Source organism: Equus caballus, chromosome 16 (assembly GCF_041296265.1).
Source record: "Equus caballus isolate H_3958 breed thoroughbred chromosome 16, TB-T2T, whole genome shotgun sequence".
Lineage (NCBI taxonomy): Eukaryota > Metazoa > Chordata > Mammalia > Perissodactyla > Equidae > Equus > Equus caballus.
In genome coordinates, this window is record NC_091699.1 from 76,375,951 (window position 1) to 76,500,828 (window position 124,878).

The 124,878-nt window shown below is 40.4% G+C and overlaps 1 protein-coding gene and 1 long non-coding RNA gene across 5 annotated transcripts; both read left to right on the forward strand.

Annotated features, from left to right (window-relative positions):
- Window positions 1-14,309: 14,309 nt before the first annotated feature.
- On the forward strand, window positions 14,310-61,384 carry LOC138918255 (uncharacterized). 4 transcript variants are annotated; one of them, XR_011427358.1, is made up of 8 exons: window positions 14,310-14,495; window positions 21,229-21,333; window positions 36,463-36,854; window positions 38,842-38,921; window positions 45,179-45,344; window positions 47,503-47,576; window positions 57,082-57,156; window positions 59,958-61,384. It is a non-coding gene; the product is annotated as an uncharacterized lncRNA (long non-coding RNA). The 4 variants fall into 4 exon arrangements; XR_011427359.1 differs by lacking the exon at window positions 59,958-61,384 and adding an exon at window positions 49,596-49,778; XR_011427356.1 differs by lacking the exons at window positions 36,463-36,854; window positions 57,082-57,156; window positions 59,958-61,384 and having other exon boundaries at window positions 47,503-48,140.
- A 2,291-nt stretch (window positions 61,385-63,675) lies between these two features.
- Window positions 63,676-83,151, forward strand: DAZL (deleted in azoospermia like). The gene is made up of 11 exons (XM_005600911.4): window positions 63,676-64,596; window positions 72,207-72,353; window positions 72,627-72,718; window positions 73,303-73,354; window positions 73,798-73,861; window positions 73,947-74,086; window positions 75,513-75,584; window positions 76,319-76,369; window positions 77,183-77,296; window positions 78,396-78,494; window positions 81,194-83,151. The coding sequence occupies exons 1-11, from the start codon at window positions 64,594-64,596 to the stop codon at window positions 81,245-81,247; spliced, it is 888 nt and encodes a 295-aa protein (XP_005600968.1). The 5' UTR covers window positions 63,676-64,593; the 3' UTR covers window positions 81,248-83,151.
- Window positions 83,152-124,878: the final 41,727 nt, after the last annotated feature.

Consider the following 124,878-nt stretch of genomic DNA (forward strand, 5'->3'; position numbering starts at 1 on the left):
TGCTTATCTTTTCTTTTGTTTCCCTTGCCTGAGTAGACATGGTATTCAAAAAGAGGTTTCTAAGGCTGATGTCAAAGAGTGTACTGTCTAGATTTTCTTCCATGAGTTTTATGGTTTCACTTCTTACCTTCCAGTCTTTAATCCATTTTGAGTTAATTTTTGTGTATGGCGAAAGATAATGGTCTACTTTCATTCTTTTGCATGTGGCTCTCCAGTTTTCCCAACACCATTTATGGAAAATACTTTCCTTTCTCCACTGTATGTTCTTGGCTCCTTTGTCAAAGATTAGCTGTCTGTAGATGTGTGGCTTTATTTCTGGGCTTTCAATTCTGTTCCATTGATCTGTGTGTGTTTTCGTACCAGTACCATGCTGTTTTGATTACTATAGCTTTATAGTATATTTTTAAGTCAGGGATTGTGATGCCTCCAGCTTTGTTCTTTTTTCTCAAGATTGCTTTAGCTATTCAGCATCTTTTGTTGCCCCATATGAATTTTAGGATTCTTGGTTCTATTTCTGTGAAGAATGTCACTGGGATTCTGATAGGGACTGTATTGAATCTGTAGATTGCTTTAGGTAGTATGGACATTTTAAGTATGTTTATTCTTCCAATCTGAATGCATGGAATATCATTCCATTTCTTTACGTCATCATTGATTTCATTCAATGATATCTTACAGTTTTCATTGTATATGTCTTTCACCTCCTTAGTTAAATTTACTCCTAGATATTTTATTCTTTTTGTTTCGATTGTAAATGGGATTCTTGAGTTCTCCCTCTGTTCGTTCGTTACTAGAGTATAGAAATGCAACTAAATTTTATAAGTTGATTTTGTACCCTGCAATTTTGCTGCAGTTGATTATTTCTAATAGTTTTCTGATAGATTCTTTGGAGTTTTCTATATATAGAATCATGTCATTTGCAAAAAGTGAGAGTTTCACTTCTTCCTTGCCAATCTGGATACCTTTTATTTCTTTTTCTTGCCTAATTTCTCTGGCCCAAACCTCTAGTACTATGTTGAATAAGAGTGGCAAGAGTGGGCACCTTTGTCTTGTTCCTGTTCTCAGAGGGATGGCTTTCAGTTTTTCCCCAGTGAGTATGACGTTGGCTGTGGGTTTGTCACAGATGGCCTTTATTATGTTGAGGTACTCTCCTTCTATACCCATTTTATTGAGAGTTTTTATCATAAATGGATGTTGGATTTTGTCAAATGCTTTCTCTGCATCTATTGAGATGATCTTGTGGTTTTTATTCCTCCTTTTGTTAATGTGATTGATTGATTTCTGAATGTCAAACCATCCCTGTGTCCCTGGTATAAATCCCACTTGATCATGATGTATGATCCTTTTAATGTCTTGTATTCAGTTTGCCAAAATTTTGTTGAGGATTTTTGCATCTATGTTCATCAGCGATATTGGCCTGTAATTTCCCTTCTTTGTGTTGTCCTTCTCCGGTTTTGGGATCAGGGTGATGTTGGCCTCATAGAATGAGTCAGGAAGTGTTCCATCTTGTTCAATGTTTTGGAATAGTTTGAAAAGGATAGGTATTAAATCTTCTTTGAATGTTGGGTAGAATTCTCCTGAGAAGCCATCTGCTCCTGGACTTTTATTTTTTGGAGGTTTTTGATTACTGTTTCAATCTCTTTACTTGTGATTGGTCTATTCATATTCTCTATTTCTTCTTGATACAGTTTTGGGAGGTTGTATGAGTCTAGGAATTTATCCATTTCTTCTAGATTGTCCAATTTGTAGGCAAATAGTTTTTCATAGTATTCTCTTATAATCCTTTGTGTGGTATCAGTTTTATTTCTGTGGTATCCATTGCAATTTCTTCTCTTTCATTTCTAATTTTACTTATTTGAGCCTTCTCTTTTTTTTGCCTAGTGAGTCTGGCTAGGGTTTTGTCAATTTTGTTTATCTTCTCAAAGAAACAGCTCTTAGTTTCATTGATCCTTTCTACTGTTTTTTCGTTGTTGTTTCTACTTCATTTATTTCTGCTTTAATTTTTATTATTTCTCTCCTTCTGCTGACTCTGGGTTTGTTTGTTCTTTTTCTATGTCTGTTAGGTGTAGTTTAAGATAGTTTATTTGATATTTTTCTTGTTTTTAAGGTGGGCCCGTTTTGTTACCAATTTCCCTCTTAGGACTGCTTTTGCTGCATCCCGTATGAGTGGGTATTTTCATTTTCATTGTCTCCAGATATTTTTGATTTTTTCTTTAATTTTTTCATTGACCCCTTGGTTTTACAGTAGCATGCTATTTAGTCTCCACATAGTCACAGTTTCTCATTTTCCAAGTTTTTTTTCCTGTGATTGATTTCTAGTTTCATAGCTTTATGGTTGGAAAAGATGCTTGATATGATTTCAATCTTCTTAAATTTATTGAGGCTTGCCTTGTTTCCCAACATATGGTCTGTCTTTGAGTGTTCCACATGCACTTGAGAGGAATGTGTATTCTGCTGATTTGGGATGGAGTACTCTCTCTATCTATTAAGTCCATCTGGTCTAGATTTTCATTTAATTCTGCTATTTCCTTGTTGACTTTCTGTCTGGATAATCTATCCATTGATGTAAGTGGGATGTTGAGGTCCCTTACTATTATTGTGTTGCTGTTAATTTCTCCTTTTAGGTCTATTAATACTTGCTTTATGTACTTTGGTACTCCTGTGTTAGGTGCATATATCAGTGTTATGTCCTCTTGGTAGAGTGTCCCTTTTAACATTATATACTTCCCGTTATATACTATATTTATCAATATGTACTTACGTATTTTTTTTTTTAAAGATTTTATTTTTTCCTTTTTCTTCCCAAAGCCCCCCGGTACATAGTTGTATATTCTTTGTTGTGGGTCCTGCTAGTTGTGGCATGTGGGACGCTGCCTCAGCGTGGTTTGATGAGCAGTGTCATGTCCGCGCCCAGGATTCGAACCAACGAAACACTGGGCCACCTGCAGCGGAGCTCGCGAACTTAACCACTCGGCCACGGGGCCAGCCCTTGTACTTATGTATTTTTGTCTCCCATTGCTTTTTTATCTTGAGGTCTACTTTGTCTGATTTGTCTGATGTAAGTATGGTAACATCTGCTTTTTTTTGTTTGCCATTAACTTGGCGTATCAGCTTCTGTCCCTTCACTCTGAGCCTGTTTGTCTTTAGAGCTGAGATGTGTTTCCTGGAGGCAGCATATTGTTGGGTCTTCTTTTTTCATCCATACAACTGCTCTGTGTCTTTTCATTAGAGAATTCAATCCATTTACACAGAGTGATTGTTGATATATGAGGGCTTAATACTGCCATTTTATCACTTGTTTTCTGGTTTTTCTGTATTTCCCTTGTTTCTCGGTCTGTGTATTACTGACAGCCAGTGTTGGGGTTTATGATGGTTTTCTCAGTTTTCTCTTTATCATTTGTGTCTCTGTTCTGAATTTTTGTTTAGTGGTTACCATGAGGTTTGTATAAACGATCTTGCAAATGACATAGTCTATTTTTTGATAGTCTCTTGTTTCCTTAGTCTAAGCAACTTGCATCCCTTTCCTCTTCCCCAAGTTATCATTTTCACAACTTATTCCATTTTGTGTTGTGAGTTTGTGATTAAAATGGATTATAGTTATTTTTGATGCTTTCTTTCCCTTTGTCTTTAATGTTATAATTGTTTGCTAACCTGTTCTGATAGAGAGTTCCAATTTTCTGATTTTGTCTATTTATTTCCTTGCTCAAGCCTTTGTAAACCCCCCTGTTTTCTTCAGGTATGAGGGCCTTCTTAATCAAATCTTGTTGGGGGGTGGGGTCTTGTGGCAATGAAATCCCTTAGCTTTTATTTATCTTGGAAAGTTCTTATTTCTCCATCATATCTGAAGGATATTTTCACTGGATAGAGTATTCTTGGCTGAAAGATTTTGTCTTTCAGAATTTTGAATATATCATTCCACTCTCTCCTAGCCTGTAAGGTTTCTGCTGAGAAATCCACTGAAAGCCTGATAGTGGTTCCTTTGTAGGTTATTTTCTTCTGCCTTGCCTGTCCTTAATATTTTTTCTTTGTCATTGACTTTTGCCAGTTTTACTAACATATGCCTTGGAGAAGGTCTTTTTACACTGATGTAATTAGTTCTATTGGCTTTGTTAGCATGTAATTCCAGCTCCTTCTCCAGGTTTGGGAAGTTCTCAGCTATTATTTCTTTGAACAAGCTCTCTGCTCCTTTCTCCCTCCCTTCTCCCTCTGGAATACCTATAATCCTTATGCTTCATTTCCTAATTAAGCCAGATATTTCTTGGAGAATTTCTTCATTTCTTTTTCATCTTACCTCTCTCTCCTCCTCCAACTGCAGTGTTTCTATATTTTTATCCTCTAAATTAGTGATTCTGTCCTCCATAAATCAGCTCTATTTTTTAAGGACTCTAGATTTTCCTTTATCTCATCCGTTGTGTTTTTCATCTCCAACATTCCTGATTTACTTTTTATAGTTTCAATCTCTTTTGTGAAGAATTTCCTCTGTTCATTCATTTTATTCCTGAGATCATTAAACCATCTTTCTGAGTTTTCTTGTAACTCATTGAGTTTCTTTATGATAGCTATTTTGAATTCTCTGTCATGTAGATTGTAAATTTCTGTGACTTCAGGATTGATTTGTGGGTACTTGTCATTTTCCTTCAGGTCTGGAGTGTTAACATACGTTTTCATGCTATTTGATGGAGTAGATTTGTGCCATTGCATAGTGTTAGTATCTGGTTGCAAATTCCACCTGCCACCACTGAGGGGGGGCAGGACCTCTGTATTCTGAGCTCTATGCAACCCCTGGAACACGTGCCCATGTGTTGGAAGCTGTGCCTACTGGGCCCACCTGCATTTGCCCACTGGCCACTGCTGCTTTACACACGTATTTGCAGGCGCTCTGGCAGGGATCCCCTGTTCTGGCCAACTGGCTGAGCTGGTGCAGCAGGTGAGGGGAGGAGGGCACTTTCTTTCACATGCATCATCCAATGCACCCCTACTCTTCACTCACTGTCTGGCGGCTTGGGCTGCATGGCTTGTTGTGGATGCCCCTGCCGTTGCTTAGCTGCCTCAGTGTGATGTTTTCCCACAGTCTTTGAGGCAATTCTGAGAGTGCAAGGGTTCCTGCAGGGGCTGCCTTTTTCCCCTTCTCCTTTCAGTGTCTCATGCAGGCCACTGCAAGGTCCCACACACTAGATCGCTGCCACTCAGTATGGGAGAGGAGATCTCCTTACTTCCTTCCAACTCCTCCCAGGCAGGTCCAGTGTTTTTTTTTTGGGGGGGGGGGGGGGAAGATTAGCTCTGAGCTAACTACTGCCAGTCCTCCTCTTTTTGCTGAGGAAGACTGGCCCTGAGCTAACATCCGTGCCCATCTTCCTCTACTTTGTATGTGGGACACCTATCACAGCATGGCTTGCCGAGCAGTGCCACATCCGCACCAAGGATCTGAACCAGCGAACCCTGGGCCGCCGAGAAGCAGAACATGTAAACTTAACTACTACGCCACCGGGCCGGCCCCACAGGTCCAGTCTCATGGACCCACCTTCAGACTTACGGTTGTGTAGATCTCTCAGACACCTATTGTGTTGAGTGAATGGCCTCTGTTTGTTTATGAACGTCCTTTTTGTTGTATCTTAGCAAGGAGAGACTAAGAAGGAGCTCACTCTGCCGCAATTCTGTCATCACTCGTGAGTCCTCTCCTATGTGACTTTTGAGGATAGATCATAAAAAGCATACATCTTCTGCCTGGCTCTCTCTCTGTTGGTACTATTGTCCTTAGAACTCAGGCACCACGTGCTGAGGAAGCCAAGCAGCCACATAGAAAGGCCACATGTAGATATTTTAGCAACTGTTAAACTCTTCCTGGCTATTTAATTCTTCCCAGCCAACAGCCAGTATCAACCACTAAACATGTGAATGAGTGAAACTTGAGCTGATTCCATCTCCCATCCTTTGAGGCTTTTCAGCTGAGGCCCCAGACATTATGGAGCACAGGCCAGCCAGTTCTGCTATGCCCTGTCTAAATTCCTGACACAGAGAATCTGTGAGTATATAATGGTGCTTTTATGCTACTATATTTTGGGATAATTTGTTATAGCAACCAAAGTAACTGTAACAGAGGGGTCCTACCACTATTGTAGTCTCCCTATCCAGGAAGAAAGCAGAGGGAGTCTGGATGATGGGTTGGGCTGGAAGTATAGGGCTAATGGTATCAAGAGATAAGCAAAGTGTTGGGAGAGTAAAGAGTAAGGTATGGAACAGATGTGATCAGAGACTCAGGAACTAAATCTGAGAACCAGGGGACTATATGCATGCTGTACGTAGGCATTTACTTTACAAAGAGCCTGGTTTGCCTTGTAGCAAATTGTTGCTCCAGATCAGGGAAGTAGAGAAGGCTATCTTAGAAGGCAGTGGGTTGGCCTCAGCATATGCTGTCAGAAGGATTTGGACATCAGATGGGTGGCTAGACTAGATAATGACCTTTAATGTTCCTTTCAATCCTGAAATTCTATGAAGTTCTTAGAAAAGTGTAAAATACTATGCAGATGTATGTATTATTAATAATGCATACTCTATGGGCCCAGTAAGAAGAGGCTTAATAAAAATTGGTGGGTAGCTGAAAATCAAGACAAGAAGCTGGATTATTCTAATAGGGTTAATGGAGGCACTCACTGGATTCCCCTCATGTTGGTGGCAAGGGAAATTTCCAATACTCCATCCACCCTGCTCTAACCTTCAGTCACACAATAGATTCCAAGTCTCAAGGGATAAGCTCCTAACAAAAATGAGGAAGAAGAAATAAATCCATGTGGGAAGCAGGTGACATCACAGCCAAGCATTTAGCCATGGAAATTTAACCCTGACTCCTAGAGCCACATTTGTGAACAAATTATATATTGTTGGAGAATGGGGTAAAGGCAACCAGCATAAAGTAGCTGTTCCTGCCCTATGTTCTCCAAATAGTTCATAATATCTCTATTGACCCATTTATTATAATAGCTTTCAATTATTTGTTCAATTGAACTGACTTTTAACTTCTAAAGGGTAGGGATCAGATATCTTCATGTCCCCAGTGATTAACATAATACCTGAAAGAGAACAGGAACTCAATAATTTTTTGATGAATGAGTAGACAGAGGGAATGGCTGGCTGGCTGGCAGCCTGGCTGGCTGATTGGCTGGCTGGCTGGCTGGCTGGCTGGCTGGCTGGCTGGATAGATGGATGGATGGATGGATAATTCCTCTTAGATATGTGAAGGCTGGCAAGCCCACCACCCAAGTGTGGGCTTGCCATTCTGGTGCTTAGAAACTTTGGCCCAGAGCCTTTGAAGATGGTTAGGTGAAGGGTACAAAGAAATCTGGACCTTTATCAGTGGTCACCTCTATACCTAACTATCCCCTCTCAAATTGCTCTATAAACTACTTTGAAGCCGTAGGATGGGTCCTCCACTTATTAAGCATATTGTTCATTTATTCAACAAATATTTATTGAGCTCCCCAGCCCCTGTGCTAGGCATAGGAGATAAAGATATAAATAAGTTGTGACCCTGACCTCTCATAATCAAATAATCAATAGCAGACGATTAATACATGCAGTGATGGTGGTGGAACAGGGCACTGCAGGAACACGATGAGAGCAGATACTTACCTTGATCTAAGGAAGATTTCCGATTAGAAATGACACAGAGTGGTGAATGGCAGCCAAAAATGAATGGGGATGAGTGTTCCAGGCAGAAAGAGGAGCAGATGAAAAGTCCAGAAACAAGCTAAAGCTAGAAGAGTTTCAGAAACTGAAAGACATTCTACGGGGCCGTAGCTTGAGCCATAAACAAGCGTGAAGACTCCATGAAGATCCCTTTCTATTAGAACTGAAAAAGAGGTCTGTTAGCTGAAAAGCCTTTTTGCTGTCCTGAAAGAACAAAATTGTAAGCCCCTGGCCAGGTAGGACTGTTTTTCTCATCTTGGGGGCCACGGAGGGCTAGCTTTCTTGTACAGAGAAGGAGCTCAGCACCTACTGTATACCTAAAACTTTCCTTGACACGTGAGCAAGTTCCCACTTTCTTGTAGAAGACCCTGTGCTCCAAGGTGGTCAGACTGAAGAGAAGTTTCTTGTGGTCCTGAGCACTAAAGTAACTCTGTGTAAGCCTTTAGCTTCTCCTAATGATTGTATATCTAGGTGGCTTTGTCTTCTTTTGAGTTTCTTGAGAAGGAGACCCTAAGACAAAGAACTGGATACTAGTAGCTTATTAGAGAGGTGATCCCAGGAAGCACTGGTAAGGGAGATGGGAAGTAAGACAGGCAAGGGAAGGAAGCCAATACAGCGTGTGTTAATGAGTTTACTGTGTGGGACACTGGGGGTCAGTCCTGTGTGAATCTCTGGGAAATAGTGTAGAAGACATCTCAGAGTTGGCTCACCCAAGAAGAGAGGGAGCAGGGATATTTATCCACCAACTCCCATCTCTCATTGGTTGAGGGCGGCTCCTGAAGAAGTTAACTCCCAGCATTTCTGGCCTGCCCCATACGTGGAGGCAAAGGAAGTGACGAGTTACTGGAGGAGCACTAACTACATCTGCTACTGGTTCCTTCCCACTTAGGCCCTAATCCCTGCTCATGTGGCTTGGGGACAGAGGAGATCGGGCCCCTGAGTTCCAGACTACCATCTGGTCTTGGGCTGAGGGGCATTTGCTGATGGCAGGCAAGTTGTCAATCCTGTGTCAGCTTCACTGTTTGGTCTACTGGGGTCCTAAAAAGCTGCACAATTTTTCATTGTTTATTAAGCTTCTTCCTAGCCATACTCTTACTGTACTTACATTTTAGTTAATTTTTCATCTTATATATTGCTATAACTTTTGTTTCAAATCAAAATATTGTACATTAAAATCCTTTCACTCTCGCAAGGTTCCTTGTCTTCTGCCTCATTCTTCCACCTGTCAGTCAGAGAGTTGAAGAGACCTAGGAGAGTCAAATGGTGATAGAGAAACTGAGGCTCAGGAACTGGAAATAACTTACGCAAGGTTACCTGGTTAGATAAAAACAGAGCTAGGACTAGAATTCGAGTCTCTAGGCTTCTTGTTCAGAGGTTGACAAACTTTGACCCTTGGGCCAAATCCAGCCCACTGCCTAATTTTATACATAAACTTTCATTAGGACTTTATTTACATATTTATCTATGGCTTCTTTCATGGTACAATAGGAGAGTCGAGTAGTTGCAACAGAGATGGTATGTGCTCCACAAAGCCAAAATGTTTACCATCTGGCCCTTTACAGAAAATGTTGGTCTTGTTCTAGGCCATCATTTATTCCATTATCTCCTAATTCCATGGTCCCCTAACTCCTAATTCCTGCATTATCTACAGTCACAGTGTCATCTCACCTACATTCTCTCATTTAGACTGCACAAGAACCCAGAAAATGATGTCGTTTTTCCCACTTTATAGATGAGAAAGTTACAGCACAGAGAAGTTAAGTGACTTGCCCAAGATTATGCAGCTGGTTGAGAAGTAAGGCAAGACTCAAATCCACAGCTTCTGACTTTGTCTCTGTGTTTTTTCCACCTACCCTCTGCTCCCTTAGTCTCCGTCATGCCCGTCCCTAGTTTAGCTCCTAAATAAAGAGCCATTCAGGTAAGAGCCAGCCTTGACAGATGTATAATTTTCTGTATGGCATGAGTAATCTAGGTGTATATCTTCATGTTTTTCTTGTCGCCTTCAACCCAAACAAACATGGCTCTAGCACAAGATAAGTTATAAGAATCCAGGAACAAAGCCATAAATTTTGATAATGTAAGTGGTTGTTTCTTATAAACTATAATTTAGTGAGGTAGAAATGCAAGCCTGTCAAGTGCAGAGGACCGGGAAGATTTATTGTAGCCTACCCCACTAGAACCGGGTCTCAATGGCTAAAGAAATATTCCAAAAGGGTTTAGCACACCCAGTTGTGGCCATTCCAAGCAACAGCACTTTGTCTGAAATATTCCAGTGGGGCCACATGGTTCAGATAGCTGTCTGACAAATATATCAACGGGTAAAAGAAAAGAATTATAGAAATTGTACACATGCTTCATTGGAAGTATGTAAGTAGATGATTAACGTTGAGAATCACTATTATACTCAAAAAGTACTGTTGACCCATCATAGTTCATCTGCAGCCAGTTGTAACCATTTAACTATTTAAAATAAATTTAAATTATCTTATGATGAACAATGGGATTCTAGATTTTTTACACTTTGGGGTTAAAACTGACAAACTAACTCTAAACTATTACACTGCACAAAATTTACCTCATGAATTTGCCAACACTCAAACTGGTCTATACCCTGTTCAATGAGACAAGTCTACTGTTTCTTCCACTCTGCCTCTGCTCCCTCAGGCTCATGCCTGTCCTTAGTTTCACTCCTAAATACCCACCCATTCAGCCAAGAGCTTTCTACATGGCTTGAGTAATCTTGGGCGGAAATCTCTCCTGTTTTTTTGTTGCTTCCAACCCATTGTTTGTTCCCAAACAAAAAGATAGTGCTGGTACAAGATAAGGTATAAGAATCCAGGACAACACTTAAATGTTGCAGCAATTTCAAATTCCTGTAATCTTTTCTAAATGCTTTCTCTAAATTTCCACATTTCTCGCATTGCAGACGGGTAACCAACAGTCCGCAGACCAGCACCAAGCCGCACTTTGAGTGGCACTCATAGATCCTCCTTCCTTATTTTCCAAGGTGTGCTGGCTTTCTTTTGTGTGCTCCAAGCTATGTTCTTCTCCCATCCTCTCAGTATTGGCCCTCATTGCATCCTTATTTCCATGTGTGAAGCAGAAGTGAGTTTCATCACAGTATTGTTAGGAGGTTTTAATTCTCTTGATACTTTTGATATCAATTTTTGATATCTACCTACCAAAAATACTAGCTCCTTACTTTACCTACTCTCCCAGGAATGGCAGCACCCACCGTGCAAGACTCTCTCTCTTCTATTCTGAGCACTCCGCCTACACTTGGGTGGTATCTGCCACTTAGCTAGGGCAAAGGGAGGGACTGTTTAACATCTATGTGACAGAAAGCATCACTTCCTCATTGGCATCCAAGCTGAAAATAGATTTCCCCACTGGGTAGAAGCACTGTAGCCATGACACTACCTGTATCCTGTCATTGCCCTGGACTTACTTCTCCCTGCCCCTCCCCTTTGCCCCCAGCTGAAGCCCCATTTGATTGACTGCATTCCTCCTTGATCGTATCATACTGAATATTGAGTAGCCAGAACATCCATTGACTGACAGTTACCTTGCCTGAAAGCCTAGTTGTCCCCATCAATTCAAACCTCCCTTAAAGCTACTAATTAGGTCCACAGGCATTTTCTTAACTAGAAGAGATGGGTGTATATTTTAAACTACACCAACCCCACTGGAAGTGTTAATTGCTGAGATACACTGTGAGGTAGCATTTTTAAATGGGTGAAATTTTAGCCTTTACTCCTGGTTAGCGTTTAGACTTTGATGACTAAATTTCTCTAGAAGATAAATTATTTGGGGAACAGTTTGGGAATAGAACTGGTTTCTGTTCAAATTAAAGTTTGTCACCATCATACGTTTTGCTTCCACACCCTTTCATCTCCTACTTCTAGCTCCGCAATTTGTTAATTCTCCTATACTTCAAAGGCGAGAGGTGCCAACATCGAGGCAGGCTGTGACGCGCTGGAGGGGTGGGGAGGAGCTCTGACCTTGGGGAAGTACATAACAGGTAAATGTTATTTTAAATGTGTGGAAAGAAAACGTCCATTTTCAGTTACAGGAAATTAAAGAAAAGATTTAAAATACTAACTTTTTTTAAGATGCAAGACATGTCTTATTAAATTCTTGGACAAATGCCAAAAAAATACTGTCGTTTGAAGAACCTGTGACAAATGTTTCCTCAATCCATTGAAGTCCCATATCCCAGGAAAACTGAGACTCACAGCTTTCAAAACAACTTAAATTCCTAAACCACGACATTCTGTAAGTTTCTGAGTTATCATCGGAATTCAGGATATTCCAAACATGGTCTTCCTCCTTCCCGGCCTCCCTCCTTCATGTTGGTTCTAGCTGCTGATATTTAAAGATCAGGACAAGAAATGCCATTTTCCTCCTCTGTTTCAAAAAAAGAATTGTTAAACTCAGACGTGACTGTCACTCACAGCGCTGACGTGTGACTGACACTTTTTAAAAAGTTATTTTTTCTTTCAGAACAAGGGTGACAATTCCTGCATAAAATAAGTTCTCTATCAACTGGGAAACACAATCACTAGAATTTTTTGGCACACTACTTTTGGGAGAAAAAGGCGATTAAGAAGAAAACAAGCTGATGTTGAGCACATTTGTTTAAAACAACTTGCCAAGCCTTATCCCAGAGTCAAACAGATTCCACACAATTTCTCTCTCATTCCGCATCTATGGTTTGGTCAGTGCTGACCCGTGGTCATAGTTTTGACCCTCAAGCATGTTAAGACTCTGACTGTCAAAGGAAGAATAAATTTTGTTTGAGGCACTGTCCTTACCAAGGCAAGAAATTAGACCAGAACATTTCGGAAAGACTTTCAACATTAGTTGAAACCTTTATTTTAACCAACCGATTAAAGAAACTAGAATCCAGATTCCTTGAGTACTCCAGGTAAACTATTACCTCATTTGTAAAATGAGACAGTTCCATTCGGAAGTTCATTCATTTACCTAGCAAAGATGTACTAAGTGCCTGATTTGTGCCAGTGCTGTGTTAGGCCCTGGAACTATAGACACGAACAAAACAAAGTCCCTGCACTCATATGACTTACAGGCAAGTGGGAGAGATATTACATAAATAATTTATAATTATAATTGTGGTTGGTGCTACAAAGAGGAAGTACAAGATGTTATGAGAAAGCATCACGGGGACAGAGAAACCTAGTCTAGGATTCCTAAATCCCAGCAATAAGAACATGTGCAAAGGTACTGAGGTGGGGTGGAGCCTGGTCCTTTAGAAAAAATGAAAGTAGGAAAATGGAACTAAAACAGTTTAACTAAGTAACCAGGAATGAAGCCAGACACCAAGCAGTGACTAGATCAGTTAGACCCCTGTTGGTCATAAAGACGAGTTCATACTTTACCCAAAAAGCTTTTGGAACTGTGAGTAAGACAGCCATTGGTCCCCCAATATCTGTTCAAGCCTTCTTTCTTTAGCAATACAACCCCAGAATCTAACCAGGCACACAGCTGCCCAAAATAAGTACTACATTCCCCAGAATCCCACGTGACTGAGGTCTAGCCAATGAGGTGTAAGCAGAAGAGGTAGAAGCAACTTCCAGGAAGTATTTTTAAAGAAGAGGATGTATGCTTCCTTCTTCTCCCAGGTGGGAATGCTGATATAATGGCAGGAGCTTGAGTAGCCACCTTGGACTGTGAAGGTGGAAGGCATATACTGAGGACAGCAATGCTACAAGGTGAAAGAAGCCTGGGTGCCTGTCATCTTGAGGGTCCGTACTAGTCCTGGATGATACCTCTGGGCTTCTACAGTGTGAGGGCAAATTATACTAAATTACGCATTTATTCAGGCCACTCTTATTTGAGATGTCCTTTCAGTCTCTGCTGAGCCTATTCTTAGTTGATGCTGAACTAATTTCTTAAAAATAGAGTTTAAAGAATGATCTTTCATTATGGGATTATGATCTCTTAAGCCCATAAATTTCCATGATTTTTATGACATACCTGAATATTTACCATAAGAAACAAAACTGAAGCAAAATTTTGTTTGCTTCTTCATTCATTTTTTTATTCATTCACTTAATCATTTGGCACCTGCTATATGCAAAGTTCTTGTCTTACGTGTTGTAGAGGAAAAAAACCCACAAATAATTTGATGCCTACCTGAAAAGGACTTATAATTCAGAAATATAGGAAGTGATCACTAGTAAGATGTAGATGACCAAAGACAACAGTTAAGGAAAAGCTGATGTTAAGGACATGGACAATTCATAGGGGTAATGAAACTATCAAACATGGAGTCTAAGTGCACTTAGAAGGCGACCACAGAGCCTCACCTCCTGAAATGTCTCCATTCCAACTCAGAAGCTATCTAAACTAATACATACTCCAAGACAAAGTTTCAGGACAGCAGGAAGCTTTAGAGAAAGCCACTGTTTGTCCAATTCAATAATTAATAGGATTTTGCTGACCTCAGCAGACTACTCAGGCAAAGTAAATAGGCAAAAATCGTTTCTTCCTTTGAAACCAGGGATTAACAAAGAAAACTCAGCCAAATACTGGGCTTCAAACACCTGCTGATGAAATCTGTTTTATCATTGTCATTGCCAAAGCTAGTCCCCAATCACGGGTTTATCATAGTTGCTGAGATCCTACTTAAGAATTAATACTGCAGATTTACGGAAGAGAAACTTGATCTCATGTTTAGAAGTAGAGTTGAGGAGCCAAATGCCTCAGTGATCCATCCTCTAAGACTATTTACGAGCCCACACCAGCCGAAGGAGGAAGCCTATGGAAGACAGTGTGCTACAGAATCTCGGGTGAGCAGGCAGTAAGGGGAGGGAAAGTCTTTTTGAGGACCTCTGTGCCAGGGATTGTGTGAGGCACACTATCTAGGACAGCTTGCTTCATACTTATAACATTTCTCTGCGATTTAAACGTTAGCTCCTTTTACTGATAAGGAAATGGAAGCTGACAAGGATATGATTTATCCAGGTCACGCAACCAGGGCACAGCTAGACTGCAATCCAGATGTGTTCTGTCTATCAAGTCAGGCTACATGAAGCTATGTGGGAGACAGTGTCTTCAACTGCAATTTGGAAGTGAGGGGTGTTAACAGATGGTCTCCAGAGGCATTTTCCTTGTAAAAGCTGAGATATACCGTAGTCACCCTTTATCCACAGTTTCACTTTCTATAGTTTCAGTCACCTGTGGTCAGCCGCAGTCCAAAAATAACACTACATCACAAAGCCTATGTCATTCACCTCACTTCATCTCATCACATAAGCACTGTATCATTTCACATCATCACAAGATGAAGAAGTGTGAGTACAGTATAATAAGATATTTTGAGAGAGAGAAAGACCATACTCACATAACTTTTATTACAGTACATTATCATAATGTTCTGTTTTACAATTAGTTATTGCTGTTAATCCCATACTGTCCCTAATATATAAATTAAGCTTTACCATAGGTATGTCTGTATAGGAAGAAAACACAGTATATATAGAGATCAGTACTATCCATGGTTTCAGGCATCCACTGGAGGTCTTGGAACATATCCCCCATGGATAAGGGGAGACTACTGTAGTTTTCCACCTAACAGGCAACAAGCCCGTTTCTGAGTCTTGAGAGTGTCTTCCAGTCCCAGTAATGGTAAAGTCTTCCCTTTGTACTAAAGTGATAAATTTCGCACAATAGACCAACTGTCTCTATAGCTATTCTTCATCTTAAGATGAAAATTTTCATCTTAAAATTTGAAAACATTTTAAGATATGTGGAAACTGGCACTTTCAAACACTTTGGTGCAAACTTTTCTGAGAAAAAACAAAATGAGAAAAATTTGACAATATCAACATTTAAAAAATTGGGTTCCATAATTCTATCTGATGATGAGTTATTTCTCTCTTGTGTCAAAGTCTGGAGGTAAGCATTTAAGCTAGTGTTGCAGCTCTGCTCCATGAAGTCCTCAGGGACATAGGATTCTCCCAGGTCAGTGCTCTAGCATCCCTATCATGTGGCCCTGGTCTTCATGGTCCAAGATAGGGGCTAGAGCTCCAGACAAAACATCTGCATAGTAGACATTAGGACAAAAGAAAGAGAAAGGGAAAAGAGTACTTACTAGCTATCTTTTAAGGGACAATATCAGAAATGCCACATAGTACTTGTGCTTACATCTCATTGGCTAGAATTTATACATAGGGCCAAGTGTTCTTGCAATGGAGATAAGAGATATAGTCTTTATTCTGGGTAGCCAAATACTCAGCTAAAAGTATGAGGCTTTATTATGAAGGAAGAAGTAGAGAACAGATATTGATAATAGCCAGCAATCTCTCCTAGTAAATACATAAGGAACAGAGGAGTCCACATACTGTGATACTACGTGTGAAGAAAAGAATATATGCAGATTGGCCCCATGCTGAGTGCTTAAGTTCATGTACTCTGCTTCAGCAGCCCAGGGTTTCACCGGTTCAGATCCTGGGCACAAACCTAGCATTGCTCCTCAAGCCATGCTGAGGTGGCATCCCACACAGCAGAGCCAGAATATACAACTAGAATATACAACTATGTACTAGGGGACTTTGGGGAGAAGAAGAAAAAAAAAGAAGTTTGGCAACAGATGTTAGCTCAGGTGCCAATCTTAAAAAAAATAAAAAGAATATATGCATACACATATAAAACATCCTCAGAAACACTCAAGAAACTGACAGTTTCTTATAACCCTTCAACACTGTTTAAATTGTCATCGTGTGTACACATTGCTTTTATGATCTGGAAATTGATAAAAAAAGTGGATCAGGAAATTAGATAGAAATATAGGCAATATTAAGGAAATTGCCCTTGGGAGACTAGAGCAGCAAGTTACTAATTGTTCTTTTATTTCTTCTGCAATAATTTCTGCTTCTAAACCCAGGTACCGTTTCAGAAGTCAAGAAAAATTAAGATGGAGTAAAATATGTTAAGTGAAAGAAGCCAAATTTAAAAGGCTATCCACTGTATGGTTGAGACTAAATGACATTCTGGAACAGGTAAAACTATAGGGGAGGAGAACAGATCAGTAGTAAAGCCAGGGGTTAGAGGCGGGTGAGGGTTTCACTAGAACTCTCAGCAGGAAGAAGCCACAGCAGGAAGAAATTTTTTACAGTGATAAAAATATTCCATATCTTGATTGTGGTAGTAGTTATGTAATTCTACTCATTGTGAAGATATAATCAAAAACATAATCAAAAGAATCAAGATCAAATTTGGCTAGATTGATCAAGGAAGGAAAAAGAGAAGATAAATCTAAGGGATGAAAATGAAGATAAAATACTTCTGATATTGAAATAAAATACAGGATATTAGTAAAAAAAAGTGCCAACACATTAGAAAACTTAAATGAAATGTACAAATTCATAGAAAAATAGAAATCGACAAAATTGACTAAAGAAAAAATAGAGAAGTTGAACAACTGTAAAAATATGAAATAAACTGAATCAAAGTTTAAAATGCCACAAAATACACAGCCTATGTGGTTTTATCAGTGATTTCTAGCAAACATTCAGGAACAAAAATTTTAATCCTATGCAAAATATCCCAGAGTATAGAAAAAGAGAGAACATTCCTCAACTAATTTGACGAGGCTAGCATAACCTTCAGAGTGAAAACTGACAAAGATAATACCAGAAACAAAAACTGAAAGTCGATTTCAGTCATAAATACAAAAATCTTAAAAATATATTGGCAAGGCCGGCCCTGTGGCCAAGTGGTTAAGTTCACGCACTCCTCCGCTTTGGCGGCCCAGGGTTTCGCCAGTTCTGATCCTAGGCACAGACATGGAACCGCTCATCAGGCCATGTTGAGGCGGCATTCCACATGCCACAACTAGAAGGACCCACAACTAAAAAAAGCCTCAAAAATATATACACAACTATATATTGGGGGGATTTGGGAAGAAAAAGCAGAAACAAAAAAAGATTGGCAACAGTTGTTAGCTCAGGTGCCAGTCTTTAGAAAAAAAATATATATATATATTAGCAAACTAAATCCAGAAATAGATAAAAAAGGTAACAACATATGACCACATTAGATTTATCATAGGAATGAGAGGTTGGTTTAACATTAGAAAATTAATTAATACAATTAACCACAATCTTAGTTTAAAGGAGAAATATCAGACAATCATCTTAATAAATACACAAAAAATATTTTCTAGAATTCAGCATACATTTCTGATAAACATTCTTAACGAACTAGTAATTCAAAGGAACTTCCTTAACCAGTAAGTGGTATCTACCAAAAACTTACAGCAAACATTATACTTAACAGTGAAATGCTGAAAGCATTCTTTTTAAGTTCAGAAGGAAAAAAACCAGAGTATCTGCCATCAACGCTTGTATTCAACCTTGTACTGAAGGTCATAGCTAACACAAAAATAAAGAAATAAAAATAAAGAATAAAAGCAAGATGTAATTTAAAATAAAGCAGTTATTACTCATAGTTGATATGATATCTATATGTCAACACCAGAGGAGCTACACAAAAATATTAGAGTTAAAGATCTGAGCAAGCTCTCTGGATATATAGAAAAGTCAAGTGCATTTCTACATATAATCAACAACTAGAAAGAATAGTTTTGAAGGGACATCATTTATACTAGCATTAAAAATCATGACGTACCTAGAGATAAATCTACTAGATATATGCAAGGTCTAATGGAGAAAATTATACAACTTCTGTGAAATGTATTTAAGAAGACAAAAGTAAGAGAGGACCTATCCTACATTGATGCATCGAAAAACTCGATGTTATAAATTCTCCCCTAATTAGTCTACGATGTCAATGTAATTTTAACAAAACTGCAACAGGCTTTTATTTTTAATTCAACAACCTGGATTCAAAAACTTATATGGAGAAGCAAAGGATCAAGAATAGCCAAGACATCCCGGCGAAAGGAGAATAAGATGGGGGCTTGCCTTACCAGATATCATTACATATTACAAAGATATAGCTGTTAAAACATTATAGTATTAACACAAGAATAGGCAAATAGTCCACAGGAACAGAATAGAGAGCCTATAGACAGATATACACATATACAGAAACTAGATACATGGCAGAATTGGCAAAAACAGACCAGTGGGGAAAGGATGGGCTTTTCGAACAAGTTCCCAGGTGATGCTGATGCTGCTGGTCCAGGACCGTACCCTAATGACTGCGTTAGGGAAGCGAGGCTGGGAAAGCTCACATTCACCCCAACACCCACTTCTTCCTGCCCTTTCAGTTCTCTTGAGAGCCTGAGGCAGGGCACAAGCTGCTCTCCTATGGCTCCTGCTGTGTTCTCCTGTTCCTAAGGGCCTGCCTCGAGCCTCACATCGACTGGGTCCTCTTCTGATTCCCTAATGGTAGCTCCTCTCACCCCCAATGCCGGTTCTCTTTTCTCTTCTCTTACCCTCCACACTGTCTCCCTTGGAACCATGTCTGCCTTGCTCACCATGGTATCCTAGCACCTAACACTTTCACATTCCTGGCAGAGCAAGCACGCATAAATAAGTACTGAACTGACCAACTTCTTTATGTACATGGCTCTTGTATCACTTGGGATAGACCAGGTTATGCTGCTCTAACAAATAACTTGCAAATCTCAGCGGCTTCAAACATCAAAGATTTACATCATTTATGCTATGTGCCCATTGCATGATGGCAGGGTGCTCTCCTCCCCATCTTCCCTTCAGGACCCTGAGAAGCTGCACCATTTAAAATGCTGCTGGTGTGACAGCAGAAGTAAGAGAGCATATGGAGAAGCTCACGCTAGCTCTTTAATGCTGCCACCTAGAAATGACATACCTATTTGGCTCATATTTCAATGGCCATGCACAGCCAGTCAGTTGCCATACCCAACCAATTACACACCTCTTATACCTCAGTACAATCCTCCCTTGGTATGCGCAGGGGATTGGTTCCAGGACCCCTGTGGACATCAAAATTCCCAGATACTCAAGTCCCTTATATAAAATGGTGTAGTATTTGCATTTAATCTATGCAGATCCTCTCATACACTTTAAATCATCTCTAGATTACTTATAATACCTAGTACGATGTAAACGTAGTGCTATGTAAATAGTTGTTACACTGTATTGTTTAGGGAATAATGACAAGAAAAAAAGTCCGTACATGTTCAGTACAGACGTGACTGTCACAGGCCTTTCCATCCACGCTTGGTTGAACCCACAGATACCAACGGGCTGACTGTACTTGAATTCTATCCTTACTCTACCCTACACTACCACACTCCTACTCATTCACTCCACAAAGAGGGAAGAGCAGCCACCATGTGCCAGGAACTTCACCAGGCTCTGGAGGTACAGCAGTTAGGGAGCAGGCCCAGCTCTGGCCTTATGGAGCTTACAGTCTTACAAAAGAATGTTGACAAATGACTTTACATAGAATCATTTAATTATGGTTGTAATACGTGCTATAATGGGGAGGAAGGGAGGGCATGGAGGCCTTTACAGGAGGACCTGATCTAGTCTGGGGCAACTGAGGAAGACTTCCCTGAGAGAGAGACATTTAAGCGGAGACCTGAGGGATGAGCGGTAGAAAGCAAGCGAAGAAGGGGAGCATGTTCCAGGCAAAGGAAACCCCACGTGCTGCAACCCTAGTCCAGAACCTTATTGCCTCTTCTCCAAAACTGTCCCAGGAGCCTCCTCCACGGGCTCCCTGCCTTCACCCTCTGCCTGTCCCGTGCTGCAAAAGACTGGGATGAGAAGGAATAATCTCTTAGCATGGACTGACCAGGACTTGCCACGGCATCCCCTTGCTCAAACACGTTCCGTGAGTCTCTGCTGCCTCAAAATAAAGTGACTTTCAGCGTCCTCCAGTTTTACCCTAATCTGTCTTTCTGCCATTGTCTCCCACTCATCCCCCCTCACTGATGATCAAGCCAAACCACTTGCTCACAGTTCTCCTTACACACCCTCCATACTTTCTAGCTTCTAGCCCTTTCCTCTACCTGGAATGCCTCCTAATTCCTTGGGTCGAGGTCTCACCCCTTCTTCAGATACCTCTTCATCCACGAAGTTTTTCCTTGTAGACCCACCACAAATAATGTCTCTGTCCGTTTAACGCCGATGACACTTGATCTGATTTTTCCTAAGGTATTTTATGTGCATACCTTATCCCTCCAGGAGACTGCAACTTCCCGGAGATCTGGCTGTGACGGGCTTCTGCTCCTCACAGGCTCACACAGGGTTTTGCACAGAGCGAGCTGCAGCTGCATGACTGGAGAGGCCAACACTACCCCAGTGTCTGGACCCAGGAGGCTAAGCAGTTTGCTGACTTCTGCGCCCATTTCTCCTTTTCTCATAGTAGGTGTCCCTCAGGATGATTTGAAGGATCCCCTCATTTCTTAGAGGGAGATCCTTGAGCTACATTCTACCACGTCTACTCTCTGGCACTTTCTTCATCCTCTCAGTAAACTTTTCGTGTCAAACAAGATACATGGTCCTCTCTCCCTAGCCTGGTCCACCCCCTGATTACAGATTGAATAGACATATTTCTAATTCTCTACAGGGCTTGGGGACCGAGGACCAGTGGGCGGGAGCTCATGATGGCGTTGGAGATTACCTGGCTTTGGTTTGAATCCTAGCTCTCTAACTGGTGAATCTGCGACTCGAGGTGAGTGCCTTAAGCTTGCTGAGTCTTTTCATTCATCTGCATAATGGAGATAATTGTGCACCTGTCCCCAGATAGAATGAAAAAGTACATAGGAAGTACTCTGTTTATTGATTCCTCCAACAAACATATCAATAAACGGTTGTGACTCCAATCTGTTTCCCCCCCCTTACTTTGTTCTACTTCCACCTGTCCTTAACCTCTCTATCCCCATCCAACTGCCAGCAAGCGCCCGTTACTGCCAGCCCTCTATCTTGACTCTCCTGTCCACACCCTCCCTCTTCTCTTGGCTCCCACTGTGCCCTCCTGAGGAGGGGAGGGAGCAGGTGCTAGAGCTGGAGTGAGATGGACAAGCCCTAGGGCAGGCTGAGTTCAAACTCAACCAGTTCAACGTGCAGCTTCTCTTGTCTGGAAGCGGAGGGCTCTCCCTTTGCAGCCCACGTAGCATGCTCCTCAGCTCCCCTGGGCCACACCTGATCCAGTCATCACTCTTGTCCTGATGCCAGCTGCCGCTGAGCAGCCCAAGGACCTCTCAGCCCCTCGCTTTACTCCTACTCCTGGCCTGCTCATTGTCTACAGGTGCCGACAGGAATGAAGAGTTCCTCTCTCCCTTGTCCATAGTGGTCCAGCCAAAGCCTGAAGATTTTGGCCTGGCTTTGTTCCAATGTACCATATTGCAGTCTTTCTGCTAAAATATTGTATAGCAACAAGAAAGATCCCTGGAAAGTCAGAGCAAAGATTTTTAAAGGGCAAATTGTAACTGACTTCACTGTGTTGTAGGCCTGAGTTTGGCAGGCATAGGCTGTGGACCTCAAACAGATTTACCTCTGGGGCCTGGGTTTGACCAGCAGGAAATGTTCTCGGGTTTCCCCAGCACAAATATTCTGGGAGTCTAGAGGTAGTCACAGATTTCATGAAATCTTCAGACCCAAGGTCCCATGGGTGATTTGGGGCCAAGTCAGGATTATGACCCAACACCAAAGATGCTCATTCCAGAGTCTCTTGAGTCTATGCAGCCTGTGGCTCTGGAAAGCACCAGTTATAATCAGCCCAGGGTTTCCAACAGCAAGGATATTAAGAATAATGGGTAACATATGCCAGCCGCTGAGCTCAGGTTTATATGCACTGACACTATAATCCCTAGAACAATCCTAGAAAGTACTTCCACAGAGGAGGAAACAGAGAGGTCCTTATTCCACATGGATGCATGTACGACTCTCTCTCACCCCTCAGCTCTCTGGGGAGCTTGCTTTTTAAATCCAGCTGGCAGCATCCAGCTGCATTTTATACGATATACAAGTGTTGGGATTTACTGATTTATTATATTAACACAGCAATTTTAATAGAGGAAGGGATTGTGTGTGTGTGTCTACTAAGAAGCATATTATCCCTGTTCGTAGTTATCCACACCTAAGAAATGCCCAATTGGTTGGTCCCCATGCCTATGAGCCAATTACCTGATATAAACTATTTAATGCCTTATGCCCAAATAAGACAAATTGAGTAATGTGAAATTCTAATATCTGTGAACTACAGACATGCTTATTTTACAGTTTGTTCCCTAAAATTGTACCTAATTTATTATTACAATAATTATAATAATAGCTAACATTTCTGAGCACTTCTAATGTGCCAGACCATTAGCCCAACACATCTATGCTACCTCATTCACTACCATAGCCACCCCACAGGCAGAGACTATCAGTGCTCAGGTATAGAGGAGGAAGAGAGGCTCAGAGAGATGAGGCAGCTCGCTGAGGTCACACAGCTAGAAGTGACAGACCTGGGTTAGTCCTCAGGCTGTGTCTGCCTCTAGAATCCATATGCTTAACCACAGCATGCTGGGGTAAAAGTAGCTGACATACGTAAAAAATTTGATTTAAAAATAAAGAGCATTAGGGGTAGAGAGAGCAAAAAGGAGAAATCCATGAACTAACAGGATCTGGTCTTTCCAGCAGAAATCTCTCCTTGACTCCTCCAGAGGACGAAAGCCTCAGGCCAGAGGGAAACAAAAGCAGAAAGAGCCAGGAAGCTTTACTCAGAAGCTGCATGGGGTGGGGTGTGGAGCTTCATGTCACCTCAACGCTTTTCCTTTCTTCAAATTCACTCCTTCCTTCCTGAACGCATATCATTCTGTTCCAACAATGCCCTTTCTCCCTGCTTCAAAAACTGTCATCTGTCCTAGTGGATGATTTTTATTGACACCCTCTGCTCTCTGAGACTCCTGACTAATAGGAATGCATATTAGGAATTTATAAACTTGCTCTCAAAGACGCCACAGGAAGAGTATACAATTTTTCACACATTGCTTTGTCCCCTTCTAAGAGCACAATGAGCCTACAATGGAATATTGTGAATTAAAGGAAAGGTCTTAAGTGATAGCAATTGATTTTCTGTGAAGTCTTTGCTTGGAATGCCTTTTAGAGAACAGCAGGGGCGCCCCTCACACTTCCCAGGGGTTCTCAGAACCATTCTTCCCTCTTGTCTTGCAAGTCTGAGCTGGCATGGAGGTGTCGAGCCACACCGGGAGAGCTGTGGGGGCGCAGCCCCAACCTTCATTATCTGTTCAGAGAGGATAGCATGCTGCTGTCCAAGAGTTGCCTGAAACCAGCTCTTATGTCACACATCAGCAATGTTCAGTCAGACAATGTGGACATAATTACCACTTTTAATCTGGCAGTGGGGGGGGGGGGGGGGGTTGGGGGGGAGAACTACTAATCTAAAGCCTTGTAATATGGCTTCTGTATTAGGACAGTGCCTCCTGCCACAACGGCCGGAGCCTCATGGAGGATGCAGCCCACGTCATTAAGGATTTCGGATCCTATTCTTCACAGTAGAGAAAACAATGGGAAGAAACATTACAGACTACTTTCTTCCTAAGAAAAGCCATTTTTTTTCAAAAATGTAAGCCTAAGAAACATACTTTAGGCCAGTGTTGTCCAATAGAAATATAATGCAGATACATCTGTAATTTTAAATTTTCTAGTAGTCACTATAAAAAGGTAAAAAGAAATAGGTGAATAGTAGGTGTATAATTTTAATAGTGCATTTTATTTAACCCAATATAGCCAAACACCATCTCAACGTGTAATCAATATTTATAAATTGACTGACGAGCTATTCTGCATTCTTTTTTTCGTATTAAATCTCTGAACTCAGATGTGTGGTTTACAAGTACGTCACATCTCAATTTGAACCAGTCACATTTCAAGTGCTCTATTGAGGAGCATGTGGCTCACGGCTATTGTATTGAATAAGGCAGACAGAGCGGTTGCTTAATGTCAGTACATGTATACATTGCTTTAAGCGGATCTTAATAAAATTCGGGATTCACATAGAAACAGAGCAGGTAACTCTAGATTATGATTTCCACTTGCTCTCAAGCAAATTACGAACACCTTGGAGGAAAGGACCCAAGTCATAGCCAGACATGCAGTAGTTCCATGTTTATGAATGATGTCGATAATCTAGTGGATGATTAGATTTATCTGTTTGTATGGTTTCTTTAAATACCACTTACTAGTCTGTTCGTCACATTTTATATTATTCTATTTCCAAATATTTGATTTTTGGAGGGATCTCTACCATCTTATATCCAATCATTTAGCCAACCTCTCCACGTAAAGACGTCTCAAACTCAGCACGTCCAAGTCTGAATTTTGATCCATCCTTCCCTCCCCTACCAAAAAAGAAAAACCTTGCTCCGCCTAAGGTCTTCTCCATCTCAGCTGATGGCAACTCCATCTTGGAAGTTCCTCAGGCCAAAAATTTCAGAGTCGTCTTGATTCCTGTATTTCTTTCACATCACACATCCAAACTGTCAACACATCATACTGGCTCTCCCTTAAAATTTATCCAGAATCCACCACTTCTCACCAACTTTCCTGTTACCACCCTAGACTAAGCCATCACCTTCTCAACTCAGGATCCAGAAGCCTCTTTTCAAAACCTAAGTCAGATCAATCTGTCTTGCTTAAAAAACCATCTGATGACTCCCTATTTCACACCGAGTAAAAACCAAAATACAAACACCCTATAAAACTAAATGTGATCTGCCCCTCCTGCCCCATTACCTCTCATATCGCATCTCCCTCACTCTCCCCTTCCCTCTCTGCTCCAGCCACATTGGCTTCCTTGCTGTCCCTTGAACTTGCAAAGAATGCCCTTGCCTAAGGACCCATGTCCTTGCAGGCACTCTTCCTCTAGGTAGCCACCTGGCTCACTCCTTCTCCTCACTCAAGTCTTGCTTACATCTCCCTAACTAAGAGGTGCCTTCTCTGATCCATCTATTTAATCCTACCCTCTCTCTCCAGTCTATTTTCCACCTCCACATTCCTGAGCCTCCTCATTCTGATCTGCTTTTTTTCCCATAGCCCTGGACCACTCTTCCCCCAGATACCCAAGTGGCTTGTTCACCCCCTCACAAGGCACATGGGAGGCACTCAACAAATATTTGATGAATGAGTGAATTTCTGTTATGCAAAATGAAGTACACCAGTAAAATTTCAATAGCTTAAAAATATTTATTAAGCTTTCCTCCTCATACCCTCCACAGACAATATACAGGCAACTTTGTTCAGTGTTTAGTGGTCTTATTACAGCAAAATACAGGACCAGTTCTTCATAAGTTTATGAAATTGATAAAATTTCTCTTCATTACCTTCCCAGCCTGCTTTCAACACTCTGCCCCCATCTCTTTTACTTTCTATCCTGTGTTTATTGAACACCAGTTTAAGCTAGTTAGCATGAAGACCACAGAAGTCATGGAAGTGTTCTATATCTTCAACTGTCCAGTGTGGTAGCCAGTCGCCACATGTGGTTATTGAGCACTCGAAATGTGGCTAGCACAATTGAGGAACTGACTTTTCCTTTGTTTCATTTTAATTGATTTTAAATAGCCATGTGTGGCTAGTGGCTGCCATGTTTGAAAGTGCAGCTCCACCCTTAAAGAATATTCATAAGCTCTTTGAGGAAAAATATATCTTCTCATTAGAGTGCACTTACAAATATCTCATTTATCATTATACTAACTAACAAGAAAACCAGTTAGTATTTCCTCCTTATTTAGAATTTGGGAAACTATTGTAGAAAGAAGTGAATGAATGAGAGTCAAATTTAGGTCAAAGTTTTAAATTAAACCCAAGATGGCCAGTGTTGGGGGAAAGGGAGACTGGAATGAGGGACACAGTTTCCTCCCATCTCTTTTCCATATTTCCCTGAAAGGAAGAGAGATGATAATAATAATAACCTCCCTTCCTTAAGCACTGTGCCAGGCACTGTGCAAGCTCTTTCTTTAAATAAATAACCTCATCAAGTTCTCACAATCACCCTGTGAGGCTGGTTAAACTCTTACTGTCTCCATTACACAGATAGAGAAATGGAGCCTCTGAGAGCGCACCTTCTCCTCACAGCTGGCCTGAGAGGCTAGGTCTGTCTGATCCCGGAGCCTAGACAGTACCCTGGGTGGCCTCTCTCTCTCCTCTCCCAACGCTGAGACTCCAAATATCTTTAAAATAAATTGAAGTAAATAAAGAGCATCTCTACCATCTTTGTCACTTTTATACGAAAGACTAAGTGGTTTAAGATCCGGAATAAAGCTGAGTTAGAAGTCACTTACTAAATTCCTTACCTTATTAAGGGGGTTGGTCCTGTGACTGAGTGGTTAGGTTCATACACTCCGCTTTGGCGGCCCAGAGTTCGCTGGGTCGGATCCTGGGCCTGGACCTACACACTGCTTATCTAGCCATGTTGTGGCAGCATCCCACATAGAAGAACTAGAATGACCTACAACTAGGATGTACAGCTAGGTACTGGAGTTTGGGGGAGAAAAAAAAAAGAGGAAGATTGGCAACAGATGTTAGTTCAGGGCCAATCTTCCTCAACAAAATAAAATAAAACAAAAGAAATTCCTTAGCTTATCAAAAAAACCCAAAAACAAAAACAGTGAGAGCAGAGGAATCCAATGAGAGTAGACAATTGGGTTATGGTCTTGCAGTATGAACAGTTCTGCCCACTGGCTTTTCTTGCCTCATTATGGTTCTATGAGGAGGTACAGTTCTAAGTCCTCATTTTCATTCATCGCTTCATTAAGATGTGAAAATAATTCACCCAAAGTTAATAGCAACAAAGAATGTCCCACCCTCAAGCATTCCCACCCCTGCTATGGGCTTTACTTCTCCACCCAGCAGGGGAGCGCCAGCATTTTATAATTACACGTTAATGAAGAACAGAATCCTTCCTTGTTTTATTTTGCATTTCATTTCCAGAATAATTTGATGTGTGTGTGGAGAAGGGCGGGTGTGAGGAAATGTAAACAGTGCTCATTTATTACAGCTTTAATTTAGACCAGATCTCTCCCTAATCCAATTCTGAGTAGCACAGTTTATACCAGTGAGCAGTAAACACTAATAAAGATCAGCTGCAGGAGGGGGCGGGACAGCAGTTCTGCTGGGTATGCTGGCTAGTGAAAAAAACAAACAAAACACTCTAATACCTTCACAATTTGCTATATGATTTTGACCTATATATAGAAACAAAGACAAAATTTTGGTTTTAAACTGTATGGTTCTATGAGGTGTGTTCTTCCAACAATCTGGTTGACTACCTTGCCTTAGACTCCCACCCATGGCCACATCCTTGAACTTGTCGCCACCAAAACTTATATAAACCCTCTAAAATCTCAAGTTCACTATCTGACTTTCTAGCTCCTTCTCTCTAGTATCTTGTATTATTGTTATATTACTGCTATAGCAAATTACTACAAATTTAGTGACTTAAACAACACAAATTTACGATCTTACAGGTCTGTGGGTCAGAATCTGACTTGGGTCTAACCCAGCTAAAATCAAGACACTGGGCAGCACCATGTTCCTTTCTGTGGGCTCTGGGTAGGATCCATTTCCTTGCTTTTTCCAACTTCTAGAGGCCACCTGCATTCCTTGGCTCATATTCCCCTTCTGCCACCTTCAATGCCATCAAAAGCAAGTCAGGTCCTTCTTAAATCATGTCACCCTGACCTTCTGCTATAGTCAGATCACCCTGGACTTTCTTCTACCACCCTCTTCCATTTTTAAGGACCCTGTGATTACATTGGGCCCACCCAGATAATTTTCCTATTTTAAGCTCATCTAATTAGCAACCTTAATCCCACCTGCAACCTTGATTCCCCTTGACCATGTAACCTAACATATTCACAGGTTCCAGGGGTGAGGATGTGGACATCTTGGGGTGGGAGGAGTAGGGGGGCATTATTCTTCTGACCACATATCCCAAATCCAGTAATCCTTCTACCCTCGGCACCTAAAATCCACGTTCCTACAACTTACAACTTTCTGTCACCTTTCTTCACTTCTTCACTTCCCTTCTTACCCAGCCGGAATTCCATGGTCAATTATTATAACCATGTGTCTCACACACCTTCAGCTCCCTGTCCCTGTCTCTTGCTTCATTGTTCTCACTTGGGCAAATCCCAAAGAGTTGGGTTTAATTCAACTCTCTGCCTGCTCTGCATCTGCATCCATGCAGCTAAAAAAATGGCCAGAGCAAACACACTGCCAAGTAGGACTATAATGATGCCCTCCAATTGTACATTTCCCTGATCTGTTCACTCTCCTACTCTCCTATGTGACAATTTCAAACCTTTCTGTCATTCAACTTCTGGCGTCTCCAACATCCCCATTCATACTTTCAGCCAACGACCTTTTTCACTGAGAAAATAAAAGCAACCAGAAGAGACCTTCTGCAAACTCCCTCCATCACATCTACCAACCCACAAGCATGCATTCCAGGCACTCTGCCTCCCCTCCTGATACTCCGTGAACTCTATCCCAAGCCACTACCTCCTCTTGAGTCTAAATTCCAGCCCCTTTAATGGATTATTTCCATTAGCATGAAAGCATGCATTATTTCTCTTATCCTAAAAACAAACAACAAACCAACCCTCTCTTGACCCCCACTGACCCTTCCAGCTCTCATCCCATTTCTCTGCTACTCTTTAGAGCAAAACTCCTCAGAATAGTTACCTGTATTTGCTGTCTCCTAGTCCTCTCTTTCAATTCTCTCTTGCCGTTTACAGTCAGGCTTTGACCCCATGCTCCAAACTGTGCTTGTGGAGGACACCAAATGACTGCCATGCTGGTAAATCCAATTTGAAAAACTTCCCCACTTGAGCTTCAGGATTCTCCTGGTTTTCCTCCTACTTCACTGGCCACTTTTCAGTCTCCTTTGCTAGTTCCTGCTGGACTGAAGTACCAGATCAGTCCTCAGTCCTCATGTCTTCTCTATCTACACTCTCTTCTTAGTGAGCTCATCCATTTTCATGGCTTTAGATACATCTATATAGTGGTGATGCTCAAATGTATGCATCCAAACCCAACACCTCTCCTGATCGCAGACTTGTATCCAGTCATTCACTTGACACTGGCACTTAAATGTCCCATAGACATCTCAAAACTCAGCATGTTCAAAACTGGCTAATGATCTTCCCCTCAAAACTGGATCTACTCACAGTCTTCCACATTTCATTTTACAGCAAGTTCACATTCTTATTGCTTAGGCTAAAAGCCTTGCAGTCATTCCTGACTCCCCTCTTTTTCTGATAACCATATACAAGCCACCTCAAATCCTCAACTTTACTTTCAAACTATATCCAGACTCTGTCCTCTTCTCACCAGCTCCACCGCTAGCATTCTGGCCCAAGCCACTATCATCTGGCCTCAATTACTGTAATAATCTCCTGACTGTTCCTCCTGCTTCCACCCTCGCCCCACCCCTGCAGCCTATTACAACACAGCAGTCAGAGTAATCCTTGTAAAACATAAATCAAATCACATCCCTCAGCGGTTCTCCATTTTACTCAGAATAAAATCCCCAGTCTTTAAAGGGCATACATGGTCCTGGGAGTTCTGGCCCCCACTTATCTCGCACTGTCCTCACCTTGCTCTTGCCACTCCAACCACACTGGCCTTGGAGTGTTTTTAACCCACCTGGCATGCCACCACCTCAAAGCTTCAGATTTGCCTTCCCTCTGCGTGAACTACTCCTTGTCCCTCTCCCTCTGCCTCATGTAACCATGTCATTCACTTCCTCATTAAAGTTTCCCCAAAGAGACCTTGCTTGCCCCTCAATTCAAAATCACGTGCCTCACCACTTCCTATCCTACTTGCCTGCCTGATTTTTCTTGCAGGACTTACAGATTTTGAAGACTATACAACATACTTATTTTGTATATTGTCTGTCTTCATTTGCTGGCATGGAAGCACCATGAGGGCAGGGATTTTTGTCTGTTTCATTCACTGCTGTATACCCAGTGCCTGGTACATAATACGTCCTCAGAAAATATTAGTTGGATATGAATGAAAGTGTGGTTCCTTTTAAAAAGATCATTCTCTGTCAGAAGCTAGACTGTTAAAAAAATATTCAGGGACCTTTAACCTATTATGCACCTACACACATTACTCTCTTTAAAAAAAATTTTTTTTTATGAACTGTAGTAAATATTATTCACTGCTACAAAGGTCGTTCTTCTCTCTCCCCTCCCCATCTGTTTCTTGCTAATACAACTCTGGTTCTGTTTGTGAGGACAGTGTCCCTAGCTCCAGAAGTTGAATTATGATGAGTCTAAGCCAGTTATGGCGATTCTAGAAACTCAGTTCTTCACTTTGCACCCACAGGTGGCCATGTGCTCCTACTAAACATGAGGAAGTCAGTTGGGGCACACCTGGGAAAGATTCTCCTCTCTGATCAAATGAGAGCTCTTTTCATCCTCTTCTTTCCTGCTTTGAATCTCCAGATGTTTGGGAATATAATGTTTGGAGCTGCCGCAGAATTTGAGACCATGAGTTGACAAACTTAAGAAAGCAAGCCTTCACCTTGAGGATGGTAGAACAGAAAGATACAAAGAGCCTGAGTCTTTGATGATACTATTGAGCCTTTGGACCAAATCCTGGAAATATCTACTTTCAGACTTCCTGTTTTGTGAAAACACTTAAATATCTTTTTAGCTTAAGACTGTGCTTGTCAGGTGCTCTGTTCTTTTCAGCCAAAAGCATCCCTAATGGATATAGACCTAGGCGAATCTTTGGGTGAACTTTGACACCAAGGGACACCACACCTGAGTGAATTTATGTAGATTCACAGAGGTTCTCAAACCTCAGGGTGCATCAGAATCACCTGGCAAACTTGTTAAAGGGCAGGTTCCAGGGCTCCACGTTCAGAGATTCTGACGCAGGAAGTCTGGGTTGGGCAGAGGAAACTGGCTATGGCAGTCGTAGAGGAGAGTCACTCAACCTCCCTCCGAGAAAGAACTTGCTTTTCAGCTGTGAGGAGCACAATCAGCTGACAATCTCCAGTGGTTAACACCTGTAGGATCCACCCTAGTTTTTGAGCCAGAGTCACACTCTTCCCCACCAACCAGTGATGAAGTATGGTGGGGGCACAAGGGCGTGGGTATTCGGCCCAATGTGGGGCTCTACTGGGCAATCCTTGCTCTGCAACTCCACATTAGGTTGGCTGAGACTCTGTCAGATCTGTGTAATGCTCTGGGTGCTCCCTACCCAATCCTGCTTCCTGCCCGCTTTCCTTTCTTTCACGGGTGTCAAATGAGCATTGGGGTGAGAAGCCTTTCCATGCCCAGTGCTGCTTCCTCGGCTTTCTGTCTTTCACAAGCATTGCTACCCAATAAACCCCTTGGATTCCTAATTCTATCTTAGGGTCTGATTCCCAGAGGACCCGACTAACACAATGACATTTTTAAAAAGCACCTAGGGATGATTGCGATGCAGGTGATTTGTGGTTAAACTTTGGGAAACGCTAGTGTAGAATTTGGGTTCTTTGTTCCTTACCCCAACTCAAGGGATGAAGAGAGATGTTGCCTATCAGACTCTGCTGCTGTGTCCCAGCCTGTGCCCTCCTTTTTATTCTTCTCTGGCCATACTTCATCTTTTTCCCACCAGTACATCTAGTATAAATATTTGGCAAACGAATCCAACTATAGTACTTGTGAGGAAACTTTGTGGTACAAACTATTTGCTATTGAATCATTTTACAAATTTGTACAAAATGGTACAAAATGATTATGTGCATGAGATCACCTTGTTCAGGTGTTGCAGTACCTGCGTGGAGCACTTGACAATGTCTTTGCTTGTCACTTCTGCACCTGGAAGTCCCATCAGGGCTCTGATCTTTTCAGTTGCAGTTTTCTTCTGGACAGTCTTCTTTCAATCTTTAGGATAACAGGGGCTGGATGAGGGAAGTAGACACCCAGTGGGAGCAAACATGTGGCAGAGGCCTACCACAAAGAGAAGTCCCAACTATGGCAAGTGCTACTTCACCATATTGCCTGGAACCAGCCTTACTTGCAGCTTACATTTCAGTGTCCAACTTTCAAAACTGAGTTTTACTAAAGTCAAATTTAGTTTTACTGAAAAAAAATTGTTTTACTAAAATCTTTGGATTAGTGCTGAAAAATTGCAACTGACGATATAGCCTAAACTAGATTTTTTAAATGCTCATTTGAATAGAACCAAAAGAACAAATGGCCCCACTGCTATTCTTGATATGATTTCCATATTGTAAAGTGCCATTTTGTATAGTGATTCAACATTGAGTTTAGATGAATGAGTGCTAATTTTTCCAATTCTCATGGTGTAGACATCATGTGAAGGCAGCAATGACATGAATAGCACACATTCCTGTCTGTCATCACCACCCATTGGGTTGCCAAAGTCAGGAGTCCTTAACAGCTCCTTCTCATACATCTCTCACCTTGAAGTCCATGCTATGTTGTATCCAACCCACTTCCTAATGATGTCTCTAACCCATTCACTTTGTTCCACCTCCGCTGCTGCAATTCTTGTGGAAGATTGTCATCTCTCTTCTAGACTCCCTGGGGTTGTCACAACAGCCCCCTCCCACACTTGCTTCTTTCTAATCCATTCTCCACATGGCTGCCAGAGAGATCTTTTAAAATTACAAATCAGATCATGCCATTTCTTAACTTCAAGCCTTTCAATGACTCTGCCCTCAGAGTAAAAGCCAGGCTCCTTACTCAGCCTACAAGCCCTGGAGCAATCTGGTCCCTTCCCTCTGCAGCCTCATCTCCCTCCTCTTCCCCCTTGTTCACCACACTCCAGTCACTCTGGCATTCTTGCAGCTTTTTGAATGTCCCAAGTTTTTTCCTATCCCTGCTTGCAACTCTCTTCCATCTACTTCTCACCAGAGCTGTCACTCCCTCAGGAAAGCCATCCCTCACCGCCCCTGCCATCTATATTTGGCCTTTCCTAGGACCCTATACTGTTCCTTTGTAGAACTTGACCATGTGATTATTTGTGCAATGTGTGTTTCTCCTCCACTGTTAGCTCCATGAGGACAGAGATCTCACCTGTCTGACTGACCACAGATACTCAACACCAGACACAGTGCCAGGCTCATAACACTTATTTAAAAATGAATAGACTCGATGTTATCATAGCTCAATCTTACTGTCACCAATTTTTCAATGGGAATTTCTCACCACTCTACCAGAAAATAAAAGCTTTGACCCTAGCTGTTAATTATTTCTATTTGACTAAATAAAACATTAGATTCCTCTAGATTTTCTGGAACTAGAGATTAGGTAAACAAGAAGTTATCTTTATTGGTTCAAATATACAATATACTTTTATACAAATAATTTTGAAAAAATGTATAATCAGAATATGTTGGAAGGCTTTACAAACATAGCCTGTAACTATGCCCTCTAGGCTTAGATTCCCAACAAAGCAATAAAATCCCCAGTGGTTCTGATCCCCACTGAGACTTGTCACAGTTCTGCCGCAGCTCAGCCAGCTCTTTGTGAGCCCCGGCAGTGCGAAGGTCAGAGTCTACATTTCCACACGGCAGGGTTACGTCTAGATTCTGCACCAAGCACACTTGTTACCGATCTGATTGTCCCTCTTCCAAGGCAGTGTTATCTCACCAGGGGGATAGGGGTGGGGACGGGGTTAGTGTGGGAGGTTGTTGGTATAAAGGGATGAGGAAAAGGAGTGAAGTGGTCCAAGACATTCAGGAAGATTGAACCAACTCTAATGGGGATCTCAGTTAGGATTTGGTCACAGACGCAGAACCACTAGGAGAGAGATATACAATAAGGGATTTATTTAGGGATATGAACTTTGCAGTTTGGGGATTTGGTTATACCGTCTCTAAGGCTCTGTGTCTGGTTTAGAACCTGAAGTCTTCAGCAGGTAGTTGGGAAGGGAAGATGGACGGAAAGCAGCAGTTCTCAATCTGGGCCTATTTTGCCCCTCCCCCCACATATTTGGCAACGTCTGAAGACATTTTGAGTTGTCACAGCTGGAGTGGCATCCAGTGGGTAGAGGCCAGGGATGCCGCTAAACATCCTAGAATGTACAGGACAATTCCCCACAACAAAGAATTGTCTGACCCAAATGTCAATAGTACTAAGGTCCGGAAAGTCTGATGTAAAGTAAGGACTAAACTGGAACCCACAATTGTAACCCAGAGCCTATGAAGATGGATTAGAACCAACATCTCTTATCTCTTCCAACTTCACTAATGCAGGTGTCCTACAGCAGTAGCTGGTGCCTTTGTCACAGAGCTAACCATGCACTTGGTTCATGAGTCAGGGAAGCAGAAGAAGGATCCACAGGCAGGTGGAAAAGCTGCAGGCCCAGATGCTGCTCTGTACCAACAAAGTGGGCAAGTGGAAAGCAACAACGTATGTGAGCTGCAGCAGTACCCGGTGCCCCTCCACCGACCACCCCTGCAACCCTCCAACTCTGCCCCCTGCACATAAAAGCAACATGGCCACTGCTTCCAAATCTTAGGCAAAATGCATCTTGTGGCCCATCTTAAACATATGGGGAAGAAAATTCTGGAAAAGATAGTTCAATATTGTCAAGTTGACACATTATATAGCCACCACAGGATATACATGGAAGAGTTATATATTTGTCAGGGTTCTCCAGAGAACTAGAACCAGTAGGATGTGTGGATAGATAGATAGATAGATAGATAGGTAGATTTACTTATTTATTTATTATAAGGAATTGGCTTATGAGATTATGGAGGCTGACAAATCTCAGGAATTGCAGTCAGCAAGCTGGAGACCCAGGAGACCCAATGGTCTAGTTCCAGTCTGAGAGCCAGCAGGATGGAGACCTAAGAAAAGCTGATGTTTCAGTCTGAGTCTGAAAACAGGAAGAGAGCAATGTCCCAGCTCAAAGGCAGTCAGGCAGAAGAAATTTTCTCTTACTCAGTGTTTTTATTTTATTCAGGCCTTCAACTTATTGGACAAAGCCCACCCACATGAGGGAGGGCAATCCGCTATACTCAGTCTACCAACCAAATGTTCATCTCATCCAGAAACACACCAGCAGACATACCCACAATAAAGTTTGACCAATATCTGGGTATCCCATGGCCCAGTCAAGCTGAAATATAAAACTAACCATCTCAAATTGCTTAAAGCATGTCCTAGCTGTGCATCAGTAATCACAAGAAGCTGGAATAAGGGGTCCCTCTCTTCAGACCTTCCGGAGAACATGGAGTTTGCTCTGTACCATGTATTGATTTTTTTTCATTGCGTTTCCCTGCCGTCCAACTATTATCACATCTGTTCTTATTCATTTTTGTATCCTCAGCTCCTAGCAAAGGGCTTGGCACCCCGTAGGTGCTCAGTTGATCCTGGTTAAAGGAATGCATGCTTCTAATGTGGAAAAATGCAAAGCAAAATGTAAATAATAATTTACTTCAGATAGATTTGGCCCACACAAAGAATTTTTGTTTTAGGAGTTGTTGTTCACCAGACTTTTAAAAAAGATTCTAGTTCTCCTATATTAATATCTTCTTAAACCTTCCCTGGGATACTCCTGAAATGACCTGCTAGGATGTTGTATTAAACTGAAAAACAAATTGGTCTTTTCTCTCTTTAGGAATAAAGTAAGATAGAAATAAAAGTTTCAAGAGCTAATACAGTAAGTGTATGCCAACTCTTCAAGATAATTTTTTTTACCTTCAAAGTATAACAATTAAGCCGAAAAATAATAAACCCTAAAGTCTGAAGCAGCACGAATCTATAAGAGGAAAAAGAGGCGCAAAGAATAACCTCTATTTTCACTCTGACCATCACAGATATCACTACATCCAATTGAAGGCAGAAAGCTTACGGGTGTGAGCATGCCGAGACAAACAAAATCATCCCTCCCTGCTTCTTCTGAAGGAGAAAAATGAAACTCTTCTGAACTTCGCTGGTCACCAAGAAGAATCACTTTATCTCAAAGAGATTTTTAAAAATCATTATGTTAAATAGGTTAAGTAAAGGACCAAAACTTCAATTTCTGTAAACTTCATTTTTCCATGTTATTAATAATTTCTGAAGTTATTGTGAGCCTTAAAACCAGAAGGTCCTTTAGCAACTCTTGTTTCTGATTAGGCTCAGCCCAGGATTTGCTAGCTAGCACTTTTTACAAAGAAATTGCTACCAGAGAAGAAATGTTCTCAAATCCAATTTCCACAAGAGCCAGGTAAGTGAACAGGAAGACACTATAATCTCCATTTAAAGGGTGTCTGTCATCAGAAGTACCCACTGTAACAGATGGAAGCCCTGACTGAATTGGCTTCAGAATCATGTGAGATGCCGCTGGTCTTAGGGAAAGAGTTCAAGATTTGGAGTCTGGAAATTTGGATTTAATTTCCGGCTTTGCCACTTACCAGTGACATGACCTTGAAAGGGGGAAGCAGGAGCGCTGTGGACAGAATTGTATCCCCACCCCCACCCCAAATTCATATATTGAAGCCCTAACCCCAATGTGATGATATTTGGAGATGGGACCTTTGGGAGATAATTAGATTTAGATAAATTGCAGGACATTTGGTCTTGTCCAAAATGTCCATAATATGTTTGGTCCAGGCTGAAAGGTCCTTGACATTTGGTCTTGTCCAAAACATCCATCACACATTTGGTCCATACCAAAATGTCCTTGATATCTGCTCATATTTGGTCCTGTCCAAAATGTCCATGGAGACATTGAGTCGAGGCCAAAAGGTCCTTGATATTTGGTCCTATCCAAAGCCATTTGGCATGGACCAAATATGCTCATAGACATTTTAGACAGGACCAAGTGTCAAGGACCTTTTGGAGTGGACCAAATGTCTTACGGCCCAAATGTCTTATGGACGTTTCAGATAGGACCAAATCATTTAGATGAGGTCATGAAGGTGGGGCACTCATGATGGGGTTGTTGCCCTTATAAGAGATGCCAGAGAGCTTGCTCTAGCTCGCTTGTTCTAGCTTGCTTCCTCCCTTTTTCCCTGCTGCCCTTTCTCTCCCCTCCCCTCCTTCTTTCTCCCTGCCACATGAGGACACAGCAAGAAGATGGCTATCTGCACGCCAGGAAGAGAGCCCCACCAGAAACCAACCATGCTTGCACTCTTATCTCAAACTTACAGCCTGCAGAACTGTGAGAAAATAAATTTCTGTTATTTAAGCCACCCAGCCCATGGTATTTTGTTATGATAGCCTGAGCTGACTAATACAGAGAGGCATTAAACTTCTCTGAGCTTCAGTTCCTATTTTGTAAAATGGAGATAATTATACCTAAGCCATAGGGTTATTGAGAGATTCAATGAAATAATATATGGTGATAGCTTTTAATAAGCTGCAAAGAATAGTACAAACGCGTGGTCTGGTTCCATGATTACTTATATAATAGTAATTAACTTCTGTAGAGAACTTCACAGTTTATAATACTTTTAAACACTTTTGTGTGATGGTTAAAACAACAGTATTAGCTATACAAGAGATAATATGCTCTTCTTGTTGATGAGGAGTTGGAAGCCACAACTAGAAAACTAGGTCTTCTGACACCAAATCCAGCAGTAGTCCCACTCTGCTCATAAAAGGAGCTCTGTTCAACTTTAACAAGACACCAGAAAGGTGTGATGAAGGTTCAGTCTGCAATACAGCCCCACACAAACATAAGAACTTTTCTCCCTAGCTATCGCCCACAGGTCTAAGGACTGCACCATCTCCTTGCATTCAGTGTTCACGTGGTCAGGTGGTATTGAGTTGTTTCTGGCACAAGTAAGAAGTGTGGGTACTCAGAATAAAAAAGAGGTGAGAGAAGATCCTTGAATGAGTATAACAGTTACAAGAAATCTGGAAATTTGGCAAGCAGAGCAGAATGAGAAGAGAGAAATGTAGAGGGTGGTTAATGATACAGGTTCTTGATTCTAATCTCAAGTTTGCCGTTTATGAACTATGTGCCATTGGGCAATTTAACTTAAACTGAACCTCGATTTCTTCATCTGAAAAACTGGGATAATAACAATACCTACATTATAGGGCTACTGTAAGAATTAGACGAGTTGATCCATGTAAAATGCTTAGGACAGCTTCTGGCTCATAAGAAGTGCTCAATTTGTGTGGCCTCATGAAGAAGTTGACAGTGGTAAGAAAAAGATGATGGCAAGGACAGAAATGACGATTCTTAGCCTTTTCCTGCCTTCTAGGGAGGGAGAAGCCTGTGGACACCTGAAGCCTGAGTATACTATCGGTGTTGGGGCCCTGGATTTGCTGGTTGGGGACACAGGTAAAGGGATCACATAATTTATGGCTTTTGAGTGCAAAAGGAGATGCAAAAAAAGAATTCATATTAGGTAATTTTGTAAAATATTTTTAACTGACAATTAGATTTTATTATATTAATGGACCTACAAGACAGTTCTGTTCAAAAATAAAATAATTTCCAAAAAATAAATATACCATATAATGTGTACATTAAAGTGAAATTTATAACTTCTTTATGTTGATTATCTGAGTTTTAAAATATAACCCAAATAGAACAATTATTCTTGATACATATTCATATACTTTAATCAGCTTCTTAGCTGTCTATCTTTAATAACATCATTGGTATTTTTCAAGGTAGTCTTACTGTATCGTAAAATAACCTTCAATCTTCTTTAAAGGTGCATGTTATGATTAATAATTTTGAAACTGTTGATGCCTTCAATGACTATTTTCTGTAGATCGTACTATTTTCAATTGAGAAAATATTCTTTCCATAGATGCTGAGGTACCTGGTAAACTCACAGTAAATTCTGCTGTATAGAAGATAGTCTCAAATCCAATTTTTAAATTTAAATATTTACATATTTCAGCTCAACTATTTTTACATATATTGTGTCTTTGTCTAATTTTTACATATATTGTCTTTCTGTCATTCATAATACCTTTCCTTCAACAAATAGTGTAAGATAAAACTCATGAAATAAATTATCTCTGTTATTGGTCACCATAAATACTACAAAATACTGCCTTCTCAATTTCATTGTCTTCTAATAATGAATAAAAATTTATCTAATTAAAAAATGAGAGCTCAAAAGAAATGAGGAGAAGCTCCATCCAAAAAGACATCCCACTTTTTGGGAAAATTCTTACTGCCCCTCAGGTCTGAGCTTAACCCTCTTCCTCTGACCAGGCCACCACACTTTTCCTTCCTCCCAGACTGCTTACAGCCCCTTGTTATGTGCTTCCATTCCACCCTGGTAATAGTTTGTTTAATGTTTTCTCCCCTAAAATTCCACAAGGTCAGGGACTATGTCTGTCTTGTTCACGGAAGTATCCAGCACAGGGCCCAACACATGGTAAGTCCTCAATAAATAATAATTGAATGAATGAAGGAACAACTCATTCTAAAAAGGAATACAAAATCAGATTCAATCTGTAAGAACCCAATAAGATCCCATGAGATTTGATTTAAACAATTTTTTTTTCCTAATAGTAACTTTACAGTAGAGAAGCATGGTAAACCTTCCTTGGCCATGTGATCAAAATTAACACCACAGTAATAAGACAGATTGACATCATGTGCCCGCTGATAGGATGCATTGAGAAGAGCACTCATCACTTCAGTGGTATTCTTCCCAAAAAGCCATAACCTCAGTCTAATCATGAGAACACATCAGACAAGCCAAACCGAGGGCCATTCCACCAAATAACTGATGACTGGCCTGGGCTGTTCAAAAGTGTCAAGGTTATGAAAGACAAAGACTGAGCAACTGTCACAGATTGGAGAAGACCTCAGAGACGTAACCACTACATGCAGTCTGGGATCTGGGATTGGCTTCTGGAACTGTGAAAAGGACACTGGTGGGAAAACTGGAAAAATGTGAATAATATCTGTAGATTATTTAACAATATTTACCAATGCTAATCTAGTTTCGATAACAGTACTGTGACTACGTAACCTGTTAACATTAGGGGAAGCTGGGTGAAGGGTAAATGGGAACTCTGTACTATTTTGCAACTTTTCTCTAAGTCTAAATTTGTTTCAAAGGAGAAAGTAAAAGAAGTATTTTCCCGAGTTATTTGTTCAAAGACCAAAAACAAATATTCTGCAAAAAGCTACCTTAAAACACCACATTTAAGGTGTTTTCTCTGGCCAGAGTACCTTGCATTGGTTAATTATTGCTGATTTATCAAGCCCATTCACTTCTGCCTGCTCGTCAAGGCCCCTTCCAGCCTGACCACACATGAGAACAGACCTTTCCCACTCCCTGAAGCAGGCTCTGGGGTTGTCAGCACAGTGTCACAACATTCCCTTCTCCTCATCTTTGCACTCAGCAGTTCTCCCAGTGGCCCAAGTCTTCCCCTCTACTGTTTCTGCCAAAGGCACGATCCTTTTCCATCTTTAACGTGGTTCAAAGATCACCTCTTGAAGGCCTTCTAGAATATGCCCTTCCCAGGGCTGATGATTCCATCCCCTCTCATGGCCTGGCCCTTGGAGGAACAAGTGCTCCTAGGCATGGCTTTGTCATGGTGCTGTTAAGTCTTATCTTGCTTGTATGCTGTGACCCCAGATAAACTGTCAGGGAACCCAGTGATGCCCATGACCCCCAAGGGTCTCTTCAGGCTCTATCATTGTAAGATACCTTCTAGTCTGTAATGAGGAGTTTATGAATGAGGAGTGTGAAGGTCCAGAGAGGCTGACTTGCCCAAGATCCTACACTATGTGAATGGTGGGGCATAGACAACCTGGCTCTCCCAAGTAGCTGTGTAATGCTAAGTACATGTCTCAGGGTCCCTTGGATGGGATAAGACAGGGACAGGCCAGCTCTAGATTATACAGGTTGCTGCAAGTCTAGACAAGGAGTTTGATTTTTAGCCTTGTAACAGTGAGGCACCATTAAGGATTACAAGCCTGGTTCAGCTCTGATCATGCCACTCTCTTACTCAAAATCCTTCAGGCTCCTACACAATAAATGCTAAAATTCTTAGGGTAGCATTCAAACATCCCCTCCCCAACCTGCTTTTGATTTACTTTTCCAACTTTATCTCTTATGTTTCCCTTTCATGTTATCCAGATTCAAGCCAAACCGTATGCTCACCCATATACTCACCACATACTCCAGCACCTGGCAAAGTGCCTGGCACACTGAATGAAAGAACCCCGATTTTCCTCCCAAGTCTTGGGCAATGATGTTCCCCTAACTGGAAAAATCAGTGAAGCCTTTCCTTTATCTCTTCATATACATTTCCACCTCATTTATTAAGGCCTAACTCAAATGTTTCCTTCTCCAAAAAGTCTGTTTTAAGGAGAAGAATGGCAGAATGCCCACTTTTCTAATGATTCACACATCGCATCTCCTCCCAAAGATGCCAACTTCTGTAGGACAGGGTCCACGTCTATTCTGCCTCTGTTATAGGAGATGCTGTGGTGACCAAGCCAGCGGCCCTTTGCCAAGCCAGTGCACCCATGCCCCAACTTCTCTGAGGGTTGACTGCAAATGGCTCACAGATGCTCCCTTATCCTGAGAATAGACCTTAGCTGGCAGGATCTCCCTTGTCTCTGGAAGTGATACCTCCAACCCCCATAGGGTTAGCCCACAACCAACGACTGACTGATAGGAGGTGCAAAAAGCAGGCCCCCTTGCATCAATGGGGAATGACTGCAGAGCTGTTGATGCTCCAGAGACCCTGTGGGTCAGGCCAAGGCTAGGTTTTACCTGAGTCCACATCCTTGCTTTGCTTCTTCTGTTGCTTCATTGTGCTGCACACTCTCCCTTACATGTTTGTCCTGAAGTATATTCCCTCATTAAATCACTTTCACAAAAATTCCCATTTCAAGCTCTGCTTCTACGGAAACTGACCTAAAACATCTGTGAAGCCACCAACATCCAGCTAAAGATGGGCACTAACAGTTACTATGTGTCTGCAATGTGTCATGCATATTTCACATGCATTATCTCACTTAATCTTCTCAACAATCTATGCAGTAGGAATTATTATTATTACTATTATTATAATTATTATTATTATTTCTCTTGCAGAAAAGGTAATTGAGGCTTAGAGTTAAATAGCAAAGTCATGATTTAAACTCTCATCTGTTTTTTCCGCCACACCCAGCTGCCTCACTAAGATAACCTCAGCTATCAGAGGAACTCAATACACGCTCCTTGAGCAAATGAGTGAGCCATAGTTACGCTTTTTCAACTCTATCTGTATGGTTTAGAGTTGGTTGTTGCTTTGTCCAACTTGAAGAAAGAAATTAGAGTCAGTACTGTGGTTCCTACCAATGATTACAGTCTTCATGGCAAATACAATACGTTAAACTGACCAAAGCAACGTAATGAATTGGAGTCAGAAAGAAAACGTGTTTTACCACACTAAGTCATGGTCATCTTTTGTAAGCGATTCCCTCCATTTTCTTCTGTACAGTTATTAAACAAACATCTTCAACCTCTAGCAACATTTTATAGTTGGTTAATTTCTTTATTTTCCACCTTTTCAAAATGCCAGATGGTTCTCATCACAGTGGAGGAAAAGATTAAACAAAGTAGGCAGATAAGTCCAAAGACTCTCTTGTTTCCAAACAGATCTTGCAATATGGAGGAAACACAACTTTCTCTAATACGATGCAGGGAAAATACAAAAGTGCCATTCATGCCAGGCCTTCTTCTGTGAGGATCATCTCTTCTCATTATAACCCTTATTAAAAATAGAGTAACATACAGTAATGTCATGAGGGACAGAGTTGCTTTTGCTCTCTTTAAACCAAAAAGGAATGGATTCTAAAACTGAATTGTGGTGATGATTGCCCAGCTCTATAAATGTACTAAAAGTCACTAAATTGTACATTTACAGAGAGTGAATTTTATGGTATATAAATTTTATTTCAATAAAGCTGTAGAAAAATAATAACCAGTAAGGGGGCAAGGTATGGATGAAACAAATTTAACAATATGTACATTGATAATTGTTGAAGCTGGGAAACCAGTAATGGCGTTTGTTATACTTTGCCTTCTGCTTTTATATATGTTAGAAATTTTTCATAATAAAGACTTTTAGGGGCTGGCCCAGTGGTGCAGCAGTTAAGTGCTCACATTCTGCTTCTGCGGCCCGGGATTCGCCAGTTCGGATCCCGGGTGTGGACATGGCACCGCTTAGCAAGCTATGCTGTGGCAGGCGTCTCACATATAAAGTAGAGGAAGATGGGCATGTATGTTAGCTCGGGGCCAGTCTTCCCCCCTCCCCCCACCCGCCAAAAAAAAACTTTTAAAAAGGAATGGAGTAGAGTGAAGAGACGCTGCAGCTTTGGTCTTCCTCATGAAACCTTGCCAGTTGAGTGGGTATTTTGCCACCATTCCGCATTGTCCCATGTGAAAAATTATGATAATAATTGTGATGATAATGACAGTAGCTGCTATTGATTGAGTTCTGACTGTGTGTCAGGCACAGTGCTAGAGGCTTTGCAAGTGTCATATCTTTACAAGAGCCCTATGAGGTAGGTACTATTTTTACTCACATTTTACAGATGATGAAACTGAGGTTCAGAAAGCATAAGAAACTTGCTTAAGGCCACACGACACTCTGAAACTCTAGGGGAAGAAAACTATTTTTTTCCTTCTACTCTTCTAGGTTCTCAAGGGGTCTCTGTAAGAAAAGACAGATGAACAAAAGAAAAGCACTCAAATTTATAAGTTTTACTTGACATAGGAAACTTTACTTGACGTAGGAACCTTCATAGGGAAATGAGGACTGGAAGTTAAACCTGAGCACTTTTATGCCAGGTTTGATGAAGAGTGCAAAGTCATGGAAAAATGTGATATGACAAAGGAGATGAGCTAAGTGTAGTAAGTTGGGGGAAACTTAGTAAGACCTGTTGGTTCAGATTCCTCTGGGAGTCCTTCTGTCTTGGAGATAAGGATGCGCCTTTCTTCCAGGTACAGGGAGGGCACATCTTCATATGAGGGTCTTATGACCTGCTTCAGGGGAAGGTCAAAGAGTTCTTCTTGCACTGCCCATTTCTCATATAACTTCAGCTTAAAATATTCAATATGCCTAGGCGCCATATTTTGGGGTAGCATGTCCTGAACCCCATCAAAACCATGTGGTAAGTGCTATAGTAGAGAGAGAAAGATAATAAACGTGCTTTGAATCCACGGGGGAGGTGGCAGTTCTGTCGAGGATGGCAGGGGTGGGAGTAGGGGATTTTAGAAGGACTTCACAAAAGGAGAGAAATTCAGGTTGGGTCTTGAGGAATGAGCAAAGGTTCATGTAGCAAGCAAACGAAGAGGGAGTGGAAGATTGCCGCAATCAGAGAGAACGTCAAGAATGATGTGCACGAGAAAGTGCACAGCACATTTGGGGCAGCCACAGGTGCCAGAGGTGAGGAACAGCTGAAACCATGGATGGGACACACAGGAAAAGCAGGTGGGGGTCGGGAGCCCACATTGGTCTGAGGAGGTGCTCTAGCCCAGAGGCACCAGGTCTGTGGGCCCAGGTCGAAAGCCTGCAGAAGACTTGAAGTAACCCCCAGTGATTTCAGCCTGTCTTCTCTTTAAGGAGCTCCTGACATATCCCTCACATAAGGTTATCTGAGAATGACGGAGCAAGAATGAGAACTGGTCAACACGCATCAATTTCTCAACCCAGCACCGGCACACTCAGCAGTACTGTTCGGCACAAAGAGCCTGAAATAAACACCCAGCTGCAACAGAAAAAAACACAGGTATTTTTTTTCAAGTAAACAGCCTTACTTCACCTCACCTGAACTCATGTTACATATTTCATTTTGTCCTGCTTGCCAGAAATTGATCCAGGAATGCAGGAATTTACTGATAAGCTGTCTCAGTTGGAAGGAAAGCTGAACTGCACACTCTTTTGTCCTCCTTTATCATATTTTTTTTAAAACGTAAGGGCTATTTCTTAAGGGGAAATTCAACCTGGGTATGAATTCATGCCCAAAGGAGTGTGAAAAATGTTGAAGGTTAGAGTTTCTGCATAAAGCTTCAAAAATCAATATCTTAGCTTAGATTTTGGAGTCTAAAAATCATTATTTAGGCTGGAAGTTTTCAGTGCCTAATTTCTCACCTCCTTGAGCTAAAGGGAACCTGCGGTTTAAATCAGAGATTCTCATAAAAATACTCCATGTATATTTTTTACATGAATTTGAAGAAACTAGAAAATCCATAGTCAATCTACACATGTTAAAAAATTATTAATATTTCTAAATAAAACCATTTTGCCCTGCCCACAAGTAGAGAATTGCACTCATCTAGTGACCTGATTCCAAATTCTTTATTCCCAAGTGCACATGCCACAGTAAATGAACTCTGCTAATTAATCCTGGTGCTTTGTCTGAGAAGAGGTTTAGAATAATTAGAGGAACTAAAATTTGCCTCATGAGTGAATTCAGAGCAGACCACAGGAAGACACTTCTGTTTCCATTGCTGCTGCTCTAAAAATCTGTAGGCGGAAAAGTGGCTGAAGCGTCACTGTCTGAAGAACAGCTCAGGCGGCAGCCTTTCAAGCCTTGTCTCCCTGTGCTGAAATCCACCCAAAGGGTAAGCAAGACCACCCCAGCCACCAGCCATCAGCCAGGGCCCTTCATTAGGTGTTAGCATTCCTGCTCGGCCAGACTAGTTCACAGAGCGAAAGCAGGAAGTTTTCATTACCCTCCCCCCGTACTGTTCAAATAATTACTGTGGCCTCCAAAACATCCCGTAGATCATTAATCCGTTGTGGACATTGGACTTTTTCCCTGCCTTGAGGTGAAATGCCCTGTGGGATTCCAGTGGCAATGACAGAAGAGGGAATTCACCAAACTCCCCTTTACAGGCACCCACTGCCAAAAAGGTCTTGATTTCAAGTCCATAAACCTAAGGTAACTCTTTCCAAGTTCTCCGAAGCTGCCTGTGCCACTCAACTTGGGGGACTGCAGAGCCCCCTTTTGCCAATGGCTGTTCAGTAATGATGGAGTTTTGATGGCTAGTCAATGGGGGCAGAGCATAGCCATTCTCCATCTTGGAAAAAGTGGCCCCAAACAGGTTACTCTACAACCTACTGTCAAAAAGGCCAATTTTTCTTTAAAAAAAAAAAAAATCCAGCCCCTGTCATGACAGCCCATGTCATCCTAACCAGAATCTTAGAGTTTGAGATTTTAAAAAGCCCTTTAGAGATGATCTCATCTAAGCATGCCATCTTACAGATGAGGAAGCTGAGGCTCAGCAAGCCCATGTGACTTAAGGCCCTCCAACTCATTGGTATTCCCTGGACTGGAACAGAAATCTCTAGGTCCTCGTCCAGTCCTCCTGGGGTTCAAGGTAATACGCTGGTGAGAAACTATAGGGCTAACACAGCCCATTCTCCCAGAGCCACTTTCATGCAGTAGCAACTAATTAAAACATTATTTTTATACTAAAATATACATATTAACTTTTTTTAATTAAAACAAGTCTCTTGAAGAAAATTTCATATTTGTTTAGGGCTATTTTCCCAAGCCAACATCACTAAAGCTGTGCTATCAATACGGTAGCCACTAGCCACATGTGGCTATTGAGCATTTGAAATATGGCTGGTAGAAGTTGAGATATGCTGTAAGTGTAAAATACACACTGATTTCAAAGACTTAGCTCAAAAAAAAGAATCAAATTTCTCAATAATTTTGTATGGTTACGTGTTGAAATGACAATATTGTAGATAAATTGGTTTAAATAAAATATATTTTCAAAATTAATTTCATCTGCTTCTTTTTTACTTTTTTTAATGTTGCTACTAGTAAACTGGAAATTACATCTGGGGCTTGCATTCCACTTCTGTTGGATAGCTGCTGGACGCGAGAGGGTAGATGTTAGGGCCATTCAATAGCCAGGTTCTCTTCCTTCCAGGCGCAGTTGGATTGCAGATAGCTGCCCCCTTTGAAATGAGGCGTGCTCACGTCCTTTGCTGTCGCCAATGAAAGGTGAGCGGAAGAGACGTGTTCTTCTGGGCAGCGCACTTATGCTTAAGGACACTGCAATGCCCTCCAAGGAAATCGTGGACGTGAATGTGGAGACTGAACCACTGGCACGCTGACTGTGAGCTGAGGCTCCTGCTGACTCACCTTAGACGTGGAGTGTGAACTCCAAATAAATGTTCTTAAATAAGCAATTGAGGTTTGGGGATTGTTCGTTCCTGTAGCATCACCTAGCATATACTTAAGCATAGCTTTCTGGTATAAAGGTGTGCAGAGAACTATACCACAGCAGCATTTCCTGAACTTACTTAACCACAGCACATTTTTGAAAGTGTGATTTATTGACAGGATATTAATTAGAGCTCATGAGATATGATGCATACTTGGATTATATTAGTGAAGACAGCAAAAATAGATCACACAGATCAATTAATTGAGCCAAGGATCAAAATTTGATTTGCATGTCTTATTATTTTTAGATTAAAGCCAAAGATAAGTCATTTTTATGTTAAGAATGAACAAATCAAGATCATTTATTTTACTTTTTAAAATAAATTGTTTCACCAAAAATTTTTTATGAGAATATTTTTGTGAGTTTTTAAAAATCGTGAGCCCACTTAATACTAGAAACAATGTTGCTGATCAAGGACAGCACATAGTCTTTTCTTAAATTTTGTCTTTACTACATTATAATCTGAAAAAAATCACATTTTCCAGAAAAAGAAGATGATGTGATCAGTGTCCTTTGCTACATTTGGGGACTATTGAGGCAGGCTTCTCCAAAATTCAATTGTTTCATCTTGAATAGCTTACTTCCTTTTTCAGAAAACAAAGTCTGTGATTTTCCATTTTTGCTTTGAAGCATTCACTTTCTGCTTATTTTAGATTGACATAGTTTGTGAGGTATCGAGACTCCGCTCTTTGTTTGAAACTTCTTCTTTCAACCTCAGATCCACAGAGAACAAGTTTATGTAGTATAATTATGTTTACATGCAATCAAAGCTAAATATTAATCCAAATTAATTTTTGTTTGTTTTAAGGAAGATCAGCCCTGAGCTAACTACTGCCAATCCTCCTCTTTTTGCCGCGGAAGACTGGCCCTGAGCTAACATCCGTGCCCATCTTTTTCTTCTTTATATGTGGGATGCTTGCCACAGCATGGCTTGCCAAGTGGTGCCATGTCCGCACCCGGGATCTGAACCAGTGAATCCTGGGCCACCAAAGCGGCGGAATGTGTGAACTTAACTGCTGCACCACTGAGCTGGCTCCCACCCAAATTAATTTTTTATTGAGATATATCACAACCTTTTAAAGTGGTTTTTAGTATATTTACAAGTCATCTAATCATCACCACTAATTTCAGAATATTTTTATCACCCCCGAAAGGACCCCAGTCCCATTAGCAGTCCCTCCCCACTTCCCTCTCTCCCCAGCTCCTGGTAACCACTAATCTACTTTCTGCCTCTATGGCTTTGCCTTTTCTGGACCTTTCTTTTAAGTGGGATTTATATAATATGTGGTCTTTTGTGTCTGACGACTTCACTTAGCATAATGTTTTCAAGGTTCATCCATGCTGTAGCGTGAATCCATACTTCATTCCTTTTTATGGCTGAGTAGTATTCCACTGTATGGAGGATATATCACATTTTGTTTGTCTATTCATTAGTTGATGGACATTTGAGTTGTTTCTATTTTAGGCTATCATGAATAATACTGCTATGAGTATTCATGTACAAGCTTTTATGTGAAAATATGTTTCCAGTTCTCTTGGGTCAAATTAAAATTTTAAGACAAAAAATAATTTTTAAGGTAAAATTCATAACAGACTTGGGTAAATTCTGCCCTTGTAGCAAAGTGCAGATTAAACATCCTGCATCTGTGCATCAGGCATGAGGTAACTTCCTGGGGAACAGGGGCATGCTGGGAGATTTCTAGCTGGCCTTTTTTGGTCCCAGCTTGGTCCCAGCTTGGTCCAGGCGGGAGCTTTCTTCTCAAGCCCTCATCACTAACAACACCCTCTTCTAGGTGTCCATACCCGACTCTGCATTCCAAGGGGCTCCTGAGCATCCTGGCTGTTACCACTTGTGGTGAGTCAGAGAGGGGCCCTGAACAAAATCTCAGAGAGCAGATGGTCATCACTCATGCTGGATGATTGACGAGCATTGTGCTGGCAACTTCTATCAGCGGTCCTCTGGACTACAACAGGAGGCACATAAGGGCCCTTACTTGGCTTTTATAAGGCTTCCTGGGACTGGAAACATATTGTGCTGATTCTGCTGGGAGCTTATGGTCTCTCACTTGTATGCTGCACTCCTTTCAAATGGTTCCTCCCAAACCTTCTCAATATATTTCTCCCCATCCTGTAAGTTCTTTTTAACTATTCTGCCTTTCACTGCCTCTACAGTTGTCTATCTTTCGCCAGCACAGTTTGAATTCAAGACTCAAATACGCCACCTTTATTTTCTTGTGCTTGGTGCCTCTGTTCACTCAGAAGAGAGGGTGACTCATGTTTGGCTGCCTGGGTTGTGGGAAGGAAGAGGTGAAAGCCCTAAGTGAAGGAATTTGACTTTAACATACAACTTTGGAGCGGAAGAAGGGAGTAAGAAGAGCAGCGGGTCATTCTCAATATCACCCTGCAACAGCAGTGTTCTCAGTAACTCCATACCACTTCTTAATTATAAATTATTCTATGAGACTAAGCATAACTATAGGTTTGATATTTTTCTTAGATATTTAAGAAGAAGGAAATTCACTAGTATTAATTTTCCCCCCACTGAATCCTATCGATGCCTGGCACTTTCAGGCCTCTGGGGGACCCAGTTTTGGAAATGAGGAACATGCAGTCACAAAGTATCTATTTTGAGTTCAGTATCATTAAATTCCCTCAATTAGTCCCAAATGAGGAGTCAGAACAGCTAGGCTCTGTTGCAGAAACAAATGACCCCAAACTTGAATTGGCTTATAATAACCAAGGTCTATTTCTCACATAGCTATACGCCCATGTGGGTCTGCTGCGGCTCTGGTCTGTATCATCTTCATTCCAGTGTCCCCACTGACAGAGCAGCCACTATCTGGAACATTGCTAACTAGAGGAAGGAGATAGCAGAGTAAACCACACACTGGCTCTTTGCCTTGCCCAGAAGTGACACACATTACTTCCGCCTATATTTCATTGGTCAAAGCAAATCACACAGCCATGCCCACATTCACAGGGTGGGGATGTATAATCCTCTCATGGGGAAGGGCACTACAGTGAGGGGCCCTGAATTTGAGGGACAATAAATACATCAACTACAGGACCAGAACCAGCAAACCTCCCTACAAATCATTGGCCCTTGTGTGGGACCCAAGTCACCAAGGCATACTTTCTCTTCCCCTCAAATGATCTTCTTTGAGATCATTTGGGTCTTTTTGTACTGTGACCACATCTCCTGATCAAAGACATTTCATTCTACCCCACCATCTTTCTCTAACTTTGGAGCTTAGAATGTAGGGATTGCGGTCTTAGAATTTTCCCTGTGAGAAGGTCCTAGCCTCCTTATGCAAATTGGCCTCCTCTCTCCTTGGCAATGGGTACAGCATTCTGTTGACTGCCTGTTCTGCTCCCTACTCAGAGGCAATGTCAAGAGCAGGGCAGCCATCTCAGCAATGACCCACCCAGCTAGCTCCAATCCCAGGCCAAGTCATGGAGGGCACCAGAAGTTTGAGCCACCATTTTTTCCCTGTTCGTGATTTCCTCCCTACGGTGATGTTGACTAGTTATAGAATAAGTACCATGTTTTGGATATAAAACCATATGATGAATTAACTAGTCTTGGCTGGAGAATAAGTCGATAGCACTCAAGAAATTCTCTCAAACATACATGCTTGCGTTTATGTATTTATTCTAAATCTAAAACCTTTCCTTTCTTTGATTGCTATGTCAATTAAGATCGTATTCACCTGCAAATAACAGAAAGCCCCCCCAAAATGGTGACTTAAATAACTAGGTATTTAATGGCGTATTTTTTGTTCATGTAACATGACATTCTAAGTTAAGCAGAGTGGGTACTGAAACTCAACGATGCTATCAAAAACCCAGAATTCTTCTCTTTTCGTGTTTCTCTATCTTTAACGTAATGATTTTCATGTCCGTGTTTGTTAGTTCATGGTCCTTCAGTGGTTGCTGCCTCTCCAAGTCTCAGGATCACATCCAAGAAGGAAAAGAGCAGGGACAATGAGCAAGGGGCTTTCTCCTTAGGAGGCTTTGCGTTTTTATTCAGGAAGTGACACACTAGGGGCCCCCCTCTAAGGTCCTATAAGAAGTGGCCTCTCAGATGGGCTGGTGGGCATGTGGAGTAATGGTGGTAGAGCAGGGCTGGGCATGGGGAAGGACTGGGCCAGCCCTGAGCCTGCTTGCCCTCTCTCCCCTTGCTGCGCTTTGTAGTGTGGACTGTGGTGGGGCTGGCAGAGGGGCACTGGGGTTGGTGCTGCCCGGAACCCCTACTACATTGAGTCTCAGGCCCGGGATCCACAGCCTGACGAGGGCTGAAGTGGGGCCTGGTAACTGGGGAGTTAACCACACCCAAGGACCCAGCCAGGCCAGCCCCCCAGGGACCATCAGAACAGAGAGCAAGCCTGGCTGGCCACAGTGGAGCCACAAGCAGGGAGGGCCAAGCATGGATCAGAAGCCTTTCTTCCTCCTCCAGTATGAGGCCTTATAAAATCTCATCCACCGGCTGCCATTTTTGAGAGAAAGGGGAGGAAAGCTGTAATCTGATCCTGAGTCACAAATCGAATGAATTCACCCCAAAGGGGACTACTGACAACAAAAGAGACTGAAATCTTACCCATAGGTAGATTAGAGCTTGGCTCCCCCCATTCATGCCCTCCTCTACCCCCTACAGCCTGTGACTCCATGGGGGCCTGTTGAAGAGAGTCAAACTTAAGGAAGCTACATTTTCTTTGCACATCTGAACATAGTATGGGTGCACATTGGACCCTGGTAACTCTCATAATATCAACAGCAGTGGATTTTTAAAGATGAGAAATCTATGTATTTGCTGCCAATCCTGTGACAGGAAGGTGTGGTACACATAACATCATGTCTTGAAGCACTTTGCTAAAACAATAGTGTTTACTTACTGGGTACAAGAGTATAATTTTTCGTGGCCCTAAGGTGAATTCATAAGTGGTGATTGTTTCTGCTTGGAATCAAAACAAAAAATGTATTCCCTTTATTGTTATTTTGGATACATCTGTGGTCCAGTTGCAACATCTGGAACCTGTTGAGTCTAGCTCTTTTTACAAACAAAAAGAATTCTAATATTAATTTTGTTTTTTAAAGAGATGGATATTTCCTTAAACTGGAATTGTTTGATATAAAATGTTCAGAGTGTTACGAAAAAAACAAATTTGTCTAATTTGTGGCTTGAAACAAAAGCTTTTGTGATATTGGATTCTGGGGGAATTTCGTTTTTACTTGTCAGACTTTGCACAAATGCCCATTAAATATTTGAATGATCTGTTAACAAAGTAGCATTTCTTTTAAACAATGAGCAGAATTGTCAAGAAAACTCAAATGATTTTAGACTTAAAACATAGCCAAGCAGTCTTTTGTTCATTTTTAAATCATGTTTTAAATTAAATAGGAATTTTTATAAAATTTTTTAAGGGAAAACTTATAATTTGGCATCACTTGTGCTTAAAACTATTCTCCCTTTGTGCTTAAAATTGTTTTAAACTTTCCTATGAGATTAATATTATTCTAAGTTAAAAGGAAATCAAAATCCAAATTTTCACTATACAGTTACAGCCAAAGTTGGTGTCTCGAATGCTAAAGTTTATTTTTAGTATACCCTTAGACAAAAGAAGGAAATTAAGAAACATGTACTAAATGGCCAAATATATTATTTCCTGATTGCCTCTTTTGAAATCAACTTTTTTTTTTTTTCAGATTCTGAAAGTAATTCATGTCCTGTGTGGAAAACTTGAAAGATTTAAGTTAGTATGATGAAGATAGACCTATAGTATTACCTCTTAGAGATAACACAACTACTGTTTTGATATCGGAGTATATCTCTGAAAACTCTATGAACAGCAGTAGAGCATCGCCTGATAAAGCACTGGACGACCGATGTAGGGATGGAGCAAAAAGATGGGGCAGGGTTCCGCTGTATTGTACCCTAGGTCCCTAGGAGCTGGAATCAACTCCACAGCACTAATGACAACTAGCTCTTTATTCTTTTGTCAATTTGCTATGATTTAAGAGATTTTAAATATATCAAACCAGCAATTTGGAAGTGTATTTTACTAATCTGATGGATAACATATTACCATGTTTCTCTTTTTATCTGCTTCTGGGACAGTTAAAAAATATTGACTGAAAAAGAGGAGCAATCAAACAATCATTCAACAAGTATTATGGGAGCTCATCATACCTTGTGGTAAATACTAGTCTAAGAAGTATGGGAAATAAAGTATATAGTTGATTTTTGTCTCAAGGAATTACAGGTTATGTGCAAGATGACACTAACATGCATGAAACCATTAAAAAACAAAATAGGACAGTAAATATTATAATAGCTATTATTTTAGTGATTATTAATTGAGACAATTTAAGTGAGTTTGTGGCTTAATCAGGGCTCCTTTGATTTTAAGAAACAGAAATCCACTAAAAGGAGACTTCGCTGCAAAGATGTAGAGGGAAGGTACCAAGCCACTGGAATCAGAAACTACTGATTCTTGAGCTCCTAATTCAAATTCTAATGGGAGAGAATCTGATTGATTCAATTTAGGTCAATGTTCATTCCCATACAATCAGTTGTTGCCAGAAGAAAGAGGTCATGTGGCATCTCAAGTTGCCCAAAGGGCAGACATGGTTGACATCTACATTATAGCTATCCTCTCTTCTTCCTTGATGATAGAACCCACTTCTGGTTTCAGGCAGGAATGTGCCCAAGCCCAGAGCATGAATCACGACTAGTCCAGGCTAGTTATTATAAATGCATTTCCCTTTTGCCAGATATGCACCCAGGCTCCCTTTAAGCTGGAAGTGGATACATCACACAGTTCTGGCCAATGAGATATAAAAGGAAGTCTATTAGGAAAGATTTTCCTCCCCAAAAAAAGAGAGATGTAAAAAGAGAGTCCCTTCCTTCCGAACTCTTGACTCTGAGGGTTAAGTCAGGTTTTATGATACTAATCAAAGAAGCCAAGAGGTGTTAATTCAGAGTCCCGATATCATTAAGCCTCAACACCAATGCTGGAACTGCTTACATCTAGATTTCACATTATCTTAGGTTTTTTTTTAAATCAGTATTATTTAATCACTTTTAATCAGGCATTCTGTTACCTATATTCAAAAAGAATCCAAAATGGTAGGTATCTCTTCTGGGGCTGTGATAGGAGAAGGTTTTTTCAGGTATGAGGACAGGAAGGAAATTATTGGCATATCTGGTGTAGTTTTTATGGGCCAGGCATGGTGTTAAGCAACCAGCCCTGGTAGTCTAGTGGTTAAGATTTGGCCTTCTCATCACCACAGGCCGGGTTCTTTTCCCAGCCAGGGAACCACACCATCCATCTGCCAGTTGACATACTGTAGTGGCTGCATGTTACTGTGATGCTGAAAGCTATGCCACCGGTATTTCAAATGCCAGCAGGGTAACCCATGGTGGACAGATTTCAGCAGAGCTTCCAGACTAAGACAGACTAGGAAGAAGGACCTGGCCACCTGCTTCTGAAAATATTGGCCATGAAAACCCTGTGATTAGCAGCAGAGCACTGTCTGATAGAGCGCTGGAAGGTGAGAGGATGGTAGAAAAAGACCAGGCAGGGTTCACTCTGCTGTACACAGGGTGACTAGGAGTCAGAATCAATTCAATGGCACTAATAACAAATGGTGTTAAGCATCATAGACCCATCCTTTCACCTATCCTATCCTTCCACTGATCCTCTAAGGTAGAACAGTATTACCCTCTCACTTTTATGGATGAGAAAATGGAGCTTCAGAGAGGGTAAGTAGCTTGCCCAGTGTCAGTAAGTGCTAGAGACAATGCAAACTCAATGCACATAGAAAGATTTGCTATACTCCTTACCCAATTTCACAAGTGTTGCCATCCAAAATTGCACATTACATACCTTGGGCACTGAAATGGCTATGAGAGAGGAAGATAAAGGTAGAATAGACAGAAAACTTCACAGAGAAGGGGAAACTTGCCTAGACCATCAAGAATAGATAGGATTCAGAAAAGAAAAGCAAAGCTGAAAGGGCATTCTAAATGGAAGGAATACAGAAGGCAGAATGCAAAGGGAATGTTGATGAGACAGTCTATGATTAGGGTTATGTAGCGTGTGGTCATATACAAAAGGGTTCTAAGAGCCAGGCTGAAAAGGTTACCTTTAATGAGATAAAGCTGGAACTAGGGAACTGTGGAAGGTTTGTGAGCAGAGCAAAAGAGCAATATATTGACAGTAGTGTTTGAAGAAGATTTAGCTGGTATGGGTTCTACTCATACAGCTATTGGAATCATCCAGGCACAAAATGAAGAGAACACGACCTGATTTCTTTTTTAACCAAGGGTATGTCCTACGGTCTAAAAGAAAGTGGTGGGAATAGAAAGGAAGATCTATTAGAGAATCAATTTAGAAGAAAACAAATAGAACTTGTTGACTGACCAGATATGGGAAATGACAAAAGAACATTTCCTTCAACTATCTTTCTTTCTTTCTTTCTTTTAAGAATGTGGATTCCCTTCTTTTCGGATGTCTTTTCTCTCTTTAGTCTATGATCTTCTTTCAACTTGTGTTGTTCTCCTGTCCTCTCACTTCCTTTCCCGTGTTCAGGCTGGCTGAAGTACTTGCTGCAGCTACACGAAACAAAGTGTTTGCCAAAAGGGAAGCCTTGGTGGTTCTGAAACTATAGACAGATTCTTTTTCAGCCAATTCCACATAGGACACAGGAAAAATCCTCAGTGGGGAAAAGGAAACATCTTAGCATCTCCCTTTTGGGGTGATCAGAGATTAACTGATGTTTGTGTTAATCAAGTTGTTTCCAGAGCTTTTCTGCTAAGCTCTAAATGCTGGCCCCGTGAATGCTGTATTTATTCATCTGATGTCTCACCTCTTTTTTCTACACATATGCTCACTCTAAATTGAGGGGCCCAGGGGCAAGAACACAACTTGAAGAGTTGTTGGACCTGAGCACATTGTTGCCCTCAGTAGATTTCTTTGAGATTGTCACATTGCCTTAAAAAACTACAAAATATAGAAAGCTCTTTAGAAAGCACACCTCCTAGAAAGCATAGTTCTCCTTCTCTTTGACAATTCCTTAGGTTCCTAAAAAATGTTTTTTGAAAGTGATTGACTGGTTTAAAGAAGAGCTCTTATCTGGTTTGTTAGGAGGACATCCAGGAAAGAGTTGATGTTCAAAGGCAATAAAAGGTTCAACAGTTGGTGTTTATACCAGAGATTTCCTTTTCTCTTTTGCTCGTGGCTTACATCTCTCTCTTTTTTTTTTTTTTTTTTGAGGAAGATCAGCCCTGAGCTAACATCTGCTGCCAATCTGCCACCAATCCTCCTCTTTTTGCTGAGGAAGCTTGGCCCTGAGGTAACATCTGTGTCCATCTTCCTCTATTTTCTATGTGGGATGCCTGCCACAACATGGCTTGGTAAGCAGTGCATAGGCCCGCGCCCGGGATCTGAACCCACAAACCCTAAGCCACCAAAGCAGAGTGCACAAACTCAACCACTACGCCACAGGGCCTGCCCCTCGTGGCTTACATCTTTTCAGTTTAGGGAAAGAAATTCCTAGAAATGAATGTAACTCTAGTTCATTGCACTGGACCAGAACTTCAAGGAGGCGCCAGTGCCACTGCACCCTTTGCCCAAGAGGCTGAGGAGGAAAAGAAAGAAAGAAGCCAGACTCCCACAAAATAGTATGAAAAAGACAAGCAACCCCAAAGAAAAATGGCCAAAGGCTATGAACAGGCCCTTCACAGAAGAGGAGCCTGAACAGTCAACAAACAGTAAGAAGAGGCTCAACTGCAGGAGCAATCAGGGAAATGCAAAGTGAAATGAAAACGAGATGCCAGGGGCTGGCCCCATGGCTGAGTCGTTAAGTTTGCAGGCTCTGCTGCATGCGGCCCAGGGTTTCGTCGGTTCAAATCCTGTGTGCGGACATGGCACCGCTCATCGAGCCATGCTGAGGCAGTGTCCCACACGCCACAACTAGAAGGACCCACAACTAAGAATGTACAACTATGTACCGGGGGCTTTGGGGAGAAAAAGGAAAAAAATAAAAAATCTTATAAAAAAAAATGAGATGCCATTTCTTGCTCATCAAGTTGGCAAAGTGTGATAATAATATTGGCAAGTGAATACATAAATGGGACTCTCACTCACAGATGTACATTGCTACATATTGGCACAGCACTTTAAAAGGCAGTTTCATGCTATCTATTAAAATTTGAAATGTACATATCCCATGACCCGGAAATTATACCTCTTAGCGTTCACTGCAGAAAAACACTCATGTGGCTCCAATTAGACAGGTTCACTGTATGTAATTTCTAGCAATGAAAAAGTGAAAACGGCCTAAATGTCCATTGATCAAGGAATGGTTAAATAACTATGGTATATCCATATACGTAAAATTATGCCACAGGTAAAAGGAATTCAGTAGATCTATACAGTGAAATTAGAAGTCTCTGAGCCAGACTGTATACAGTATGATACCTTTTGTGTTAAAAATATACAATAAAGTATTATATATTCTAAATATATATATGCTCTATAAGTACAAATATATAGCACAAGTACATATTTTCTACAGGTATACTAAAAAAGAAGTAAATATTTTCCACTAATACAAGTAATTTCTATAAGTAAAAATACTAAATATTTTATATAAGTATACACAAAGGAACGCCTAGAAAAAGACCTGAAAGGATTCATATCAAACTACTAATAAAGTTGCCTCTGGGGAGGGATCTGGGATGCCTAATTGGAGGTCAAAAGGGAACTTAAACCCTACATTTAACGCTTTTAACTATTTTAAGAAAGGGAAATATTCACGTATTTTCAAAAAGGCATAAAGACAAGAAAAAAATTAAACACAGAAAGAATAAAACTATGGAAATGGAGGTACGAGTGACTAGGCGTGAGGTAAGGAAGACGAGTGAGTTCTGCCAGTTTTTTCTCCCTGCTTCTCCACTAGTGTTAAACAGCTTCTGCTTCTCTGATACGCAGCCTGCTCAGTGATGCCTCTTGACTCAGAGAAAGCAGTTTCAAAGTGATTGCAGAGAGGATATGTGTGTGTAGGGCACCAGCAGCGTGGGCCAAGGCCCGAGGTGGTCAAACACTTTAGATTTGATCCCAATGCTTGGGAAAAGGACTAGAAGATTCTCTGACAGGCACAATTCTGCAGGAAATTCACAATTCTGAAGGACATTTCTTCTTTGTTAAGCAGGTAGCCTCCTCAGGGGCCGATGGTGTTGGAACAATTCACTGGTATAGGATGGTTTGGGTGTAGATTTGGGGGTTTCGCTTCATTTTGATGGAGCATCTGAAGTCCTGATAGTAACTCTACTTATTAAGATAGGTTAGTCAGAAATAACTGAAAACTTTTCTTTTAATGAGGAAAGACTCATAGCCTCCCTATTTACGTGGCTACTCTCAGGAAAACCAGCGATTTAATACCTAACATTGTCCCACTACATTAGCCCTTTCTTCCTCCATGTAGTTTGCTAATGCAGCATGATGGTTAAGAACTCGGACTCAGAAGCCTGAGTGGGTTAAAAATTGCCATTCTGGTATTTACCAACTGTGCCATCTCAGCCAAGTTATTTGACCTCTCTGTGCTGCTTTTTCCTTCTCTATAAAACAGGGATAAAAATAGTACCTATTATTGTTAGAAAGATTAGATGAACAGTAAAATGGTTAGAATAGTGCCTGGTACATAGTAAACACCATAGCAGTGATTACTGTCATTATTGCTACTTTTAATAAGTCAATCATTTTTCACAGTCATCTGTTTAGGCAGGTCTTACAAAGCCATTGTGAAGATTAGGTCAGCTTGGTTCAGACCAACCCAAAATTCAGGCAACCTGCTTAGGGGACTGTGTTGAATGAATAAATTATTATGTAGGTACTAGGATTAAAGGTGAACAAGCAGGGCTTAAGCAGCACTGCTCAGAGGACAGACATCTCTGTGAGTATGCACAAGTGCACTCGAGATGTGTGTTGTTATGCTGGGCAATGTGAATTCAGGTCCAATGGGAGCTGAGGCGCTCAGTTCCTTGAGATTTAAATGAAATTGGCTCAAACTCCAGCCCACATGCAATGGGAATAGCACCCTTAGCTCTTCCTATCTCTTTGGGAATTCTGAGAGTATGATTTGTGCTTTTCCAGGTCACTTGTGGCTCCAAGGTTCTCTGTTCCTGCTGCATTTGATCTGCGGATCACCTTGCTGCTCAGCATACAGTCTTTATCTATACCATGTTGCTACAAAGAGGGAAAAGAGACCCTTTCCTTGACATGCCTCACAAAACACCACTGGCACAAAGCTTTTGTGTATGCAATAGAACCTTACTAAGGGTCGCAAGCAATAGAGGGCTATTATGTTATGGAGTCACAGAGTGAAGAGCCATAAATCTTTCAGCTGTTAACCCTCTTCTTAAAAGTACTTTGGCTGACCTCACTCATCACCTAGTCAATCAAGGTTCTTTGTTGCAAGCAATAGCCACAGAAGTTTTGGCTGATTTAAGCAGGAGGGGAATCTTGAAAAGGACTGAAGAACCAGGTTGGAAGTCTGTGTCTCCAGGAATGATACATGGAATCATGCTGCAGAACTGGTCCAGTGAAGAAGCTCCAGCTGCCACCACTGGGCACTGAATCACATCACAGCTTGCACGACGGACAGCAGTGGGCAGTGCTGCTCTAACTGATGCCAGCAGTGGGCTGCTGCTGCTGCCACTCTCTCCAGAATGTATTCTCCGCAATCACTCGTTTGTGGCATCATTAGTCTTCTATTCAAAATTGAGGATGGGTGCATCTCAGCAGTGCTGTATAAATCACATGCCCAGGTCTAGCTGCAAGAGAGGCCGGGAAAGCAATCTCTCCCTGTAAGGTAAGGGATCCTTAAATCCAAGCATGCAAGTTCTTTATGGCAAATATTCTCTGTCAGGGCTTCCTAAATTTTAATGTGTTTGTGAGCTGTCTGGAGACCTTAACATGCAGATTCTGCTTCAGTAAGGCTAGGGTGAGGCCTGAGATTCCACAGCACCCAGGTGACGTGAAGCTGCTGCTCTGAGGACCAAACTTTGAGTAGGAAAGCTGTATAGCAAAGATTTTCAAATTTGATTGCATATTGGAGTAATTTGAGAAACTTTAAAAAAAAATACTGATGTCTGAGTCTCACCCTCAGCTGACTTAATTGGTCTGGGAATATGAACTTTTAAATGCCTCAGATGATTCCAATGTACTCAAATAGCATCTTTCAGTGCAGGTTCCAACTTCTTGTCTCCAAATTCCCAGATTTCAACATTTCCAGCCTTGCTTGGTTTCCCCCTTCAAATTCAATTACTCTCATTTATTATGTAGAACAATTTGACACTCCACTCCCTAGTTCCTTGGACCTAACTTTGCATATCCAAAGACTACACAAAGAATTCTCCCAATCCAGTATTTTCCAAAAGTATGTTCCCTGTTGCCCTGGGAGCTTGTGATCTGAACTGATCCATGAACAAATATTGTTTTTAAATTTTAATAGTTATATATTTATGTTACCGTGCATTGCTAAAAAATGTAACACAATAAACATGATTTCATAAATACTATTGTTTAAGATGACAATGAGTCCGTTTTTTAAAATATTAGATAAATAATAATGTGGAGATTCAGAACAGATACAACAACAATCACAAAAATAGTCTGCAAATGAATGAAGTTTGGGAGTGCTTATACTAATTGTAAACCCTCTAAGCAAAGTCTTAGGCTTTCGGAGCACAAAAGCACTGGCAGAGGAGTTAAAAAACATTGGCCTTTCTTTCTTCTCCCTTCTCTACCAGTCTCTGGAGGCAAAACAGACATTTATCTCTAAATTGATGTGAATTATGCTACCAATCTTAACACACTGAAACGATTAGTCACTTTTGATCTTAAATAACAATTCTTTTTCTATTAAGTGAAGATTTTGTAAGATTTCAAGAAAACAACACAACCTTTGAAAAAGTCATGATCTCAACAAAAATAGTTGTAAGAATTGCTTATGAAAGATGAAAGATGAAAATAGATGAATTCCTTAATCAGTTAATCTTTGACAAGAAAATGGGTGAAATTTTTTAGAGTGGTTGAAAACTAATCCACAAATCCAGAGAGTCCAAAAACTCCTAAGGACGAGAAATTTTTAAAACTCTACACCTTGTCGCATCATTTTGAAGTTTCAGAACACCAAATAAAAATAGATGTCAACCAGTAATTAGATTGATAGATTTCTCAGTAGCAACGGAAACCAGAAGATAATGGAATAATATGTTCAATATTCCGAGAAAAAAAAGACAACGGTAAACCTAGAATTATATATCCAGTAGAATTATCTTCAACGAAAAAGGGCAAAATGAAAGTCTTTCAGGTGAGAAAAAACCTGGGAGTTTACCACATCATCCTCTCCTTAAAGGGAATTCTATAGAACTTACTTCAGGCGCAGGGGAAATAATCCAGAAGGAAGATCACAGATATGCAAAGAAATGGTAAGAAAATGTTTTTACACATGTGGGTGGGTCTAAAACTCATGGTCTAATTTATAGGAGGAATACAGAATAGAACTAAAGTAGTGAATAACAATGATAATAGCTTATAAAACGGGAGGCGATGTGCAGAGTTAAAACATCCCAAGCACTTTGAATTATTCAAGAGGACAGTAAAGGTATTTATTAGTTCTAGACTTTTAAGTTTACATGTTAAAATAGAATAATCACCTTAAAATATACATGGAATATATTACTCCAAATAAGAGAAAAAGCAAAGACACACTCAATCCAAAAGAAGCTGCTTCTGTAAGTTTTGGGCATTTTAATTTTCTTTGTTGTCTGCCATTCTCATTCATGGTAAATAATGTTTTATAATTTTTCACCCTGAGCTTCTCTTTAAAGGGTCCTTTTCTTATGACAATCCCTTTCAGCCTTTTATGGAAGCATCCCTCCAGGTTGGTTTTATGTTTATTTCTGCCAGGCATTCCAAATGCACCTTGTCTGGGATCTTTTGGGGGAGGTGGTGGGGGTTGGGGGAATCAATTTCTAGATGTTGAGATTCTAACAACACACATGTGCTATAAATTTAAACTCCAAACTCTTGTGAAATGCAGGTCTAGGGTTTCAAAATTTCATAGAGGTAAATAATTTTTTTCTTTTCATCCAGAAGTGGAACAAGTTTCCTCGTCTGTTTGTCCACTGGGTGTTCGATATTTTCCCTCGTCTCCTCTTTTCCTGAGGACGAGGTCTTTCAGGGACAACGGCCTTTTGTAGTGTATTGAGTTCCAGCTCCCACCACCTACTCCAGACCCTCACCTCCTGCCCCTATACTTCCAGGCCTTGAGTTCCAGAGACATCTTGCCCTCACCTGGGATGACTGACTATCCTTGTTTGCCTGGGACCTGGTTTCCAGGAATGCAGGGGTTTTTTAGTGCTAAAACCAGGAAAGTCCAGAGCAAACTAGTTTTTTGGGTCAAACTACACCCCAGCCCTCGCACTCAGGGCCAGAGAAGAACCAGTTCAACAAGTCACTGCTCTGGTTTTCAATTTATTTTAATTTCTAGCATCTTGGGATTTCTCTTCACTTCTTATAGGTTTAGCTGCATATCAAAAATAAAGTTAGTCATTATTTTATTCAGTAATGCTAAGTGTTGGTAGTGATATACAGTATTCAGGTTACAAAGTCCACCATTTTGCCAACTCACAAAATAACCGTTTAATGCTTTCTATCAGTACAAAAGTGAAGTCTGAGGATAAAAGTCATAGCTAGTTACCTCCTGTGCCTAGAGGGTGCTGAAGTGGTTTCCAAAGTTGCATGATGTGCTCCACCAACTGCCTCACAGCTCCCCTCGCTCTGGGCCCTGTTTCTCTGACCTTGAGAATGTTCTAGAATTCTCTAGGTAGGCCTAGCTGCTTCTTGTAAGGCCTAGAAGGTAAACTCTCCCACTTACAGTTTAAACTCCCTGAGGGAAGAAATGTTTGCCCGTTTTCTTCACTCCTCCATCTGCAGTACCTGGCAATCGCAGGCACTCAACAAACCTTTCTTGAAGGAATGAACATCCTGAACAGCAAATCGGGCTGCTCAGCTCCTATTTCTTCCACCTCAAACTTGACAGCAGGCGTCCAAGTTTCTGGACTTTTGATGTCTCCTTCCCTATTTTCCATAGACTTGTCTCTATTTTCTATTTCTGTAGGTATTTGATTTGGGGGCCGGCGATAGGGATAATTATGATTGGACTAATCCCGTGCATTCAGGACGCCATTTTTAAACTAGAGCCTAGACATATTAAGTTTTTTTTAACTTTAACATACAATTAAGTACGCATACTTCTGTCAAGTGACCTTCAGTGGCACTGTCACGTTGGTGTGTCCGTGGACCTGTCTGTGTCTGGGCGACGCCTCCCGGGTGCATGCTGCCGGCCCACGCGCACCCCCTGTGCACCCCCTGAGCATCCCTGCCGGGGCGCCGGTGTCCCCCCAGGGGCCCCCGCAGGGGGCGGGGGCGTGCCGCCCATTGGCTGGTGCCGCCCTCCGAGCGTACCCGGCGCAGAGCCCCACGGGCCCCGCGGCCACGCCTTAGTCAGCCTGCCCCCCTCAGCCTGGCCGCTGCGTCTCGGCTCGTCCGCCTCGGCTCCCACCTTTGCTGGTCCTTCCTCGTCTGACTCTTCTCCTCTCGCCCAGTCGAAGCCGGGCAGTGAGCACGGGCAGCCTTAACAGCAGCCCCCAGAGTGGTGCTAAGAAGCCGGCCTCTGCTCCTCCTCGAGCCTCAGCGGTGGGAACTGCGAGCTGCCGCCATCATGGTGAGTTGAGGAGAGGAGGCCTGAGGGGCGGTGGGCGCCGACGCTCGGCCTAGTGTGGTGGGGCGCCTGCCCGGTGCAGCGCAGGCCGGGCCGGAGTGGGGGCGGCCAGGCAGCCAGGGCGCGGCCTACACGGCCCCGAGGGCAGGCGGGGCGGCTGGGAGGATGCCTCGAACCCGCCCGCTTGCCGCCCGCTTGCCGCCCGCCGAGCACGTGCGCGGCCGCGGCCTGTACGCCACCGCCTCCCTCCCGCCGCGGGCCTGCTGGGCCCTGCGGGCGGCCTGGGTGTTGGGCTGGCTGGGACTTGGGGCGCGGGCGGCCTGCTCTGTCCCCTCCCCCCACCGGCCTCCTTTTTCGCGCTGCTCCTGCGCTGAGGCGGCCTCCGCGAGATGGCGGCGCGGGCCGCGCGAACCGAACGCGCCCTAGAGTGGGCTCCGAGGGCCTCGCGGGCTGCCTCTGAGGCCCGGGCTCCGAGGGCGGCGCCTTCCCGCCCTGGCGAGGGTGGGGCGGCGGGGTTGGGGGCCCTCGGAGGCTGTGGGAATGGGGACACCCGCTGGGGGGGTGGGGCGGCGTGGGGCCGCGGCTGAGGCGGCTGGGCTGCGGCGCCTGCGCGGTGGCCCCTCATGCCAGGGAGGGGGTGGCGGAGGCACCCTCGTGCGACCGCCTCAGAGGAGCCGGCCGCCATGATGGCCGCGCGCGGGCGGAGGGCCTTAGCTCCTGGGGCGCATGGCGGGGAGGGCTGGGGCGTCGGCGTCGGGGACGCTTGTCCCTCTCGCCGAACCCGGGACTCGGAGCAAAATGTGCTCAGTCTTCCTTCTCTTTGGGGTGTCCGTTTGCCTGCGTTTTCGTAGATGCCTGGAGTTGCCTCAGCCCCGCGACGCGCAGTCTGGGAGGGCTTCTGACCGACCCGAGTCAGAAATGTTGTGTGTACTGCGGGTGTGGCTTTGTAGTCGTAACGATTAGTCTCCATTTTTGGAGGTAAAGTGAGGAAATCTGTTTAGTTTATATTAGTACATATAGATAGTAAAATGAAAATTTATGATTATAGATAACTAACATTTGTAATAATTGGGTCACGTAGTTATTCATTTTAATAATTAATAATCACTATGAGTTACTATAAGGAGTTAGTTACAATAATTTTTTCCCTCTCCATCCTTTAGAGGAAAAGAGGGTAGATGCTAATAGCTTTATTGATTTTTTTCTGATTGTTAAAGTAGCATATTAAGTTATTTGAAAATAATTAATGTAAGAAAATAGAAATCCATCTTAATCCTCACGTATATAACCCCTCTTAAAGTTTTGGCGTGTGTGTGCCCTTCTGAATTGTTCTTATGCACGTGTTGTATGTAGATAGGTAGTGGTTATTTTACGAAAGTTGTACCATGCTGTGTAATACTGTTTTACAGTCTGTGTCCTTCAATTGATAGTGGGCGTTATTCCAAAGATAAATTTAAAGTAATTTCGAGGGGCCGGCAGGTGGCATAGTGGTTGAGTTCGGGCACTCGGCTTTGGCCTCCTAGGGTTCACAGTGCGGATTATGGGTGCCCACCGAGCCCGGGCCCTCAAGCCATGCTGTGGCAGCGTCCCACATAAAGTAGAGGAAGATTGGCACAAATGTTAGCTCAGGGCCAATCTTCCTCACCGAAAAAATTTTTGAATGTATAATGTTAGAGTGTAAGATTGTACCATTACTGGAGCCAGCCTCGGCCAAGTGGTTAAGTTCACGTGCTCCGCTTTGGCGGGCCAGGGTTTCGCTGGTTCATATCTTGGGCAGAGATACGACACTGTTCCTCAGGGCATGCTGAGGCTGCATCCCATGTGCCACAACTAGAAGGACCCACAACTAGAATATACAACTGTGTACTGGGGGGGATTTGGGAAGAAAAAGTAGAAAGGCAAAAAAAAAAGCTTGGCAACAGTTTGTTAGGTCAGGTGCCAATCTTTAAAAAAAAAAGATGGTACCATTACTTATGTTGTGAAATTGTCTTATAATGACTAATTTTTCTATGTGAAAACTGTACTATAATGAGTATCTTTGTGCAGATGTTTTAGCATGCTTATTCTATTAAAACCTTGAAATAGATTGCTGGGAGTGAAATTACTGGGTGAAAGGCTTATTCCCATTTTATAACAATTTTAAATTATATCTTTTTAAGTTACTCTTGGTAAAGCATATACTGGTATATATTCCCTCTGATAATGTGTAAAGGATCTCTTCTCCACACTCTTTACAATGAGAGGTATTATACTTTTAAAGTTGCCATTCTAACAGCTGGAAAATATTTCACTGTGTTGATGTGCTTTTTATTTTATCACTAGTGAAGTTGAAGTTTGTCATTAGCTCTTTTTACATTTCTTTTTTATAAATTCTTAATCCACCTTTCTATTGGGATAGTTATTTTTTTCTTAATGATTTATAAGAACACTATATTAATATTAACCCTGTGTCATATATAATGGAAAAAATTTATAGTGGTGATAAGGAGGTGCCGTTATTCCCAAAATGGAAATGTCTAGTATTTCACTTTAAGCCTGATGATAGCTTAGAATTAGATCCATAGAAAATAAGATTCTTCTATTTCTATTTTGCTTGAGTTTTTTTAAATTAAAAAAATGCTGTATTTTATGAAGTGCTTTTTCAGTGGTGAGTTACAGTAACAGATTGCCTAAGAGTGAACCATCTTTTCATTTCCAATATAAACTGTGCTTAATTGTATATTTTAATATACTGCTGGAATTTTGCATTTCTGGTGGGAACAAGGGTGGAGTGTCTTAATCAGATTTTGTTATTTAAATGGTGTTAGTTTTGTAAAATGTATTGAGAGATATTCTTTTTTCCTCATTTCTCTGAAATTTTTTTTGAGAAAAACGTGAATTTTCTTTTTCTTCTACTCTCTCTTCTATCTACCATTGTTTCTGTCTTGATGTGTCCCCCCCCAAACTGTCTCTCTACAGTTTGAAAACTCCTAGTGAAACTAAGCCAGCAATCAAGTTTTCTTTCTTTTCTTCAGGTTGCTTTTAAAAATTTACATTTGTCTAGGAAGTTGGCCATTTCAGTAAGATTTCCAGATTTACGCCCAGTAAGCTTATACATAGCGTTCTCTTATAATCGGTGGTCATATCCCCTTTTTAACAATTAATGCATATTTTTGCTTTCTTGCCTTTTTTCTTGCTTAGCTTTGCCAGGATTGTCTATTTGTTGGTTGGATTTTTCTTCCCCAGGAGTCTACTCTTAGATTTACTTGAAAGGTTTTATTCTGATTTTCGTTTCCTATTTCCTTAATTTTAGCTTTTCTCTTTATTAGCTCCTTCCTTTTGTGATATAACTGTGATGATTACAAATTATAGACTGTATTCCTGGTCAGTGTACATAGATCTCAGTTTGCTTACATGCAGACGTAGCATTTGAATGAAATAATGTTTCAAAGAGCTGCTAACCTAGGAACTTTAGTAATGATAAACTTTTTTTCAGCTTTTAGTTATCTTTGTAGTTTGGTTACCCAAGTAGAACAGGGACTATATTACTGTAGATTGCAGTGATGAGAATTGTATATGTGATGGCCTCCAAGTTCATCCCTACTTAATATCCCAGCATTACTCATTTCAAAACCTACAAACTCACTTGAAGGTATAATTAAGAAAAATAATTACTTATTTAATTTACATGCAATTTATTTTTTGTATGCTGTTGATAGTTAAGATTAATATTTTAACATCAAACTTTTTGCTTTAACTTAAGTATTCATTTGTGGAGTATTTTTGGCAATAGTTTAGAAGTAAGCAAAGGTTGTCTATTGGTTGTGGATGTTGTATATATGAATTATAATGATATAAATACACACACAATAGGAGTTTAAAAATCCCTGCTGTTCAGTCTTGTTAAAATGGAGTTCTTTGCTTTGTTGGCTTTGAGTGCCACCTGCTGGCTGATTCCTAAGACATGCTGGTGCCTTCCTTAATTTGAGACGTTAATGACACTAATAAAATGATTTGCTGAATTTTATATTTAATATTCCAATAAGCAGGCAGCCAGTTTGTACAGCCCCAACCCAAACTACTTCTAATATCTAATGACTTTTTTTCTTTTTGTCAAGTGACTGTTTCAGTTGTCTCAAGTATTCATTATACTTTTGTAAATAGAATATGAGAATTAGAACTTTCTCCTTCAATTCTGGCGACACTATTACAGGGCTTCTCAGCTGTGACCCTATTCAAATTTTGGGCCAGATAATTGTTGTAGGGGGCTCTCTTTTGCATTACAGGATGTTTATTGTATCCTTGGTCTTCACCCACCAGATACCAGGAGCACCCCTCAATTGTGACAACTGGTAATGCCCGTGGGCCACACTATCTCTCCCCTTGTTGAAAATCAGTACATTATCATAACCCCTTATCATCTGGCACCTCTAAATTAAATCTATCCATTATGGTTCACAGACAGATAATATTGTAGTTTATCAAATAAAAAGATATCCAGAGTTCATCCACAATTGAAGGGGAAATTGTGAAGGAGAAAAGAAAGTCTACAAGAATTTCAGAACCACTGTTTTGTTTTATTTGTGTTTTAGATTTTTGAATGAGCTAATTGAAAGGTATTGGTAAATTGTAGCGAAGGGAGATCTAGTCAAGTTCTCAGTACTTCAAGGTATGTGGCTTATATAATTTAGTCTCATTTAGAAAAAATCAAAATTATACAACATTAAAAAGTGGAGGGGCCGGCCCCATGGCTGAGTGGTTAAGTTCTCGTGCTCTGCTTCCGTGGCCCAGGGTTTCGCCCCTTTGGATCCTGGGGGAGGACATGGCACCACTCATCAGGCCATGCTGAGGTGGCATCCCACATAGCATAACCAGAGGTACTCACAGCTAGAATATCCAACTATGTCCTGGGGGGCTTTGGGGAGAAGGAGGAGGAAAAAAAAAGATTGGCAACAGATCTTAGCCCAGCTGCCAATCTTTAAAAAAAAAAGTAGAAAACTTTAGAAATAGTTTACTCTTTCCCAGTTCATTGTCCTGAAATGTCACTGTACCATAGTTGAAGGAAAGGGTTAGGAAGTATTCAAATAGAAACACAAAATAGCAAATATAAGCACAAATTAATAGAGAAAAGTCAAAATGCTCAAATTTGATGATTTGACAGTTTTGATTTCATGTCTAATTAGTATAGCAGTTTGTAGAATCTTAAATTTATCAGTAACTTCTAGTATCTAACAAAATAGGAAGTCTTTCTACTTTTTCCTTACTGTTACTAATTTCTATAAAAATTATAGAAAATATAAAAATTACTATCCTTACCTTTTTAAAAATACCTATCAGTTGTGTTTTTTGGTCCTTCCTTTTGTTTTCCTCCAGAAGCAGAGGTATGATAGCTTTATTTCTCTCTCAGCCTTTTGTATTTACCTCTTAGAATCAGTAGGCACTTCATAAATTAATTTCAAATGAGTAGATGTTCCATAAAGTAGTTTCTTGAAGTTTCAGCTCAGATTAGTTGTTAATAAAGTATCTACAAAGTAAGTAAATAATAAAATCACGAAAGAAACTTTTTTAACCTATTGAAAATAAATGTATATAACAGGACACTAATTTATGTTGGCATACCACTCTATACTTTACAAAATGAATTTACACGTTATCTCACTTCATTCTCAAAGTAATTTCCCCAGAGATAAATATCTGCCAAGTAAGTGGCTTATAACCTAGTAAGAGACATGAACCTCGATCTCCGTACTAAGTTTATTTTTGTTTCACTATGCTATACTGCTTTTCTAACATATATATTACCAGTAAATTCTGCTGCAGAAAAAATTACATTAACTTTAGAGTGGAAAGACTAAAGACAGAGTTCTGACCAGAATCCAGAAAAATAATGTTTCATGTGTGAGTCTCTTTATCTAAAAATAAAGATGGTGTCATTTATATCAGCCTACTGTGAAAATTAGAATTATCTGTGGGACTGATTTGGTGTTACTCCAGAAGAAAAATTTTATTTCAAAAGCTTCTTTGAATACCCTAGCATTAGGGAAAAGAATTATAAACCCTTTTTTTAGCAGAAGTTGTGATATGTGAGCAAATAGTGCTTTCATGACCCATTTCCAAACTAAAGCAGGAATACTAACACAGGAAGTACAATCATATGCTGTATAATGATGTTTCGATCAAGAACGGACCACATATATGATGGTGGTCTCATAAGATGATAATGGAGCTGAAAAATCCCTGTTGCCTAGTGACATCGTAGCCGTCATAACATCGTAGTGCAATGCATTACTCATATGCTTATGGTGATGCTGGTATAAACAAACTGAAGACCTTCCAGTGGAACAAGATGTGGAGGTGAAAGACAGTAATATTGATGATCTTGACCCTATGGAGGCCTGGGCTAATGTGTGTGTGTCTTAGTTTTTAACAAAACAGTTTAAAAAGTAAAAAAATTAAAAGATTTAAAAATAGAAAAAAGCTTATAAAATAAAGATATAAAAAGAGGAAATATTTTTGTACAGCTGTATGTTTGTGTTTTAAACTAAGTGTTATTACGAAAGAGTCAAAAGTTAAAATGAAAAAGTTTACAAAGTGGAAAGGTTACAGTGAGCTAAGGTTAATTTATTATTGAAGAAAGAAAAACATTTTTTGTAAGTTTAGGTGTGGCCTAAGTGTACAGTGTTTATAAAGTTGACAGTAGTGTACAGTAACGTCCTAGGCCTTCACATTCACTCACTGACTCACCTAGAGCAACTTCCAGTCTGCACTCGCCATTCACGGTAAGTGCCCTATACAGGTGTACTGTTTTTTATCTTGGATACCATATTTTTACTGTAAACATATTCTTCTGTTTTTAGATGCACAAATACTTACTATTCCGTGACAGTTGACTACAGTATTCAGTACAGTAATGTGCTGTACAGGTTCGTAGCCTAGGAGCAATAGGCTGTACCATATAGCCTGGGTGTGTAGTAGGCTAAACCATTTTGGTTTATGTAAGTACATTCTATGATGTTCGCACAACAACAAAATTGCCTAACGACACACTTCTCAGAATGTATCCCCATCATTAAGTGATGCATGACTGCATTATAATTATAAAATCCATGTTAATTTTGGTAAATAGAAAGATGTGGCAAAACAAATCGGTTTAAAACTTTTATGTTCATTTTCTTTTTAATGTAGCTTTTAAAAAAATTTTATCTTTTTTAAAGATTTATCATGCTTTTTAATAAGAACCTTAGTAAAATGAAAATTTGCTTATTGGCACAGAACAGGATGACTTTAATAACTTAATTTTTTTTACAAATCTGAACTTTGCAGTTATTTTTTACCAGTTCATGTAGTGTTGTCACAAACTCAGTATAAAATCAGTATTCTACAGCACTGTTACAAGAGATGGTGATGAGCAACACTGAACTTAAGGAAGTACTATACCCCTTTGTTAAAATTTCACACTGATCTAATCTGATTACTTTAAATCCTGAGCCTGAACTAAGCTGTATTGATGACTAATTTAAATGAAAGTAATTTATATGAAAATATTTTCTACTTTAAATACCAAAATTATATTTTACATCTTGTATGGTTTTTGCCTGTATGTCTGGTGATGATACCTGCTTTCTAATTTACAGTCTGCTGCAAACCCTGAGACTCCAAACTCAACTATCTCAAGAGAGGCCAGCACCCAGTCCTCATCGGCTACAACCAGCCAAGGCTATGTTTTACCAGAAGGCAAAATCATGCCAAACACCATTTTTGTTGGTGGAATTGATGTTAGGGTATTGTATTGATATTTCATTTATTTTAAAAGTATTTTGTGAATATGAGATTTTGGCCCTGTTGCAAACATAAGGTTTTTTTGTACTTCATGCAGGTTTGGAATTGGTTTTATGTTTAACCTATAGGGACTAAAAAATACCTTTAACAAAGAGCTATAGGTAGTTTGGGGGTACTTGGGGGAGATACTTCCACATCATCAAACCTGTTTTATAGTATAATTAAAAATTTTGGATGCTGAAATTTTACTCTTGAAGTCAAATTCTTTTCCATAGATGGATGAAACCGAAATTAGAAGTTTCTTTGCTAGATATGGTTCAGTAAAAGAAGTGAAGATAATCACGGATCGAACTGGTGTGTCCAAAGGGTGAGTAAAACGTTCAGTATAGATTATAAAAAAGATCTGAACTATAGCATCTGTAGTGTATCAGAGAAGAATTCAAAACTTATATTCTTATACTTGTATAAATGAAATTTGTTGTTTTGTTAGTTTCTGTCATGTAGAGGATAAAAGTTTGCTGCTAACTCTTTTATTTAATCATTTTCTTAGTGTTTGTATTTAAATATTTCCCATCTTCATTTATTTCACGTAAATGGATTAATCAGTTTTATCCGAGTTGTTTTGTTTACATATTTCACAGAATTTTAAATTTTAACCATCTTACCATAGATAATAAATTAAATTCAGGTTTATAGATAGGAATTTTCTGTTACTGAGGTTCCCACACTACCTTAATCTTAGTGCATTCTGACATAGATCAAAGTAAGAAAACAAAAAGCAATAATATTTATAGAGGATCTGTCATATGCGTCTTATCAATATTTATCTCAGTGTGTTCTTCATCCTTTATCATTATCACTTCTCTCAGTTATTTAGTAGAACACTATAACTTTTAAACCATGTGCTGTTATTTAGTGGTGATTTCATACTTCATTTATCTGCCTTTCTAGCTATGGATTTGTTTCATTTTATAATGATGTGGATGTGCAGAAGATTGTAGAAGTAAGTAATCTTATTATGGAAAAAATTTCTTAATTAGTTATGGATGCAATGTTCAGTATTGTTTGAGTCGTGAATGTGTACTCAGTCTTGTATAAAATATAGAAAGAGGTAGACTTCCTGTTTGAAATCCAAACTCAGAGTAATCTTACATAGTTCGTCAGAACCTATTTATTTTTGATTGGGCATCTAGCTTCATGAGCTCGAGATAGGAAAGGTCAGAAACAGTGTAAAGGTTTTTGATCAAATTCTGAGAAACCTCCAGACGCTTGTCTAGAGTAGTGAGAGTAAGTAAGGTAGATTCACGCTGATAAATTTTGATTTGCTATATTCCTACTGCTAGTCTTCTCTGATAGTGGGAATTTTAGAGGACTTTGGATGTTTACCGAAGTCTTAGAAGTAAAGACTTGGAAATTGATTCTACTTTTGTTACTGTTTATTTTCAGTCACAAATAAATTTCCATGGTAAAAAGCTGAAACTTGGCCCTGCAATCAGGAAACAAAATTTATGTGAGTAAAGAAAGGAATTGTTCTTGTTGACAAATTTAGCTTTTCAGAACTAAAAATAAGCTTTGTTTTTTTATTCTTTAAAAAGGTGCTTATCATGTGCAGCCACGTCCTTTGGTTTTTAATCCTCCACCGCCACCACAGTTTCAGAGTGTCTGGAGTAATCCAAACACTGAAACTTACATGCAGCCTCCAACCATGATGAATCCTATTACTCAATATGTTCAGGTAAAAATTACCTACATTCTTGTTTCTTCATTTATTATAGTATTGGAGACTTGTAGATGGCGGTACCTTAAAAGTAACCCAGTCTCTCCTTTTAACCCTCTCTGGAATTAGAGCCACAATTTCCATGATAAGTGATAATCCTGTCCCTGTTTGAATACTTTGAGTGATGGGAAATCTATTACTTTTGTTAAAAATCTGTCATTCTTAGCATTATTCCTTATACTAAGCTAAAATCTGTTTCTGTATGCTTTGTAAGTATTTATCTTAGAGCTTACCTCTATAGCCACATAGAACATATCTCTTCCCTTTTCCCCCCATATGATTACTCCTAAAATATTTGAAGGCAGCTTTCCTCATGTCTGTCTGGTTTATTCTTCTCTAAGGTTAGCAGTTCTTCTGGCTGTTCTGTATTTGCAGTGATTTCCAGATACCTCCTCATATAGATTACTGACTTTTGGATGTATTCTGGTTCTAGAATGGATTGGTTTCTGATCATTGAACTATATTTGTAAATTCTATGAGTTTCTGGTATATAATTTTTCTGGTCCTAGTTACTTTAATACTTGAAGTGGGATTTGGAATACTTACTGTCTCCTTTTGATGATAAATAACATTTATTTTCTTCTTAGTTCATTTTACTTTCTTTAGTTTAAAAGACATTTGATTTGCAGGAAAAGACAGAAAATAATAGTGAAATAGTTCTACAGTGTCTCTCCTTTGTTTACATTTTTCATCTACCTGAAGTTTAGGATATATCTTTTCTTATTTTTGTTTCTCTGAACATGGCTAGAAGAAAAGCCTTACTTGTTCCTAACATATACTGTGAGCTATTACCTATTCTGCGTGCATGCATGAATGCTACTACGTAGATATTCTCAATCAATATGTATTGAAAGATGTAAGACATTGTACTGTTTCTTTTCCAGTTTGGGGTTATTATGTGGCCCTTAACTTTTAGAAGTAAAGTACAGAAAGAGCTATAAAGTCTATAGGAAGACCACACATTGACTATATATTACCTCACTATGTTGTCAAAGAAATACAGAACTGCCTAAAAGTATTTTTACAAAGAAATAGCAGGTGTATTAATAGAACTTTAACATGGAAATCTATCCTAAAGGAACCTTATAAGCGGTGTAAGAAGGAACTTCTGGGTGGGGATAAATATACAAATAAGATAAACTTATGCTGGCAAAATCAGTCACTTCCCCATTTATCCCTCCTCACCCAAAAGGCTAACTTTTGATAGAGAATAATTTTTTCTTCATGAAGCCAGTTACTTGAACAGAATCCTTCATTGTATATAGAAAAATAATTAAGATTTCTTTATTTTCTCATTCTTGTTATATTGGGAATAATATTCCTCCTTTCTACTTTTTAAAAATTTACCTTGTTAATCCATTTTTTCTGTAAACTTTATTTTCAGGCATATCCTCCTTATCCAAGTTCACCAGTCCAGGTCATCACTGGATATCAGCTGCCTGTATATAATTATCAGGTAATTTAGGAGGGAACAAAATGACTTGCTTTGAAATATTATTAAGGCTTTTATTTATATACATTTCCCTAATAGTTTGTCATTTAAACTAGTTGAGTTTGCCTAAAATTTAAGAAAAAACTTAGCATTAGTCTAGAATTAGGGCCTCTATATTGTTTAGAAATAATAAGAGAATGATATTTTGACAGCAGTGTACTTAGCAAGAAGTTTTCTCTTGTACTGTCTTATAAGATTTGATATTCCTTTTTATGTTTCAAAATGTATTCTTCCCTCTTTGCTGTCAAATAGCTGAAACATCCAGGCTAACTTTCATAAATTTTTCTAGGGAGATAGGTTCAAATAAAATGATTACTCAATTCTTAGAGCATTGAATTCCAATTATATTTGGTAGTGTTTATTTTAGCTGGCTACTTTAAGATAGGTGTTCTCTGAATCTCTGCCCATATATAGGACCATATTTATGATAATAAATTCAAAGAACAACTATCTTTGAGTTTTCCTGAAAACCAACTCCAGAAACTTGAGAAAAAGGTGGTTTATATATGAAAGTAGCAATAAAATCCTCAAGTATTAGAAACATAAAGTACTTTTTCTTTCATTCTGTTTCTTTTATTATAACAAGTTCAAGGAGCCAGCATGAATAATACCTCAACATTGTCTATCATGTCTTTGTGAAAATGCATAGAAATATTTAAATAGTAGTTATTTCTCCCACCCCCCCCTTTTTTTTTAAGATGCCGCCACAGTGGCCTGTTGGGGAACAAAGGAGTTATGTTATACCTCCGGTAAGGTGAATTACCCAAACATACCTACTGTTGTTTAAAGTATTTTTTTGTTTGACCATTGTATGTTTCTTTGCCGTATCATGTATGCTTACAAATATTTTAAAATGCCCTTTTACATTATGTGTTATGTTTTATTAATTTCTTGTCCACCCAAATATATACCCCCATGGGAGAAACTGTTTTTTGTTTCTTAGTTGGTTTTTGTGTGCTTAAGCAATGGCTGCTCTGTGTACAACAGGTGCTCAGTTACTTGTTGATAGAATATAATCCAAGTAAGGTAGTATTGATATGTATGCTAAGTTTAATTCTATAGATTTAGAATTAGTATTGAATCTTACCTCTAGTTTTCTATCCATGAAAAAATCCGTTGAAGAGAAAGAAATGTTTTGCCATTAATGCAGTTATATATAATATAAGAAAAGGAATAAAACAAAAGAGAGTGCTACATCTAAAACCTGAGCCTTTGTTACTTTCTGTCTGTCATCAGGATTGGATATTTGAAGATTATAATATGAGTTAAAAGTCTCAGACACTGGGAAATCCCCATTCCCTTACTACGTGTTAGAGTTTCTTTTTCTTAGAGCCCTTCTAACTGTGATTATGCTGAAGCTTGGAAGGCATTTCAAGATAGAAGGCTGAGTTACTGCATTTCAGCTGTTCAGTTTAAAATAAAGTCTCTGAAGTAATGTAATTGAATTTCAACACAACCCCATTTAAACTTTCAATATTAGTGCACCATTTTGAAGAGTAGATTGTTTAGAAATTTATCTAACCTACGTCTCTTTATTTACACTTCTATCATTTTAAATGTAGGCTTATACAGCAGTTAACTACCACTGTAATGAAGTTGATGCAGGAGCTGAAGTTTTGACAAGTGAATGCTCAGTTCATGAAGCTACTCCATCTTCTGGAAATGGCCCACAAAAGGCAAACATCTAATTTTGTTTATTAGTATTTATATTTTCATATATTTTTCAAGTTTTAATAATAACTCTTGGAGAAGCAAGCATCTTTGCCTGAATTTAAATATGGAAGCCATAAATTACAGAGCTTGTATGATTGATAATCTGGCAGTTTATGTAAAAGTTGATGAAATTTCAATGTATACATATACAGGCTTTGAATGTATACATATAATTTCTGATTCAGTTGTCCTTTCTTCCATTTTCTTTTTTTGTTTGTTTTTTAACCATACTTTAATAAACATTGTAACGTGATTTGATAGAATGCAATGGGCAAGTTTCCTCAAGAAATTCTCCTCTTCAAAAGAGGGATTAGTATGAATTGTGTCTATTTTGTCTTTTACCAATTTAAACATTTACCACAATTATTTATGGTATTCTCTCTATAACATTATATGTGGTAGCAGCTCTCAAGCATGGTAGAGTTGCTAGTAATAATTGAAATACTGAAATAGGTAGAGTAGTTGTTTGGTTTTTTTTTTAATTGTTAGAGTAGATTCCTGTAATAACAGTGTTCTCTCTCTTGAACTCTCCTGTGTTTTCTTGAATGGGTAGGAATGTGGAAGTAATTGATGTGACAGGAATATGCATAAAATTGAAAGATTCCCACTGGAGTGTGTGAACTTGATTCATGTGTTTCTCAGTGGAAAAAAAAATGTTGAAAACTCCTGAACTGTAGGGTGAAAAAATTCCGATTTGATACACGATTTAAAATTTGAAAAAATAGCTTACAGTATAGTATATTATCAGGTTTCACCCTGGATATTTTCTCTTGAAACGTTGAAGTTCACTGTTTCTTATCAAACAGGAAAAATTATAGAGCCCTGAGCAAATATCTTATGCGTTTTACTAAATTGAGCTTTTTAAACCAGTACTCTTATCACTAAGATTCTAAAATGTTTTTTAAATTTGGTACAAAAGTTACACACTGTGACATTTGGTAAGAGTTATGAATTATGTAGGAGTTCTTTAGAAATAATATGTATTAAACTTTTCTAAAAAGCTTGTTACAGTGAGTAAAAGGAGGCGTAGTCTTTAGATTACTGAAAACATTTGTATTTCAGAAGTCTGTGGACCGAAGCATACAGACGGTGGTATCTTGTCTATTTAATCCAGAGAACAGACTGAGAAACTCTGTTGTTACTCAAGATGACTATTTCAAGGTATGAAAGCAATAGTATACAGGATAAAAAGCACATTTGTTCGCTATGAAACTTTTTTTTCCTGTGGTATATATGTATTTTGAGATTACGTAGAGCATTTAATTGAACTCTTAGCATTTGCCTGTAACCCAGTAAACCACGTGAGTGAGTTTTACCTGGCAGTGTATCTTATGCTGCTCAAACCTTGATATAGTGTGGTTTGTGCTTGGGGAAGAAACTTTTAGCAGAAGCATATAATTGAAAGGGTTCATGAAAGAAGAGAATTGAAAGAGAATGTTGGCTTGACCAAATAGAAAAAGAGAAAATTTCAGATACAGAAAACAGAATTTATGAGTACACGGAAGGAAAAAAAACTGATCACTCGGATGACATACCTGAACAGTGTGGAAAGAAGAGGAAAAGTAAAGCAGTAAAAAAAGCTAAGTAGAAAATGAAAGTTAATTCAGAGTTGGTGAAATAGAAGAGATCATGGGTGTTTGAATTTAAGAAAGTTCTGGTCTCTGATCCTGGTTGTGTCACCTGGGACAAATCATTTAAGTCTTATTAAGGCTCCAGTTTGTACAAATCTAAGATGAAGAGACACAGGACTAAAGGTCTCTAAGATCTCTTCAGTTCTGAGTTTATGAATATGGAAAGGAACTAATTGGTCACTCTAATAGGGGAGGAATACTGTGCTTTGGTAAAGGGAAGTTGTTTTTTGTTTTTTTATAATAGGTTTATTGAGATATACTTCACATACAATTCACCCATTTGAAGTGTGGTGTCATTCAATACTTTTTAGTATATTTGCAGAGTTGTGCAACCATGACCACAGTCAATTTTAGAATATTTTAATCACTCCAAAAATAAACCTGCTACCCATTAGCACTCACTCTCCATTTCCCCCCAACTCCTTTAGCTGTGGGCAGCTATTAACCTACTTTCTTTAAGGATTTTCCTATTCTGGGCGTTTCATATAAATAGAATAATACAATATGTGGCCTTTTGTGACTGGCTTCTTTCACTTAGCATAATGTTTTCAAAGTTCATCAGTGTTACAGCATGTATCAGTACTTCACTTTTTATTTATGGATATACCACATTTTGTTTATCCGTTGATCACTTGATAGACATCTGGGTTGTTTCCACTATTTGGCTCTGACGAATAATGCTATGAACATTTGTGTACAAGTTATTGTGTGGACATATGTTTTTATTTCTCTTGGTTGTATACCTAGGAATGGAATTGCTGAGTCATATGGTAACTATATTTAATTTTTCAAGGAACTGGCAGAATTTTTCCCAAATGACTGCACCATTTTACATTCAAAGGAAAGTTTTTAACCATTGCTTTGTGTCTTAAAACAGGGAAAGTAGAATAGCTTTTTCGATCTGTGAATGAACGTAGGATGAAGCTTAAAGCTTTTTTAAAGGGTATACTAAGGACTTCATATAATGCAGGAGAGTATACCTATAGCAGAGTTAAGTTCTTGCCATCCTCTCAGCAGGGAATCAACATATTCATTTCAAGTTGATGTTCATTCTCTTGTTTCATTCTGCATGGACAGTACAGTTTAAAAGGAAAGAACTGGGGTTGTATGACAGCTTACTTTGCCCAAAGTTCTGAAGGTTAAAGTACCTAAACGATTTGTTTGCAAAGCAGAAAATAGTCTTTAAACTTGAGTTTTCACCTGGTATTAGACAAAAGCCTCCTTTTGAATATTCCAGAGTTTTCTGCTCCTCTGGACTAGGAGTCCACTAAAGTTGGTAGTCTGCAGTTACCCAGCATGTATACCTATTTTTATTGGCTAAATGTTACTATTATTGTTTTAATTGAATTTGAATGCCGTGAGACAGGGTATATACCCTGTTTTCCATGGTAAATTCCACTCTGTTGTTTTAATTCTAGGCCTTCATAATCTTTCATATCCTATCTGACCTTTGAAGATACTTGAGTTTGTGACCACTTTTCTGGCTTCAGCCTAAATAGGGTATTACTCTATTGATAGATTACATAATTTCCAAGAGTCACCCTTTTTTATATGACAATGGAATTTAATCCCTAGGAGAAGGGCACAGGAGAAGAAAATACTCATGTTATTACTGGTTTACTCAGCTCCTTTGTAAGGCTTCACTTCCTTCTATCTGCCCATCTGCAGGCAACATAAAGTAAAAGGAAATTTTTGCATGTATTTTTAGTTTTTCCCTTCATTTCCTAAAGAATGATATATCTTCATCACATATTGAGGATATGCCTTTAAATATGCCAAAACTTTTGTCTTTTAACCTAAAAGCATAGGGTTTCAGATTGAAGTGGGGAGCTATGATTTCTACCAGATGCACTTATGTTAGTAAAAGCAGTACTTTTTAAAATTACGTGCAATTTCCACCAGCTGTCTTTGGGACATCATTGCCAAATTATTAATTAAGAAGCTACATAAAATGATATTGATTTTAAGCCCTGTGTTTCTAAGTTTACTGAGATTTCTCTTTTAAAAATTGTTGAATAAAACTAGTCCTTGGTACATTTCTTAGCCCAAAGTTCAGGAATGCACATTATTTTTTTTCACATTATTTATAGATTTTAAACACATTTTTTTCACATTATTTGTAGATTTTAAACCCAAAATAAATGCTTTAAGTATTTTGCACCTTTCTTAGGTCATAGTGATAATGGGAAATTTTCAATAAAATAAAAAGGACTTTTCTGTCTTTTCTAGGATAGAAGAGTGCATCACTTTAGAAGAAGTCGAGCAGTGCTTAAATCGGTTTGATCCTCTCTGCTAACTTTCTAGTCTCATGGGAAGTTGCTGGTTTTGAGTGTTAAGAAGAGACTGAAAGAAGTTTTTCACTATTATAGAAATTTAATTCTGAATTTTGATAAATCCCACTCAGACTTTCTATACAAGTTGTATTAGATTGCCTAGTTTTGTTTTACATTGTAACTGTTTTTCATTAGATTGTTTAGAAACTGGTTCTGTGTTGAAAATATAGTTGAAAGTAAAAAATAATTGAGACTGAAAGGAATATTTAAAAAAAATTATCTGTAAGGACTTTTTTTTTAAATTGAAGTTGACATTTTAAGAGTTTAAAGCAAATGCTAATTTTCAAAGAAATTGTTTTAGATAACCTACTATTTTGAAAGGTCAGAATTTTGGTAGTTTGAATACAACCATTTCGCTTCTCCAACAAGTACCTGTAGACAGTACAATATTTACAATATTGTGCTTTACATTTATGATTTGTCTAGAAATTTACCACAAAAGCAGAGTTTTTAAAACTGCATTTTTAATCAGTGGAACTCAATATATAGTTAGTTTTATTGAAGTCTTCCCTATCTAAACCCAGTAAAACAGGTTCTAAACAAACAGTCCAATCAGTGGGTCTTACATTTATTAGTTCAAAATATTTTATCTTTTATCTAGAATTCACACATAGATATCCTGTTTGATTGAGATGGTAATTAGGATAACTAAAATTCTGGGTCTAATTTTTTTTTCAGAATCCAAGACAGACTAAACTTTACTAGGTACATACGCTTCTTAGTGAGTTACCATTTTCCTTTTTTTGTTTAATTTTATTTTTCCTTGAAATGCCAAACTCAATGGCTGTATCTTAAATTGTGCAAAATATTGGTATTCAAGAATCCTGAAACTTTCTTATGTCATTTAAAAGTTAATCAGAGTATCTGAAAGGAATTGTTTTTATAAAAACATTGAAATATTATTTGTTAAGGAGCAAATAGATTTTTATTTTTGTTTATTAGCCTATTATATTCCCTTTTTTAAAGTAAAATATGTCCAGGAGAATTAAAGTAGTTTTGGCCTTGCTAAACCACAAAAGTTGTTTAGTAAGCATATATCCCAAGAAAATGCTAGAGTCAGAGTTAACAGTCCATTTCTAGATTAGCTGGTCTCCTCATTAGATGTTGTATATCGTGACAGACAACTAGAGCACACAGAGCCCCTTTGCTGTACCCACAGTCTTGCTTTTCCAGTCTGTACCACCTTTTTTCCAGGAGGTTTGCTCCTAGAACAGTTGATGTTAAGAAGAGAAGTAGCAGTATGAGCACTTCGAGGGCTAAGCCTTGGAAAGGTAGCAGTGGGATAATACCTGCCATGGACATGAGTTTAAAATGGCTTCCTGGCCTTTCTTTCATTGGCCTCTTCACTAAAACATGGAGACTCCATTTATCCCTAATCTAATACAGCTACCATGGGCCATGTGATCATTGCCCATTGTTGTCTTACAATTATTAATAGGTTTCATTCTGAATCTAAAGGGAAGAGTCTTTTAACTTAAGGATCCCCATGAGGGCTTTCTTACACCTCAGAATTTGAAAGTGCCCTGAAATTTGTCCTTTTTAAGATTCTGTATACTTTTTTGTGTGTGTGCTATAACATTCTTACATGTCTTGTTCTGTGATTAAATCTCCAGGTTACTATAAATGAAACCTAAATTCTAAAGAGCCTATTATAGTTATTCCAGTATGACCTTAATAAAAGTAAGGGAATAAACTTTTTGTCTACTTTGTTGGACTGAAGTATTTAAAAGACAAAGTCCTGAACCTTTCAAAATGGAAAATTAATTTTAAACTTAAGAGCATGTTTCTATTACCTATTGCTGATACTGTCATCGCATAAATGAATAAACAGAAATAAAGAAACTTTTTCTGAAAGTGTTTCCAAACTACTTCATGTCATGTTATCTAAAAAAATGGTGGGGAGTAGTTGGGTGGGGACTATGTGACAAGGTTTAGGTCCTTGAAATTCAGAAGTGTAAATGTTCAGTTTATTAACCTGGTGCAGTTAGTTTGTAAAAGCAAATTTTGGTACACTGTTTTTATTGCTTTCTCTTCTGAAACTAAGACATAGGTTTTCATGAGAAAATAATCCCTCTCAGGTTGAGTTGGAAAAGGTTAACAGTGAGTTCCAGTGCAGTGCATCTATAGAGCATTGCCCAGTAGGAATGCTGGAGAGTTATATGTGATTCTGCAGTCTCATGGCCAAGGTCCCTGTCATTTTGCACTCTATAAACTTTTTGTCTACTGTATACTTTGGGCCTGATGTCTGTGACCCTTTTATTTGGGGGCATTGCAGTTGTTGATAATAGAGCTTAGGTTTTTCATATTGCATATGAGGATGCATCCAAAAGAAGATCAGTACTCACCACCTCTTCCAGTTCTAACTCCAGTACTCCCAGTTCTATAAACTGAGGCCATAGGAGAAGAAATTCTCCCCTTTTTATATTCCTGTGCTGTATTTCATAACTGGCTCATTACCAGAAAACTGATTTTGATATCAGGATTCTGCAAGATAAAAGAGAATGCTTTCTGAATCACCAAAGATTACATTTTGTTTCAAGTATAAATTGCTTAGTAATCCTTAAATGTAATTAAATGTAATCCTTAAATGTAATTAGTAATCCTTAAATGTAATCAGTAATCCTTAAATGTACGTGTGTGTATATATACATACATACCTACATATTAATCATTATCCAGAACCTTTGATTAGCCTTGACCACGCTAAATAAAAATTTATAACATTTTTGAGACCCCAAACTAGACTACATATATCTTAAAACAGTTGCTTTAAACCTACTTGCATATTTGTAGTTGAGAATTACCACAAAATTCTCAACACAAAACCAAGTCTTTAGGATTCAAAAAAAATTTCATACAGCACAAATTTCATACTTTTGTAAGAAGTTGAAAGTTATGGCAAAATGAAGTGACTCCAAAAAGGTTGCTCACTCCTATAAGAAGTGTAATTCTGTATGCTTTTTTTCTAAGAACATGTTACCTTCACAGTTGTTCAAAATAGCTATTTAATTATTGATTAGCACCCTTACTGCAAGGAAGTCATTGACTTTCAAAAATAAATACTCTACAGCAGTTCCCTGTAGTTGTAAAACCCTCCATCCACTTCTCTAAAATTCTCTTGGTTGTCTTTAAAGGTAAACTCATAAAAATAGGCTGCCACATTGCTTAATCATCGTGCCTGCTCTCACTGCTATCATTTGAGGGTAATAAGGAGCAGCAGCGATAAGGCAGCATGCCACTTTCTTTTCACAGAGAGGCAATTGAGAGGGTAGGAAACCATAAGGGGGAGAAAAGTAGCGGTATTTTCCATTGACCAAGTCTGGCAAATAGGCCCAGCTGTTGAGTATGATCATTTGGAATCCCTGAAACACCAGTTTTAGATGAGGATTGCTCCTATACATATATTGATAACTCTGTAATCTAGCCTTTCCCAACATTATGTGTAATACGTCTCTGTGTGTAACTGAATCTTTTTGAGCAATTCCTCACCGCCCATCAAAGACTCTTGAGTTTTCCATCTGTAGACAATACATTTGGTGGTAGAAAACAATAAACATAAAAAGTTCACACTATAAACTTGTGTTTTTGGATGCTCATGCAAAATATTCAATCTGCATAGCAAAGAAATGATAGGTAATTCTACATTGCATTTAGAGTTAAAAACATCTGTCCAATATGGCTGTAGCTGTGGGCCAATCCCAAGAAAATGCAAAAAATTGTCTCGATACAGAAGTTGAAACTACCACTGTACAATTAAGCTCTATGGTAGCTGTATTTTACGTTTCTAACTGGTGTGAAACAGAAAGTTTTCCAGTTGAGTCTCTAGTTCATGTTCCCAAGGCACACGGAGGCTTTGTGTCTTATGTGCACCTCCATTAAGGCTGCATGCCAGGAATATGCCCTTTCTCACACGTGAAATTCCCAGGTACCAGTTCACTAGGTCTTTAACCATAGAACAAATGTTTGCATGACTGGGAAATTGGGGTCATGGGAGCTCATTATAAATTTGAAGTAATAGTAACATTTCAGGTAGTTCAGAAGGCTGGATGTTTTATAATTCTTGAATCACCCCTTTTTTTTTTTTTTTACAGAAAGCAAATCCAGCAAAATGTACATTGAGGCTCTGATCACGTCTGTTGTGTTTCGCCAAAATAGAATGGATAGAGACACACTCTTCTGGTTCAATCTTGGATGAAACTATTTGCTGTTGAAGAAGGGTGGGGCTGACACTCAACTGATTTGCACTAGTACAGGCAGATCAGACGTTTATAGTGGGTGTGTCCCCTCTCCCTTGCTTGTTAAAACATTTTAATTTTACCCACCAGCCCCCACTCCCCAGAACAAATCTGGCTGCACCAGTGAGAAGGGAGAGGAGTAATTTAGAAGACAGAGGCCATTTTCTCTTTTTTTCTTACCTAAGCTGATCCCTTACCTAGTATTTGAGCTACTGCACAGTGAGTGAGTAAATTTGAACAGTATTTAAGTAGTACACCTGCTAAATAGTACAGCTGTACGTTTTTTCCTCAACATGGCTTGGTTGCTGCTCATCATTCTGGTTGGTGGTGTGTCCATGTTTGACAAGATAAAAACTCATCACTCACCATCTGAGGTTATATCAATGATTTAATCAGCTCTTATTTAATAGGGCAAGTTTTCTCAATGATACCAATCTCACAAGGAAGTCACATAACATCAGAACCATCATCTGGGGTGCTTTTCAGAGAAGCAGACTCCTTGACCCCATTCTCAGATGCTCTTCTGTAGCTCTGAGTGGGCTCAGTAATCTGCCTTTTTACTAAGTCCCTCAGGTGATTCTGATCTCTGCAACACTCACTTTGAGAAATACTGTCCAAAATGGGGCGTGCTCAGTATATCCTCTCAGGTTCCCTCTGATTTTAGCATAGCTGGGTCTGGAGAACAACCCCATGAGGTCCTTTCTGACTTTTGTAAGCGATTTTGTTGGTTTGATTCATCTTTTCCTACCAATCCTGTGTGGGAGTGCCAGTTGACCACAGGCAAGGGTGGCTCATGAACAGGCTGAGAAGTGGATCAGATGAAGTCTGAACACCAAGCTTGTGACCAAAAACAAATGGTAAGAGGGAGTGACTGCAGAAGAAAAGCTGTATTCCAAGGCCAAGTGCAGGCAAGCCAAGAGTGAGGGACCAGGCTTGGCTGGGAGGAGACAGAGTGGACATTATGGAGGCAGAGACACCATACTTGAGTCCTGAGGGGAAGACCTATCCCTTTGGCCCACTTGGTCAACTTTAAAAACAGATGTCACCCATGGTTTTTAGAAAAATGACCTGTCGTTGTTCCTTTTCTGGCCTTGGAATTAACTAATATGTCTCATATCCATAACAAGAATGATAGTAACAAATCAGTATCAGAAATAATACGTTAAAAAATCAAATTCCAGAGACAGTCTTGGGTATATTGAGATCCATATTGTGGTTTTTTGTGTGTGTCTGTGTGTGTAAAAAATTCACTCAAAAGTATAAAAATGAGTATACCTTTAAAGAATAAGAAAATACCCGAATTATCTTAAGAAATAGAACATTCCATTAATTTAGAAATTTCCTATGTGCCCTCTCTAATCACACTCCTTTCTTCCCCAACAAGAGGTAACCACTTAATTGAATTTTGCTTTAATCATCCGCTACATAATTTGTTGTTTCTTTTCACATTTTAACACTTTTTAAATGGTTTTCTTTTTTAAAAAAAGACTTTCTTCCTTTATTTCCTTCCTTTCCTCTTTGCCCCCCTCCCTCCTTCCCTCTTTCCTCTCTTCTTCCTTTTCTTCCTCTCTCCCTCTCCCTTTCTTCCTCCCTCCCTTGCTCCATTCCTTCCTTCCTCTTTTTTAGAGCAGTTTGAAGTTCATGGCAAAATTGAGAGAAAGGTACAGAGGTTTCCTGTATACCTCCTGCCCCCAAACATGCACAGTCTTCCCCATTATCAACATCCCCCACCAGAGTGGTACATGTTTTGCAGTTGGTGAACCTACACTGATAGATCGTAATCACCCAAAGACCATTGTTTACATTAGGGTTCACTCTTAGTGTTATACGTTCTCTGGGTTTGGACAAATGTATAATGACGCATATCCATCATCATAAGTATCATACAGAGTATTTTCACTCCCCTAAAAATGCTCTGTGCTCCACCTACTTATCCCTCCAACCCAACCCATAAGCCCTGGCAACCACTCATCTTTTTACTGCCTCTATAGTTTAGCCTTTTCCAGAATGTCACAGTTAGAATCATATAGTATGTAGCCTTTCCAGGTTGGCTTCTTTCACTTAGTAATATGCATTTAAGTTTCCTCCATGCTTTTCATGGCTTCACAGCTCATGTCTATTTTTTTTTTTAAAGATTGGCACCTGAGCTAACATCTGTTGCCAGTCTTTTCTTTCTTCTTCTTCTTCTCCTCCCCAAAGCCCCCCAGTACGTAGTTGTATATTCTAGTTGCAGGTCCTTCTAGTTGTGCTATGTGGGACACCACCTCAGCATAGCCTGATGAGTGGTGCTAGGTCCATGCCCAGGATCCGAAGCAGCAAAACCCTAGGCCACCAAAGCAGAGCACGTGAATTTAACCATGGGGTGGCCCAGGCTCATTTGTTTTTAGTGCTAAGTAATAAATATTCCATTGTCTGGGTGCACCACAGTTCATTTATCCATTCACCTACTGCAGGACATCTTGGTTGCTTCCAAGTTTTGGCAATTAATTATGGATAAAACTGTAAACGTCCATGTGCAGATTTTTGTGTGGACATAAGTTTTCATTCTCTTTGGGTAAATAGCACAGAGTGCAGCTGCTAAGTCAGATGGTACAAATAGGTTTAGTTTTGTAAGAAACTGCCAAACTGTCTTCCAAATGACTGTACTATTTTGCGTTCTTATCAGCAGTGCATGAGAGTTTCTACTGCTCCACATCTTTGTCAGCATTTGGTGGTGTGAGTGTTCTAGATTTTGACCATTCTAATAAGTATGTACTGGTATCTCATTGTTATTTTAATTTGCATTTCCCTGATGATGTATGATGTGGAGCATCTTTTCATATGCTTGTTTGCCCACTGTGTATCTTCCTTAGCGAGGTGTCTTTAAGGTCTTTGGCCAGTTTTTTAATCAGGTTGTTTCTTTTCTTATTATTGAATTCAGTGTTCTTTGTATATTTTGGATAACAGTTGTTTATCAGATGTGTCTTTTGTAAATATTTTCTCCCAGTCTGTGGCTTATCTTCTCATTCTCTTGAAATTGCCTTTTGTAGCTTGAAATTGCTTTTTGCAGAGCAGATGCTTTTTATTTTTATTCATTTTTTTGGTGAGGAAGATTGGCCCTGAGCTAACATTTGCTGCCAATCTTCCTCTTTTTGCTTGAGGAAGATTGTCACTGAGCTAACATCTGTGCCAATCTTCCAGTATGTTGTATGTGGGACGCTGCCACAGCATGACTTTATGAGTGGTGTGTAGGTCCGTGCCGGGATCTGAACCCATGAACCCTGGGCTGTTGAAGTGGAGCATGCGAACTTAACCACTATGTCACCGGGCCAGCCCCAGAAGTATTTAATTTTGGTGAAATCCAGCTTATCAATTATTTCTTTTGTGGATTGTGCTTTTGGTGTTGTATCTAAAAAGTCATCACCATGCCCAAGGTAATCTAAGTTTTCTCCTGTGTTATCTTCTAGGAGTTTTATGGTTTCACATTCTACATTTAGATCCATGATCTATTTTCAGTTAATTTTTGTGAAAGGTTTAAGGTCTGTGTCTAGATTCTTTTTTTTTTCTTTTTTTTGGCACATGGATGTCTAATTGTTCTAGAACTATTTTTTGAGAAGACTGTCTTTGCTCCATTGTGTGCATTTGCTCCTCTGTCAAAGATTGGTTGATTGCATTTATGTGGGCCTCTTTCTGGGCTCTCTATTATGGTCCATTGATCTATTTTTTCACCAATACCACAGTGTCTTGATTACTGTAGGTTTGTAGTAAGTCTGGAAGTTGGGTAGTGTCAGTCCTCCAACTTTGTTCTTTTCCTTCAGAGTTGTGTTGGCTGTTCTAGGTCTTTTGCCTCTCTATATAAATTTTGGAATCAGTTTGTCAATATCTACAAAATAGCTTGCTGGATTTCTGATTGGGATTGCACTGAATCTATAGATCAAATGGGGAAGGCATCTTTACAATATTGAGTCTTCCTATCCACGAACAGGGAATATTTCCCTATTTATTTAGTTCTTTGATTTCAGTTATCAGAGTTTTGTAGTTTACCTCATATAGATCTTGTACATATGTTTTTAGATTTATACCTGAGTATTTCATTTTGAGGATACTAACATAAATCACATTGTGTTTTTAATTTCAAATTCCACTTGTTAATCACTAGTCTATAGGAAAGCAATTGACTTTTGTATATTAACCTTCTATCCTGCAACCTTGCTATAATCATTTATTAGTTCCAGGAGTTTTTGTTGATTCTTTAGGATTTTCTACATAGATGATCATGTCATCTCAAAGACTGTTTTAACAATTTTTTCCTTCCCAATCTGTATACCTTTTATTTCCTTTTCTTGTATAATTGCCTTGGCAGAGACTTCCAGTACAATTTTGAATTTTCTCATGGTTTTGAACTTTAAAAGGACTTGTACTACAACTTGCTTTTTTGACTGCGTATTATGGGACTCATCTGTGTTGACCTGGAGACTATTTATTTTCATTGCTGTTTAGTTCTATCAGTTGAGTATCATACTTTATCTTTTCTCTTGCTGAGGGACAATTGGGTTTTATTTTTTATTTAAAAATTAAAATGTTTGGGGCCGGCCTGGTGGCACAGCAGTTAAGTTTGCCTGTTCCACTTCTTGGCGGCCCAGGGTTGGCCAGTTCGGATCCTGGGTGCGGACATGGCATTGCTTGGCAAAAGCCATGCTGTGGTAGGCGTCCCACATATAAAGTAGAGGAAGATGGGCACGGATGTTAGCTCAGGCCATTCTCTCTCAGCAAAAAGAGGAGGATTGGCAGTAGTTAACTCAGGGCTAATCTTCCTCAAAAAAAAAAAGTTTAAATTTTATTGATTGGTTGATTGCTATTACAAACAATCCTATTATGAACATTCTTAAATGCCTTTATGCCTGTGATCACTTTAGAATCCATCTCAGGTCGGTACTAGAATATCGTAAAAAGAATATACTTTAAATCCTAGCCCCGACCTCTTCCTGAGGAACGTTGGACAAGCTTCTCTCTGAGCCTCCGTTTCCTCCCCTATGAAACAATAATTCTAATACCTACTTTTTAGGGTTGCTGTGATATTAAAGTTGGCCACGTGTCAACATGGTCAGCTTCCTATCCCCACTCTACACACCCACCTTCCACCCAAGCCTACCTAGGCTTTCTCTAGCCCTTAGATTTCACTGACCAGAACTTCACAAATGTCCTAGTGGTTCAGTGAATGGGTGGGATGCTATAACCTGAGATACAGTATTTTGTGGGCCACCTGTAGCAGCAGCAAGCAGCTCATTATTCTGGGGTCTCCAGGATATAGACTAGAATGGTTCTCCTCTCCTTTTCTGGGAGGGCCTTGAATAATAGAACACCCAATAAGTGAGTGAAGAATTGTGCATGGGCTAGCATTCCATAGCACAGTTTTGATTTGTTACCTCCTAACATGCTCGAAGTGGTGGGTGGTATTTGTCATCCAGGCTTTTCATCACAAGAACACTCCCTGATGTTTGTACAGTGCTTTAGGATTTTCAGAACTATGTTGCATATGTGATCTCACTTGATCCTCACAACTCCTTTGAAGGGCTGGACACACCTAGGTTTCAGGTGTGAATTCCCTAAATTTACACAACTGGAGATTGGGAAAAATAAGAATCTACGACTTTACATAACTGGGTCATTATTTTTTCTACCATCTCATAGACAGTGGTCTCTCCAAATCCAAACGATAAGAGTATTTTTGACTGTGCTCTGTAAAAGCTATAACTAGGACCAGAATATAAAATGGACAACTTAGCATTTGATGGAGAAAAAAAATCACTTATAATTAGAATAGATTGAGCTGAAACTTACTGTGTGTCAGGCTAGGTTGCGTTAGGTAGCTCATCTCATTTGGTCCTCACAACGCTCTAATGAGGTTACATATTATCTGATTTTTATTAATGAGGACTCAAATGCTTAGAGTATGAAAGATCTTGCCTAACGTTCCAGAGCTAGTTAGCTGCAAAGTCAGGAGTCTGGCTGCTGAGCCCTCAAGTTTAACCACTACCCTAAATTCCTCTGTGATTGTCACTTAAACCCCAGTCCTGCCTCATTCCACTCTGTCCTTAGAATGCAGTGGTTTACACAGAACAGATCTGATGTTGATTTGGGGACATGTATGAAAAATGAATAAATTTTTTCCCTTTGTAGAATCTTTTTTTAAAAAATAATTTTTGAGATGAAATTCACATAAAATTAACCATTCACAAGTGAATAATGCAGTGGCATTTAGTATACATTCACAGTTTTGTGCAGCCACCATCTATCTGGTTATAAAATATTTCCATCACTGCAAAGTAAAACCCGTTACCCATTAAGCAATTTCTCCCCATCCCCCAACACTCCCAGCCCCTGGCAACCAGCAGTTTCCATTCTGTCTCTGGATTTATCTATTCTGGAATATTTCATATAAATGGATCATACAATACATGGCCTTTTGTGTCTGTCTTCTTTCACTTAGCATGTTTTGTTCACTTAGCGTAACATTGTAGTGTGTATCAGTACTTCTTTCCTTTTTGTGGCTGAATAATATTCCATTGTATGCTTATGCCACATCTTGTTTATCCATTCGTCTGTTGATGTTCATTTAGGCTATTTCCACCTTTTGGCTACTGTGAGTAGTGCTGCTATGAACATGTACTTGTTTGAGTCCCTGTTTTTAATTCTTTTGGGTACATACTTAGGAGTAGAATTGCAGGGTCATATGGTAATTCTACGTTTAATCATTTGAGGACCTATCAGACTTTTCCACAGCAGCTGAACCATATGACATTCCCATCAGTGATGTCTGAGGGTTCCAGTTTCTCCATATGCTTGCCAACACTTGTTCTCTTTTTCTTTAATTGTAGCCATTGTGGTTTTGATTTGCATTTCTGTAATGACTAATGATGTTGAGCATCTTTTCATGTGCTTATTGGCCATTTGTATTTCTCCTTTGTAGAAATGTCTATTCAGTTCTTTGTCCATTTTTTAATTTGCTTGGTTGTGTTTTTACTGTTGAGTTGTAAGAAATATATATATTCACACACACATACATAGATACTTTTTTTCTGGATACTAGACTCATATCAGAGATACAATTTGCAAATATTTTTTCCCATTCTTTAGGTTGTATTTTCACTTTCTTAATAGTGTCCTTTGTGGATGAAAGTGTTCATTTTAATGAGGTCTAATTTATCAATATTTTGATACTGTTTTTCGTGCTTCTAATGTCATATCTAAGAATCCATTGCTAAATCCAAAGTCATGAAGATTTACCTCTGTATTGTCTACTAAGAGTTTTATGGTTTTAGCTCTTCCATTTAGGTCGTTGATACATTTTGGGTTAATTTTTTATATGTTATGAGATAGGACTCAAACTTCATTCTTTCCATGTGGATGTTCACCTGTCTCAGCGCCACTGGTTGAAGAGACTCTTCTTTCCCCATTGAAGCTTCTTGGCACCTCTTTGTGGAGTCTTAAATGATTGTAACCACTTTAGCTTAATCTAAAGAATCAGCAAGAACAGGAAGTTCTGTGACTCTGCCCTGTGTTCTTGATGTGTCTGCTATCTCAGCAGGCTCTTCTCAGGGATCTGAGGTGGCCCGTTTCAGGCTTCTGAGAAGGCCAAGCATCCACCTCTCCACTGGCTGCTTCTCTGATTAGTGACAGAATTCAAAATCTGGAGCATACACTAGGTTTCTCTGCCCAGCCCAGGCCCACAAAATAGTGCTCTGTTACAGGCAGAGATACAGGTGGAGGTGGTGGGTCCCATTCAAGCACATCTGCAGCCTTCTTTGATTTCATTTTTCTTTCTTTTATTTTTAACAGCTTTATTATGATATAATTGGTGTCCAAAAAAGTGCGCAAATTTAAATTGTACAATTGGGTGAGTTTTGACATTTATACAACCACCACAATAACCAAGACAAGTAGCATTTTCAGGATCTCTTTGTAGTTCATTCCCCACCAACCCCCAACTAATCTGCTTTTTGCCACTATAGATTAGTTTGCACTTTCTAGAATTTTATATAAATGGAATCATACATTTTGTGTCTGGCTTCTTTCACTTAGCCTAATTATTTTTAGATTAATTCATGTTGTTGCGTGTATCAATAGGGACTTCCTTTCTTATTGCTGTGAAGCATTCCATAGTATAGATTTACCACAATTTGTTTATCCATTCTTCTTTTGATGGACATTTGGGTTGTTTCTAGTTTTGGCTATTGGAAGTAAAGCTGCTATGAACATTCACGTACAAATCTTTGTACGGATATATGCTTTCATTTCTTTTGGGTAAACACCTAGGAATTGAATGGCTGGGTGCATTTTAAATTTTTAAAGAAACTTCCAGACTGTTTTCCAGAAACACATGAGAATAAGATACCATCATCTTATCTCCTGTTACCTGCTATTATAATGTTTGCAGGGTTTTTTTTTTTTTTTTGATGAGGAAGATTGGCCCTGAGCTAACATCTGTGCCAGTCTTCCTCTATTTTGTCTGTGAGATGCCACCACAGCATGGTTTGATAAGCACTGTGTAGGTCTGTGCCCAGGATCCGAACCCAGGAGTGCTGGGCTGCCGAAGCAGAGCATGCAAACTTAACCACTACACCACCGGGCTGGCCCCTGCAGGGGCATATAAAAATAAATGTGTGCATCTAGTTCACCTGTGCCTTTGATTGCCTGGAGAAAATTTCTTTCTTCGTTTTTCTTCCTTCAGTTCCTAAAACAGTTATTTGTATAAGGTGGATGTTTAATCAACCTCGGATGAATGAATATCAGGTAATGGTTTATCTGAACAAATGTGCTGATGACTTAAGAACCAAAATGAATAACAGAGCAAAATTTCAGAGTTTGAGAGGAATAGGTAAATAAATAACACTGTCTTTTTAAAAATATGCAAGTAATTCATGATAGAAAAATCAGAAAATACAGAACAGCTTAAAGGAGAAGATAAAAGTCACCTATGATCCTTCCTGTTTCCTCTTTAAAAACATTTTTGCTGCCGTTGTTTTGTTTTTTCCCCGAATATCCTCTTAAAGTTAGGGTCACTGGTTCCCAACTCTGGCTACACATATAGTCACCCAGGGAATTTGCAATGGATTGAATGTTTGTGTCCCCCAAATTCCTATGTTGAAACCTAATCCCGAATGCGATGGTGTTTGGAGGTGAGGCCTTTGGGAGGTGATTAAGTCATGAGGGCAGAGCCTTCATGAATGGGATTATGCCCTTGCAAAGAGGCCCCAGAGAGCTCTCTCGCCCCTTCTGCCCTGTGGGGTTACAGCAAAAAGATGGCCGTCTAGAAAGTGGGCTCTCACCAGACACCGAGCCTACCAGCACCTTTGTCTTGGGCTTCCAGCCTTTGTCTTCCTTATTCCAGGAGAAATAAATTTCTGTTGTTTGTAAGCCACCCAGTCTACGGTATTTTGTTAGGGCAGCCCGAACAGATTTAGCTAGAGCTTTTTTCAATAGGTTCAGTGTCTAGGTTCCATCCCAGAGATTCTGATTTAATCGGTCTGTAGTGGAGTCTAGGTGTCAACAGTTTTCTTTTTAATAAACTTTTTTGAGGTGTAATTTACACACAATAAAATACATCTGTTTTAAGTGTACAGCCAATGAGTTTTGACAAATGTCTATCTCCCCTATAAACACCACTCCAATCAAGTATAGAACTTTTCCAACATCCCCAAATACCCCCTGTTCAATCCCCAGGTAACCACTGATCTGACTTGTCACTGTAATTGTGACACTATAAGCACTAAAATTTCATATAAATGGAATTGAGCAGTCTGGCTTCTTTCACTCAGCATGATGTTTGTGAGAGTGACCATATTGTTACATGTTGCAGTAGGTTACTCCTTTTTTACTGCAGAGTAGTATTCCATGGTATGGAGGTAGCACATTTTGTTTATCCATTCACTTGTTGATGGATCTCTGGGCTGTTTCCAGCTATGGACTCTTATGAATAACACTTCTGTGAACCTGCAGGTAAACATTTTTGTGTGCATGTCTGTTTTCATTTCTCTTGGGTATCTAGCTACGGAGTGGAATTTCTGGGTCATTTGGTAAATGTCTTTAACTTTATAAGAAACTTCCAACTGTTTCCCAAAGTGGTGGTATTATTTTGCATTCCCACTAGCAATGTATGAGTGTTCAGTTGCTTTACTTTTTGGCCACAATACTAGGTATTGTCAGCCTTTTTAGTTTTAACCATTCTGGGGGTCAGCAGTTTTTAAAATCTCTCCAAGATATATATACACCTTTCTGTGTGTAATACATCAATAAAAAGTGAAGAAAAAATCAGCTCCCTAATGGTTCCAATGTACCGCCAAAGTTGAGAACCACTGAGCTAGACTAGACAAATGAGTTCCAAATAGTTAGATAATGACAGATATTTTTACTTACGCATTCATGGGTTGTGATGGTGTTTTTTTTTTTACTCAGCCATTCACTTAAAAAGGGTTCCACTGGCTCTTTACTAAGTGTTGAAAGTAAAGAGACAATACAACACTCTGTCCTCAAGAAGCTCAGCGTCAAGTACTTTTTCTCTCTCTCACGAAAAACAAATTTCACATGTATGACCACCGTCATTTCAGACAGTTTGGTTTTTTTACTGGTCTTTCTTGGAATTTTGCAGCGCTGGCCTAAGTTCAGTCCTGATGAGGGGGCAAAGAAGATAATCGGGTTGTTCATGGTGTTTGAGATGTTGCTTTATTGCTTTTGCACTTTTCCTTCCCTGCTTCCTACCGCACATACTTTTTTTCATACATAATTTAACTTTGGGAACAGTGTTTTCAAATGAGGTCACAGGGAGTCATAACAATAAAAATAAAACAGATGTACTTTACCCCTGGTATTCGCACAGTGGTGCCTGCACGCCATAGAAGACACGGCTGGTTTCTGATCTGTGTATTTTATCTCTCTCCCTTGTCTGTTTTTTTGATACAGAAAATCTTCAATAAAGAGAATATTCTAGTAAAAACAAGACAAATTGGCATAACATTATAAAATCCTCACCAGAAACCTAGTAAAGAAATACAGTAAACAGATGAAAATTATATAGCCTGTAAGTCAAGCAAGATTCATATATAAAACTGGGTCACTAAATAGTAAAATATTCTCTTATTTGCTATCAAATTTATACCGTAAAACAACTTTGAAATGGTACAAGAATGCCTGCCTCACTGGAACTGTTAGAAAGAGGTATAAAACTTAAGCAGTGTCTATGCAGAAATTTTTATCTTCTAAGGTAGAGGTCAGTGTGAGGATTGTTAAAATTGGCTACCAATTAATTACAAAACAGATTCCACACAGGGCAAATGACAGAAAATAGATTCCATTTTCCTTTTCCTTAGGGCCTTAGTGGTTCCAGAGACCCCAGAAATCTGATGGAAAGTGGCTAATGGAAAAAGTCTGACAATGAGTAGAAAGTTAGTAGTCTAGCTTTGGGTCTGGAGAAGTCTTGTCTCCCACATGGATGGATTTTCAGCAAGAAAATGTTTCCAGAGCATTCTTAAACCAATTTAATCTCTTGATTGATATTCTATACAATGCAATAAAACCATTTTCAATATTTGCTGTTTATTTTTATTTTGTTGAGATTTGTTTTCACTACATTTATTCTTTTTCTGTCTTCATTTTTTTTACACAAATTGGGTTCATTGATTAGCTTTGTCCAGCTTTATTAAAGTGTGATTGACAAACAAAAATTCTATATATTTAGGTTGTACAACGTGATTTTTTTAAGGTGTGTACAACATGGAGATTTAATATACATACACATTGTGAAATGACCACAATCAAGTTAATTAACACATCCATCACCTTTCATAGTTACCTTTTTTGTGTGTGTAGTCAAAATACTTAAGATCTACTCTTTTGGCAAATTTTAAACATACAATACAGTATTATTAACCATAGTCACCATGCTATACATTAGATCTCCAGAACTTACTCATAACTAACACTTCCTACCCTTTGACCAACATCTCCCCCATTTCTCCTACCCTCCAACCCCTAACAACCACCAATCTACTTTCTGGTTCTACGAGTCTGACTTTTTTAGATTTCACATATAAGTGAAATCATACAGTATTTGTCTGTGTGCGTCTAGCTGCTTTCACTTAGCATAACATCTTCCGGTTTCATCCATGTTGTCACGAATGGCAAGATTTCCTTCTTTTTTAAGGATGAATAATATTCCATTGTATATGTATGTATGTATGTATGTGTATACACACACACTACATTTTCTTGATCCGTTCATCAGTTGATGGACACTCAGGTTGTTTCAATATCTTGGCTTCTGTGAATAATGCTGCAATGAACATAGGGGTGCAGATCTCCATTTAAGATACTGACTTAATTTCCCTCAGATATATACCCAGAAGTGGGATTGCTTGATCATATGGTAGTTATGTTTTTAATTTTTGAGGAACCTCCATACTGATTTCCATAGTGGCTGCACCAATTTACATTCCCATTAACAGTGTACAAGGGTTCCCTTTTCTCCACGCCCTCACTGGCAGTTGTTATCTCTTGTCTTGGTGATAGCCGTTCTAATAGGTGCGAGGTGATACCTCATTGTGGTTTTGACTTGCATTTCCTGATGATTAGTGATGTTGAGCACTTTTTCCTACACCTGTTGGCCATTTGTATGTCTTCTTACTGAGAAATGTCTATGTAGGGCCTTTGCTCGTTTTTTTAAATTGGGTTATTTTTATTATTGCTGTTGATTTGTTTGTATTCCTTATATATTTTGGACATTAACCTGTTATTGGATACGGGAAAATTGCTGTGGTTCAAGAAGCTGATCTAGGAATTTATCCTTCTAATGGACACGTGTCCCAAGATGTATGTATGACCTCATTCTTCAACAAAAATTGTCAACAAGGTGAATGTGCACCAATAGGGGAATAATTCAGTTCGGGTATTTTCATACTATTTGATACTCAGCCACAAAGCAAAGGTTGACAAAGTCTTCTGTGAAAGCACAGATAGTAAATATTGAAGACTTTGTGGGCCATGTGCTTTCTGTCACAAAAACTCCACTCCATCATTGTAGCGTGAAGGCAGTCATAGACAGTATGTAAAGGAATGGACATGACTGTGTATTCCGGTGAAAGTCTGTTTACAAAAAAATCCAGATTTGGCTTATGGGCTTTAATTTGCAGACCCCTGGCCTAAAGAGATGATATAAGTTTACATTTATTGACATGGAGAGTTCACCATAATATACTATTGGGTAAAAAAAAAAACCATTTTGGTATAGTGTGATAGTGTGATACCACTTAGGTAAAATGAAGGTTTATACCTGTACTTATGCATAAAGAAGTGTCTAGAGGGATGTTCAGCAAATGTTAATGGAGATATCTCTAGGTTGAAGGATTGAGGATGATCTTTTTCCTTAAGTTTTTGGATATTTTTATTACTAGAAAAATATTTCCTTTAATAATTTATACTCTTTGACAAAGTAATTTCATCTCTTTCCTGATTGGCGTCGCCGTGGCTCTCAGGGGCGCAGAAATCCTTTTGCAAAAGTTTTGAGAAACCTAAATGGTAAATTTACAGATTCTCAGGGCCTATCCTAGTGCTCTACAAAAATTGGGCTTTTCAGTGGAAGAGTTTTAGTAAAGAATCAGTGATGTGGCAACTTTTCCTCTGATAATATTTCAGTCTAGCTCTTTGGTTTTAACGCCAGTGGCCCTTACTGTTGGTTTACACCATTCTCAGGAAAGCCTTCTTTCAAAATCGATACCCAAGGGTTCATTTGTGGATGCGGCCAATTGCCTGATTATTCGAACTCCTCCAAAAGTGCTGGGTTTTTGGGTTTTAATCATTATAGAAAAATAGTGATCTTGAGCCATTGATTTAAAATTAATGGCTTTAAAAATATTCCATTCCTATTATTTTTACTAGTTATTACTTATTGTTCAAATAAAATTTTAATAATAAGAAGAAAGTTGCCACCCATAGTCCCTATCACCTCAACATGTAAATTCTTTTTATTTTTCCATGTATTTTTCCAGTTCTTGACTAAAATGCACACACAATCAAAGGGTCAGGCCTAAGTTTTGAGCCTTCTTTATTCTCTTAGTATTAGACAATAAACATTTTCACAATGATTTTTAAAATACCTGCATAGTATTCCAACTTGTATGTTACCACACTGTACAAAACCATTGCACAAATGGCAGACACTTGGGTTGGTTTCAGTTTTTCCCTGACATTTAATTGGGCTGAACAAGAAAATTTTGACCCATTTGTCTCTGCTTATTCTCCAACTACAAGCAAAATCTTAACTGAACTTTCCTTCTCTCAGACTCTTATTGAATTAATCTGCCCTTATTTCTTTTTTAACAGCATTTTGAGGTTTAATTGACATAAAATAAACAGCACATAGTTAGTGTACAGTTTGATAAGTTCTGGCATATGCATTCACCCGTGAAGCCGTTGCCACAATCCACATAGTGATCATATCCATCACCCCAAAATTTTCCCTGTGCATCTTTGTAATTTCTCTCTCTATGCCTCCCTATACACTCCCTCCCCAGGCAACCACTGATCTGCTTCCTGTGGTATAGATTAGTTTGCATTTTCTAGAAGTTTCTATCAGTGGAATGATACAGTATGTACTCTTTTTTTTCTGGCTTCTTTCATTCCACATAATTATTTCAACGTCCTTCTTGTCATATGTTCCTTTTATTGTTGGATAGTATTGCATTGTCTGAACATACCAAAGTTCCTTTGTCTACTCACCTGTTGATGGACATTTGGATTATTTGCAGTCTTGAGCTTTTGCAGACAAATACAGGCATACCTCATTTTATTGTGCTTTGCTCTATTGCTCTGCGCAGATATTGCATTTTTTACAAGACCGTCCACCAGCAAAAAGATTACGACTCACTGAAGGCTCAGATGATGGTTAGCATTTTTCAGTAATAAAGTATTTTTTAATTAAAGTATGTACATTGTTTTATTAGACATAATGCTATTGCACACTTAATAGGCTACAGTATAGTGTAAACATAACTTTTATATGCACTGGGAAACCAAAAAATTCACGTGACTTGCTTTATTGTGGTGGTCTGGAACTGAACCCTCAGTATCTCTGAGGTGTGCCTGGTAAATATTGTTGTGAACAGTTCTGTATAAGTCTTTGTGCAGACATATGTTTTCACTTCTGGTGGGTAAATACCGAGGAGTGCAGTGGGCTGGATCATATGGTAGAAGTATATTTGCCTCAATAACTGCCAAACTGTTTTCCATTTTGCATTCCCACCAGCAGTGTAGGAGAGTTCCAATTCCTCCACATCCTTGCCAGCACTTGATATGATCAGTCCTTCTAATTTAGCTTTTTAAACAGATGTGTAGTTGTTTTAATTTGCATTTCCCTACTGACTAATGATTTTGAACATCTTTTCATGTGTTTGTTTGTCATCCATATATCTTCTTTGTGGAAGTGTCTGTTTGAATCTTTTGCCCATTGTTTTTTTGTTTTACAATTTTTTTTTTTTTGAGGAAGATTAGCCCTGAGCTAACGTCTACTGCCAATCCTCCTCTTTTTGCTGAGGAAGCCTAGCCCTGAGCTAACATCCGTGCCCATCTTCCTCTACTTTATACGTGGGACGCCTACCACAGCATGGTGTGTCAAGTGGGCCATGTCCGCACCTGGGATCCGAACTGGTGAACCCCGGGCCACTGAGAAGTGGAACGTGCGAACTTAACCACTACGCCACTGGGCCGGCCCCTTTTACCCATTGTTTTATGGGATCGTTTGGGTTTTTTATCATTGAATTTTGAGAATTCTTTACTTATTCTGGATGCAAGTCTTTTGTCAGATATATTCTGTGCAAATATTTTCTCCCAGTCTCTACCTTGTTTTCTCGTTGTCTCAGTTGTGTCATCTGAATAACAGAAGTTTTAAATTTTGATGAGATCCAATTTATTAATTTGTTCTTTTATGAATTATACTTTTGGTGTCATATCTAAGAAATCTTTGCCTAAGCCAAGGGCATAAAGATTTTCTCTTACGTCTTCTTCTAAAAGTTTTATAGTTTTAGGTTTTACCTTTAGGTCCATGAGCCCTTTTCAGTTCACTTCTATATATGATGTGAAGTATGGATTTTGGTTTTTTCTTGTTGTTGTTTTGCATATGAATGTCCAATTGTTCCAGCACCATTTGTTGAAAAGACCGTCCTTTCTCCATTGATCTCATTTGCATCTTTGTAAAAAAAAAAAATCAGTGTCCAAATATGTGTGGGTCTCTTTCTGGGCTCTCCATTCTGTTTCTATATCTCCTTTGTCAATACTTGATGACAATATCACATTATTTTGATTACTTTAGCTTTGTAATAAGTCTTGAAGTGAGGTGGTGGTAACCCTCTAACTCCTTCTTTTCCAAAATCATTTTGTCTAGTTTAGGTCCTTTACATTTCTTTATTAATCTTAGGATCAGCTTGTCAATTTCTATAAAATGTCTGCTAGGATTTTGATTGGGATTGCATTGAATCTGTAGATTAATTTGGAGATAATTAACATTTTAACAATATTGAATCTTTTAACCTACAAACAAGGTATATCTCTCCATTTATTCAGGTGTGTAATTTCTCTCAGCAATGTTTTATGGTTTATAGTGTACAGAACCTTTCACATCTTTTGTCAGATTTATCCCTAAATATTTCATTTATTTTAATGCTATTTTATATGGTATTTTAAAAATTCAAATTTTAATTGATTGTTTGATTTTTTTTGCTAGTAGGTAGAAATACAATTGATACTTATATTGATCTTTTATCCTGTAACCTTAGCTAAAATTAATTATTAGTTCTACTAACTTTTGTGTGGATTCTATTGGATTTTCTACATAGACGGTCATGTCAGCTATGTATAAAGACAGTTTGACTTCTTTTCCACACTGAATGCATTTTCTTTCTTTCTCTTGTCTGCATGCTCCCGAACCTCCAGTTCAACGCTACATGCAAGTGGTGAGAGCAGACGTCCTTGTCTTGTTCCTGATCAAAGGGAGAAAGCATTCAATCTTTACCATCAAGTAGGATGTTAGGTACAGGTTTTTTATAGATGCCCATTATCAGTTTGAGGAAATTCCCTTCTACGCTTAGTTTGCTGAGAGTTTTTTATTAGTAATGGGTGTTAGATTTTTGCCAAATGCTTTTTCTGTGGCTATTGAGCTGATCATATGGTTTTTTTACACCACCACCCTGTCCCTGACACAGATGTCCTCCTCACCACAGGTGGGCTCTGACACCATATCAGGACAGCAGGACAACCCTCTGAGGGGATACCTTCATCCCCCTGCTTGGGCTCTGAACCCACACTCCAGGCCACATCTCCCCTACATGGAGGCCAGCCTCACCCTACTTGGTCTTTAAAACCCCATGGCGTGCTGCTTCTCTACAGGGACACCCTCTCTACCTGGCTCAGGGTCTATCACCTGGTGGCAGGCCACCCCCGTGCTTGGACATCCTGCTCACCCTGTTCAGGCTCTGACTCTGTGACAGACAGCACTCCTGTGTGGACCCTCCTTGCCCTGCTTGGGACCTGACACCCACTCTGAGCTACTCTGCCCCCTCACTCACCCTCCTTCTGCTCTCAGCTGCTGTGCAGTGTCTGCCTTGCTGTGTCCCAGCTAATCGTTTCAGCAGAATTGTTTGCTGAGGGAAGAGAAGAGAGAGAGGAAGCAATATTTGCACTTTCAGCAAGTTCCCCAATTGATTTTTATGATTTCGTTATAGTTGATCAACAGATCTTACTTTGAAAAACACTGAATGAGAGCAATGGAACCCAAATCCTTTGATAGTAAAAATAATTTGGGAATGTGATTTAGAATGTGCATTGACACACAGGTGAAAATAGCTCATTATTTTCTTTAAAAATTTTACCAGAGTAAGAGAAATATGTTATACAAGATTAATAAATAGAGTGTCCCAGATGTCAGTAAAGCAAAGGATTACATAAAGAAGCTGTAGTTTCTGTCACTTATCCGGAAAACTCCGTAGATAAGCTTCACGTGGATAATGATAAGGAGTGACTGTAGGTGCCTGATGTCATCAAACATTTCTGAGTTGGATTGTACAGGGCCACCTCCTGCCTGGCCTCTATATGGTGACAGCATCAAAAGAAACAGTAACCCACCATCTGGAAAGCGTTTAGAAGTAATTCAAGTCTCTACTTAAGTTTTATGAAGAAGGGCTAATGGAGAAATTGCATTGCATGACACACAGTAAAAGCCTTGTATCAGTCAGCTATTGCTGTGTAACAATCCTCCCCAAAGCTCAGAGGAATAAAACAACAGTCATTGATTATGGCTCATGTTTCTGTGGGTCAGATGCTTTTTTGGCTGACCTAGGAAGGGCTCAGATGGGCTGGCTCTGCTGTGGGTGTCACTCCACTCCTTCTGGAACCCGTGGGCTGGCCAGGATATGTTCTTCTCATGACAATGGCAAAGATGGAAAGCCTTTAAAGCCTAACTCTCAGAACTGGTTCACTATCCCTTCATTCATCTCAGTCTTTTGGCCAGAGCAAGTCACATGGCCAAATCCCAAATTCAGGGGTGGTGAAATATATTCTGCCCTTTTCTTAGGAGTATCTACAAAGTCACATGGCAAAGACAGTCAGTACAAGAAGGGTTGAAAGATACAATCTCCCATCAGCCCTAAAGAAACTCATCACCAGTCTCCTTCTTCAAGGCTCCCGTCATTAGGGCACCTGCTTTCCTCCAAATCCTTCTCTTTCTCAAACTCTCTATCAGATAGTCCACTCACATCAGCAACCTTGTCTCCTCTCACTCTCTTACCCTTATCCTGACTTGTTCTCTCAGGTTTTCCATTTTCATTTGTATCTCCACTCTTTCCCTCGTCACTCGAGCAGCTCCCAAAGGACCCAGAACAGGCAAAACTTGGAAGGAGGGCAGGGAGGCAGCTGGTGAACACTCACACCTTGCTGATTTCTCCCTGCTGCAGTCCATTACTAACTACTAACAGGTTTTGGGACTCAGGCGTTTGCCTATCCAGATCACAGTTGTAAAGGAAATACTATGTATGTTCCCATGGATTTTTAATTATACTGTACTTCTTAAATGTCACTTCCAGATTGTCAGTCCCCCTGAGGTTTACTGTGTTCTGTGTCATCAGTAGCCAGTATAATTAAATACTTATTTGTGAAATTCCTAGCTTCCTGCCTGTTTTGTTTCTCCCACTGGACGGTGAGCTCCGTGTGGACAGAGTGTGTGTCTGTGCTGTTCACCAGCTGTGGCTCCATCTTTCCCGCGCAGCCAATCCATTAACAATGTTGTCAGCCCCGCCCAGTGCCCATCCCAGTCCATGCTCATGTTGCTGCTCTACCGCTAGCCTGACCCGGGCCTCTCCATCTCGAGCTGGGATTGCTGCATGGCCCTCTAGGCTGGTGCTCCTGCTGCCACTGCGCCGGGTACAGTCTATTCTCCACGTGGTGGAAGAGCGACCTTTGAGAAATGGATAAAACAGGTAGTGTGTTTCTGCTGTGCTCAGAATGCCTCCGCAGCTCCTCAGGCTTGGGATCTGACCTCTGGTTCCAGTGGTAAATGTTTAACAGTCAGCCCCCAGGAAGGGCCGGGATTTGTAGTTTATGAACGTTAATAATGTAAATACTCTCGTCATGGCTGATTTCAAGCTGCTTTCTTTCCTCTTTCCTTCCCTCCTCCCTTCTTCCCTCCCTCCCGCCTTCCCTTTTTCCCTTTCCCCCTCCTTCCTTCATTCTTTCCCTCCTCCCTTTTCTTATTCCCTGCCTCCTTCCTAGAATTTACATTCCATGACAGGACAATCCATACTTGTCTCAGTCATGGCTTAGAACCACCAGGCACATAACAGATGCTCAATAAATATTTGTTGAGTGACTACTTGATTAAATGAACCGATGATCCATTCTTAATGCTGTATTTCTAGCATTTAAGAATTGTTCAAAGTAGACGGCATAGTTTTAAAGTAACCAAAGATTGTTCAGCACTTTTAAGTTCACAGAGCACTGCTTCACGAATCATCTCCTATGACCGGGGCGCCATCCTGAGAAGCAGCCAGGGAAGGTGTTGTCTCCCCACTTTACGAATGAGGAAACAGACTCAGAGGGGTGGAGGTGCCCACCCAGATCATGCCGCAAGTGACAGTATCTGCGGGGTCTGACTCCCTGTCTGGTGCTCTTCCCCATGGCCACCAGTGACTCTAAGTGGGATCTCAACAGGGAAGCCTGGTGGCTTCAGGGAGAGTTGTCCCAAGGAATAGCAGAGAAAGGAGGGAGCATGAGAAGGGGAGAGGCTTGTCTAGGCCCCTACCAGGCAGGCAGTGCCTCTCACCTCAGGGCCAGTACGATGGTGGCGTCAGACCCCGCTCCCACGCCTGTCGCAGGATTCACACTGCCCCTGATCCCAGACCCAGTACACCCCAAGAGCAGGCTCACTCCTAGCACCCCTGACACCCCCACAGAAACGAGCAGCAAAGGCGGCGTGCTGGAGACCTACAACCTGGCTCCAGTCCACACGTGTGATTTATTTAGCCCCTGTCGTGTTTTAAAAAATCGGGCCAATTTACAAAGCAGGAGATCCCACGTGGTAAGTGGTTTCTTTTTGCTACAGGAAACTGGCCGTTCTCGGCGGAGCTGACGGTGGCCACCCCTGAGACCAGACAAGTGTTGTCCGGTTCACCATAGTCCCCACAACGTCCTGTCACCTCTCCAACCTTGAGGACAGCCCTCAACTGCCATTTATTTTCATGCTTGCCCTGTTATTTTCCTTATTGTTGAGAAACGTATCTCTGAACCCACATCTCTACCAAAAGGAGGAAAACAAAAGATGTTCGGCGTCCTGATGTTATTACACCATGACTGGGAGTCACCTCAGTCTGAGAGCCTTGGCTGACTCCTGCTTTCAGATACACCCCTCCTTTGTCCTCTCAGCAATGCCACAGAGAAGGCTTCCAGAACCTCCCATTTAGGAGAGATCCTGGAGTTCAGAGAGGCTGAGGGGCTTGCCCAGGGCTTCATAACTAGTTGGAGGCAGACATCGAACTTGAACACATCTCACCCGGCACGGAGATCCGCTTAGATGACATTCGCAGCCCCACACTGCCTTTGTGTTCACCCTCTGACAGCGCGTGTGCCCCCTGAGGCGACGGCCCTTGTGTAATCCGCCACGTGCCCATTAGGTGGCGCCCTAAGCCAACAGAGCTCTCCGGACAATGCCTTTGTGGAAGCTGGCTTTCATCCATTATTACAGGATTTTAAGTCGGAACGATTTTTCCTCCCTTTCTTTCTTTTCATAAAACGGTCTTTCAACACACAATATAGCTTGGCTTTCGTGCCAGGCATCAAATGAAATTTGCCTTAATCCAACGCCTAGGGAGAAAGTGTTTATGTGTCACAATTGACATCTGTTAAATTTTAAATGAAGTGAGCAAGCCATAAGAAGGTCTGAAATGCATTCTTTGTTCCAGAAGTCGTGCAGACACTGATCAGCTGCTCTGTACAATTAGGAATAAAACAGGCACCTTTTCTTCCCCAAACAAGCCCTGCTGAAAGCGCCAGGGAGGAACAAGGCAGCGGATGGACAGGCTCGCGCTCCCTGGGGTCAACGCTGGTGTTTCAAGTTCAGGCGATGGCAGCGTCTGGGAGCGGCGGGGAGACTGCTCTGACAGCTCTGGTACCTGCCTCTGCCCGGGGGCTGAACGCAAGCCTAGACCCCCCATCCCTGACCTCCAGCCTTACCTGCTGCTTTTTTTGCAAAGTGTAACAAAGCATAAGGAGCTTCATCTAGAGCAGCCAGATCAGTTTTAACCATCAGCATATTATGGCAAATTTATTCTTTAATAAAAAAAAATTGTTCTTTGGTATTTCACACTAGCAGGGAATTTGGAGCCAATCCTTCCAAAATTAGCCCTTGCTATCTATTATTCAAGCTTCATTATTAAAAAGAGAATGAGCAGATATAATTCTGATAAGCAACGTAAGTATCAGTTAACAATTTGCTCCTTTCAGAGATGTCCTAAGATGGTCAGAGAAAGCCAAGCCTTGCCTATAAAACCGAATACTATTATTGCAGAATGGGGTATTTGGGGCATTGGAATTGTTTGATAAACGTGGGGAGAGGCAGAAAGCCTTTCAGTGTCAACCCTTTGTTTCATTCTTCCCTTGATCCCTATAATTAGGTTAGGTGTCTACGCAGTAACAATGAGTGCTTCCTAAATAGCTCATTTCCCAGCACCACCCCCAGCAGCTGAGTTGAGCCATGTGGATGAGTTCTGGCAAATGGGAATGTGAGTGGAAGTGACGGGCCGTAGGCAGAGGCACTTAAGAACCAGGGTGGCTTCTCTATCTTCTCTTCCCCTACCTTGAAATCCTGGAGGCCATGTGCCCCCAGTGGTGTTCCTGCAAGATGGCAGAGCGACAGACCGTGGACTGTGGGAAGCAAAGCCTTTTTCACCTGCCTGCTTTTTTGAAGCAGAAGAAGATCAGCCCTGAGCTAACACCTGCTGCCAGCCCTCCTCTTTTTGCTGAGGAAGATTGGCCCTGAGCTAACATCCTTGCCCATCTTCCTCCACTTTATATGTGGGATGCCTGCCACAGCATGGCTTGATGAGCAGTGCCATATCCACACCTGGGATCTGAACGGGTGGACCTGGGGCTGCCGAAGCGGAATGTGCGCGCTTAACCACTGTGCCACCAGCCTGGCCCCTGGCCTGCATTTTTTTACTGTGTTAAGCCATCGAGATTTGGGCTTAACTTGTTACTGCCGCAGAGCCAAGAAGGCAGAGCTGTGCCTCAGCTCACTGGGGCCTGAGCACTGTGCACACACTGCCTGGCCTGTGGTAGGGACTCAAGAAATGTCTGCTGAACACATGACTCATTTTGACAAAGTTCCCTCTGATTATTTGAAATACTTCAGTATCCTTGAATAAACTCTTCTTTGTGGTCAGCTAGTTTGAGTTGGGGCTTGCCATTTTCAACTAAGACTTCTACTTAACATAAGGCAGCTAAGAAATGTTAACGTTTCTCTCTGTCTCTCTCCTGTTCTGGAATCATCTCTTTTTTTTGTTTTTCCTGATATTACTCTTATTTCAATTTCCTCTTGTTTTGTTTTATGACATAGAATTGGTCAAACTGTACAAATGAGATATATATATTTATTTTTTGTTTCTTGTATTCAGGAAAATGTTTTCAAGTTTAATAATGACTTCCTTATTTCAAAAGCATAATGTATTTATTGAAGAATAATGAGAAAATGCATATGGGCCAAAGGAAGAGGGAAAAAAGTGCCCACGATCCCCGATGCCCAGAGAAAAACATGGTTCATATCTTACTGTGTGGCTATAAAGATAATATGATTTTTACAAAATGGTATCATTATGCATATCATTTTAAAAACAGGTTGGTTTTTTTTTCACTGGATATATCTAAAACATCTTTCCATGTCAGGAAAGATATTTCTGTAATACTATTTCAATGGCTACAGAATATTCCATTCTGTGGCTGTGATCATTTTCTTTTCAATTTCTGTGTTTGTTAAACATCATAAACAGCTACCAGATCTTTGCCCATATTGTATCCTTTGTTATTTTCTTAAGACAAATCCCCAAATGTGGAATTTCTGGGTCAGTGCACAGGCACATCTTAACAACTGTGGATACCTCATGCCAAATTGCTTCCAGAAAGCTTCTACGAAATTAGAGAACACAGGTGCCCATTTCCCTGTGTTCTTGCTGAGTATTATAAGCATTAAAATATTTCCAATCTAGTAAAACTCATAGTTGTTATAATTTGTGTTTTTTAATTACTAAAAAAGTTATTAGAAAAGCTTTTTTCGTGTTCTATTAATTTTCTGTTCATATGCTTGTTATATTTTTCTGTTGAGGTATTACTGTTTTGTTGTTAATTTGGAAAGGCTCTTTTCACATTTTGGAGATTAATTCCCTATTATATATATTGCAAACATTTTCCTCAATTTTTCATTTGCCTTTTAACTTCCTATGTACAGACATTTCTCTTTAAATTTTATATAGTGAAATGTATCTAGCAGTCTTTTCCTTTGTAATTTCTGCCTGTGGAGTCAAGTTCAGCCAGGCCTTCACCACACTAATGTGACATTAATATTTACTTATATTTTCTTCTAGTTGTATTGTGGTTTCATCTTTCCACTTAAACATTTAATCTAGTTGAAATTTATTGTAGTATATTGATTTTAGCCAATTGTTCCCAGACTATTTAATCAGTCTATATTTTTCTCACCTATTGTAATTGTCAATCTTAGTATATGGTACATTCTGATTTCTGGCCCCAAAATTTATTTTTCATTCCTGCATTGCTAACAAACTTCCTAAATTATAGTAGTTTGGAAATATGTTTTACTATCTAGTAGAGCTTGTCCCCTTTAATTTTTAAAAAATTAGTTACTGTAACGAATATATTCTTCCACTGGAATTTAAAAATCAATTTGTCGAGTTAAAAAAGTTAAAGTTCTATCAAATTTACAGGTTGATTTAGAAATAATTGGTATCTTTACAGCCTCAAGCCTTCTCATTCAGATGTACCATGTTTCCCTGCTTTCTTCAAGTCTTCTTTCCGTCTTTAGGTCAAGGTTTTGTTTTTTTGTGAGGAAGATTGGCCCTGAGCTAACATCTGTTGCCAATCCTCCTCTTTTTGCTTGAGGAAGATGGTCACTGAGCTAACACCTGTGGCAATCTTCCTCTATTTTCTGTGGGATGCTGCCACAGTGTGGCTTGAGGAGCAGTGCTCGGTCTACGCCTGGGATCTGAACCTGTGAAGCCCGGGCCACCAAAGCTGAGCAAGCGAACTTACCCACTATGCCACTGGGCCGGCCCCTAGGTCAAGTTTTATATTTTTGCTGTATTTGGTCCTAAGGAGTGTATGATTTGTGTTGCTTCTGTGAATGGGATATTTTCCTCATTATATTTTCTAACTTTTTACGGGTAAATGTTGTTCCATTGTATGCATATACCTCCACTTATTTATCCATTCGTGGTTGATGGATGTTTGGGCTGTTTCTACCTTTTGACTACTGAATAACGGTACCACGAACATACATGTGTACATGTTCTCGTTTGAGTCCCTGTCTTCAGTTCTTCTGGGTAGATACCTGGGAGTGAAATTGCAGGGTTGTGTGGTAACTCTGTGTTGAACTTTTTGGGGGGCTCCGAACTGTTTTCTACAGCAGATGGACCATTCTGCGTTCCCACCAGCAATGGACGAGTTGCAGTTTCTCCACATCCTTGCCAACACTTGTAATGTTCCAGTTTTGATCATTGCCGTCTTAGTGGGTATGAAGTGGGATCTCATTGCGGTTCTAACTTGCATTTTTTTACTGACTAATGATGCTAAGTATTTTTTATATGTTTATGGGCTGTTGCATATCTTCTTTGGAGAAATTCCATTGAAGTCTTTTGTCCATTTTTTAGAGAATTGTTTGTCTTTTTGTTGTTGATTTCCCAGCTTTTTAACACGAAAAACAGTTAATTCAAAGTTGCCATTTTACATAGAATACTTTCGAAAGCAAAAACTAGACAACTCAACACAAAATGACTTAAATGATAACAATTTTTAAATTTTTGGTTACTTATCACAGGTATTGTTCCAGCATTTTCCATGTGTTAATTTATTTAATTAGAACAACAACACTACAGGGTAGGTATATCAGCATCTCCATTTCACAAATCAGGTATATGAGGCACAGAGAAGTTCAAATTCGCATTACTGGTAAATGGTAAACTTAGAATTTGAACCTGGGAAGTCTGAATCTACAGTCTCATCTCTGAGTGACTCAGTAAATAAGAAAGGTTTATTTTCTCAAGTAATAAGTCCGCAGGAAGATAGTATCAGCGTTGATTAGTTTAGCGTCAAAACATAATGCAGGCCTCAGGATTTTTGCATTTTCCTAATATGCTAAAGGCCATTCTAAGCATGTTACCTTTGCCTCAAGCTTATACCCTCATGGTCATGAAATGGCTACAACAGCTCGAAGCATTGCATCCTTTCCCAGCAACATCCAAATCCGAGAAACAGAAGGTCTCTTTGGTTTCTTCTTTTTTAAGAGTGAGGAAAACTTTCCTAGAAGTCCTCTGGAAGACTTCTCATTCGCCAGAATTGTGTCACGTGCCCCTTCTTAAGCCAATCACTGAGAAGAAACAGAATGACAATTTTGGAGATAGACTAATCACGATTTTCACCCTGATACTTCAGTAGGGTCCAGCCTCCCAAGACTATCGGCTGCTCATTTCCTGAACAGAATTAGTTTTCTGATAACAAAGAAGAGGAAGGTAATGGCTGTTGGTTGGTGACCAACAGCTTCTGCCACAATTGTCATTTACCTCTGTGAGGCTCAAGGTTTGGGACATCTTCTCTGTGGGCTAGTGATTCCTTACCCTTGATTTCTTCTAAGCCCTCTCTCTCTGATTCCTTTTAAGGCCACTGAGACAACAACACACACATGAGAATTTGGGCTTCTGTTGCACAACTCCTTACCCTGTTTGCCAACTTCTCTCCTTCTTGTATTTCCCTCTGCAGATCCCCAGGGCGTGTGTTTCTTTAAGCTGACCTTTCCGTGTTCATACTAATTGCAGATTTCAACTATAAGCCCTAACACTCGTAAAATCCTAGCTCTCCTCTCTAAAAATTCCCCAAAGTAGTACTTAATTTCACATGCTGGCCAAATCTTAAATCCAAAAGCAAAAGCCAATTTACCTTTGTGCTGAAACTAAAGCTGAATGAAGTTCTTGGCTCTGGGGGCACACATTGGTGTCCCCAGTGTCCCCTGGTAGCAGAGATTCGAGTTAAGAGTCTCCCTGACATTTTTAAGAGTCGTTGAACTATCCTGGCTAAAAAGAAATGGACAAAGCTTTCTTCTACATTTATACCCGTCACACACAACCTCTCTAAATGGCCAAAGTGAAGCCATCCTAGGGCAAATCATTTTACCCCATGTTCATAGCAGTGGATACGCTTCCTCGAACATCTGCGAATTTACCTTTTCCTTCATTTTTCTACACACTCCCCCTAAGCCGATTTTAATGTGTTTCCGATGACGAAAACAGAAACAAACACACTTAACCTTCAAAGAGGAAGATGAATGCAAATCACTTCAGAATTTGAAACAAATATCTGTAAACATCTGGTCAACCAAATCCACGTGAAGATCCTTCTGGAATTACTGGGCGAATAAAGCTCATCTTTCCCATTTACTCTGGAGCTTGTGTGAGTTGGCTGTGATTTCACAAGAGCAAGCTCAAGTCATAACGTTTTGTGGTAGCGAATTTCTTGTCGAGGAAATGCAGTGAGTGCCCCATCAACGAAAGGATTCAAGCAGGGGGTAGATGACATTTGTGCAAGATTCCTGAATTAGTAGAGATTGAACTTAAATAATTTATTTAAAATCTCTTCCAAAAGATTCTAAGATGAGTCAGGAAAAACTATATTTATTTATATTCCTATGATGCTTTATAAATCCTAAAACCTTTAAACACATTTTATATTATTTAAGCTTCAAAACAACCCTGTCAGGTAGGTGAGTTTACTACTTTCGTTTTGTAGGTGAAGAAATTGAGGTTCAGATAGAGGTTAATTGATTGATCCAGGGTCACACGCATAGGAAGTGGAAAGTCTTAGGACCTCGGGGTCAGAGAGAGCTCCACACCAGGACAGGGGGCAAGTGGGAGGCCCAGCACGGTTGAGGCAGGTAGGGGGCAGCCCACTGCTAGGCACAGAGAAATGGCTGCTCTGGACCTTTCTGTTCCTCTACGCCCTAAGGCTGGTCCTCAGCAAAGCTGTGTGTCCCCAGGGCCCCTTACGTGCTCTTCCTCTGTTACCATGGATGAGGGCTGTCTTGTCTCCTCAAAAGCCAACTTTGGGAAGCCCATGGTTTAAACTTGCTCGGTGTTTCAGGCCCTCCTCGAGCGCTGTAAAAGGACCACAGGCAGAGGTCCCAAAGCACGGGGCTGACAAGTGGGCTCTCGGGGCCTTGGTGTCAACATGGGAGAAGGGGCTGTTTCTATGCAGAGGGGTCTTTGCAGTCGTCCACACTGGCTGCTCCACCTCGTCTGAATTGTGAGAGAGCACAAAGCACAATGCCGCTGCCTGGTGGAGGAAAGAATGCTGGTGGAGGGGACAGGATGTCCCGTTTCAGCTCCCCCACAGCCCCCAGGCCCTGGCCTAGAGGGGAGGACACATCCCCCTGTGTGAGGGCCTGGGAACGGAGCTTTCTGCCTCGCAGTTCTTCCTATCAGATTCAGCCCTATTCTGGTCATTCAACGGGAAAGGAACCCACCCAGGAGTCTGGGCTGGCCCCCGAGAGGAAGGTAGACATAACAAAGAGAAAGTCGTTGCCAATTTTAGAGACCCTGTGTTCACAGGAATAAACAGGAATACAGCTAAGTGGGAAAATGGGCGTGCCCCCCCCGCATTGCATCTAAGCAGGCAATAGTCAAGCCAGAAGTGGGCTCTGTAGTCTTTTCATTTGGATTGGCCAAATGGGGTAAATGAGGGGTATATACAGATTGCCTCAAATATACTCTCTAGGCTTTTAAAAAACCATTCAAGGGGCCAGCCCTATGGTATAGTGATTAAGTTCCACGTGCTCTGCTTTGGCAGCCTGGGTTCATGGGTTTGGGTCCTGAGTGCTGACCCACACCACTCATCAGCCATGCTGTGGTGGGAACCCACATACAAAATAGAGGAAGATTGGCACAGACATTAGCTCAGGGCCACTCTTCCTCAAGCAAAAAAAGTTGAAGTTTGGCAACAGATGTTAGCTCAGGGCTAAACTTCCTCACCAAAAAAAATAAAATAAAAGCCATTCAGTCTTGGGACTCCTCATGCAGCAGAAGGTAGGTACGTTTTCATAGAATCTGGAAAGATTTTTTTCTCTCTCTCTAAATGTCCTTGACCGCATATTATGAGCTTTGGGCCCATTGGCAGTACATTTTCCGACTCTGAGGAAACTGATGTTTAGCGAGCAGTTAAGTGATTCGCCCAGGGCTGCACAGCCTGGAAATGTGAAGTCAGGACTCTCACCCCATCTCCTAACTCCCTGTCCAGTGTCTTTCCGCACACCTGGATAAGACACAGGCTTGAGGAGGGGCCTGGCACCCCGCCACACAGCAGGATAATATATTGATAATAATTTTTGTAATTATTTTTACCCCAGGGGCTTTCTCCTATTCAAAGGACCTTGGTGGCATCTGCTGTCTCAAGGAGGGATGCTGAGGCATAGAGGTAGAGGCAAATGTTTTCTCTCTCCTGCACCAAAGCTTTGAGATGCAGGAGCGAAAAACTTGAGCTCTAAAGGAGTTAAGGCCCTAAGTTTACACCAGAAGCAATAGATTTGGAAAATAAATGAGGTGGCAAGAGCTGGTTCGTCTCACTCCAGAGAGTGGGGAAGAGAGGAGAGGCTTAGGGAACAGGAGCATTTGGACGTTAATAAATCTCACTGAGAAAGGACTGTGCCTTTCTCCTGCCACACACCTTTCACTTGCACCTGAGAAGGATGTGGGAATCATGGAGAGGGATGCAACCTCAGAGAGGCCTTGTCGATGGGGCAAGCACAGAGAAGAGATCTTCAAGGACAGAGATGGGAAGCAGAGACAGCGAGGAGATCTCAGGGGCAGGACAGAGCTGGCAGTGATTGGGGACCAGGTGGCCCCTGCACGTGACTGCCCTTCCTTGCAGGCTCCATCCCCACATAAGCCCCCTGGAATGTAGACACAACCTTGGGAGCGATGGAACCAAGTTACACTTGAAAATACGTACAATTGCCATTTTTGTTGTTTAGAAATAATCAAACAACAGCTATTTCATATTGTTCAGTGTGATGTCATAGGAAACCTCGGACTGCCTGTGATTTTATGTCTATCACCCAGCAGAACAGGGGTTGGAAATGGAAATCAAATTCAATCACAGTCAAACAAAGACACCTGGACTTCCTACGCCCCTGCTTGGAGGCTGCATGCTGTGCCCACTACACTGAACTGCCACAGATGGCCACTGGTTCGGATCAGAGTGTGAGATGTCTCCAAGGCATTCGGCTCTCATTAGAATGGATTCTCCTCCAGACCCTTTCATTTCAGACTTAAGCATGGTGTCCAGTGTTTGGGTGGAGCATGCATGGAAGCAGGAAAAACTTGTTCTTTCCTTGCAATTCAATCCAGTTTAAAGTCTTGTCTGTATTCCAGGGTTAAAGGAGTGCAGGAGCCTGCATATCATCACCTTTCCTTTTTAAGTGGGTTGAGTTTTGCTCTGGTTTCTTCACTGGGGTAGGGCAAGCAAGGGTGGGGTGGGGAAGCTTGGTCCCGGCTGGCTGAGGAATGGTAGCAAGGAAATTGCTGGTAAACTCATTAGCACTCACTCCTCTTTGCATGACCCCTAGGGTGATATGTGATAACAGGAATCTGAGAAGAGCTGAGGAAGCGATGTCCAGAGAGGTCAGAAGGCATTGCCTCTCCAGAAGAAGCCATACCTAGGTGTAGCACAGTGGTTTGTGCAGCCAGGGGACAAGGACAACACTATAGGATAGTGGTTCCCAAACTGTGTGCTGAGGCATCCTGAGGTGCCTCAGTGAATACACAGGAGCGCTACACAAGAGTTCAGATTTTTGAAGGAAACTCGTTAACCTCTGTGAGATAATGAATAAAACTACTGCTCAAGAAAGCTCACAGTTTCAACATTAGATCATGACATCATTTCTTTGTGAAGCTAGGTTTCAGATGGTTGCTATGATAAAAAGTATAGTCTCTGCAAAATTCAATGTGGAATAGGAAATGACAATGGTGGTATGTAATCTGAGCCAAGGTTTAAGAAGTTGTACAGTGCCCAACAGGCACACACATCTCATTATTAAGAAATTGTGCTTTTTTTAAAATGAAATAAAAATACTATCTCTTATTTCAATCTATATGTTTTTTTTTTTTCAAATAGCTACTAAGTTGTTAAGACATAGTTATTAAATTATTTGGACGTGACTAATTAATAAACAAAACTTCTGGGTATTTCTTTTGACCTATAGGTGCCGTGAAAATTACTGAGATGCTAAGGGAGCTGTGAACCAAGAAAATCTGGGCATCTCTGCCCTAGAAGATGGGCAAGCTAAAATGAACTCGGGTCTCTGGATAAACCACCCTGAATTGCCCACTACCCTGGATGGTTATGTGAGAGAGAAACAAACTTCTATTTTGTTTGAGCTGCTGTACTTGGGGTCTCTTTGTTATAGCAGCTTAGTCTATTTGCTTGCTGATACACCAGGGCTCAGTAAACATTTGTTGAGGAATAGACTTGGCATTAATTTCTTCCATTATTTCAGATTTTGGATTTGCTTCTGGAATAGTAATAAAATAAGAGATGAGTTAGGAAAAAATAAAAACATAGCAACAAGGAGCCATGGGAAGTGTAAGGGAAAGAACCCTGGATACTTACTGGCTTTTTGACATGAAGTAAATTTCTTTTTTTTTTTTTTTTAAAGATTTTATTTTTTTCCTTTTTCTCCCCAAAGCCCCCCAGTACACAGTTGTACATTCTCCGCTGTGGGTCCTTCTAGTTGTGGCATGTGGGACACTGCCTCAGCGTGGCCCGATGAGCAGTGCATGTCCGCGCCCAGGATTCGAACCAACAAAACACTGGGCCGCCTGCAGGTGAGCACACGAACCTAACCACTCGGCCATGGGGCCAGCCCCTGAAGTAAATTTCTTGAGTGTCAGGGTCTTCATCTGTAAAATGGGGATAATTTATCCACCTTGTTTACCTTATGGTGGTGGAAATTAGATAAAGTAGTACCCATGAAAATCTTTTTGAGAAGTATTATACAAACCTAAGTAGTGCTTGTTATTGTAACATTTATGAAAACACTAATGATTCAAGGGACCATCTTAAACGGGGCTTTTGGTAGGAAAGAAAGCCTGAATTAGTGCAGTCTGAATGATCAAGTTTCTTCTTCTTTTTTTAAAGTCAAATGTTATTTGTTCAAAAGCAGTTCAGAAACATATGGAAGCACTGCCATTTACAGGCTAAGTTTTAACAGATAAGGAATCTCTTACCCCTTGAGCATCAAATTTCAGCCCCAGTAGCTTACTTACGTGGTTTGACTACCGACAAAATTCATGAGGGTTCCAAGGCATCTACTTCTCCTAAGTCGTCAAGCAGTCTCCCATTTTACTGATACCTTTCATTTATTAGAAACTTTTTCTGTTTTTGTCAATGCCACTGTTAAACTCCATTCTGTCCCCTACGTGAGTTCTTATCATATCAAATTAGTAGGATCTGAATTAATAATTATTCTGGATAAACCAGTCAAATCCAAGGAGCCCCATAAAGAACAATTTGAGAGGTGGCCCTGGTGTGGGGTGGACATTGGTCATTTGAAGACTGTCTGGTATCTGCTCAGCTCTGTGACCATCCCCTCTTGAAGAGTTTTCCATTGTGCGGGGCCTCGGGAGGTAGGAGCACAGCCAGAGAATAAGGAATAAGGTTCTGCCACTTGGGCCCAGCTTCCCTGCCAGGCTCAGAAATCCGAGAACCATGGGGGGAGGGGTAGTCACAGTGCAATGCGGGTTCAGGAGCGTGTGCACCAGGGACTTCCTGCGACACAGTCCTCTTCAGAACCCCCTTGGATCTGGGAGCCCAGCCTACTGGCAAGTCAGCAAGCCCCAGATTTCCTTCCAGTTACTCCCCTTTTTGTCCAAGAGAGCCAGAATCAGTTTTTTTATTTTTATTAAAAATTTGTTACATTTTATTACAGATAGCTTAACTAATACAATGCCCTTTTCTGAAGAGTTTTTATCCACTGATGCTTTTTTTAGCTAGTTTATAGTGTTACTGGTGCAGTGTTTAACAAGGAAATCAGAGTGATTTTAGAAACAAGAGCACTCATTCCTGTCTCGATCTAGAGTTCCCGGCCTGAAGATTTAAGACGTCTCTGGAAAATGTCTGTGTTCTCTTAAATGTAGCCATGTTTTCATAATTGATATATTATGCCTTTTTCATATTCTTCATCTGTGTGTGGCTGCAAAAATTATAAAGAAAAGTTTCTGTTCCCAAAGGGGAACTCCTCCATGGAAAATTATGTTTTGTTTTAGTTTTTTTCAAGCCACACTGGTGCTTCTGAGAATGTTTATCTCACTTTACTAAAACGTTATACAACCCAACCTCACGGGCATTCTTTCTTCTGACACTTATAACTCTGAGAAAGAGCATCATCCATCTTGGCAGAAAAAAACATAAAGAGAATGTTTCTTTCCTAAATATGCTTACTGTTCAATTTAAAGTGTGTTTGTGGTAGAGGAGGGGGGAAATGGATTTTTCTTGAAACTTTTGAGATGCTAGTTATTCAACACTGTCTACTTTACATAAACTTTATTTATCATCTGAAATCATTAAGAATTTAGGTCTTTGGGTGTTGACTTTCTTGACCTTGGAGGTAAATGCAAAGGAAATGGATGCAACACCAATGGCTATATCTTGGCAATAATATTTGCTTTGAAAAAGAGACTGTAATTAGAAACGCAATTCTGTCTTTTTTTTTTTGAGGAAGATTAGCCCTGAGCAAACATCTGCTGCCAATCTTTCTCTTTTTTTTGCTGAAGAAGACTGGCCCTGAGCTAACATCCGTGCCCATCTTCCTCCACTTTATATGTGGGACGCCTACCACAATATGGCTGGCCAAGTGGTTCCATATCCGCACCCAGGATCTGAACTGGCAAACCCTGGGCCCCCGAAGTGGAACGTGCGAACTTAACCACTGTGCCAGCGGGCCAGCCCCTGCAATTCTGCCTTTTTGTGTGTGGAATTATTTGTCCTACCTTCTTAATTTTTGATTCAGCTTTGTCTGTGCTGATCACCCAGTTCAGTCAATTTCCCTGAATTATCTTCTTCTCTCCAACTCTATTGCCACCATCTTGGTTCAGGTTGCCACCGTCTCTTGCCCATATTAACACAACTTTTAATCTGCTTTCGTTGCCTGCATTGTCACCCCTGATCCCCATTCTCCCATCCATTTTCAATAGCTAGAGAAATCTGCTTAAAACACAAATCCGGTCACTTTATCCTCTGTCAAATATCATTCAATGACTTCTCATTGTTCTTTGAATGAGAACCGAAATCCTTAACAGGCTGAGAAGGCCAGCCTTATCATTTACCTTTAACATTAAAAAAAAACCCCAAAACAACCTGGAAGATGAAAGGATCTTATAGTTCATTATTTCAAACAAATTCACCAGAGCCAGATTATGAAACTCATAACTTGCAATGGCCTCATCTTTTAATAACTCTTTATCAGTCAAATTTCATCCTTTTGACAAGGGAAAAAACCCTGAAATAGTGAAGCACCAGAAATGTCTGGTTTGATGGAAAGAAGATGTTGAAACTAAGCAAAAATGTTTAAATTGGCAAAAATTAGAGCCAAGAAAGAATGAAGAAAATAGCCATCCGTCAGGCAGGGCCTGGGAAGTACCCACATCCAGACTGGAATAGCGATCCCAAAAGTTGAAAACTGTGTAGGCAAAATGTAACCTTGACTTACAGTCACTTTTTTTAAGGGAAAGGGATATGTGTGTATGTATCAGTGGGAAATAAAAACAAAGTGATATGATTTTAGAATAAAATTGTTCAGGCTGCAATAGCTTCCTCAGTGGGCAGCTGGCCACGTGTCGTAAAGAACGCAGGTGCCGGGGGAAGATCTTCAATATCAGAAACAAGTAACAGCTCTGTGAGCCTCTGCCTTCCGATGAATCGGCCATTGGGTTGCCTTTCTCCAGAGCCTCAGCCTTTCTCCTACAAGAAGGGACTCATGCAAAACTCAGTTTATTTTTTATTCCCCTAGCAGGAAGTGATCAAATGTGCAGAGATCCCCTGCTTGCTGTAGGTTGAGGTTCAGGAGACCTATAAAATGACGTGTTTGGACTCAAAGGTTCTTCAGTCTGTGCTGGGAATGCCTTCTTCACAGAGCCAAGACAGCATCCTGGTTCTCTGGAGGAAAGGTTTGGAGACTGTTACGTATTAGGCACTTCCCTTGTGCATATTCTGTGTTATCCTGTTAAGTTTTCACAACATAGCTACGATTATTCCCATTTTACAGGTGGAGAAATGAAGTCCTAGAAAGAGAATAGACATCTGCTGTTTCCTCCATGCTCAGCATCCTTCCTCCGTTTTCTGGTGCCAGCACCTTGGTTTTCTTTGAGAGATGTGCCTTCCCCAGTGTTGGGCGAGGGTTGGGAGGAGGCTACCGCTCATGGTGTACCGCTCTCTTCTAGCCAATGCTATGCTCTTCCCAAAGAATCCCAGTCTTGGTAAAGTACCATGTAGACGGAAAACGGTTGGAGTTCTCCTAAGGTATCTGCTGCCACAAGCCCACTTCTGTCCTTTCCTAAGGCCTGATTCTTCAGCTTTTCCTCGGGTACCTCCTTTCTGGCCTAAGTCGTCCAGAGTCGGTTTCTGTTGCTTGCAATCAGCTAAGCCCTGGCTGAAACGAGACAGTCAGTAGCAAGCCCACATTTCCACTGCCAGTTCCCTCACTTTCCTGCTTCCCCTCCTTGCTGCCAGTGGTTATGATTGTTAGGCACTAGGTGCTGATGCCCGTGGGGCCTGACCCTCTTTTTCACACGAGGAGAGTAAAGAAGGTGGTGCCTGCTCTGCTCCCAGGCACAGCAGCCCCAGCCTGAGGCTCTGGGTTTGTGTTTGTCAGTAAAGCTGCGTTGCACACAAGCTGAGCTCTCCCACCTCAGTGTGATTTGAAGATAACCAATTGATCTAGTGGCCTCCGAGTATCCATGCCCTGGACTCCTTCTGTGTCTGAAACTCCGCCATGAGAATCGCTGGCTGTGGGACTATTTCTGAAACTTCTTGTCGAATAGCATTAAGCTAGGGGTTTAATTCTTGCATGATAATAGGTGTGTATTTAGTTTCTGTTGATTATCTAAGGCTTCTATAAGTCTTTCTAATGAAATATTATTCATCACATAGCACATACATACATTTGAAAATTAATGGTATAGCCCGTGAGAAACACATAAGAGACTGAGTTTTTGGACAATAAGGCACGCAGATGGATTTGAGGATTTTCTTGCAAAATCTCTGTGTGCCCCCTGCACCCCACCTCAAAGCCTCATAGCCTACAGGTGGGGAACCAGTGCATTAATCCATGAGTATTCACTCTCACTGCAGAAGGATTCCTGCGTCAGAGAGAAGGGGCCACAGGGACAGCACCCAGACAGCTGTGCTGGGATCTCCCTGCTAACAGACCCCTGCAGGGTCCCCGGGGCCTGGGTGCGGGTCCTGTAGGCACCCTTGAGGGGGTGTTGGACTCGGGGGATGGTCTGAAAGACGAATTGTGCTGCCTCATGGTTTGTCGGTTTGTTCTTTATTTTGAACCCGCTCTTGTTGAGAACGAGCAGGGGAAATGTAGCAGGTACTAGTCCTGATTTCAGGAACATCGAGTTTCTTGCTGAAACCGGCTTGTGCTCGAAAACTTGGGCCCACGGCTGGGGTCTGACACCTGCATGGCACGGGTTGTTCCCGGCTGAGTCTGTGGTGCTGTGGACTGTAGATGGGGTGTGTGTAGGCAGACGGGAGAGTGGGAAGGGTGGGGGCCCAGTCTGCAAGGAGAGAAAGGATGTTTGTGTAATCTCGTTTGGTGGGAGAGGCTAGAGGTGGGAAGGCAGAAATGGAAGAAAGGAAGACATGGAAAAAGAAAAGATTAGGCTCTGACTCCAACCCAGCCCCAGGGTCTAATAATAAAAACTACCAATTATTGGTCTTTAGTCCATGCCGGGCACTGTGCATCCTCTCTTAGTCCTCCCAACAACTTTGTCACAGATACCATTATTATTGTCCCCAACTTAGACAAGAAGAAACTGAGGTTTAGGATGTTAAGTAACTTTCTCAGAGTCACACACCCAGATCTGTTGCTCTTGGTGACCTGGCCTCACCCCCACAGTGATTTGAAGCCTCCTCAGGGCTGCCCTTGAAGGAAGGTACCACCGGCCACCTATGTCTGTGGGCACATGGCACGGCGCCAGTGAGTGAAGCCTGAAGGAGGTATTTTTTGGCAGCTCCACGTTATCAGCTTTGGGACTTGGGGAATCACCCAACCCCAAAGGTGGGTCATTATTGTCCTCAACCCCAGCAGTGTAAACTTGAGGCCCACTCTCTTTATCTGTAAAATGAGGATGTCAGTACCTTCTACATCAAGGTTAGATTCAACTAGAATGACAGAAAACACAAACTAACAGTAGCTTAAACAAGAGAACTATGTTTTTCTCTCACATAAACGAACTCTGGAAATGTACAGTGCAGAACTTATACAGTGGCTCCGTGGTCATCAAATACCCAGGCTTTCTATATTTTTCTTCTGCCATTCTCACCACATTTCTCCTACCTCATAGTCCTAAATAGCTGCTCTAGCTCCAACCATTACATCTGCTTCCATTCATCTGGAAGGAGGAAGTTGGCAAAGAAGGGAATATATAACTCCTTTTGAGGTCATCCCCTTTCTGGAAGTTGCACATGCTCCTGTTTACATCCCATTGGTCAGAACTCAGTCACATGCCAAACCTAGATGCAAAGGAACCTGAGAAATGTCTTCCTTCTGTGAGGCCACTTGTCTAGCTAAAACTCAGGAGTCCCATTTCTAGGGAAGAAGGGGAGAATGGCTACTGAGGTTGCTTGGAAGCTGAAATGAGTTAAATGTGTGTAGTTATCCAGTGGAGGTCTTCCTGGCCTTAGTGTAGGCTAGATAAACACGACTCATAAATCTTTCCCTCCTTCCCTTAAAAAAGGAAGCTTCCTGGCAAAACATTCCAGTTTGCTCATATCTGCTTTTATATGCGGACAAAAAGCTGAGCAATCTCTTATCTTTTGAAGCTCTTATTCTTTTCCAGTATTTTGTAATAAGAAAGGTTTTTTTTAATGTATCATTAATTTTTTTTAGTTCCTTGCTGTCCTTGAAGTTTTCTTGATAAAGGAAGGGTCTTTCTTCCTCCTGTTGTAAGCCTTACTCTCTCATTCCCTTATTGTAACTAAGGTCCATCACGGAAGGCAAATGAAAACGATGTCAGCGTTCTATGCAGTACGAGAACTGAAGAAACAGACACCACACTCACTCACCTTTTCTGGGCCTTGAGTCACCACTGATGTTCACGCTTTGCAAAGGTGGAACAGGGTCTGCCCCGTACAGGCTGTTGGAACTTGGACGAGTCAGGCCCTGCTGGAAGCCTGGTTTGCTGACATGGAAAAGGGGCTGTGGGGATGAAATGGAAGGACTGACGGAAGGAAAACTCAGCAGACGGCTGGCCCACTGGAAGTTCCCCTGACAGTGGGTCACTCTTTGTTTATTTTTCTATCCCAAACGCTCTCAGGCTTAGTTGGAGATTTTTACTGAGTCTTCAAGTTCATGACATTTTAGCTTTTGTTATAATAAAAAATAAATACTTAACGAGATCGTTCATAGCAGCTTTACTCATAACAGCCCCAAACTGGAAGCAGCGCAGCCCATCAACGAAAGAGAGGATGAACAGACTCTGGCCTGTTGAGAACACAGCACACTGCTCAGCCATCGAAAGGAGCGAGCAGCTCACATACGCGGCAGCAGGCAGGAGTCTCCAAACCGATAGCTGAGTGAAAAGAAGCCAGAGGCAAAGGAGGACACAGCATACAATTCCACGTGCTTGCAGCAAAATTAATCTATGGTAGAAAAGAAAAACAGAATAGTGGTTGTCTCTGGAGAGTCAGGATAAGGAAAGACTGAGAAGGGGTTTGAGGGAAATTCCGGGAGTGACGGCAACATTCTGCGTCTTCATAGAGGTTTGGGTTCAGCTGCCAGAATTCCTTTAAGGGCACAATGAAGATTTGTGCATTTCATTGAATGTAAATCTTACCCCAAAAGGAAAAAAGACATATGCATACAAATATTTGGCTCAAGTTAATGATATGCATGCTGAAATGTTCAGGGGTGAAATGACCTTGTGTCTCCAACTTGGCAATGCATCAAAAAATAAGGTGGAGGGATGGACTGATGGACTAGATGTGTGATAACGCAAGTACAGTAAACTGTTAAATGAAGAATTTAGGTGGAGGGTATGTGGGCAATCACTGTACAGTTCTTTCCACTTTCAGTGGGTTTGAAAATTTTCATAATGAAATGTCAGAAAACAAATCAATACTTAAGTAGGACAAATGGCTTCAGCCTCTGTATGATGCTTTCATTCGCTCATTCACTCGAAGAATTTTACTGCGTTCCTCCAGTGGAATTCCCTCCACCTGTCTGTGTCCCCACCGGAGTGTGGGTTCCAGGGGGCAGGGACTAGGCTGGCCTCCCCGCTGTCTCTCC

What these genes read in the sequence shown, in the direction of transcription:
- DAZL (XM_005600911.4), top strand. An exon ending in CGAACTGGTGTGTCCAAAGG is followed by an intron (nt 72,719 to 73,302) that starts GTGAGTAAAACG and finishes CTGCCTTTCTAG; the next exon opens with CTATGGATTTGTTTCATTTT. An exon ending in TGCCTGTATATAATTATCAG is followed by an intron (nt 75,585 to 76,318) that starts GTAATTTAGGAG and finishes TTTTTTTTTAAG; the next exon opens with ATGCCGCCACAGTGGCCTGT.